At 39.3% G+C, this 144,179-nt stretch overlaps 3 protein-coding genes across 7 annotated transcripts; 2 read left to right on the forward strand and 1 right to left on the reverse strand.

Annotated features, from left to right (window-relative positions):
• Window positions 1-259: 259 nt before the first annotated feature.
• Window positions 260-2,025, forward strand: CCL20 (C-C motif chemokine ligand 20). Its single transcript, XM_066556993.1, has 4 exons — window positions 260-341; window positions 570-684; window positions 1,400-1,477; window positions 1,651-2,025. The coding sequence occupies exons 1-4, from the start codon at window positions 260-262 to the stop codon at window positions 1,676-1,678; spliced, it is 303 nt and encodes a 100-aa protein (XP_066413090.1). The 3' UTR covers window positions 1,679-2,025.
• A 10,566-nt stretch (window positions 2,026-12,591) lies between these two features.
• On the forward strand, window positions 12,592-31,957 carry DAW1 (dynein assembly factor with WD repeats 1). The gene is made up of 13 exons (XM_066556508.1): window positions 12,592-12,673; window positions 14,385-14,457; window positions 15,673-15,817; window positions 19,019-19,077; window positions 19,745-19,867; window positions 21,444-21,543; window positions 23,312-23,419; window positions 24,129-24,235; window positions 27,295-27,397; window positions 27,779-27,893; window positions 29,741-29,817; window positions 30,536-30,698; window positions 31,247-31,957. Exons 1-13 carry the CDS (start codon window positions 12,634-12,636, stop codon window positions 31,279-31,281), a joined length of 1,248 nt encoding a protein of 415 aa, XP_066412605.1. The 5' UTR covers window positions 12,592-12,633; the 3' UTR covers window positions 31,282-31,957.
• Window positions 31,958-35,875: 3,918 nt separating this feature from the next.
• On the reverse strand, window positions 35,876-100,326 carry SPHKAP (SPHK1 interactor, AKAP domain containing). 5 transcript variants are annotated; one of them, XM_066556241.1, is made up of 12 exons: window positions 100,120-100,326; window positions 82,087-82,189; window positions 76,180-76,290; window positions 56,513-56,572; window positions 53,470-53,604; window positions 50,831-51,086; window positions 46,831-50,557; window positions 43,390-43,566; window positions 41,421-41,507; window positions 40,366-40,418; window positions 40,097-40,281; window positions 35,876-38,060 (listed from the first exon to the last, which is right to left on the reverse strand). In XM_066556241.1, exons 1-12 carry the CDS (start codon window positions 100,158-100,160, stop codon window positions 37,917-37,919), a joined length of 5,079 nt encoding a protein of 1,692 aa, XP_066412338.1. In that variant the 5' UTR covers window positions 100,161-100,326; the 3' UTR covers window positions 35,876-37,916. The 5 variants fall into 5 exon arrangements, with proteins under 5 accessions (XP_066412338.1, XP_066412337.1, XP_066412339.1 ...); XM_066556240.1 differs by having other exon boundaries at window positions 43,390-43,569; XM_066556242.1 differs by lacking the exon at window positions 100,120-100,326 and adding an exon at window positions 99,805-99,851 and having other exon boundaries at window positions 43,390-43,569.
• Window positions 100,327-144,179: the final 43,853 nt, after the last annotated feature.

Below are 144,179 nucleotides of genomic sequence, written 5' to 3' on the forward strand. Positions count from 1 at the left end.
TTAAGCAACTTTAAAAAACATTAGAATATTCCCCAGCACACTGTTATCTCTGTTTGTAGTACCCGGAAGGAGAGCCGGGGCCAAATCGGGCGAGATGGAATGTGCCATGGGGAAACCCGCTGATGACAGTGGAACCGCCCGTGTGTGAATTCCCGGGCTCCTGCCACCCCTTTATAAGCAGGTGGAGGTGCGGCAGGGCTGGCAGGAGCAGCAGGCACAGCCAGGCACTCGCTGGAGCACAGCTGTGTGTGCAGAGGGCATGACTGGCTGCAGCAGCAAGAGCATGGTCCTGGTCTCCCTGCTGGGGCTCCTGGCGCTGCTCCTGTGCGGCACCTCGGAAGGTGAGTGACCTCAGGTGCTCTGCTCTGGGAAGGGCTCCTGCTGCTGCTCACAGCTGGCAGCAGTGAGGGGCTGAGCTGGAAGGGAATGGTTTCAGCAAAGTGTGCTGTCTCCTGTCTCATCCCCCTCTTCTGTCATGGGTGAGCTGGATGGCTGGGGTTGAGCAGAGAGTGCCTTAGACAGCAGGGCCAAATGGAGTTTATTTACCTTGTTGTTGTCCTTCATTCCAGCACAAAGTAACCAGGACTGCTGCCTGTCCTACACCAAAGTGCGTCTGCCTAAGTGGGCCCTGAAGGGTTACACGGAACAGCTCCCCAGCGAGGTCTGCGACATCCCTGCCATCATGTAAGTTACTTTCTGAATCTCTGCAGTTTTTTCTGACATGTATTAACTTTAGGATGTCTGTTTGGGCTAAACCAAGGATTTGAATGTTATAAGAGAGATTTTTCCTGCCTTTTCAAAAAGTTAAATTAACTGAAGAAATTGTATATCACACCTGTAAACAAAACACACAACCTCTAGCTGATAGGGACTGCTAACCCAAGGGACAGTCATACAATGTAAATAATAAATCTGACTCTTTAGCAATCAGCTGTGCAAACAAGGTTTTGTCTCCAGCTAAGGGCCATTCTGGCCAACACAGAGTGCTTCCTTGCCAAAACCTGTAAACAGATACATAAGTGACAAGATTTCTTCTAATTCACAGGGATCGGATGTTTTACTTACAAGGTTTTGGCCTAGATATTGATCTGTCATCTTAGCTTGACAGTACCTATTCTCAATTTTACAAATTGTTTCCAATATCCAGCAAAGGTCTTTGACTAAACAGATCAAATAAATTGAACAACATTTTATGGTGCAAAAAATGATCCCTGAGACTGAAGTAGCTATTGCATTTAACTTTCTTTTTCTTCATATAATATTGGAGGGATTTGGAGCATCCATATCTAGCTACTGTTTACAAAAGCAGTTTGTATTGGTCATTATATAGAGTAACTGTACTCCACACAGCAGTTATTGGCAGAGATTTCTGATTTCTTTACCATTATTTCTTTACCAGTTTCCACACTGCCAGTGGGCTGAATGCCTGTGTAAATCCTAAGGAAGGCTGGGTGAAGAAACATCTCCTTTTCCTGAGGTAGGAATCCATCTCTTTCCATCTTCTGTCAGACTCAGCTACTCCTTTCTGGAGTCTTCTCAGAGACAGTCATGTCACATGCCCCTTTTTCCACCTGAGCTATTCTCTCAGGGGAGAAGAGAAAACTATAATTGAGGTCATTATTTATGTGTGTTCTCTCTTCCTTTTAACAGCCACAGGCTCAGGAGGATGTCAGCCTGACGCAGTTTCCAGCAAGGAGCTGAACACAGACGTGGCTGAAGAAGCACTTGAGGCTCCTAGCTGAGGTGGTTTGTACACTGCTGTGTGCTTACTCACCTCCAACTCTGGCTTCTTTGGAACCATGAACTTCTTGAGTTGATTCATATTGCATCGCTGTTTTGCTTGAGTTAAGCATTTTGTTACAGTTTCTATTTTTACTAATATGTTTATATTACTGATAGGACATGAGTACTGTTTAGTAAGGTCTACCTTGAGCTGTTGTACAGAGTGTGAATTTTATTAAGTTTATTGCACGTTGGTTTTGTTTTCTTCAGCATATGTAAAGCAGGTTATTTATTCTGTTTATTTTGTTATTGTCTTGTGCCAAAATGTTTCCTTTAAGCTGTAGTTAGCATTATAATACCTCTTGAATTATTGTTAAACAAAGTCTGTTTGTAGAAAAAAAATGGTAACTGGAGATTTTAAAAAATTAAATGTTAAAATCAGCACTCTCTGTGATATGTTTATTTCTTTTTACTTGGAAACATGACTTGCCCTTGAAATTAATTGCTTTGTTAAGAGCCTCCAGCTGAAACAATTGCACAGGTGTGTTGACACCTGTTACAACCACTTTCCACCTTACTCACTTTGCTTGCCCTAGGGGTAGCCATGACCTCCATAGGATATAATTCCTTCCTTACCCCCAGCCAGCTGCTATATATCAAGTTTTGTTTACCATGAAGATTTAGCTTCATCTTAACCAGACTTGAGAGAATTCCTTTTGCCAGTTTCTCTATTTATTCAGGAGAAGCCTTACACATTGTTACTGGGCAAGCTTCTCTAGCATATCCACCAGGAGGATTCATTGTGGTAGCAGTCTGCTCTCAACCTAAAGGGCTTTCTCTAGTGGAGAAACTTGCAGTGCTTTCCTCTGCTTTTTGTGTCTGCCTATGGTATCCTATGGCTTTTGGCATAATGAGGTTTTCCTGATGCAGGAGCTCTTGATGGAGGTCAGGGATGCCTGATAAAAAAAATAATGAGACCTTATGGAAGAGATGGGTGCAGTCAGGCTGGGGAAGGCTGTTCAGCTTTTTATCTTCTATTACATGGCCCATGTGGACTTCAGGGATGTGACCAGATAGGGTGGGCAAGTGAAGTCCTCCCACTGTCAGCACCAGAGTCTTATGGATAAATTTACATCTTACCTTTTACTATCTATTAGCCATAGAAATACAAGCACTAATTTTAATTTAATTTTTAAACTTAAAGGCAAATTATTTTTGGTGCCCTTGAGAGAGGAGCTGAGAGATACTGGGTTTTTAAAATGGTGTTCATGAGTATAAACCTGTTATTTTCTGGTTTCAACACCTGCTAGAGCTTAAAAATTCTGCTTGTGGCTCTACAAATCTGGGACTTGTCAGTTCCCTGTGGGTGAAGCTCTCAAGGAGCAAGGAATCTAAAGGAGCAAAATTAATTAGCTTTAATTTCCTTCAGGTGGATTCCTGATATTGTGAACATAAGGTATTCTCCAGGGAGAAGTAATCACCCAGCTTGTTCCCTGGGCATTCCCCTAACTTCTGGGCAGAATTGTGGAGCTCTGTCTCATACCTGCTAGTACTGGTACGGGCTGTTTGGGCTCAAAGAGTTCATAGGTTAAATCAGGTACCAAAAAGTGGTGCAGATGTGATGAATGGGTTTGTTTAAAAGTGCTGGAAGCTGAGGTTCCCCAAGCCTACCCTGGGAATGGGTGTTAGGAACCAGAGCTGTAAAGAACTTGGTGCAGAAAAGCCTGGAGTGCAAGGGTTGAATTTAAAGCAGGGGAGCAAAATAAGGAAGTGAAGACCAGTGTGTGAAATTCTGTGGGTGGCTCTTAATTCCCAGTTCAGGCCTCTTTAAAGTTTTGTAGTGCTTCTGTAACTCACTCTTCCTCTGCTCATCCATGCTGCCATTGCTACAAAACCCCACATGCTCCATCCACAGAGCTATGACTTGAGGGATTTCTTTTTAGTTCCTCCTATTCTGGGCAATTTTTTTTTATAACCAACCTCTTGGGAAGAGGAAAGATATTGAAAATATTGGTTTCCATGCTCAATATCAGAAATTGCTAAGGTTGATATGTTACTGGTAGCAAAGTCTGTGTAGAAATAGCCTGTCCCTCCATGCCTTCCTGAGGATACAAACAGGTTTTATAACTGAGTGCTGGGACTCCAAAATCATCAGATCAGAGGCACATTTCTGTATGTAACCTTAAGTGATCAGTTAGAAATTCTGACAGCTCTGGAAATCATGACCCTTTCTAGGAAAACCTGAATCCTGATTACTTTGGTGGGACTGTTCTGCATGTGAGTAGGTGAGTTTCTGTCTCCTCTCCATCTTTGGCCTTCAGCTCCTAATTCAGCCTGTGCAATTTTGTTGAATAATTTGAGATGGAGAATTAAATAATGGTCATTTGGAGACTTTTTCTCTCCCATTTGCATAATGTTTAAAAAAAAATGTTTTTTTTTTTTCTTGCAAAATGCTTTTTATTATTGCTTGGATATTTGGGAAGTGGATGTGAGAGCTTTCCCTTCAAATTCTGAGCACTTTATACTTCAAAGTGTCTTGCTTTCTCTGTATTGAAACCAGTCCTCAGTGATTCTTTTGCTAGCTGCAGTATTGCTATTGAATCCTATTTGTTTCTATTCTTTCTGTGGTTTTTTAAAAATAATTTTTCTGCTTCTTTTTTAATTCCTTTTTTTTACCATAAAACAATTTCACACCTTTCCAAATCAGGAATTGCAGCCTTTTGTTGTGTTAGGACCTTTGACAGAAAAATTTCTGTTCACATATGGAATCATAATTAGATTTACTCATTTCTAAATTTTTTTATCACACTCCAGCACAAAGCAACAAAATAACTAGCATTGCAGGGTCAGGAATTTTTGTAGAGAATAGCAAATGTGATTATTTAGTTTTGCTGTTAAAACGTAAAACCTGCCACATTTCTTCTGCTGGAGAAGTACTGACAAGTTATTTATCATTTCTCTTCAGTTGATGGCAGCTTCCATAAGTTGAAGGCTGTTTTATTCCTTCCTTGTCTCCTGATTTTTCCACCAAAAGGGGAAAAACACAAAGAGGGTTTGTAAAGCCCCTGCAAATCCAAGAGACAAATGGGTGAATGGCCTTGTCCTGCAGTCAGGTATATCTGAAAGCCCAGCTTCACTGGGTGTGCTTAGTGACAGTGACACTTTCAGCCCCCCACAGGGATGGGGACAATTGATCCATTCTTTTCAATTACCAACCAGCCCACGTGCAGCCTAACTTCACTCCTGATGAACTGGAGTGCACTACTCAGCTGCAATTTGTTGAGAATTGAATTGGGGAACTCCAGAACTGCAAAGGGCTTTAAGCTCATGACACTGTCACTTGATTCTAATGGCACCCACCCAGCTGGAAAAACATCAAAACAACAGAAATGGATCAATTGTAACAGACCTTCTGTACACTGAGTTCAGCTGTGCTACACCCTGGCAGTCTTGCTCCAAATATCAGGCTACAGGCAACATCCTTTGCCAAAAAATGAATCATAAAAGAAGCTTTTAGTCTTCAGAACAAGCCCATTGCATTGTGCATGCTAAGTATACTAAGCAATTACAGCTGTATGACTGTACATCAATGAAAACTATGATTTATGTTCCCATGATCTTGTGGTTGCTCTATTCTGGGAGGTGTCAGCCTTAACTGAGCACTGTTACAGTCCTGAGTCTGTAAAGGCTTTTGAATTGCTGTGTTTATTCTTTCTGTGTTGTCAGGTGCAGACAGCTTCCAGCCAAAGCCCTCCTAGAGCTGCTGGTGTTAGAACATTTAAATGTGATGTACAATAGCTGCAGTCCTGTGGCTGCTATTGTACATTAGCCATAGAGTATTGCTCAGAGACCTACCACTGCAAATAAACCCAGGCACTCATTTAATAGTGTTTTAGCTTTCTTGAACTTCTAGTGTTATTCAAAGATTATGCAATACAAAACACATGTTAAATATAAAAGCAGCAGATGAAATTTAGAATACTGCATGGGTAAAAAGCAAATATGCCACAAGAAAAGTAGAAACTAAAATAATATGTTTAATTTTTCTTTTTAAATTCACAACAGCATTTCTATAGTTTTGCTTCCATGACTTCATTTATACCCCCAAAATAAGGTAATAATTTTACTTGTAAGCCCCTGCATTTAAATTTCCATGTTCCTGAAATTTTCCTGCTCCCGAACTTTAAACTGAAAACTCTCTTATTTTTTTACACTCTCTTTGTACCAAGGAGAAATTTTATAATTTGTGTTGAAACTCCATTAAAAAATAGATATTCTCTAAATAGCATCCATATAAGGAATTTGCTGGATATACTTACAAGGCATGTCCTATATGAGAGGGATTTTAGCCACCATTGTGGCCACACAGCTAATGCACAGAAGTGAGGAGAGAGAGATTGCACATGGCACTTTCTCCTAGACTGATACTGCCTGCAAAGGGATGTGAGCATCCAAGGAAAAAGCACCACTACCCCTATTCTCAGAAGTGGTGGCTGATGCAAGTGGGAGTTGACTTTGTATCAGAATCTGTTCTAGAGATAAAAAGTCATATCACAGGTTCTGTTAAATTTGGTTCCTTCCAAATTCTTAATATTCATGAGATGCAATCGACTGAGGTTCATTAAATATATAATTAATTACCATATATATAAATTTAAAACCCCCAACCCCTTGATTAATTTCTTTTGTATCCAACACATTTCAGTGTATCAGGTTCTCCTGAAGTATCTTGATTTACCCAAAAATCTAAGCCTCATAATGATTATTTTTTCTAGCCCTCAAAATTAACCCAGACAAAACTCTGGAAAACAAATTATGAAGAACATCTCAACAGCTTTTTGCACCCAAGCTAGTTGCATGATATTTCAACACCCAACTCATGTTTTGGTGTAGCAGCTGTAGTAGTGAAATTTAACAGGAAGGTCATTGCCATGTTTCAGTGAACACTACTTCCAGTTATCAGAAATTATCATCTTGAGCCCCTTTTTCAGTGAAAACAATGGCTGTTCTAGGTGAGGCTGAAGATGCCCATGTTCTTTCTATCTGTTTGGTTTATAGGGTTTTTTTCTCCTTTATGTCTTTCCTGCTGGAGAGGGAAGGAATGGCCTTTAGAGACAATTCAGCACACCCAGGCTATCATTAGCTGTCTCTGTGTCACAGTGCAGCAGAGGACACTCACAGGTAGCTGTAATATCAGACACTTGGTTAAGAGATGTGCCCATGATAAGAAGGGAGAGAGAAACAAACAAAACATACAAACCAGCTTATGGGAATGGGAGCAGGGAGGCCCATCTGGGCCCACTTGGGCTTCCTGATGAGAAAACCTGAATGATAGGATCCATTTAATAGATAGCAACTCAGGAAGCATGAAACATGGAAATAGAGCAGTTGGGGATCCATGGTTAGTGTAGGCATATACCAAAGTGTTTAAAACAGAGCACAAAATATTTTTAATTTCTTAGCCAAACTTCAGGTACAGTGATTATCCTATGTCTTTTGCATAATAAAATTTAATCAAAACATACATTATTTTTGAATGAACTTGACTTGCAAGGAGATAAACTCTGTACCAAGAATTGATTTACACAATCTGGAGGTGCCAGCAGATAGCATTATTAGATGCCAAGGGCAGAGAAACATTGCAAATCTTTTAGGAGCTACAGCCTCAGACCTGTGGGGGAGCAGACAGCTATGCACTGACTGATCAAGCCATCTGATCAGAGTGTGCCAGTGGAAATGGGTTCAGGTAAGTGGTCCAATTGGCAGTGAAATTGTCAATTACAGTGTCAAGATTAAACCAGTAGTTCAATATCCTTGCAGCATCATTGGTCAGGCACAGAGCCAGTGATAACTCTATAAACATGAAAAGTAGGCAAATGGGAAATTGAGAATGACAAATTTAATGTGGCAGGTAAATCAGAGATGTAGAGTGGTCAGTGTATAGAGTGACTTCAGTTGTTCACTCACGTATGAATTGTATCTCATCTATGAATAAAATTTGTTATACAGCTGTGTTTAGGGAATGCAAATCAAAATGCTCACATAAAAGTTTGTCATGCATATCTGAAAAATAATAATGTTTTGGTTATATATCCTACTACAGTGATTTCTTTATTTTCAAATGTACATTTAATAGAGCTGTTTCAAAGAGATGATTGTGTGTTCCTGTGAGCATCTGAATATTTCATGTTACAAATAGGAATAAATGGTCAAAATGTCTTTCAGAGATGAGGCAAATCTCAGATATCTGAGATAGATATCTGCAAATCTCAAAGACTTGCTCACTCTATAGCATTCCCCAAATTGGTACAAGAATAGGTAAAATATTTCATGACTATGAAAGTGGGTAGTGCTGTATTACTGCTAATTACAATTAATGGTTGATATACATGCACCTTGTTTTGCACATCCATATGAAGAACATCAAAATGATGGTAAAGAGAAAGCAATGTAGTAGGACTACCACACTTAATGAAGGAATATAGAATCATAGAATGGTTTGGGTTAGAAGGGACCTTAAAGATCATCCAGTTTCAACCCCCCTGACATGGGCAGGGACACCTTCCACTAGACCAGGTTGCTTAAGGACCCATACAACCCCAACCAACCTGGCCTTGAAACAGATATGGAAAAAAGAACTGCTTAAGTGAAATGCTTAATAAATTTCAGAATTATAGATAATAAATATGAAATCACAAGTTAGTTATTTTGGCTATTTTTTTTTATTATAAACAATGGTGAGATGAACACACTTCTACGTCAGCAAAGTCATGTTTTCTAAAACCAAATGGCTTTAACTACTTATATTTTCCAGTTCTATTGTAGACTTACTAGAAATCTTGTTATTTGTCAGGAGTTTTTGCTGCCTCCTGACTCATGGTTTGACCCAATTGTGCATTATGTATATGTAGAAGAGCTCCTCTCTTTTCCTCACGGGGTGCATCTGAGAACTCACCAACCGCAGAACACTTGTGTTATTACCCAGCACCGTCAGCTTCGCCGTCTTGATGGGACGATGCAGAGCTCAGCCTAAAGGTCTTCATCTCCCATGGGCCATGGAAAAAAAGATTAAAGCATCTCTGAGTTCTTTTCAGAAATGGTAAGATAAATATATCTCACTGGGGTTTCTCTACTGAGGATTTTTTTGTTGTCAGGTCAACTCATAAACTTGGCAAGGTTAAGAAGAAAGTCATAAAAAGTGGACAGGAAGGAAAAATTTCTTTCTTTCAGCTAAGTGAAAATTTAACTGAAGCAAGTAAGGATGTATGGAATTCCCTGACTGCATGAGATATGCCAGCAGTTTGTCAGAGATGGAAAATGGAACAGTAAGGAAGAGAACTACTGTTCCTTTCTGCTACTTGTTATTATCTCACTGTAGGTGAACATTACAAGCAACTATTCATGAACAGAAATTTGTGGGTGACACACTTTCTTGGCAAATTGCAACCAGTGATTTTTTTTTTTTTTTTTTTTAATTTTAGATGTTTAAATTAATGAAAACAGCTATGCAAAGAGGAAAAACACTCCTTGGGAAAGAGAACACTGTTCTACAATGCACTGTCACTTCTTTCTCCTAGAACAACTCTTACCTAGCAAAGGGCAAACTCCCAGAACATAAAGCCCTTTATATAAGTAATAGTTTTAACTAATTTTTCAAGGCTGTGGTGTCATGATTAGCATTGAAAATAACAGAGTAGAAGTGAGACGGAGCTTTAGCACTGCACTGAGAATTTTTGGGTAAGAGGAAGCAGAATAGGCCAGAACAAAACAACCCTGGGAAAAAACAAAGTAAATCTGTTTAATTCACCAAGCAGAAACAAGGAACTATCAGAGAACTGTTCTTCTGCATTCTGCAGACCTGAAAATTATGAGAAAGGACAGCACACAAAAACTCCCCTTAGTAAAAATTCACTTCACCCACTACTGGCATAACAAAAATAGGAAGTGGCTTTCTACATCTTCCCCTCTACTCAGACTACTCTTGGGCTGGCCTTTCTAACAGAGTTCAGCATACCACAGGCTGACCTACTTCAGAACAAGTGGGTCATGATGTAGCTTTAAACCAGGAAGCCTAAACCCCACTCTTCTCTGCAAACAAGTGTATTTGAGTCAGAAACACTTCTTTTATCTTATTCTTAGGATGGTACATTGGCTCAAGAGAGGATTTTTCAGAACCAGTGTTGGCAGAAAGAACCCAAGGTTCTCCAAAGGAAGTTCTTCATAGTAACTGCACTGATTGTGCTTCACGTTGTCTGACAGAGTTCCCTTCAGCACTGTAGATAAATCTACACTGAAGCCTTTCAAAGCCTCTTGGATACAACCAATGAGTTTTATACTATCTCAACTTTCTGCCTCTCCTGGAAGCTGCTGACATAAGCAAAAATGCACAGGGAGCAACTGCTATATCAATTATCTTTCCAGGCTGATATCATCAATAATTTTGATCTCTGTATATAAAAGATGTATGTCTCAGCATTTAATTTTTATTTCCAGTATAGATATTTTTGAACTCCCTACATGGTGCATTCTTTGAAGTCAGCCTTTCATGACTCAGTAGTTGTGTGCACTCTTTAGACACTGAAAAAATAGCAGGGCAACAATTTTTCCCCAGCAGTCTGAAAATATTCCTTCTAAAAGTATGCACTAGTTGCTTCTTTCCCCAACTTGAAGGAAAGTTGCATTTCTCCTTAACAGTCAATGGTATGGACAGGAGCTCAGTCTGCTGTATCATCAGAATCCCTCTTATCTAGTCTCCAAGTAAAAATGAAATAGCAAGACCTTCCATTCACTCCCTCCCCACAGTTTTCCCCTTTTTGCCGAAAGCCTCCTCAGATAATCCTGCTGGTGCTACAGCTCTGTTCTGTTTTGTCAGAAGGACACACTGTGGTCATTGCACATTTATTTTGCACCCAGTCCTCTCCTGGGTAGCACTGTGGGAAAAGCTGTGTCTCAGCACAGAGTTAGCTCCTTGTCCCCTCTCAGCAGTGTTTTCTACAGTGTTTGACTGTACAGTGGAGCAAACAAGGCCATCACATCAGAGCCTCCCTGGGTCAGCCTGGAGAGCAGGCTCAGAGGGATTAGCTTCTGCCGTGACTCCACTGCTCCCTTATCTTATGCTTACAGAAGCAAGGAAAGAGGTGTCATTATTGCATCCTAATAACAGGTAAGGACAAACTGTGTGGTGTCCATGTTCAGATGAAGATTTGGAGCAAGAAAGTGAGGGGAAAATGTACTGATCAACAGGTACTGATGTCATGGAGCTTTGCAGTCCTTCCACTTCCCTCCCCTGTTTTGACTGTTTTGTTTAAGTATGACTAAAACAATTAAATGTAGTACTTCCAGCTGGTGTTAAGTAATACTGAAGGTACCAGAAAGGCTGCATGAATCTGTTTTTATGATGAACAAATAATGTTTTAAGGTAAGAAGCAGTGTCATTGCCACAGTTGTTTGTTCACATCATTTAAGTTAAAGAAGAGAAAAATATTTTTATTCTGAATTTATAATCTAGGTGAATAAATATTATGCTAAACAAATACAAGAGTTGTTAAGAAATTGGAGACCACAAAGATTTGAGGTTGTTCAAAAAGTTGTTTTTGAAAAGGGTTGGTCCAAGTAAGTCAATTTAGTCGGAAAGCCGTTCAGATTGTTTTCAATAAAAATATTTCTTATCTGCCTCAAGACTTTCCATATACAAACAAGATAAAAGACTTAAAACAACAAATGGAAATGAAAAACTCAGAGACCACTTTGTCCCCCAGCTGTCCCCTGAAGTAAATCTGGAATTGGCCATTGTATTTTATTTCCTGGCTTTCAAAAAACCAAAGGACTGTCTTCAAAGTGAAGCTGTAGGGAGCCATATGGGTGTTTCTGGAAAAGTCACGTATTGTTAAACACTGAGTGGGACTGTCTTGTATTGATCCATTGTCAACAACGCGGGCTACGAGATCGGCCAAATGAGAATGTGTTTACTGCTTCCCCCTATTGATGCTCTACAGCCATTTCAGCATAAAGCTTGACTCAAATTTTTCATGCTATTAATGGATTATCTCTTTTCAGTGATGTTTTTTCTTCTCTTTTTGATGAAATGCACATCCAAAGAAAGGCAGTGGAACTGAAGCAGGGTCTGGAGGCCAGCCTGGGAGGAGCAGCTGAGGGAGCAGGGGATGTTTAGCTGGGGAGAAGGCGACTGCGGGTGACACGATCACTTCCCCAGCTCCCTGAAGGGAGGCTGCAGCGACAGGGGGTGGGTCTCTTCTCCCAGGGAACAAGCGACAGGATGAGAGGAAACGGCCTCAAGTTGTGCCAGGGCGTGGTTTAGGTTGGATATTGAGAACTGCTCAGGGAATTGGTGGAATCACCGTTCCTGGCAGTGTTCTACAGGCGTGTGGCCCTTGGGGACATGGTTCAGTGGTGAACATGGTGGTGCAGGGTTAATGGCTGGTCTCTATTGCAAGGCCTTCTCCAGCCTTAATGATTCTGTGATTCTAAACTGTACTTTCATAGTTGCGCTTCAGTCTTCACTATCTCTTAAAAAAAATAATTTTTTTAAATTAATTGTTGCCCTCTTTCCTAAGTAAGTAACTATTCACTTTCCAAAAAGCTTTCACACATTTGCTACGCCGTTACTAGCGGCTCTTCGGCACTCCAAATTTTATACGTGTATTTTAGCGCACTCCTTCCTAGATCCGCTCCTTCCCTCTCAGTGGCGCAGCCCCGAAGCCCTCGCAGCCTCATACGGATGACCCAGTGCCCAGTGCCCGGTGCCAGCACCGGGGCGGCAGCGCTGACTGGGCTGCACGGCTACAGCGGCGCTCCCGCCATGGCGGGCCCGGCGCCTCAGCCCCGCGCATGCGCCCCGGGCCGTTGCCATGGCTGCGGGTGGACGCGCGGGCCGGGCCGGCGGTGGCGGCGATGGCGCTGAGGCGGCTCCTGCTGCGCTACTTCCCGCCGGGTGCGGAGCGAGCGGGGCTGGGGGCTCCGGGCGCTGCCGGCGGCTGTGCCGGGGCCGGGGGGGGGGGGGCGGGCCTGCGGGTATGGGGCGTGCGGCGGGGTGTGCGGGCCGCCCGTCATGGCGGGGCCCCTCAGCCCGCAGGGGCTGGGCACGGCCGGGCGGGGCCGTGGCGCACCCGCAGCCGGGCGGAGCGGAGCGCGGTTGCCGCTGCTTTGTCCCGGTGCCTGCCTGGGAGGCTGCAGCGGGGAGCGGCTCATCGCCCGTCGGGAGTGTAATTAGTGACTTACTGCGAAGTCAAGGCAGCCTTACTCGCATCACAGTAAGGAGTTTAAAAAGTCAACGGTGACTGTAGATAGCACGGAAAAAAAAAAAAAAAAGTATTTGTATTTTTAGATGGCTGTTTGGCAAAAAAAGTTGTCACTCTCTACAGCTACCTGAACGGAGGTTGGAGCCAGGTGAGGGTCGGTCTCTTCTGCCAGGCAGCCAGTGAGAGGATGAGAGGATAATCTTTAGCTGTGCCAAGGGAGGTTTAAATTGGATATTCAGAAGAAAGTCTACACAGAGAAAGTGATCAGACGTTGGAAAGAGCTGCCCAGGGAGGTGGTGGAGTCACCATCACTGAGGTGTTTAAGGACTGGCACTCAGTGCCAGGGTTTGGTTGACAAGGTGGTTTTTGGTCCTGGGTTACTTTTAATGATCTCAGAGGCCTTTTCCAGCTAAGCTGATACTAATTCCTACTTTTTGTCCTTCATTTATGAGTTTTCTGAGTGGAGCCATGCTTTGAAAAGCAGTGCTGCCATACTGGCATGGTGTATCCTGTACTCAGGTGACTCAGTGAAGTTTCAGAAGTGAAACAAGCTGGAGATGGCCAGCTCAGGAAGCGTATTGGAAAAAAGGATCTTCTTTTCAAATTCCTTTCAAATTCAAAAACTCACCCACTATCTGCCAATAGTTTGTGGCACAGGCTTTGTCTCCAGCTTGACAGAAATATCTACGAGCAATAATCTTACATTACATGGATGATTTACTTATTGCAGTGCCAACACATAAAGAAATGGAAGAAGCTCGTGGCAGTGTAGTCACAGAAGTGTGACTTTTCCTATGAACTTTGTGAAATGCAGAATGACACAGAAGTTCATCTAAATTGTCTTTTCCCACAGAAAGTCAAGGAGCAGCTGAGCCCTTTATTAGCTGTTTCAAAACAAGAAGCCATGTGGTTAAGCATTTTAATACTCCAGTTCAGTGGAAGTTGCAGAGGTGCCAGAGCAAACCTGGGAATGTAAAGTGTTTTAATGATTTTTGATACATTACTGCACCCAAGCCTTTGCAAACGCTAGAATAAATATGAATAATAAGTTTTGTAAAACGTTTTCCCGACTTCTTGGAACACCAAACTACAGCAAGTATCTTGAAGACAGCTTCTTTGAAATTAATGCTGATGAAATGATACAAAAAGGTGTTGGAAAAAAGAGCTTGTTCATTTCTAGAATAGAAAATACCTCAGAAATAATATTATTTAATATCTTTTTTTCAAATAAGCATATCAGAGTTGTTCATCCCCATGCTTACTGTCAGCAATAACAGCTCCAAGAACTGGAATTGAGTCTCCTGCAGTCAGTGGAGCTGTGAAAGTGGAAGTGCTGCTGTCTACAGCGCATGTTATAAAACTCTGGAAATCTAATTATGACCTGTTTATCACTTGTTTTTAAAGGAATTATTTTGGAATACGTAGAAGGTGGTGAGTCAAAGACCAGATCAATAGATCTGCTTGATCTTAGACCTGAGTAAGTATGATATTCCTTCAGATAACAGCACTCTCTATGTTTTTATAGCATGTTCATGTACGCCTGTATTTGACTGTGTTACACATAACTGAGATCAGCTGTTAGGAAGAGCCTATGTGCTCTACTCAGCTAGCTCTGGTAGGAAGGGCTTCAGAAAAATAACAAAGTGCCACCATTAAATAAAGTTACCGAAATCCATGGAGTTTATTAGGCAGAAAGACATGAAGTAATATGATTGTCTTAATACCAGCATTGATATGGAAGAGGCCTTGCATGTAAGCCTGTCAGTAGACAGTGTAAACTGGATATGCAGGATGAAAAATCCCAATTTAAAAATTATTAAGTTTTGCCTACTTAGGACTGTCCAGTATAGTGCTGTGGGTAAAACCTATCAAGTCTCTTTGTAAAAGAAATAAGTTGTCTGGTATTCCTGAACAGGAGTGTAAACACTGAGAGGATACTCTTTTATGATGTAGTGGCTCCCATTTCGAAGTCTGATGCAGAAAATCCCCTTAGACTTGAATAATTCCCATACTAACAGAAATGCTTGCCTTTCTTGCTAAGCTGATTTTAAGAGTGTATTGTGATTTGACTGCTGGGTATTGTCAACCCTTAGTCTCTCACAGAAAGCCAGAAATCAGTGGTTATCTGATGGAATGGAAAGAGGATCCAGTTCCACAGAGCAGCTGTAGCCCCTTCGCTGGGGGCTCCAGGGACATCACTACACTGCACCATGTGTAGTTACTGTCAAAACTAAGAGCTGCAGAAACAGCCATAGATTTCTAAAGCCACAGACAGAGATAAATTTAAGACTTTGCATACATAATTTATCTTGTTACTACTTCACGGCCAATTTGTTTGGAATTTATGAAATTCCAGTGTAGTTCAGATATTTAAACTGACAGTTTGGGACACACATCTTCCATGCCTGACCTCCGTGGAAATCATTTGAAAAGATAAATTTCTTGCCAAGCTACAATTTTTAAAAGTTGAATTTTACTGTACAACTTCAGTAAGAGAGGGAAGAAAATACAAAAACCAAGAAAGATTTATTCTTATTTCTTTAGGCCTTTATTCTTATTTCTTTAGGCCTCTTCAGTTTCTCAGCAAGTAAATAATATTCTTGGGGTTAAATTCATAATTGTTTCCAGAGGATGGCATGTGGTGGGTGTGGGGTATTTATTGAGTTTGTTTTTGTTCTTTTCTCATAATTAGCACAGATGTTACAGCCTTAGTAGAAGATATCCAAAAAAGAGAACCTCTCATCACAGCTTCCTGCTTGGAACACATCATACATCTAGTGCAAAGATTGCAGGAGAAGCTAGGGGAAAAACAGAATCACAAATTCTCTCTTTTTAAGGTCAGAGGCATCTTTAAAATAATTTTGGGCATTTGTGGGGGTCTAAGTTGTGATACTGTGAGTATGTTTTTACTGCTATGTATTGTGCTACATGACTGATTCCTTGGCACTTTTCAATCCTCTCTGCAATTGTAGAGCAACTGTGTCTGGTCTGGTTTTTCTGCCAGGAATTCCCCTAATAAAGCTGAGAGGTATAACTGTTCATAGATATTGTTTATCCAGGCTTAATCACTAGGGTGTGTTTTAGATGGAGAAAAATCAATCTTTTATTTGTTGAGAAAGAGTTTGTGGGCCAGTAACACCCATAGTTACATTTAAACAAAACCTGTAAATCGACCCCACGTAAATTAGCTGTTGGGAAAGGACCAAAATGTACTCATACATGTGTCTACTTGTTCTTCATTTCGTGAAGATTGTGGGATTTATACTATTATTTTATGGGGTTTTATGCTACATGCAGTTGGCATTACAAATCCTGGTTTTCATTGCTTTCTGTCATTACTATTGTCTTTAAATATTGATATATTGATTTTCAGCTTACAGACCACACTTGAAATATTTTTTCAAACAAATAGGAATTTTAAAAACAATGATTACAGAGACCTTTCAGAGCTTCAAATCCAGGATTGTGTCAGAAGAGAATAGGTTTAATTGTATTTAATTGTGGAAATGAAACTTTCTTCATGCTGCAATCTGACATAGTTAAACGTTGTATCTTTATTGTGTCAGCAGATGGCAATGTGTAGCTATTAAACAATGTTGGTCAGTGCTATGGCGTTTATTGTTACCTTAAATTAGAAGAGAAAAAGAAGTTTTGTGTTGGTTTGTTCGGCTATAAAATCCCTTACATGTTCCGAGGTATAACTTTGGTTCTTTTGACCAACAATACTCATCTGGGTGAATTCTGCAAAGAAATATGAATTTAACCTTGGAAAAAGAGCCATGTAGCAAGGCATCTTGAATTTAAAAAGTTTCTCTTCCAAGTTATCCTCTCAACTGAGATGCCTTGCTTTTCAAAAGCTTTAGAAATTGTTTGTTCATCACAGACACTGACAAATCTTCAAATGCTTGTTCCAACTTGAGTGTAAATAATGTATTTGTTCATTGTTGGATGTAGTGCTGTGTCTGAGCTTCTGTATTTGGAAATAATAGAAGCAGACAAATCCAATCAGTGCTGGTTTATTTCCTTCACTCAAGAGTGGTTAGAAGTGTGGGAAAATAACTTTTTTGATGTTCGGTTTCATTTAAGGCTTCTAAATGAAATATGAGTTCCAGGTCCTTCTGAAATACTAATAAGATATAAGAGATGAGTGGGAGTGACATTTGTTTTTCTTTTCCCTGAAAAAATGTTCCATGTGTGCATTGTTTGGAAATGAATAGTTTTTATTCCTGTTGCACTGGAGTCTAATCTGAAACAAGTGTATAAGCTCACCTTTTTGTTATTTCCAGTAATTGTGGTGATGGTGGTGTGTTAGGCACCCTGCAGAGAAATGAGGTTTTATAGCAATTTCTCAGGTTTTAAACTATTCCATGGCATGGGATGCTATAGTAATTTGCAGATTTTTATCTTAGGTACAGCTGTAGCAGATTTTGCAGAACTGAGGTATATTTTTTCTAATATTGCCTTAGGGTTTGATTATTGTATCATTTGCACAGGCAATTCTTGCTGGCTCAGAGTTCTGTGGATGAAGCAACTGCAGCACTGGGCATTGGAAGAACAGAATTAGTCTCATAATCTGAAATTACATAAAAACCCATCTCATTTTCCTCCCTTTTTTCATAATTTCTAAATACCTTTGTTGTTCAGAGCTGCCTGCATGTAGTCCTAAAATGTTATGGGTGAGATTTCCATAAATTTCCATAATTACTGATTCTCATATGCAGACGGATATTGTGGCTCTTTTTAAAAAACACAATATTTTTGTCATTTCCACATCTTGATTGCCCGTTCCCACTTCTGTAGCTGAAAGTACAACTTGTGTTGCTTTCTCTAGAGAGCAGAAATTGCTGTTTCTGTAACATAATATGCATTTTCTGTTTCTCTCTCCCTCTCAGTCCTTCACTTATCAACTGTTATTTCCATTTTGATGAATCCCTACTCTTCTGAGTAGAAGATCTAGGAGCATTTCTCATTTTCCTTTTGGAGACAGGCAGCTTGGAAAACTTGAGATAAGCAAAAAAAGTTGAAGCTCTGGTAATATGTCAGTGATTAAATCTCACTGTTCATAAACAGTTTCTTCATTCTACAGAAAAGACCTAGTGAACCACTGGGGTATTTCAATGTCCCTTTACTTCACTGTCAGCAATTGTGGTGATTTCCCAGTTTATGATTTTATTATAGTTTAGACTTGAGGAGAGGGCAGCTTCTCATAGGTGAAAATTACTCAAGTGCAAGCCATGTTTTACAGCAGCCAGTTTATTCAAACACCAAGCCAGATTTGGCTTTTTTTTTAGTTCTTTTTAAAGTATCATGGCATGGTGACTTCCATTGCAGTATCTGCAACTATTTTCACCTCTGCTTAATAAACCTTAGTATGTGTTACTATGGCTATGGGCTCGTTCACGTGGATGATCCTGTGTGTCTGATTAAAGCACTGTTAGAAAACAACCTCCACAACCTACACAATCTGTGCAGACATTAAAGTTGAAATTCTGTTTTGGAATTTTGTCGTCTTGAGTATTTTTGTTGTGGTTTTGCACACCTTGTCATGACCTCATAAGACAGTGCTGTAACTTATATTTCTTATAAGCTGTAGCTTATATTTCTTTTTTTCTTCCTGTTTTGTACAACAAAGTCAAGTGCCAGCTGGAAGCATCTCACACCCTAAAAGTCTCAAATTTAACTGGATTTCTTGGTTCACTGGCTAAGGCTTAATATTAGTTGGGTTTTCTTTCATCAGTGATCTTATAGTCATTGTGGTCTCCTCTTTTGCCCATTCAACTCTGGTCTAGGGTTGTTTTGCTGGTCTTGGAAAAGGTGAAGAAAATGCAAACTTTGGAAAAAAACAGTTCATTAAAATTAAGTATAAATTGAAATCAGTACTATATAACATCTTCTATGGTAACCTGATGATTAATGTGGGATTTCTTCTCCTCTAACAGGAGGAGGAGAAAAAATTAATCTGTTGAATATTTTGAGCAATTTTGTTTATTTTTTAGCTTCAAATGTTTTTCCTCTCAGTGCCCCTGCTTCTATTTCAGGTGCTTAGAACACACATATTGCCTCTGACTAATGTTGCATTTAACAAATCTGGTTCCCGGTAAGTTGTTTTTCAAAGTCAAAAGTACCTAATCATTAATTGAAGTTTTGTACTTGTAAATTAAATGGTAAGGAAACTTCAGTGCTCTTATCTTGCTGCAGAAAGAATGCAGCTCTGCTGCTTATAAGCAGCTTCAGGCAAAATTGGGGATTATATTTCAGGCCTCTGTGGAAAACCCATGGGAGATGCAAAAAAATAGTAGGTGAGATTCAATTTAGGTAACTTTTTTCTTCCACAGTCCTAGTCTGTTGACAATTGCCATATTACAGAAAAAAGCACCTTTATGGCCATTAACTAAATATTGCTAAAAGTTAAATGAGTCTTTGACATAAACTCATTTGGGAGTTTCACTGTAGTGAAAGTGTAACTTTCATGTTAATTGATTTCACTGTGGACATATGTCCTATCATTTTTTCCTTCATGTCTTAAAAGCAGCAGCATGCTTTCTAGTTAAAATAGATTAAAGATTAGAGAAAATGTGGTTTTGACTAAGATGTGAAAAAGAAAGAAGAAAAGGAACCTCTATGGTCATAAATCTGTATTTTTGAATACAGATTTAGGGTCTGAGACAATTCTAACTAAAATCTGTGGAAATAAATAATTTGGCGGTGCATTGAGACCAGTAAGATATTTGCTGTATTCAGAAATGACTTTCTCTTTGCTTTAGCTTTATCACTGGAAGCTATGATAGAACCTGCAAACTGTGGGATACAGCATCGGGAGAAGAGCTGCATTCACTGGAGGGACACAGAAATGTTGTCTATGCCATAGCTTTCAATAACCCCTATGGGTAAATAAATTTCCTCTGAGATTCTTCATAATTGCTAGTACTGTTATTTTTGCAAATACTCTAACAAAGAATAGACTATTTTAAATTGAAAGAGTTCAGCTTCTGAGTTTGCAGAGTTCAGCTATAGGTAATCACTGTAGGATGACACTGTCATGATTTGTACAAGAGATGCATTCAAACATGCTTTCTGCTATCATGCTTTAAAATTAAATGTAGAAATTCTAACCAAAAATTTAATTAGGTATTCAATCTTGAAAAAAAATATAAATGAGTTAGTTGAATGTATTGAAACACAGTTTATTTCAGTAATATCTACATGACCAGATTGTGTTCTGAATGTCGATCATTCTCTTCTGCCTCCATGTGGTTGTGTGTGATGTGACAATCTGTGTTGCTTCAGTTAAGGAGGAAGAAGTGGATTTCTCCATTTAACATTACAAATTCAATATTATTTAGGACATGATTTAGAAATGTCACAGCTTTTGAGTAATTTTTGTAAAATCCACAAGGTGCTGCTGTGTGAACATCAGATATTAATTTTTGCACCTTTGTATTCTTCAGTAATTTTTTGCCCTAGGTTGGAATTGCCGCCTATTAGGTGAATTACATGTTAGCTACTGAAGTTTCATTGTCATTTGCTTCCTGAGAAAACTGTCATGTGTGAGAAAACCATTTTTGCTGTAAAGTAAGATAAATTAATTCCTATTTTTCCATTGAATCACATTCAAGAGAAATGTTGGATGTCCTATTTATCAGTTGAACAATACACAATTACCGTCAGGAAATAAATGTTAAAAGATTTGTTCTTACACTATTTGAAACTTCATCTCTTTCTTCTATATGAAAAGGAAACCTTAAACCCTGCTGTGTCAATGTCTTATATTCTGATATTATTCTTTACTTTATAAAACCATTTAATGAAGTTCATTTTTATAGCTTGGTGAAACTAATTACGAAAATCTGTGCAAAGATCAATAACTAGACTGTAACATAAAAGTGGAGAAGGAACATACAGTGAGACAAAACCTGATGAGAACTTTGAACTACTTTTGTATTAAAATTTTGATAAAACCCACCCCCTTTTTTCTCTGCTAATCTTTAGGTTTTGGTACAGTGCCCCTTGGTACATTTTCTGGAGAGTTCACTTTAGTCTTGCTCTGACTGCAGATGGTCACAACACTTCCACTGACTTCAGTGGGAGTAGAGTTCAACTTCTGAAATTTGGGTGAACTGCATTTATAATTGTTGGTAAACAGATGTTATCTGATGAAATGATATAACTTCTTAATAAATCTGTAAGCACAACATCATCCCTAAAGTAGGTCAGTCATCAGTTATGAACACTCCTGTGCTAATAGATAGGCACAGTAGCTCTCTTAGAAACTCCCTGTGTCTGCTAATTTTTTGCCTTGCTGGAACTTTGTGAAATCTTGCCGCAGGATTTTGTAGTGTGGCAGCAAGCACCAAAGTGCATGGGAGCTTCCAAGGCTGGGTGTTGTTTCTCTGGATTCTGCTGTCTCTGGAGTCAGAGGGTTTTCCTACATAAAAATAATAGGATTTTTTTTTTCCTATTTAGTGACAAGATTGCCACTGGATCTTTTGATAAAACCTGCAAAGTGTGGAGTACAGAAACAGGAAAATGTTATCATACCTTCAGAGGACATAGTGCAGAAATAGTGAGTAGTGATGGATATTTATTATTCCTTTGTGTTTCCTAACACTATCATTGATGACTGTGAGCTCTGGCTGTTGTGAGCTCCCACTGGAAGGCACAGTTATTGTGGCACATCTGTTCATACACCCAGGTCTTGTTAACATTTCTGCACTGCAAGGGAGGATAGTCTGACAGTTCTTGAGATAGAATAAACCCCCATACAAAGTTTGAAACTATATTGTTATTTTTACTTTGTTCTGATTTCCCTGGTTTGCTAAATGTTAAAACATGGAAAAATACCATAGCAACTGGAATTTTTATACTTTTTGTTTGATTACATATCACATGTTTTTCTAGCTATCTTGCATTGCCTCTCATATTTGCAGGACTAAATATACAAGAACATCATTGCTTGTGTTGTCTTTCACACAGAGATCTGTACTTTGTGTACAGAACCAATTGGAGCTGTAGGGGAAGGAATTTCTGAAATTTAAAGTGTGTTAACTGGGAATATGTGGGATGCTGAAATGTCAAAGATCTATAAAATTAAAACAGTTTAAGCTTAAAAATGCTTGGTTTCCTCTCCCATGCACTAGGACCCCTATCAGCAGCAAATGCCTTGATGCACAAATTTCAGTTTGAAAGATCAGGGCAAAACACTTAAACTCTGAATTTCAATGATGAATGAGTTTTTTTGTTTGTTTTGTTGTTTTTTTTCTTTTTAATAGCCATACAATCACTATTCAATGAAATATTGCTGAAAATTGTTTCTGAAAAAACAATTTGAATTTAATTGTAGATTGAGAGGCTTTAACTAGAAAGAGGTGAGAAAATGGTGTTTTACTATATTGGAATTTGGGGTTTGTTTCAGTGTGTTTTTGATTCTCTGGATGCTCTGAGTTACCCCTTACAATGGAGAGCATGTTTGCTTATTGAGAAAGGTTGCAGTGGTTTTACTATTACAGATCAGTCAGGTAAATGTTTAAAGGTCTCTCCATTTTTTCTGACTTCTTAGGGGTTAGATTAGACCTGAAGTGTTATGAGTTGTGCTGACAAGTAATTAGAAGGTGATAATTGCCAGCAGGAAATGATGTGTTTCTCTGAATCAGATCTGTTTCTGAAAGGCCATTATTGCATCTGATGCTGGCAAGGGCATGCCCATAGTTACTCAGGATGAAAAAACTGAGCTGCTGCTTTCCTTTTTTTCATGGCACCTGCAATTTTTTATTTGCAGAGCAATCACACTGAATAATTACAGAAAATGGGAGGGTGAATACATGGTTTTTTAATGTGAGAAATTAATTAAAGTAGTTGTTCAGCTTTTATTCTTGCTTTTTCTTAAAGATGATGTTGTGGCAATGCCCTTGGCAAATGACATTGATAATGACACCTGGTAGGGTAGGAGTGCACAGAGTGTGTTTGTGGGTACACAGAACTGCTTGGATGATCTTTGCCCAGTCTTGTCAAGTAACAGAGAAAACCTACCAAACAATAGTGCTAGGGACCACTGTCAGACTGGACAGTAATTGGACGATTTCAGAGAGTTTTGAAATAAAGAAAACAAAGCATGTGCTTGCAAGGAGTCCACTTGGTTTGAGTACTTATCCAGAATTATGTGGTAAGGATTTGTTGCTGTAGGAAGAATTTTGCAAGTTTTCTGTATGTCATAAAATGTTATCAGACCTTTGTCTTATTTAAAGATATTAATCCTGACCCTTGTTTAGTTTATTTAGAAAACATTTATAAATTGACTCCTTTAAACGTTTTCTATCCAATGTTTCTCGCTACAGGTATGTTTGTCATTTAATCCTCAGAGCACACTGTTGGCAACTGGAAGCATGGACACCACTGCCAAATTATGGGATCTAGAGAAAGGAGAAGAAGTAGCCACTTTAAATGTATGTTTGCATTCCTTATGTTTTCAGAGGTGTTCCTTGTTCCTTGCTTAGTTTTCCAGCTGAGATAAATAACAGTATAACCATTCCAACTGTTTCAGACCTTGCAGTTTCTTTTACCATGTGATCCCATAGTGACTGACTACAGTTCCAAAACAGAATAAGAAAACTTGAAGGGAATGAGAAAGTTGTGGTGTTTTATGAGTCCTATTTATCAAAAGACAGATTTTCTCCTTGCAATGACATTACTGCTATAGATTAGAATCCCTTCCATTAATTGTTAAAACCTGCTGCTCTACAGTCAGTTGTGAGCTCCTCTGTATGGAGGAGGTAAACATGGGCAGAGGACAGCCATCCAGGTACCTCTAGATTTTCATCTCTCTTTGCTCTGCATGGCCTGCTGGCATTCCCCAGGGTCAGACTGGCCTCTGCTGCTTCAGTGCATTTCTCTCACAGAAATCCTAAGCCATTTATAGGGAATAAGCTTCCTGCTTAAGTGGTGTGCCTGAGTTTTTGCAGTTGCTGGGATATTGAGAATTCTGAAGTCAGGCAGATCTTTCTGTCAAAATTGTGGTATACTGGACAAGACAGTAAATAAAATGGTGATGAGTTATGGAAGGATTATGCTGCTGAAAAAAGACTACATATTAAACTATATTAATGGAAAAGTAATAATTTGTGTTCTCATATTCCTTTTTAAAAATTCTCTCAGGGGCACTCAGCAGAAATTATTGCTCTGTCTTTCAATACCACTGGAGACAGGATCATCACTGGCTCCTTTGACCATACAGTGGCAGTATGGGATGTTGGCACTGGCAGGTACTACAGTACTAATAAATATAATTTTACTTTGCATGATTTCAGGACAAATTAAATAGAAAATGTTGAGCAACACCTTACAGAGCTTGTATTTCATTTAGAATATATGTTCTTTGGTCTTGTAATTTGTTACTACTGTTCTCTTTGTTCTTTTGAAAAGGAACGCTGCTCATAAAATGCTTTTGTATGTATTCTTTGTTTCAAATTTCTATCTTATGAGTACTAAAGAGGTGGAAAGACTGGACTGATCCTGTGCTTCTTCCTAGTGAATTCTCCAAAGAGGAATATATTTTATCAACATGGAAACTCATGACTTGCAAGGTGTCTAGGATTTCTAGACTGTTTAAGTAGAAAGTATATTTTATGTTATAGAAGATTATTCTGGTTATGTTAACTTTAAAAACTATAGAGGGTGTATTTTTTCCTTCTCACCATCCTTTGTCAATATAAATTTAAAATGTGTTCTCCTTTGACTGTAGAGAACAAAATCTCTTCAATAAGATGCCAACAAATAATAATGCAACAGGTAAATATTAACTGGTATAATACTGACAAATTCACTTGTTTTTTCAGTGGGAAACTCAGTGCAAGTAAAATAATAAAATGATCACCCTGATTATTGACAAAGTAATTTATGAAAATAACCATTCTATTTTGTTTACGGGGTTGTGCCTATTTTTTTGAGAGCAAGGGGAATATCTCTGAAATTTATATACAAAAGGAAGGTGTGTGTATAGTGATATCTTGGGATAATAGACAATATATATAAAAGTGGGACTAAGTGTGTGATTTATAAGTAGTGTACACGCAGTGTATCATTTAAGGCTTGATCCTATAATCTTTGAGTTTATTCGACACCAACACTCATTCAGCAAATCAACCTTTGAATTCACCTTCTTTCAGCCTGATGTTCTTGCAAGTATCTTTGTGTGAAAACAACTTTTTCCAGCTTATTGTCTGAGCCTACTGTGAAATCAAAGCCTGGGGATTTTCATGTTGCTTTTTTTCTATGAAATCAATACGGACTTCACATCAGGGCCAATACCAGCAATATCAAGGAGCAGATTCTCACTGGCAGCTCTGGTGATTAGCTAGTGGGCAATAGAATTGTACCATGGCCAGCAGTCAGCCTTTCAGATGGCACCCAGAAAGACTGTTGGCAAATCACAATTTGCTGTTGACAGATTCAGGTAGATTTGCAAAAATCTTGTAGGTGAGGTTTTGTGTGCTTGTTTTTCACCATGTGAGTCACATGAGGTGGACAGCTTTCCAAATTTGAGTTTCTTCTGATTTTGCTGACCTCATTTGTTCCTGAGTTTTATTCTGGGTAGGTACCCTGAACTGCCCTGAGGGAAATTAATGTAGGGACAGGAAATCTGGACAAAGTTTGAGATTCTCTTCATAAAATACTATGATTTAAAAGAAAAAAAGGGTGAAGGGGGAAGCACACTTCTGTAATCCAGGTCTGTATTTCCATGGCAGATACAGCCCATTGTAGTTCAGTTGCAGGTGTCTGCAGAGCTTCATTTGACAAATCAACAGCCTGGTCCTGTATCTTGGGTCAGGGGTGCTGGACCAGTGTGTGAGAAAGAAGCAGTTTCTCATTTGCAATTATAGTCAAATACTAGAGCATCCATGGATCAGATTTCACTTGGAAACTGAAGGCTAAGCAAATACTGTCAGGACTAAAGTTGATTGCTTTTAATAAAGAACTTAAATGGAATTTTTTATTGCACTTCATAAGTCTTTCTTCTGTGTTCTTTCTATCTGATAATGGCTTCTGTGAGAAGTTCTCCACATTGCTATTTATTCTGTTTATTGATCAGATTTTTATGTCAAAGCTTGAAGGCCCCACTGCCTTTTAGAAAATTGGAAGTTTAAGTTTTCGGCTTTTAAATTAAAACTTTTTTCTAGGTATTACTAGGTATTTTGTGCATTAGGTATTACAGTAACAGCAGTCTTGATGACCAAATAATATGTTTATAAAATTAAGTTTTCCTCTGTTATCTGCTTGTTGATTTTTTGTTTTACTGTAAAAAATCTACACAATTACAACAGTGTAGACATCACAGTGTTAGAAAGCAAAAGGAGTAATTCTGTAAAATGCTAAAAACGTAATCAAGTTTTTGTTATTATAAACAAATAGCAAATTCAAATGCTCAGGAAATTTTCTTTACTGTTCATTTAGCACATATATTAATTTAGCTACTCTTATATATCTTGTGCAATGAATAAAAACATTTTAGTCACTTAAACTAATTTAGTTGTTTTTCTAGTCATTAGTTTATCTGTTATTTACAGTCTGCTTCTATTAATGATGCAGTGATACTAGCATTGTGATAATAACCCAATTTGCTAATCCTTTAATAGATGTATATCTCAATTAATCTTTTTTAGGCTTTGTTGCCTTACAGGCCATTAAATAGGAAGCAGTATTGGCTAATTGTAACCTCTCTACTTAGATAAAGCTGAAGAATATAATACTTACATTGCTGGTCTTGTGCAGAAAGAAGATGAGGATTAATGAGGATTAGAAATCATATTTCAGTTGGGCTGTCATTTGCTGTTATTTGGGAACATGCTCGCATTAAGTACCTGATTAACTTCCATTTGATCTTCAGTGGATTTTATAAAAGGTTTAGATTATATGGAGTTTTAAAGATGTACTGTTTTTACAGTTCATTGAAGTAGGATAATGGGAGAGTAATGTGGAAAAACTTGCTGTACTTGCTTAGCATGCAGATGAATACAAGGAATCTGTTGCTGGTACTGAAAATCATCACATTTTACTGGAAATGCATTCACTAAAATATTTTTGAAAGAGAAGGGAGGAAATTTCCATTTTATTTTTTACTGCCTCTTTTTGCCAAAAATAGAAAATGGAATTGATGTAGTATTAGAACTAGAATCCTAAATGAGCTGCACCACTCCATTTAATTGCTTTAATTGTGAAGACTTGACACCTTAACTATACCATTTTCTAAACTTATAATTTATATGTGTATATAAAAATACACACTATAAATGTAAATGATAATTAAAACAATTTTTTTTGGTAGGTTGCTACATACTTTAATAGGTCACCGAGGAGAGATTAGCAGTGCCCAGTTCAACTGGGACTGTTCTCTCATTGTCTCTGGATCAATGGACAAAACGTGCATGGTAAGCTGGTTGAGTAGGTAGTGATTACAGCTACTTGACATATAAAATGTACTTTTTTTAAATTGAGGAGCATCATTTTAAAGTAGTACATATAATGGATTAGAGAATTTGTAACTAAATGTAAAACCTATACTCTTACTAATTTCAGTGAAGTCTAGTTAAGTCTTGTTTAATCAATACACTGAACTAAAAAATGTATAGAGCTTCATTATACTAACTAAAGAATGACTCATTATTGATTTGTATTCAGCTTTCTTGTTATTACATGTCAAACATCAGAAAAAGCCTCTACAAATTGCTTTATCAATCAACTAGATATCTATAAAGTAAATAAGTAAATTCCAAAGCAGCAATGCAGTGTGTCCCTGTTTGTGTGTGCAGCTGTGGGATGCAGTGACAGGGACACACATAGCGACGCTGGCAGGGCACAGCAAGGAGGTGCTGGACGTGTGCTTTGACTACGCTGGGCAGCGCATTGCAACGGCCTCTGCTGATGGTGAGTGAGGGAACTGCTGGGGAACTGCAGCACCAAACACTCTGTCCTGCATCAGGGAGGGACCTGCCTCTGTTGGGAAGCTGCAGCACCAAACACCTCTGTCCTTTCCCTTTGGCTCTGCTTTGAATGTAGTGATTTATTAAAAATATGGATATTGATCCAGTACCAATATCCAGCTGTGACAGACAAAGACTCTCTAACAGTTTAAAGTTAGAAAGTGTATGTTTATTGTGGGATAACTCCCAAATACACACTGCAATTTACAGGGGATTACAGAGTCCTTTTATCTATACAAGTATTGAATACCCAAAATACAAATGCATATTCATAACTTTGGTACATCCCATTCCTTGCTTCGTATGGTAATTGGTTCAAAAGCCATTAAGCATGCATAGTTTGTTCCTTGAAATGGGTCAGTGGTCCCTTTCATGGGGAAGGGTCCCAACATGAGAACTAAATGAAGTCTTCCTCATTCTGACCTTTCTACTTTTCAATGCAAATATGACAAATGAACCCTTGGTAGAACTCCCATTCCCATCTTCAACTGGTTTCAGAACAGAGGAGGCCACAATTGTCTTATGTTCCTAAAAGCTATTTATCAGTTCCTATATTCTTCATTATAAACCCAGCTAACCAAACATTGTGTTGACAAGCAATCAATTATTAGTTAACTACTAACTCTTAACTTCATCAAGGCCTACCCATTTATTTTGATTAACTCCAATAAAGCTTATCTCTAACTAAAACCTCAGCTCCTCTAAAATCCCCAAATTCTTTAAAGTTTATGTCTCATTAACTTGATGAAGAGGAGGGCGTGATTCAAAACTGTTGATTGAGCAATGTTTGTTGCATTACAGAAATTGGGCGTTAAACTTTAAAAGTTTTCCCCAATGACAAAGTTCTTATTTTCATACCTCAATCAACTCAACGTGTCTTTCCCCCTTAACTTCAAACTTGGAAGGAAATATTTCACTTGTGGCTGGAAATACATTTTAAATGTGTACGTAAATAGCTTTTGAGGGGGTTGATTTGGGGGTTCAGATTTAGGCTTAAATAAAAAATGTAGTTGGAATTTTACTGGTGGATTTACTAGCAGGCCTTTCTAATGCACAGCAAAAGAATACACAAAAAAGAGATAGTGAAAGAAACAATTTTGTTTTGTTATTGGCATGCAGAAGTTTTGCATGCTTATTATTTGTCTAGGAATCACAATACATAGTTTTCTGTATTCACCTGCTCAGTTATTTATATCATACTGCATAATATTTATGCAGTATAATATAAATAACTGCAAATAACAATTATTTATATTATACTGCCTAAAACTAATATGATACTATATTAGTTTTAGATACACTATTCCAGAAACGAGGGTACCAGCCTGGATGGGGAGGACTATTTGGATCTATTTTCCTGTACTTGCTATATTAAGGCAAAAGCCAATGTAAAAAGTTTCCTGATATTTAATAAATATCTTATTAAATGGATTATTAAATATAATCAATAGATTATTAAATAATGAAATGTAATGAAAGCTTTATAAAGATATTGTACATGCATTCTGAAATAACAGGCTTCAGTAAGCTGTGTTCTATGCAGACCTTTGTATTTGTATGTTAGGAATTTTCCAGGAGAATCCATTTCTGGTCAGGAAAGGAAGTCAATCTTTTCCACACAGATTACAGATTCTTTTTAACATACTTTACCCTTGGAGGAAACTCTGTGAAGTTTGCCTTTATTTCTTCCAAAATTAAACCTGAGGATGAGTTCCTTCTGACCTTATTCAAATGTTCTTACTGGAATGCGTGCTTAAGCATAACAATCACATATGGCTCCTACTGCAACAGGGTCAGCAAGAGTCTACAATGCAGGAACAAAACAGTGCATTGCAAAGCTAGAAGGGCATGAAGATGAAATTTCAAAGGTAAGTTGTGTGTGGTTTGCACCTTTTTAATTTGACTATGTGTGACATCCAATCCAGCAGTTATTCCATGATGCAGGAATACTGTTAATCCACCACATTCTTTAATATTTAAGATTGATAGGTCTGGCTAAGAAGTTATCTTTACTAAAAGAACATTCCTTTTAGCTGAAAGCTATCAGACAATGATTGTTTACCAATTCCCCACTTCTGAGCTAAGACAAAACTGGGTGTGCTACTTCTTCAGCAATTTTGAATTGTATGATAAACTGGTATTATCCAGTTACTGCTCAAAAAATGTACCTGATTATCTGGAAATCCATGCAGTTATGGCAGTGAATGTTTAACAAATATGGAGACTTACTATAAAATTTTTTCCAGTGCAGATTCTGATACTACAGAGATGTATGTTATTTAATGTAGAACTCTATAAAATATGTATAAATTTTACATTGGAATAATGATAACATCTAAATAAAGTTGCTATTTGGAAGTTCTGATCCTGCAGTAAGGTCATGGTATATAATGCCTTTGTAAATAAAGTTTTCAGCTACAGAAGTTTGCCAGCATGACTCTAGTGGAATACTACCCTTAATTTTAGCTAAAAAACTGAATGCAAGATTGCTGCTTTCTATTTTCATCTTTCAATCACTTTGATATGCTTCTTTCTCTAGGCATACTGACTTGCTGAGTAACATAACTCATTTCTGTATTTTTAAAGGTGTGTTTCAACCCTAAAGGCAATTGCATACTAACAGCCAGCTCTGATAAAACAGCTCGGCTCTGGGATGCTGCTACTGGGCACTGCCTTCAGATATTAGAGGGTCATGCTGATGAGATCTTCTCCTGTGCCTTTAACTACAAAGGTGATACAATCATTACAGGTAACTAATATATTCTATTTTTCTTTCCTTTTTTTTTTAAAGACGTCTGCAATCTTGCTATGGCAAAACAAAAAAAGTCTGAAAACTTACCTGCGGCCAAATGCAGGTACCAGCAGTGACTTACAATATAGTCAAGAAAATCTAGAACTTCACTTTAGAACTGAGATTTGAGAATATGGCCATGAACAAATTTGTGCAAAGGCATGGGCATGCCCTCCCATCTCTCCAGTGAGCACATACCAGCACCAGAGCAGTGACTAAGCCATTTTCTCACAATGCATTGCTATGAGGGAGGTGTGGATGAAGAAAAGGCAAAGGAGCATGCCTTTGGTGTATTTGGTACTGAACTCTGATCAGGTGTCCTTCATTTCTGTCGTGGGATGCAGGATGATCTAAGCTGCAAGTATTGCCCTAGATTTTGTGCTCTGTTGTTAGTTGTTGAGAAAAAAATCTTTATGTGTCTCTTGGGTACATTGTTGATGTAGGTATCAACAAAAATGGATAGAACGTGCACTAAGTGATCCTTCCCAATGTGTGTTCATTACTAGGGAGCAAGGATAACTCCTGTAGAATCTGGCACTGACTGAAGAAAAGGATCCAGTTTGATGTATGCCTGCCTACTTTGTGAGTTTCAGAGTCAATAAACTCAGCCTTTCAGATCTGTTTTCTTTCACTCTCTTTGTTCACCTTCTGTTGAAGTAGAACAGTTATCTAGATTTGATAGGTTTGACTTAGATATGGCATCACAGAACTGCAGAGGTTGGAAGGGACCACTGGAGGTCATCTAGCACAACAGCCTGCCCTGCTCAGAACCCTGTCATCCAAGCAGGCTGCCCAGGACTGACCTGGGTTTGAATATCTCCAAGGATGAAGACTCCACAGTTTCTCTACACAACCTGCTTAGTATTTGATTACTTGCATAGTAAAGAAGAAAAGTAGGGCTTTTTTCCCTCTTATGTTTAAATGGAATAGTTCCTTGTATTTCAATTAGTGCATGTTGCCTCTTCACTGAGTAGCACTGAGAAGAATCTGGTCTGTTATTTCAGTCACCAGAGAGAAATCATGATCAGTGAGAATAAATGGATAGGATAGCTCAGTTTCTTTATGGGTGATTTTTAACTTGTAACCTTTTTAATTAAAAAAAAATAGAGCATTATAGTAATCTCAGTTGTGGAAGGAGTGTTGGTACACACTTGTTTTGAGGAGTTTTGTATTACTTTTTTGTGTGTGTGTGTAATAAAATATTGAATTAAAATGCCCATTTTGCTTTTTGTAATGCAATGCCTCATTCATATTCCTGACAAAAGTCAGCAGCCATTTATGAACTGCCTTGCTATTGCATGTATGCTGCAGTTAAACTCCCCTCTCATACTTGCCCACATCTTTCCAGTCAATCTATTCCTTTCTGCTCAGTCCTTATTCTCCTAGTTTGAACTGAGGTAAAAAAAAATTAATATCAGTGGTGACTTAAACTTGGAATCCTGGCCCTGTGTTTAAGTCTAGCATGAAGAAACTCTGCTTGCCAAAGATTGAAAGCCAAGGAAACTGACATAAACGGAGAAGTGGATGAGAAACACCTGCAAGTCATTTACTAGCCTGCAATGAGCTTTTAGCCAGGCTCTCCTCTCCCACAAATTGCCAATAGGTTTCACCTGTGCAGAGCTTGCTCCACTTCTTGAGAGCACCTGGAAGTGCAGTTGCCCCTTGCAGGCATAGTGAAGGGGTAGAACTGGCTGGTCTCCTCCAGCAGACTTGAAAGAAGGATGAAGAGGCCAAGAGGAAGAAAGGAAGAGTACAGCAGAAAATGAACTTGGAGGTATTTTGTTTATATTCTGTATCTCCAGCTGATTGTGGACTTCTAAATGTTATTAAATGTAGTAGGAAGTTACTAAAGCTGATGTGTTGGGTCTACCTCTGAGTGCTTGCCAGCACCCTTGTGTGTAAATGAAGACACAGAAGTGCCTGTCATCACTTGGCAGATTTCCTGGTTATTTCAAGTAGTGCTGTGCTGTGGGAGATGTGAGCAGAGAGCTGCAGATCATTTAAAATGAAACTTTCACCAGTAGGCAAAGTGGCTGACACAAATGTCTCTGTAATGCCTGTGGTGCTTCCTAGGTTTTTGTGCAAAACCTTTGGAAGTCAAAAATGTATCTCAGTAAGTTGGAATGGAAAGAGCCAGGAAGGGCAGTGCTGTTCTGTGTTGTTTAGAATTATTCAATGTCCCTAGATCGATGGGCACCTGTGTCCTGGGAGATTTCCAGCTGACAAAATTGGAGGAAAATTACTATGGTGAGATGTATGCAATTACTGCTACATAGTTAAAAACTGAAATTTGATTTGCTGTGAACTATCACGAAGTAGAAAATATTATTTGGACTGTGATTAGAAACTAAATTCTCCCCCCACCCCCTCTTAATATTTTAGTTTGGTTTTCTTCCTGTTGTGTCTTCCTTCATGATTTTTTTCCTTGTACTATGCTAGTGAGTCAGATGTCTGTAATAGCTTTGGCTTCTAGCTCTTGTCCTATTTTTGCAAGAAATTATGAGTTGAGGTTTAATACAGTAAGCATTAGACTGGCAGGCTATCTGGGTTCTATTTCTTATTCTGCCTTGATTCTTGAGTGTGTAGAACTGCTTTTCAGGCTGAATTATCTAAGTTTCCTGCTCATTTGTGAAATATTTTCCCATCTGGTGTGATTCACAGCACTGCTGGAAAGGATGCTGGCTTGGTACCTTGTAGGAGCTTCAGTATTACTCTGGATACTCTCTGTGAATGCTTTGGTGTTAGGTTCTCTGCACCTTGGTTTACCCACATGTGGATTTTATAAATTATGGATATAGACATTAGGAATGCATTGCATAAAGGTAACTTGCTGGAACCATTCTGGGGTCTGGCAGCAGCTTTATCCCTTTTTTTGATTCCACTTTAGTCCCTCAGCCAAAATGGTGAATGTGTATGTTCAAGCTCTATTACCTGGCACTTTTTTAATCTGCATACTTTATACTATCCAAGCACTACTTTAATCACTGTGTGGTTGGACAAGTAGCTTTCAACATTACCCTGAAATGCTGACAAACTTGGCTCCCTGTGACCTTATTGAAAAGGATGACCTCAGGAGAGCCCTGAAGTGCTTAGGCTTGTCACTGTAGAAATCATATTTGCTGTATTCTTTCTGTCCTTTAGACCTTTGAAATCTTTTCAGGATGAACCTCTGTGAATATGCAATTCTGTTTTTCTGAGAAAGAAGTTTGTGTCATGTAACTGCTCTAGGACAGAACGTACCCTTCACAAGGATGGGGATTTCCATGTAAGCACATGATGTGTTCTTGGACTTGTGACGTGGGAGAGTCTAATTCTTTCTGAATAGGTGATGACAGTAATACTGACACCCACTCATGTTTTAAAAGTGGCATTTTGTGTAAATTTCTTTTTTTGTCTCCTTCAGTGGGATCACTCACTGGGTAGTTAGTAAAAGGATGTGGAAGTATCTCCTGCTTCTCTTTTCCAGTTTGCTGCACTTTACTGTCTAATTCTCAGCTGAAGCTGGGTGGGGGATGCAGTACCCATCACCCAGCCCTTTCTTCACTGCAAATTGTTTCAATTAGTTTGATAGTCCAGCTGTCTGATAGTGCTGTCTGTCCTGCTAAATGCTGCACAGCTGCAAGTTACCTTCTGAGGGCCTGTTCCTTGTGATGACTGGGTTCAGAGTGGGTTGGGAAAACTGAAATACTGGTGTTATAGGCTTGCTTATACATGGCAAAGGCTTAGGAATGGCTCTGACTCAGGTTCTTAAATTGGCTAGTATGGATGTGCTTTCCTTCTGAGCTGCAATTTGTTTTATTAAAGTAGGTCATGTGGGTTCTTTATTTCAATGGGCTGGTGGGCTTTTTCCCTCTGTCATTTTGCAATGTAGACTTCAGGATTCACAGTGGCATTTCTGTGCTTGTCTGTCATGCAGCTCTGCATGAAACAGAGCAAGAGCAGGTGTCAAACTGGCCTCTTCAGAAAAGTTATCTACTGAATTTAGCAGGTGACTATTTTTATCACAGACTATAAATGGTTAATTTACTTGAAGACAATAAAAATCTCAAGAGGTATGAACAAAGTTGAGGTAGATTATAGTTTTTCAGCTTCTAGTAACCTCAACATTAAAAGAACCCTAAACACAAAAACATAAAAAATGAAGTTTTAAAATATCTAATTCAAATACAGTAGAATTGCTTTTTGAAGAGTAGCAGATCTACAGGCCAAATGTTGCTCTTCATTATGTGGGTGGTAGAATCAAGGCTGGGGTGGCAATGCACCTTCCCCTGAAGCCACCTCCAGGAAGGGGAGCACTGCAGCCACGGCTGCTGCTCCCAAGGGGCCTCTGATGGCCAGGGCATCCCTGAGACATCTCCTGCAAGAACTGCTCCAGCTCCCACCCAAACCTGTGTACAGTTCCTTGCATCCTCTCATTTGATCACTTCTCATCTCTTTTTGTTTGCTTTGAATCTGGCTCATATGATTTTAATTTGTTGTATTCTAGTTTTTAGAAAGATAAAGATATTGAGCAACCACCCCCAATGTTAAAAACATGCATCATGCTCATGCAGAGGGAGATTTTTACCTAAGGCTGTATGTTGTTCTCATTTGGGTGTATTTAATACCCATTTTTTAAAAGCTGAAAAAAAAAAGAAGAATGGACAAGTGCTTTTCTGATTTATTCAGTGAAGTGATGGTTTCCTTTTATGTGTAGCAGTAGAAATACCTGTGGTACCTAGACAATATTGCAGTAAATGCCCCTGTGAACTTACACAAGGAGAGGAAAGTCCTGAACTTCTGTCTCCCCACCCTCCTGCTCACTTTTGCAGGTACTGAAAGCAGCCAGAGTGAGCACTGATAGAGGCTGGCACACTGGGAATTATGCTGGGCACTCAGGGTATCATTTATCTTTATTGTGATACTAAGAATGTTATGTTTAGCCTTTTATCTCTTGAATGACTTGTGGAACCCGAGTAGCTCTGTCACTGAGGTAAGACCTGGACCTTGCTCTGTCTTGTTTTGGTCAGAACCATGGATCAGATTTGTCATTGAGAAGCAGAGTTTGAGATGCTCCAGGGATGGCAGGCAAATATTTAATAGGTCAAAAAAATCCATAGCTCATTTGTGAACATTTTAGGAAGGCAAAGAGGACACACATTATAACATAAATTTATTTCTGAATAAATTGCAACATTAAGAACTACTGTACAGAGAAACTGCATCACACTGTTACAACTCTGTCATGATATTTGTGCTTTGTAAACATTTATTCTATCACAACAAAAAATTGTATACTGACAACTAACTGTATTTGGTTTAAAAATAAATACACTTTCCCATTTATTAACTCAAAGCACTTTATAATTCTTGGTGCTTTTCATTAGCTCTCAGCCTCAGAAATGCTGAGCATTTGGAGTTGCCACTCCTGTTAGTGGGAGTTAGAGATGCTCAGCAGTTCTTAGGGGCTGGCCCAGTGACTCCAGTTATGTTCAGTGTTTGCAATTAATTCACTTTTATTTTGACTGTAAAGCGACCTCTCCTGTTCTGTTTATACTGCAGAGTAGATTGAGCATTACTCATGTTATTTAATGTTCCTCATTAGATTTTGATTCACTAACAATTTGTATTTTGTAACAAATGAGTGATGCAATCATGCAAGTTTTGTAATGGTTTTAAAGATAAAACTGAGAATATGGCTCTTTTTCATAAATTATTTAAAACTACTTCAAAATTTTCAAAAATATTTAGTGCAAAAGGATAGGTTTTTTTTCAAGAAATATTACAGAAGCATATACTGTTATATGGAAAATAAAACTTCTCTTAAATACTTTTTTGGGAAAAGCAGGCAGGTATTCTATTCCACCATTTAAGTAAGAGAGATGAAAAATATTTTCAAAAAAACAAATTGCAAAAGAGCTGTGATGTTGTAAGTCATGTTTACCTTTAAATTCACACCCAGTCTCTTTGGCAGAGTTGAGAGAATGTATTACTAAGTGCATGATATCAACAGATCATCTCAACAGGACAATAGCAGAGTATATCTCATCAAACAATTATAGAAATGTTATAGGAATGTGAACTCTCACACATAGTCCAAACAGTTATCTTCAAAATGAACACATATGTTTGCTGAAATTTTAACAAACATTTTGCTTTTTTCTAAGTTACAAAAATTAACCTTGAGAATTTTAGGACAAGATGGTGCTCTTTTAAGATATGCATTTCTTCACCTCATTAACAATTTATTCAATTACACTAAATTAAAATAGTTATTTTTTCACTGCTTTTAATTGATATGTAAAATGTTACATAGTGCTTTCAACAGAAGCACTTTAGGTAACAGCTGTACTATCATGATTCCCTTTTGCCAGGCAGGGACACTGAGGCACAGAGGTGAAATGACTCGCCCAAGGTCGCAGGGCTGGGGCAGGACAGGGCTTGAGAACTGCTGCCCTGGCTCACAGAGCTGTGTGCAGGAATCTGCCAGGTGTAGCTATACTGAACTGCACTGCTTCCCAGGGAAAAGGAACCAGTCTTTTAAGGATAGTAACTAGGAGACTGGATTTTATTTCTTTGGGAAGGTTGCAGGAGTCAGGAATAGCTATGGAAGAGAAATAAACACATGGGAAGAAATTAAAATGTGTTTTCAGCAGCTTTTTATTGTGTTGTCTAACTGCAAAGGTGCTAAGTGTTCAAAAGCTTTTACCCCTTAGCAGATTATGGGGATTTCAGAAACCCATAAATATTATCTAGTGACAAGGGTGCCTCCAGGCATTCTGAAACACACTCTGCTTCTAACAGTTAAACTGTACAAATATCAGTGTGGTTTTAAAACTGAATGGTAGGCTACTATCCCATTTTACCTGACTGATTTAATTAAATTGATGAAAATTGAATATATTAGATAATTAAGCCTTTACTGTGTAGTTCATTAATTCAGGAGGCTAAAAATCCATCCCCTCATAGTACAGTGCATCCTACAGCACAACACATCAAGAGCCCCTCATGACAGAATGACACAATAAATTCGGATCCACTTTGCTCCTGGGTCGGTTGTGGCACGGACTTGTGCTGTTCCTGTAGAGTTTGTACATTTTGCACATTTTATTCAGTGATGTTCAGAAATCAGAGCATTACACAAACCACTGCTTATTTAAACTGGAATAAAACAGGAGAGCTGAACCAGGAGCTTTGTTAGCCCAGCTCAAGCAGCCAGTCAAACAGGCTGGGTGTGCTCTCTCTGCCCTCCTCGCTGAGCTTGCAGTACTGCACCACGGCTTGGAAGATATCCCCCACCTTCCAGGACTTCCGCTGCACCAACTGCACCACGTCTAGAAACTAAATAAAAACAACACCATGAAATCCACTCGGGATTTGGTGAACATTTTCTACGGTTTTGTGGAATGCATAGACACAAACTCTTGTTAGCTCACCCTTTGTAAATGTACAGCTGTATGAGGGAGTGGACACCATTCAGTGCACAGCAACATCAATGTTCTTGCTATTTATAAAAACTTAATTTTTCTAGTTCCATAGCTCCCCAAAGACTGATGGGCTCTCATGACATTTTCTAAATTAACTGCTTCTGTCAATTATTTATTTGTTGCAATGAAAGTAAAAACAGGCAAAGTCAGTTCGATAAAGGATCGCTATTTGCCGTGTTATCAACAACTCATTGTCAAAATAATGGAAGTGTGATTATCCATCTTGAAATTTTTTTTTCATTACCACTAGCTATATTTTACTTTATGTTGAATTTTCTGTACTTCCATATATACATACATATATGCCGTAGTATTTTAAATATTCAAATAGTACTGGTGAGAGGGAACTCTGTGTAAAATTTTGTCACATGAAGAGATTTATCACAGGTGTGTTTTAAACACAGACAGTATCTGTATTTGACTTTTTTTTTTAAATTTCCCAAGAAACCAGAGGTTAAATATATGTTCTTAAGCAGCTGTAAAAGAAATCCTGAGTTTTGTCCACTTGGTACTTAATAAAGGGCTTCACAGGGTCATCCATCTGGTCCCTTTTTCTTCTGAAGCACATAAATGAAAATCAAAACTTTTCAATTCTTTGAATTTCACAATAATTAGTTTGCTCCTTATGTTTTTACTTTTAGAGCACAAAAGAAAAGATTGTGTCTCTAGTTAGTGTAGCTGTTTGCTATTTACATACTGCAGCCTAAACTTTTAATATGTATTTTAATGATATTTAATAGGCACGTGATTTCCAAGAATGCTGTTGTAGGCAGGATGTGCTTCATTATTCTCTAGTGTATTTTTGCAATTGAATTAACTGTTTGCCAAAGCACATGGGTAAAGCTGACAGCTGTTTCTTTAATTAGATGCAATTTGGACTGTTGCTGTTGAATGCATTTTAAATTATGTTTATGATTCCCAAACGCACGTACTCAAGAAAATCAAACAATATCTCTGCTACTCCAAATGATCTTCCCATAAGAGACCAAAATACTGATTTGTAATACTTTTTTCATTAATTGACTTAAATACTAACATGTTTTTAAGTCTTAAAGCTTAAACTTTCTTGCTGATCTTGGAAATGGGTCTTTTTTTTGGTCTTTCCTGAATTGCTGTGGTTGGTATTTGGTGGGGTCTACAAAGGAGCCCCAGCTGATAATTCAGAAATAGAAAGAGTTTGCATTTCTTGTGGCTATTTTGGACTTCAGTGTTGCTCCTGGCTCTGGCTTGGGCTAACACCTCAGGAGGTTTCTCAGTCATCTGTCTCTCCACTCTCTCTGGAAAGAGACTTCTGCTCTCAAAAGCTGTACCCTCAGCTGGAGCAGTTTTTGAACAGCCAGGCACAAGCCCAGACCGACCTGAGGCTGCTGTAGTTGGTGTTACAGGCCAGGCAGAACCAGCGTAAGGAATGAAATTCTTAAGTCCAAACATTAGTAGAGCCAAGTAGGCAAACATTGTACATGTGTTGTCTACACAAAAATGTTTTTTATTTTTATTTTTTTAAACCTTTGCACTTAAACTCCATGTAAGCCACGTGCAGCCTTTCAAATGCAGCCACATAAAGGACTCTGTTAATTCTGCCTTGGGCATTAGTATCTAATGTATCATTGATATGAAAAGGTGAACAGATTCATCAAAGTATCAATCTGGACATTGGACAAAGTATCATGGTGACATTTTCTTATGCTATAGACAATCTGCTACATATTTCACATCCTTTAAGTTCTGACACACCTGTCCTCTCATTCCTTTCTCTCATAAATGGTAGTGTTGCCATCTTGCAGTAATGAAGATGGTTTTGCATCTGCTTTTAAGCTCAATAACTTCAATAAATCATAGCTCTTATGGTTATGTAGACACTAATAGTATGCCCAATTCTGTAAACATTACCTTTTCAATTCTGTTTTCCTGAGATTTCTTAAAATAGATAGTTGGAATTCCAAGTTCGGAAGCAGCAATCCACTGCAGGGTGGCTCGCAGTTCCACATCAGGGCACTCTGGCTCCAGATCGAAGTTGATCACCAGGAGGTCCTTTTGACAGTTGGCTGTTCCCACTGAAAGCTCAGAAGTACTTTCTGGAAAAATAATCCCACTAGTTACTGTGCAATTGCTTGTGTTATCTTCAAACTGTATGTTTTAATTGATATAGTTCAACTTACCCTCAGTGTTTTCTGTCTGTTCTTTAAGGAAAACCTTTTCTTCTACTAATTCACTTAGAAACAAACAACAACAAAGCTTATTAGTCATACTTAGGAACAGTCTACAACATTGCTTCATGATGAATAAACTTCTCCCTCAATGCAAGACCTAGAAAACTGCAAGAAAATGGTTACATAGGATGAAACAATAAAATGGTGAATATATTTCATTATTTAATCTGTGAATCAGGAAAAACTGAATTGCAGCATTTTTCTGTAGCAGGATGAAGTACTTGTATTAGTTATGTCATGTGTTACATTTCATCAGGATCTGTGCATCTTTACGGTTCACAAAATGACAAGCAAATGACATTATGGTAAGACACAGCAAGTCTCATAACCTGGGTGGAAATGCTGAATTTCCAATGTCTGTATTTTACTGTGACAATTTTCTGACGTCACTGACTTCAGAAGTTCCCATGTTCAGTATGTGATGTCCAGTCTGTAGGTTTGTGCAGTGGGTGTGCCCTGGCTGCATAATGACATTCACCAGCTGGCAGGTTGTACCAGGATCTTTAGGCAGGATGTACTCACACATCTCTTGATAACTGAACTGCGTGTTCAGTAGAAACATTCCCAGAAACAATAGGTAAAATTACTGTGGGCCAAATTATTATTATTATTGGAAAGAATGCCATTGGGTTTTTTTAAAGATTGTTTTTAATTGATCCTTATTTGCTTGACTTTCCTTGGTATTACACTAGAGTTTTGATAATATCTGAAGTTATTCAGAGAAGAAGGTTTGATGACAGAAAAGTGATACCACAGAGAACTGTGTTTTAGACAGGGTGGTTGATGGATCTGTGTTCTCAAGAGATCCACCTGACTGGGTTTTCCTGTAATTTTTCACTGTCTGGTGCCCTCACTCTGCACAGACACCTGCATGTGCTTTTTTCTGAAACCATGGGCAGGCACAGCAGCAGGTGCAAAGCAGGGCTTGGCACGGTTTCGGCGGCGTAAATGATTTGCTGTTAAAACTGGACTAAACATCAAGTCTCACTTCAGTGACTACTTACTTAATCATAGGAGAAGATGGCACGTTCTCCTGATAAATTTCCAGGTCCATAATGCCAAGACTGCTAGTTGTACTGCTGTTGCCATTGCTGACAAAGCAAAAGTTTAAGTATTAGTGCCAAGCTGTGCTGAACATGTCTCCATACATCTTCTAAAAATTTATTTCTGTACAAAGCAAAGTGGGGAGGAGCTCTGTTCCATAAAATCAATTGTGCTCAGCAAGTGGTTCCCTGAATAAAGCACACTAGTCTGCTTAAAGCAATGAGGCTTTTATTAAAATAGTTCTAGCTCAAGCATGTATCAGGTGCATCAAGTGATGCTGTAAATTGCAGGAAAAAAAAGTGGACTGTCTTCTTATGAATGGCTTATGCATTGAACACTTGGCCTCAAACAAAAACTGAGTCTGCCTGAGTCCTTGAAAAGAAGGATTAGCAGGTACAGAGATGTCCTGCAAGAAACCTGCAAAGATTCAGCTCCCTCTGAACATGGGGAGTTCAGGAGAAAGGCACTGGCTGCCCATCACATACTTACCTGTAGGGTGAGTCCACACTGGTAACCAGCAGCAGTTTCAGTGTATTACATCATACCCCAAATACTATTTGGGGTCTGATGGAACCCACAGGTACAGAGATGGCCCCTCATGTTTCTGACTACTCTGAAAGACTGAGATTTTAATCAAAGCCAATTGCTCATTGGGACCACAAATACACAGAAGTATTCTCTTTGGCCTCTTCACAAGGATGAAGTAGCACACTTGAGGATATTCGGAAAAAATATTACCAGTTCACTATAAATGTGACAGTGAATGTTTATGCAGATACTGTGATAGTCTCATGGACAGGTTGTGAATTTGCTGGCTGCAAGTCAATTACCATGAACAAATTCTGTGTGGCAAGTCATGGTGCACCACTTAATTTTTACTGAAAAAGCAACTAATAGTATTTTCCCCTACATTAGAGGGATTGATTAGACAGTCCCTTTCCCCATCAGTGTGTTGAGACAATCTGAGACATTGTCAGCATGCCATGCATTCAGACTTGCTGTAGCAATTTCTGTTCCAGTGCAGAGCTGAAAGGCACAGTACTTCAGCTCTCTCAGACCAAGGACTTTGTTAAAGGTTGATACTGTAATAACAGGATGAATGTTCAGCTGCACTGACAGCCATGCTTTGTTCAGTAATTTCAGCCAGCCAACCATGCTCTCTGACAGAGACTCTTTCTTTTCCCTGCTTCATTACCATAATGTCTTCCCTCCTTGTCATCTTAATACTCAAGAGAAAGATGTAATTACTTGATAATATTTTAAAACATAGTCTAAGAGCATGTGAAGGAAAAACCTTACTCAATTTGATGCTATGAAAGGGCTGAAGTCAAACTACCACCACTCTATATAAACTCCAAAGACTAAATAACATTTTCAAACATTTGTCCTGGCTTGAACTGGAACAAAATTAGGTCATAGTAGTAGGAGGTCTTGAATTTACATCTACTCAGGGAAAAGTTGGTCATCCTCTATTAGTTTGCACCTCTGTGCCAGTCTAATCAGATCAGGGCTCAATCTTTGTTCTCAGTGCAGGGATTTCTGCTGGGAATGGCAGTCTTGTCAATCTTGGCTAAGGGGGTGCCAAAATAAACATTAAGCAAACAACAGCAAATAAATTAAAAGAAAAACTATAGCAATTAACTTGTCCAATGGCCTTTTTGCTGTAGGACTGAGACACTTTAGTGATGCCAGGAGGTTTTTTCTTTGTCAGAATCGAGCTACTCACCAACAGCAAAAAGAATTCTGATTCTCCTGGCTGAGAATCAGAACATGGATAATTTTTTTCCCCTTATTAAAAAATAAAGAAATAAAGTCTGCCATTAGACATTCTTTACAGTATTCTGAGTAAACCTCGAGCTGTTGCCTCTCACTGCTGATGCAGGGTAGGCCTGGTGGGCAGAGCACAGAGGGAAGAGACAATGTGGGTACCTCAGGGAGCGCTCGCTGAGCTGCAGGTAGCTGCTGGTGTCATCAGGATTGTCCTCATCATTGGCCAGCTGGGACCAGCTGCCAGTGCTCTCTTCACTGCTGCTGAGATGGGCTGGAAATTCTTCAGCTGTTTTGGTCTCTCCTATGATTTCAGCATCCGATCTGCTATGAGGGCTGCTGCTGGCAGGGTGATAGGGAAGGCACATTGATATTGTAATACAGGCAAACAAACTGGTGCCACCAATCTTCAGGCAATGCTGCTCATTAAAGTCAACCAAGCTGCAGAATTATAGAAATGCAAAAGATTGGACAAGCTTATAATTTATACAGAAAGTCCAGCAGAACACCTGGCCTGAGATGCTCCTAAAAAAGGACTTTCTTATGACTGCTATAAATAAACACAAACCCTAGATTTTAAATATGCATAGCTTGTACAGAAAGATTTAGCATGTATAAAAAACCTGATCACTGTAAAGGTTTATTGCTCAATGTGCTTCAGTCAATCAGTGATTGAAATATGTGGTATATGTTACTGCAAAATGACAGAATTTCTTGGAAATATATATTGCTGCTAAATCCCTGTTGTGCAATGGGTGAATAAAGTTCTTGACAGGGTTTTCTACTTTATTAAAATTGTAGATCTGAAAGTGAAAGTAGGAAAGTGTTGTGAATCCGTAATGACTCTGAGTCTGCCATGTCCTTAGGATCTTCACTGCTTAGGCTGGGGAAGGACAAAATATTGCAATAGTCAGAAACCAGACTGAAGATGGAGCCCAGACTGAGTTTAGAAAGTACAGGGTTAAGGGAAAAAGGCTTTAATTCTGCACACTTGACATATGTCACACATATGTGTATGCATTATATATGTACACATGCTCCCAACAAACACAGAAACAAAAAAAGAAACTATATTTTTGCTCAGTTTTTACAGCTAAGCTGGGCTTTTGATTAAAAGAAAAATAATCAATCCCTCCAATAATTATATCACTGTAGTGCCAGAATAACAAGTAAAGCAAAACTGTAGTTTTGTTATGGATAGTCTGCATTTGTAATTTAGGGATTAAAGCAATGTTATGTTCTGTACTGATAACCCTCTGCAGGATCCCTCTAGAGAAGTTCTTGCCTTCAGACCTTTATCTGTAGTTGTGGTTAAGGCATCTGCCTTCAGGTAAAGCAGAAGATCACACCAGAAATCTACTGCTCCTGAGTAATCACCTTGATTAGGCATATACTGAGACAGTAACATTGTGGATATCTCTTTCTGCCAGCTCTCACTCTCAGAGGTTGCTGCATTAATGCTGGATGACAGAGATGCAGCCTGAGCAGGGCGAATGGGACTTGCCTGCCTAGGGCTCTCTCCCCCTGGCACTCAGCTCTGCCAAACCCTGTGCCTGCCACGCCTTGGGCCCAGGACTGTGCCCCTGCCCTCTCTGACACGCGGGCACTGAGCAGCCACAGGGCAGGGCTGTTACTCAGCTTCTCAGCACAGGACAGGCAGCTCCTGATACCTGGTCCAAAACACAAGAGATTTGTGTGGGTGATGTTTCTTGGCATTTTGGGTTTTGTTTGATTCGTTATGCAATTACATCTCACACCAGTGATGCTTTGAACTGACAGTTCCCCACTTGTGAACAGTCACTTGGAACAGTTTCTGTGCAACTGTGGCTCTATTGCACTGCCTACATACAAGAAACTGATTTTTTTCATTGCTGAAGGTCTTAAAGGCTTTTTTTCCCCCTAACTGACTCTATGTCTGCTTGATATTTTGCCTGGAGTCCTATGTGCCTGTATCTGAACTAGCAAGTAATTTCATGCAGTAGGAGTGGATCAGAGCAATTTCTACTGATGCTTTTATAGCTACATTTATATTTATTTTTAGGTTTTCACTTCAGCCTAGACTTAGTCCAGACAGCCATGCCAGAAATAGTTCAGATCTGTGTGAAGAACCACTGGAGGCTTTGCCTTCCCAGCAAGGATAGGAGCACATCTGGAGAGCACTTGGGCAGCTTCTATTTGAGATTGTTTTGGAAGAACTCTGCATTTCATGCTGCAAATGAGGCCAATGGACAGAAATGGAGGCAAGCTGAACCAGAACTGCACAGCATTGCTGAGCCAAGCTGCTCAGGCAGATGTAGCCTCTGCTTAGCAATTCTGCCCTACCAATCCTATTGCTTTAACCATGCCATAGCCATGTTGGGAACTCTGCTGCAAAGGCAGAGGAAAAGATGAGAGGGCTTGTAAACTGCAAAAATAACTTGATTTTCAAGCAGTCAAGGTTCCAAATAGGTGGATTTCTAAATTTATCTTACTAAAAAAGCAGGTTGCATTTTAAGGAGGAGGAAGGTTAGTGCAGGAGAGTCAGTATGAAAGACTAGTGACACCATGGTAATTATCCACCCAATTGCTGCCATACACAGGCAAGTGCTTACAATCTATCTACTTTCTCACTTCAAGCAGAGCTTTGCCAAATGCTGCAACACAGCACTGCCTAGAATAAAATGAGCTACAAAATGGTTTCTAACACCAGGACCTGCACTTTTTCTGCCACTCTGAGATATTGAGGGGCGGTAGTGCTCCAAGACTGGCAGTTTAGAGACCGCTAAAGTAACAGATACAATGAAGTACTGTGATAAAGAGACAACGCCCTGAGAGAGAGAGCATTCCCTTCACCTCAGAGCACCCACAGCAATACTCTGCATTTGCACTGCACTCTCATGATGGCTCACATTTTACCTTAACAAAAGCAAGCTGCAGATTTCCTTACAAAAGGAGTACAGCTGTAAGGAGAGGGTGGTAAGCTGTGATGTAAACTCCATGAAATGACATTAAAATAAAATGCTCTCTTCCCTATCTAAATTCTACCAGAGAAGTCTTGAACTAAGAGGTGAGAGCTACTTTTATTCTTAGTAAAAATTCTTTAGTGAAGGAAAACTACTTGTAGCTCCAGGCTGTAAACACAAAGTTAAACCTCAAGCTCTCAGAAGTCTGGTCTTGCTTCCAGGTACGCAAAACGTTACTTGCAGCAAGCATAGCAGAGAACTACAGGTCACATCCTGCTATCTTCTATTATATACTAGCACTGTTTTTTATTTATCTATTTTTTAGTTCAGATATCAGCCTGTGCTAAATAAAGGTTTAAACTTGGTCCATCTTTCCTGCCTTATGGGAAACATAAATGTCTGTAGAGAGAGAACTTGTCTGTGCAGTATAAGATTTAAATTTTAATACCATAATGTCATAGTCAATATAAGTTTTCTCCAGAAAGTATCACTGTGACACATGAATAGGTGATTTTATCCTAAAAGAAGCCTGTAGTCAAAACTTTTCCGCTTATTTCTTTAAAAGTACCACTCTTATCTTCTTCTTTTATCAAAATAACTTTTACTGGGAAAATAAACCAAAGACCAAAGCAATGTGCTGATTTGCTGTTTTGTCACTTACCTACTTACTGGGGAACTGGAAACCATGTGTTTCCCATCCAAAGCTTCTGGAGGCTTTTCTTTGCTTTGATGCCCCTTTCCAGATGGGCCACATGAAGTTAAGGACTCTGAGTCTTTATCTGGCTCATCTCGTTGATCAGTTTCTATCTGAATTAAAGGCACTTCCCTGAGCTGTCCTGCAGGGAGGCTTCCAGGGCTCTTCATGTGCTCTTTTTTCTCATCCAAATTTACTTCCTCCGTTTTGGACTGTATCTGGGTTGTGCTCTGGGGATGTTTGCTTTCCAGCACATCTTCTCGGCTTGTATAATCAAAGGAATCCTGCTGGATGACAATTAGACTTTTACCACTTTCAACAATATTTGCAGCCAGTCTTTTTGCATACTGTTCCACATGTGGAGGAGAATCACTGTAAAACTGGTCTGCCTCTGTAGCCTCTGCCTCATCTGCAATGATTTTGTTCTTGCGCATCAGGGACTCGATGGAGCTGGCCCAGGTCTCGTGGATCAGCATGTCTGTGATCTGGTCAGTCTTGCCTCTCTGGTACAGGCACGAGTCAGACTTGCAGAGCCCTGCAGAAGCCACGGTACTGACAGGCTGGACACTTAAGGAATCTTGGCGGTGGTGGGCAAACCCATCCAAGGAATTTGCTTTAATTGGGACGTTCACTGTAAGCCTGGAGCCTGAGGATCGACTGTCGGGCATTGACGACTGCCTGAAGCAGAAAGGTGACCGCAGAGAGGGTGCCAGCAAACTGCCACACCAGTCCTTTGAGTTCCGAGAGCATGATGCATTGTCTTTATTTTCCTTTTCGATTTCTCTTAGCATATACCTATAAAACTCTTCTGTTATGCTTTCTGTGCTGGACTGTTTGGATGGGCAACTTGGTCTTACATTAAGATGGCCATTTTTCTTGGCTACCTGTTGCAAGGCAGAAGTTAAGATACTGTTTGCATTTTTTCCTGCGTAATAATCCAGTAATAAGTCAAAACCTCTTCCTTCATTTTCCATCTGGTTCACCATAAATCTTGAAAATTCATCTGTAATGCTTTCACAACTAGACTGCTTTGAGACAGAACTTGTCTGGCTCAGAGAGTGACCAAAGCTGTTCATGAGGCCGAGGGTATTGAAAGAGGCTTTGGAATCTGAGTCCTCCTCTGGTATGCTCTCACAGCTTGAGGCCTTGGCTCGGCTCCACCTTTCACAGTGCAGTCTGTTCCTGGGGTGGTTTGGACCTTGCCAGATGCTATCAACCATGGAGAGTTCAGTGAGGTTCATGATCTTGGCAGCCACTTCATTTGCAAAGAGATTGACTGAATCTGGTGTGTCCTCAAGGTTTATAGATTCATCTACTACTCGATTCATCAATTTTTCCTTTAGCTCAGGATGCTCATCTGTTTTTCTTTTGATCTCACTAAGCCGAGGTGCCCTGTGCTTACGAACTACAGAACCATTGGTATGGGTTTCCTTCTTCCTTTTCATGGTTCTGCATGATAAACTCTGGGTCACCAGATATTCATTGCCTCTCTTCCATGCACAGAACCAGGGTTGCTTGCCATTTGAATTTTCTAGACAAATGGCAGCTATTTCTGTTGCCATAGAGACAACTGTTTCTGCCAATTCTTCTGCAAAGTCTGTTATACAATATTTGTCCCTTGAATTTTTCACCTGTAGCACAGGCTGAGAAGGAAGCAACACATGGTTTCCTAACAAAGACAAGCTAAGTTGAACATCATTATTTAGCACAGAATCACACTTAATCTTGGCTTGGTTTTCTGTATTTATGGTGGCACTGGAAGACAGCTGCTCTTGAACACCGTGCCTGCATTCACTGTTTGCAAGGGTATTTTCTCTGTCTGAAAATGATCTGCAGTCTTTCTTCTGATGATGATTGTTACTCTGATTTGGGAATTTGTAACAGTCTCGCGTGGTTCTTTTCAGGTATCTCTTCTTGGGAGATGTTTTTGCACCGAGTATGTTATGCCCTGTATCTCCATTTGGTTCTGAATTCAGTGTGGAACCTTCATTGCTATTTACATCTTTGATATCACTCTTGCAAGTGCTTGTGACCTTTTCAAGATCTTTACTAGTACTGGTGCTGTAGGATGTACCAAATGGCTTAGCAGCAGAGTGATCAAGGGGGCTGTGTGAAGTTTCACATGCTGTTACCAGTGTTGGCCACCCTTCTGCTCTTGTTACTTTCTCTGCTTTTGTGCCTTCAGAAAAGAGAGGAGAACACTCTTCAAGTTGCCTTATGTCATTCATCTTCTTGCAAGTGAAATATATTATATTAAAAAGCAACTCATTTGCAGTCTCTGTGAAAATGTCTTGTGTACTTGAGCCATCCTCTGAATGGACTTGTAGCTGTCTCTTCTTCCTAACCTCTTCCATAGAATGTCGCAGAATAATATTGGATAAGTTTTGTGCAAGTTCGTCCCTGATTACTCCATCAGCATGTGGAACACGTGGTCTTGCTGCTGTTTCAACAATTTTCCTGTTCATGGATTCCATAAAATGCCCTACATTTTTGTATGTGTTGGGTTTTGTCAGAATTACGGATGCCTCTTTGAGAAGAGCCTCTGCAATGCTCTCATTCAGCTTCTCCATGCTGCTTCCTACAGCTAAGCTGCAACGCAGAGTGATGGCTGCAGAGGCCTGAGCAGCAGACAGAAGTCCACTGGAAGTTGCAGGGTACTTGTCCTCCTTTGTTTCCCCCAGGCCACAGATGGCTACAGCACTTGCCACTTGAGTCATGCCACAGAGTGCAGATGGGAAGGAGTATTCCGTGCCAGCACAGTCAAGGAGCTGTGAGGGTGCTGCGTGCACCTCTTCATCAGCAGCCACTCCACTTCTCGAGTCTGTGGCTTCCTGCTCCCGGCGGAACTTTTCCGCAGCCTGGGGACTGGAAATGGTTCCAATGACAGTGGCTGCACAAGCCAGAGCCACTTCCAGTGCACTTTGGGCATGTCCATTTGAGTGCTCTTCCTCAAAGTAATCTGAAACTTCAGCAGAGCTTTCTGCCTCAGCCCAGTGGCTCAGGCTGGGGAAGGCAGACCCTGGCCAGTCAGGTACATTCTCAGAGCTGTCTGGACTTTGCACTATGACAATCTTTGGGAGTTCATTCCATGATCGGGAAGCAGATGCATCTTCTGACTTACAGGAGCTTCCCACAGAGATGCTGACTGCAGCCTCCTCACTGAAACTGGGTCGAGACTGTGACAGTCTAATGAATGCATCCTGCAGAACAGATTCTGCTAAATTTGTGGCATACTGGCCTGTGGTCGCCTGCTTATTCTGGGAGGGAGGATCAGTTTTCCTGATCCCTGCACGATCTTCCCCGTCTGCCTTGCTGCTGTGTTTCGCTGTGGGGTCACCCTGAGGCTCCAACTCCTCTTTAGCCATTTTGGTTACAGATACATCTTCTAACATAAGTGCTGAGTTTTCAACCCCACTAGTCAAATTAGTAGTACTAAATGATGAAGTACCTTTTTCAGCTAATTCCTTCTGCCACAGTATTTCCTGGTCTGACTTATCTTCAGGTTGCGAGATGCCATCTTCAGCCACAACATTCACGGTTTCAGAGATCTGAGCAGCTGCATTATCTTTGTTAATGCAGTTCGCTTCAAGAATGAATGGCAACCTGGCTTTTCTATAGTGAATGTTTTCAAACCCCTTTCCTTTATTTTTTTTGACATCTGAAGATGCTTCTGAAACATTTAATTTTTCATGACCTGTTGAGAAAAATTAAAAATTAGTTTTTGGAGAGTAACTTGTGACTTCTAAAAGAAAAGAGCTGTACAACTTTGTAGTCCATTACTGCTCTGTAAAAGTACTGCACAGCCATGTACCTTGTCTTTGAACAAAACTTAAAAAATATGAATGGCTGTCCATTTTCTAAATTACATATGCATGAATTAACATCAAGTGCAATTTCTGTGAGCATTGCTGTAGCTGTTTTGCAGTATGAGCAACAGCATAATTATGTTCAGTCCCCCTGCTTTTACCAGCTTTATATTCATCAGCCTCGTTGTCATCCTCGAGGTGCTCGGAGGCCGTGAGGAAATCTTCTTCTATTGAGGAAACAGAGCAGTTTGTGTCATCCTCAGGCTTTAGGACACGAGTTTCTGTCTGCAGCTGCCTCTCCTGAACGAGCTCAAGTCCAATCAGAAACTTGTTTATTTCAAAAATGATGCAGCTTGCGCTGTTCCTCCTGTCCCCCCTTGCACACTGAACCAAGCAGACATCTGCCAGCCAAGGACACTAGAGGGGAAAAGAATCTCAGTTATTCAATTAAAAAATAACACTTATTTTAAGCTTCCCTCTCTATAAATATCTCAGGAATGTTCTGTTGCAAGGATGCCATACGATTTGTCATTTCAATGTTAGTAACAGCGTGCAGTTACACTATGCCAAGATTTCCTTGGACTGACAGCTTTCACTATACAAGTGTTTTAGTAGAGAACCCAGCTGTATCACAGGGGATTGTTTGTTTTCAATCAACTTGTTGTTTTAATGACAGATAATTATTTGATGTTAGTCATCTGACATGCTGTTATTAATGGCCTCACACTACCTGTATTACCTCTCTGGAGGGAGAGGGAATTGTTTGTGGGCATGAATTCCTTTTCAGGGTCACTTCTGTTGCTATGCTTGTTTGAAGACAACCCTGTAAATACTGGCTGATAAGACTGTGAAGAGCAGGTCACCTTTAGATGTTCCAACAGACCATTTTTAAATAGTGTTTTATTTTGCTTCTTTGCTGCTCTCCCTCTTTATCCAAAGCCCCATTATTTCAGGCCAATACAACCTACCCCTGGAAATGGGGATTCAGTGCACAATGTGCTCAGCCTTTATATAAAACTGCCTTCTCTAGAGAAGCTGTACAATTAAGTTGAATGCTGGACAGAAACTGAGAGGAAGGAACTCTTGTTATCCTCATTTTACTGATATGAAAACAGTTGGACATTTATACAACAGAGCTGAGTCAATGTCTCTGCATGGGACCATGCTTGTTGTATGGATGTATCCTGAACCAGAGCCAAGCTTTTGCAGCTTGTGATGCTTTGAACTCAGGCTCCCAGGAAAGAGCCACCTTGGGTGGCACCAACTTTGGACAGGATTGAGGCAGAAGTTTTAGGCTGTGCAAAAGATGCCCTGGACACCCTGGGCATTTGCACAGTAGCTAACATAGGAAGGTGACCCCATCCGGGACCTTTTGTCTTCGACTGTGAATGCAAACCAATCATCTACTAATAAAGAGAGTGGGATGAGTGTTATGCTAAATTAACATGTTTATTAGCTTGCTCTTCCTTTCCACCTAAAAAACGTGTCTGAAAAGAAAACTAGATAACTTAGTGTGTTAAAACAGAAAAGATAAATTAGATAGCTGCTATGAAATTGAATCAGGCTTGAGCACGCACTGTATTGTGAAAAATGCTATGAAAAAGAGATGCAGCTTTAGATCAGACATTCCCCTGCTTTTTCCCCAGCCCAAATTTTGTGGGGTTATACTTATGAAAACGGCTTGAGGGGGAGTAGCATAAAAATCCTTTTAAAAAACTCTGCCAGTCACCTTACAAATGAATTTCTCTGAAAGCCAAGCAATAGGATGACTGTGGCCTATTTGGCCAATAAATCTCATCCAATCTCAATGCAAAGCTTTATTTGACAGAAATTTATTTAGTTCCTGTTTGTCTCTTGACTCCACTCTCTGTGAGAGGCCTACACTCAGTGTCTGTCTGTAGGCTTGTGGAGACAGGGGTGACTTGGTATTTCAGTTACCTTGTTTGGGTCTCAGACCACCCCTGTGTGGATTGCAACATCTTGGGATGTGGGTTTGGAGCTCCATTGCTCCCACCACAGCCTGTGCCTCTATTTGTTAAGCATTTCTAAACTCAGCCATTAGTCATGAGTGGCAAGAAAGCTCAATAACCAGGTAATTGCTCTCTTTAATGATCAGCTTATTGGTAAACTATAAAATTCAGTGATCTTTGCAATACAGCTGTCACAGGGTCTGCTTCAGGAAGGCTTTTGTACACAAGGTAATTTCAGTGAAAGAAAGTTCCCTTATTTTCTTATCTGCAGCAGACAAACCTGGCAATACCTGTTCACGTTTTAAATTGGTGAGAGAGTTTCGTACTCCAGGGTAACACTGCAGTTATAATGAAGCTGAGAGGTGAAGATGGATTGGGAATGAAAGTGGTAAGTGGCAAGGCCACTGGAAAGGCCAGTGTCCTGGCCCAGCTCTATGCACAGAAGTGTTACCTCTTTCCCTCTCTGCTGCCCTTCTGCTACTCTTGAAATCTGGCCTGATAAATCAGTCATCTCTGCCACCAGTGCCTGTCTCCCCTGAAGGATCAAGTGCTAATGTGGCTTAAAGCATTAGCAGCTGCAACCCAGATCTGCAGGATCCAGGGGGAATAGCAGGATCTCTCAGCTATCTTTGTGTACATGGTGTGTGTCCCCCTGCTGTGCACCACACTTAAATCTGTCTGACAGAGGCTGTTTGTTTGTTTGTATGTTTGCAAACTTCCACTCATCTCAAACTGATCTCAGGTCTTTGCTTTCAGGTTTCTTTTTCCCATTTTCCAAATTCCACCCTTCACAGATGTGATGTGATCTTAAAGCTGAGTTTGGCTCCTACCTGGGGAACCTCATAATCAGCCTGGAGGTTTCCTGCTGTCAATCCACTGAGCAGGACAATTTCATTTTCCTTCGGTGGCTGTACGTTCATTGAACTGATCAGTTTGGGGAGACTGGGTGAGACACTGATCAGCTTCTGTAGAATGAAACAGAGAGTTTGCTTTCAGGTAATGAGGTCTGAGTTGCACAGTTATAAATATTGTAATGAAATATCACTTAGAGGAATCCTTTTAGAAAGCTCACTTGGAAGTATTGCTTCAAGTAGATGAAGAATAGAACTGGCAGCATTAAAATGCACATTCTTTCTTTTGAGACACCAGACAAGACAAGGATGATAGTATAAATTTTTGCTCAGGTGTCCAGCAGGACAATCTGCCATCCCTCACACTGTCACATGCTAAACAGCTTGATTGGATTGGTGCATCTAAATACTTCCTGTTACATGTGAGTTCCTTAGACTGTGAAAACAGCATCTCTCTCATGGTCTGAAACACAAAAGCTTCAGTATGGTAACGAGAACAGGGCAAACCTTCCTGTTTTCCTCCAGGCATATGACTAGCAAGAAACCAGAGGAAGTTACTTGGAAATTGCCAACCAAATTGATGCAATGCTAAATGTGGAACAGCAAAAATATTGGAGATACATGAAATGAGCCTTTCTTTGCTATTACACTGCATACCTTCATGTCCTTCCATTTGTAATGATACAGTCACTCCCTATGTGTTATGTATTAGAGGCAAAAGCAGGAACAGTCACAACATCAGTAATGCTATACAGGAGCTCTGTATTGCCCCCAGCACGAGCAGGAGACATTTGTGCTCCTTTGTGTATGAAGGGCAGGGTAAAAAGGCAATACCTGCTCTGAGAGTGCAGTTCTCTCTGCCAAGGACCTTGGTGTCCTTGTTCTGTGAGCAGAGAACCAAGGCTGACCCCTTAGAGCAGGAGCAGAGTAAACACCACCTCCATTTTCTGCACCACCATGGCCCATGTGTTAGTGCAGAGTATGTGGCAAAGCCCTTCAGGGAGTGCAGATTTGGGCACCCAGCCATCTGCTTTAGTTACTAACCAAGGCAACAATACTTCATTTTTTTTCCTTTTCATCCTTAAAATATTAAGCTTGCAGTACTGTTATTTCTCCTTGGATTGAATTAGATATAAGAAAACATTCTGGCTTAGAAAAGTGAAATCAATATTGGGAAACATTTCACTTTTCAGGGGAATGATCTTCAGATGAGACTAAGTATTTTTATGTGACATAACTGAATTCAGTGCTTCAATTCAGACTGATGTTTCACTGTAGCATAAAAAACTTCTCATTGTTTATTTTTTTCTTTAAAATTATAACCTTTCTGTTATCACAAACCCTTCCTGAAGTATCTCTGTTTTTCTGCCTAAATTGCCACATTTTATCAGATTTCTTAGGTAGGAAATTAGCGCATTTTATATATCTTTTATTTCACTTCTTTGCCTTCAGAAAAAAAAGAAAAGAAGTCTGGAAGCATAATTATTTTACACAAAACCCCCCAATTTAACCCATTCCAAAGTTCCATCAGTGATACAAAATCCTAACAGTACCTATTAGTAAATCAAGTACCTGCTAGTAAATAGTTACTTATTTCATATGCACAACAGCTGTGCTAACATCTTCAGAAGTCTTCTCAGAAATGCTTTCACCACACCACTGTATTGCATAAAATTCCATGCCACTCAATGCTAATTTACAAAACCTGCTTATTACACACAGAAATGGGGACGAGGGAGTTTCCTCTTGGAAAAGAATGCATAGTACCTGTGCTAACAGGGGATTTTTATTACCTACACTGAAAACTGAGAACAGATGTCTAATTCTGAGATTGAGGAAGAAACTTTTTTGTTCCTCAACAAACACTGTAAACAGCTATAAAACCACCACATTTTAGAAAACAATCAGTGCTTCTGTGGCTTCAGTAAAGTAAAACCTCTCAAGCTGTTCTGCACAGTTAACCTGCTGATTCAATAGAAAAATCATTCTGCTGCAAGATGCCATATTTATTTTTGACAATGAATTTTCACAGATCTAGGATGCAGAACACAGCATAGAAAAACTGTTCCTGCTAACAAATGACTTGCAGGAGGCATCAAGGTGCCAGTACTGGTTGTTCTATGAGCTAGAAGTGTTTCCAGCAAATGAACTGTAAAGGTTTAACCAAGGAACTCCTTGGGTACTATGAGGAGATCCTACCTGAGTTCACTCACTATTGATATTGCTTTTCTATTGGTGTGCCAAACATGGGCACCAAGCCAGGATGATAAAAGGAACTGATAAAGGAAGATGTAAGCACGAAAGTGACACCAAGTCCTTTCTTTAAAATGTGACTTCTGTAGATTTAATGCTTTTTTTTTTCCTGGAATGGTAAGTTTTAAATATCATATCATGATGTAGTTTGTCTCAGTGCTTGTAAAAGAACCAGGGTTTTTTACTGCTTTTTAAAAATGTCTTTTTTCCTACCCTTGTAAATTTCGGTTAAACAGATCAAACACACCTTTAGTTCTGTTTTATCTAGACCCCCTCCTCAAGAGCACATAATCTACCTATGTGGAGTTTGACTGAGTAAGACAGCTCAGCTGAACAAGACCTAGATGAGTGGAAGATTTTCAGGGGCTTTTTGGCCCCTGTAGGACAAAAAAGAAATCACAGACTCGTGACAGAGCTGGACACCAGAAACTCTTTTCATGTAGTATTATGCCAAATTAAAAGAAAATGGATGCATTTGAACATGTCCATGTTCACTTCTCTCATAAAAGTAAGAAATCTACTCATATAACTGCTGTGAATTTAGACTGCAATGATTATGACAAACTTCTGGGATGGGAATAAGAAATACTATGTAATATAGTCCAGTGTTGAGACAATTTCTGATTCCTTATGCATTGCTCTCTGTAGCACTTAGAAATCTAGGGTTGGCTTTGATTTGCTCATAGAATTTTAATCTGTATTTTTACTGGAGAGTCCTGGTAGGTCTGCATAGATCCATTGTGCATGTTTTTGAGACCTAAGCAGTTACCTGTTTCACTTGCTCATCACTGCAATCATCTCTGTTGGCATCTAAATTCACAAAACAAACCTGTAATGAGAGAGAAAGAAAAAGCACTTTATAAAGTTGTATCAGAGTGGCAGCAACCCTTTTAAAGTCACTGTATTTTCATTTTCTAGCCTTGTAGCTGAAGCCTTTCACTGTGAAGCCTTTTCCTAGAACAAAAAAGGTAGAAAGGTTAGAAAAGAGAACAGCAGAATAGATGTTAATAAAAGAGGAACAAAAGGAGTAAGAGTCTATCTGTGACTTTGACATGACTTTATCTGTGCTGACAATTGGCTTGTCTGATGAATGAGCAAATGTTGCAAATAAACTGTAATACAGAGGATGTCAGTAAAGGTAGAGGAAATGTTAAAAATACATTTGATCATGTATCTGATAAATTCTTCATGTCTTGCTTTTCCAATGACTTCTTCTGTTCAGGCACTTCTTGCTAAATGTGTTGTAAGTAAGAGCAAGTGTGAGTTGCTTTGAGGGTTTTCTGCACACCACATACTTATTGGAGTATTTTCCTAACCTTCCAGAATGTCTATGAGAAGTTTAACACTCTATGAAAGCAATTTTTTAAACTTGGTTCATGAGGCAATATTCCACAGGAAGTTTTCAGCACTGCTAACTGGGTGCACCACCACAGGTGCAGAAAAGCTGAACTGCCTGGGAGCACCTGCTTCACCAGAAAGTTCTACTTCTGATGACAAGGGCTTTTGCCACTTTGATTCTTATGAGTTTCAGTGACTATTTAATGGTAGTGAGATTGACTTAAACACAAACTTCAGGCCTAAAGACCATTTCATTTGTGAAGACTTCTATTTTATTATATGCTTACTGGAAGGTCATTTTCTAGTAAGAAAATCCCTCCTCCAGCTCTGAGTTAGAAGCAGGGACTCCAAAACCAGACTGACTGTGAGGTTTATGAGAATTTGGTGTTGTCCTCATTTAACCCAAAAGCTAACACAAATTCAAGGCACAGCTGAAGCCAACACCTGACTCCAAATAAACTGCAGGCCCAAAATTTAACATAAAAGAGCTGAGTGATTTTTTTTTCATACTTCTTTTTCAGTGAAGAGGAAATACTTTCCCTAATTCCATGTAAATATCCCATAGAAAATGAAATTGCTCTAAATTATCCCCTTCACCAACACTGTTGTGTTAGGCACCCAAGCTCCTGTTGTGTGCCTGCTTTTACACCAAGACAACCCTGATTTCAGTTTATATATGCACATGCCATATGTACAGATTATGACCATCTGCAGGAACAGCCAGCACAGCAGATGGAAAGATCCAGCCAGTGCTCCCACTATAAACCACAAAAAAAACCCAGTGAAGAAGAAAGCTTTTTGCCCTTTTAATTAGTTTGTCATCTTTACATGAACTTTCGAACATATTTTCGAGCCCTTTTACAATTTTTAGCAAAAATATTTCTGTGTCTGATAATGACAACAATCAGGATATGCCACTATCATCTGCTGAACTTTTAAGAAATAGTAATAAAAATGTCTAAGCTACAAAATAGTAAAAATATCCTCTAGCAACATAGTATGGTGGTTATGTAATGTCCCAAACATGCTGCAGTTGATTAGACAAACACTTCTCTTACTTTCTACTGAGTTTTCACACGTAGGCATTGCACATACCAACAATAGGTAGTTACCAAAAAGCATTAGAAAATGACACTCTTGTTTTGCCCTGAACTTGCCCATGACAGTGTGAGATATGAATTTATCATGAGTGAGTCTGCAGGTGCATGGAGGTGTTTTTGCTTAGGGTACCGCCAGTTTGGCCAGGGAAGGAGTGGGGCTGGTTCCAAGTCCTCCCCAGCAGGGTCACCCCATGTTGAAGGTTGGGCTGTTACTGAGGAGAGCTGTGAAAAAGCTGCACAGGAGCAGCTGTGTCTTCAGCCAAACACCAGATTCTCTGATAAACCTTGGTTTGCCCTTTGCTGCCTCCATGGGATGATGGCTCTTGACTTTGCTGTGATGAACAGTGGCACTGCCACCAGTGGCACTGACTGCCACCCCAAAGCCAGGCCCTCTCCAAGCAGCCACAACAATCATCATCTCTGGTTCAGGTGTGCATGGCACATAACTCACTAATGCCTCAGCACAAGAAACCTCAGTACAAGCAGGAATATCTAGTGCATTAAGTCACATTATCTTTCTTTCTTTTTTTTATTTTTAATTGATTTTCAGAACCTAATGAACTTGCACTATAAAACCTGTGGTAGAACTGAATCCAGTTTCCAGATACACCTGTCAAGTTCAATTGACATTGATTTGTTACACTGCCAAAGCAGTCTTTTAGCATTTCCTGTTCTGTGGATTTTGCAGTTTTAATTACAGGCAACTTTGAAAAAAAGCCAGTTTCACAGTGGTGAAAGACACTGATGAGCTCATTTACTTTTTCCATTTGCTGGGAGCAGGAGGCAGGACTAGATGGGGAGGTAATGTAACCATAAATCACCTCTAGAATCCCATCCTGGCCTGCTCTGCACTACTGCTTCCTTCTAGGAAGTTCACTGTGAGGATATTTTTGTTGGAGATATTTCACCAGTGGTGCTGAAAGAGAAAATTATCTATTATGAAAAATCTCTCCCTGTTTTCTGCTTACATAATACAAGTTTTAAGCTCTCATTAGCTTGCCTTGCTTGATTAACTTCTAGTAATTATCAGGGACACCTCCATTGAAACAAGGCAAAACAACACTAGAGAACAATTAATAATCTTTAGAATGGAAACACTGCATAAATTATGAAGGAAGAGCCAAGGTCAGGTCAGGATTTGCTAACCTCAATTTAATTCTGATTTTTTTTCTTTGTATCAGATGCAGCTTAGTTTAGCTGCAACCCAACCTTCTCCTCATCATGGTATCTTTAAATGTCAGTCCTTTCCCAGCCACTCCTTTACTTTTTCATATCCTTGACTTCCCACAAACACCTTTTCAGTTCCAAAGTGTGTCTGCTTTCCACTAACACCGACTTTCTGTCTGGAAACCACACAGAAATGTCAAGATATTGCCTTTTTTTCTGTCTTAGGAAATACTTATTTTGGAGGGAGAAAACAACAAAATTTAAATTATGTTACATAACACAAAAAGGAAACAACCACCACCCAAATTCAGGCTTTACACAGTGAGAGAGTCACCCACAACTTCCCGGGCAGGTGCCAGTGTCTGCTTTTGGTTCAGTAGTTTTTCCAAGTGTAGAAATCCCATTTGCTCAAGAGAGAAAAGAGCTGTTCTTTTGGTGAACATGTACCACTGCACTGAAATGTAGCACAAAGCAGGATGCTACATGTCCCTAAACCATTTAATGCACTGGCACACTGTGAATAGCAGCTCTTGCACTATGCAGAGTTTTGTACATCAATAGCACAGATTTGGGTCTGAACCCCAGCCTTCCTCTCATCAAACATTTCTACTAGGATAGCTCCAGCCAGGTTATGATCACTAACTTGCTGAGCTCTTGAAGAAGTCTGTACTTTCCACAATCATATAAAGAGCAAATAGAGAAACTATTTTTTTTCTTCTGTATTTTGCATGTTAATTTCTATGACTGGTAAGAGATGCATAGGGTATCCTGAAATCTGCTCTTGAGTTGGTGCAGAAATTATGTAGACACCTCACTTCTTAAAAGAACTATATATTAAGGAATTATTTTTATAAAGGTTTTAAGGATGTAATGTAAACACAGTGTATTTTCCTCACTGGCAAATGGCTTCAGGATATAGTTAGCCTGGTAAGCAAAGTGAGCCACAGTCCTGTGTTCTGTGCTGTGAAGGACTGTGGTCAACACTTGCTTGAAGGGCTGCAGGAGGTGGGCTTTTTTCCCCCCCATAAAATCAAATAAATTTGCATTATACCACCCTCCCAAAAATTTCAATATCTATTTTAAAAGAAAGGAAGAGACAAGACTTGAAAATGAGAACTCTATACAGATGGCTTGTGCAACCTGAATTTTACCTCATATGCCCACATTTATGCAATGCAGTATTGCTGCCTGACTCAGTGAACAAGAAGCCTGCAAAAAGGGGGAAAATGATGTAGAATCAGAGCACTGTGTATCTGCCATGTTCTAACATTTGAGCCTAGGACTCTGTAACCTAAAGGACACCCCTAAGCAGAGTTTCTTAGTTTCTAATCCATCAGTAGCTGGACTAGGACAACACAGTTAAATAGACTATCAGAGTGGCAGCAGGAGTGTATGCAGGTGACACAAAGTGTTTCATCCCTGTCACTCCACCACTGCCCCATCCACCTGATCCCCAGCTTCGGCCTAGGTGTCCCCAGCAGGTTGGGTTTGGTGCCAAACACCTCAGCACAGGCTAAATGTCTGTGCAGATGTTTGGATTTGCACCAGAACTGTGTAGAACTCTCCATGTTCTGTGCTGTCCTGGTTGGTATTTCAGGGTGCAAATGCTGTCTTGAAAATGAGTTTATAGAGTTTTAATCTCCCAGGTCTGTGCTGTTCTGCCTTTCCCATCCTCTTCCTGACACATCACTGAGCCAACTCATGCCAGGTGCCAATTCAGAGACCCCACGAGACACTCAGAGAGAACAACTGGTTTGGGACTGCTCTTTTATCTGCCCATAAAACTCATGTCTAATTTCCTACAAACAGAAGTGAAAAAGGTAATTAGCCCCAGGAGAGATCTCAAGAGAAAGTGGTTCTGAGCAGGCAGTTCCTGGGTGCCAAGTTAAAGCAGTATAAATGCCTAAATCTGAGGATGTGCAGGACACAACTGTGGGATATGAGAAGGTGAGCAACTGCTGAGGCCAGGACTGAAGGTAGTTTTCTGTAAAAAACCAGGTGAAGTGCTGGTAGGAATGCAGTCCTCATGGCAGAGAGCTGCAGTGCAGCTCCAGAGCAGGGAAGGCAGGATCAGACTGTGCTGCCCCTCACAGTTAGAGCTTCCCCCATGACTTTGTTCCCTTTAAATGTCACCATCTGCTGCTGAGCAGAGTGCAGTGGCAGGAGCAGAAGGCAGCTGTGTGTCAGGACAGCCAGCTGGGTCCTCTCTGTCCTGGTTTGGGTGACCAGATATGCAGCTCCCCAATGTCACTTTTAAATTACCCTGCTGTGCTTCTTTGCATCTTGCCAGGCTGCTTGGTGCACTGCACCCTACACCAGTGCAGTGATTTCTGATTATTATTTAGCATTACCCTTTGAAATACTAAAGGCTTGGCATTTTACTTCCATGTGGTTTCCCCTCCATATTTTGGGCAGGTATTGTTTATTCTCGGGGTGTGTGCTGTTCCTTATACATTATTATCCTAAACACTTTATCCCTTTTTAAATGTAGAACTGTGAAGGTGCAGTTTGTGAAGAAGGTGATTGAATTTTACATCAACTGTGATTGCTGTGACAGTTGTTTTAAGGATTTAATGGAATCTTTGACCACAATAATTTTTGTTCTTAGCAATAACTCTGTGATAGGATGGCAGATTTGAAATTCTGAACCTACTCTCATCCTAATTTCATCTCTGAAAAGTAGAAAAAAATACAGTTGCTCTAAACTATTAGACTTAAGTCTGAGTCTCCTGGCTTTAGAAAGATTAGATCACTGTGATTTCCCCTCAGCACAATAACAGAATAGAGCTGCTCCAAGGCATTGCTCATTGGAATGGTGACTATTTCTGAGGACCCACAGCTGCATGATGGGCTCCCTCAGGAGCTGAAGTCAGTGAAAGCCCGAGGAAAAAATATTGTTTTACTCTGTACTTGTGAGCCAAAGTAAACTGTAATCCACAGAAAGTATCAAAGGAGTGGCAACAGGCCAGATTTTGACCAGAAACTCCCTGTGAGCTTTGTCTCTTTGAAAATGACCAGAATCACTCATGTATTTCTGACTTATATTAGGATGGCATAAAATGCCTTTTCCAGCAGATTGTATCCATACAGCCAGTTTGGAGCATTTGTTTTGATGTTCATCTGCAAAGCTCCCAAATAGAACTTTGCATTTTTTTTCACTTGTCTTATTTATGCTAATGTGATGGCTAAATAAAACCTCCTGGACTTCTTGTGATCTATAGATAGAAATGTGTGTGTAGATATATATGTGTACTGTCTGTAAGGTCCCCTAATCACTGACCTCTCTGTTCTTTAAAATTGCAATTTCCTAAATCTTGTGATCCCAATAGAGTTTCAAGTACAGTTTTTTTTTGAAAGATAAAAAAACCAAATAGCTGTGAAATGATGGTTTCTAAACAAATATTCTAAAATGTCACATAAGATCATCCATTAGCTATCAAGGAAACAGAAAAATAGTGTTGAAGACACTATTAATTTTTTAACCATCTACGTGTGGTAGGACTTGTGTGAAAGGAGGCTGATTGCAAACTCTTTTTGGAAGCTTGTGGCTTTGGTCACTTCACCACAATTATTTACTAAAAGAAAACTTTCATAATTGATACTTGAGGTCTCTATGGCTCCAACTCTCAATATAAATGCTACAATATAGTTCTGATTCACGTGCTGAAAAGCTGCTGTCAGGTTTTCCCTGTGACTCAGGCTTTGGAGAGTAGAAGTCTCCCTACATTGCATCTTCAGACATCCCAAATATCTGAAGATTCATTGCCCAAATGAATCTGGGTAAATTCACTGCATTTGATGGGAATCTTGTTATCAACCACTCTGTGACTGCTCAAATGAATATGCACATGTTGGGTGTAAAACCTCCTTCACAGAAATGACTTTGCACCCATCAAGGCCAGGAGCAATAGCCAGCCTGATATTTCTACCCTTTGCTTCTCTCTCATTACCTTTAAAAAGTTTTTTTTTTTTTCTGTCACCACTTTTATTTATAGAGTGGCATCAAAAGGAGTTTTTACTGCAGAATGAATAGAAAGTATTACTGCTTGTGCAAGATTAAAGAGTTAATGTACATTTCTGTAAAACCTTATATGCCTGCATTCATCTTCTTCATTTTTTTGATAGGTCTTATTATGCTTATTTCTTTTCTTTCTTTCTGTATCCATTTAAATGTTAAATAGAATCTCAGAGGACTAGATAGTATAATTGTGACAGTTAACAGATCTGATTTGAAGGCCAGTCCAAATAGAAAAATGATAAATATAAACCAATAAACCATAATTGATACCATCATTTAGCTTTGCTCACGTTATCTTGACTTTTTCCATTTCCTGTATTTGAAAATTGTTGGTATGGAAAAATTATGGTTCCATCAGACTGTTGCAGGAGGTGGTATTTTAAAGGAAAATTTGTTCATGAGCAGAATAATAACCTGAAATCAGTTTGGGGTTGCTCAGGAGCCAGTCCTGCACCTTTATTCTTTTCCTGCCTCCTCTGAGCTCCTGCTCAGCAGGGTGGGCCTGATACTGAAATACAGCAATGAATCAGTGACCAGGCTGCTCCAGAAAGAAAAAGACAAAAGTTCATAAACCAGTACTTTTGAATTTTAGACACTTCCAGGGAAAAGATTTCATAGAAACAGTTGAAACTTTAAATTGCCAAAATTCAAAGATGCAATAAAGTTTTAACTGTTGTAGTTAATTATAGGCAAGACTCTGCTAAATAACTCAGCAGAAACAGAGGTCAGTCCCAAAAGGTTTTGTTTAAAATTACTGAAACCATCATTGACTAAGAACACCACAGTCCCAAATGCACTGACGAATATAAAATATTTAATGGTTTCTAAAACCAAGCTATTTAACAATGAAACCAAGGTGAGGGACTGACTCCCTCTAGCCCCAAACTCTGATTGTCTTGGCAGTCTCTGCCCAGGCTGGTTTGGGTAAGCCAAGAAATACAACTGCCTGCAGTCTCCAAAGCCAAACAGTTGCTTAATCCTATAAGCAACTGACGTAAAGGAAATTATGATGATGTTTGATTTACAGAAAAGAGAACATTGATGGTACATTACTAAATGAATGCTCAGATTTCTGGGACAGTTGAGTATTTTCTTAATGTTTTCTTTAACACACCTAGATACCTTTATTTGGTACAGCATTGCTCTAAACTACTATAAAAATCAATTATTTTTCTCAAAGACATTTGTATGACACATAGAAGCACAAAACGAGATTAAAGCATTATAAGTACTTAAATCCATTCTGCTTATCTGTGCACAGCAATCCATTCTGTGGTGCTCTACAGGATTTTTCAGTGCTTGAGAAAGATGAGGAAGTCAATGTGGCTAAGCCTAATTAAAAAATGCAAATGGTTTTGCTAAACAAAGATGTCAAGTGAAAATACTCCATAGCAGTGACTGTGATTGGACTCAAATTCCACTGCCCTGGGTCTCTGGGGTGTCAGGATGAGCAGGTATTATTACCAAGGTGTGAGTGGAGCTATCAGCAGACAGAAAGAGTCAATTGTGCATTACACACCTAGACACAGGCTGTCAGATCAGCAGCTAAACCACCAGTGTCTGCAGCAGTCTATTTGGGTTTGAGTTTTTAAACTAAGCTAGTTCGTCCTTACTTGCCCCCACTGCTCTAGTTATAATTAGAGTACATGATTAGAGTAACATTATAATACATAATATGGTCCCTCCCATCTTTTAAAGTAAAATGTTAGTAGGCATCATAGTTCAGACCATGTGTGTCACTTTTGCTCTGTTTTTCACACAGTGGGGCAGGACTGCTGTATTTATTTTGCAGTCTTCCAGGCTTAGGTGCTTTTTGTTCTGGACTACGCTGGGGGAAGAAGGAATGGGGAGATGGCATTTTGCAGGGCAGCTGGGAAAACCAGCAGCTCCATAGTTCTCACACCTTATGAAACTCATCCTGATAAATCTCCACTCAAAGCTTTCTGTGAAGGGATTTCAGGACTGTATCCAGTAGATGAGAAACTGTTGTCTCTAGATGAAAAACAGGCCCTGTGTCTTCTCTGATTAAAAAATTATTTACTAAAAGCAGATCATTCTGTAAGTTCTCAGCTTTTCAGAGGATGGGATGAGATGGAAGGAAGCATACAGGTCTGATGATAGCTTTTGATTGAGCTCAGTTGTTTGATAAATATGCACCATAAGAAATTAGGACTGTAAAATCTAACTTCTCTGGATCATTTCCTCAGCTCTTCCTTTCCTTCACCAGGCCCATCCTGGCCCCAGTCCTTCTTCTTGGTTCCTGCCTCATAAAATTACATTTTTAAACCAAGACCTCGTGTTCTCTCCCCTTAAAAAGGATTGTTTCACCCTTCCATTAAGAGAATTTACATTCAGCATACAAAATATCCAGCTACTGCTGACCACTGTTACAAGCAACAGAAATTACAGCTTTGTGATGGATCCAGTTTGGTGAGAGTGATGGTTTCTGTCATTTTATAACCCAACCTTTTGGGACTGACCCCTGTTTCTGCTGCAGTAGACGTGCACATCATCTGTCTGCTCATGCATGCTCTACAAACTGCAGGGCAGCTCTGCCCCAGCTGTTGGACAGGTTATAAATAGGTAGAACTCTGAGGCAGCAAGATTACTTGAAAAAGAAGGAATAGCACAGGTTCTTGTGCTTATGAATCAGTCTGGAAAACAGCTGGCAGTCTGACTGCTGAGATTAGAAAATCTGCTTATCTCTGTATTAGCATCTTAAGGTTAACTTTTCAGCATGTTGACATGTAAGCTCTGCCACTTTCCTCTCAGTAGACTTTATTAAAGTGCAGCTCTGTCTGGTTTCTCTGTGGTATAAGGAAGGTTTGAGTTCACACCCTTACAATTTCTCAGTTTCATCTGTATTCATGAAACCTGTAGGAACTCTGGCTCTGGAACCTCTGCCTATTGTCAAATTAGACAGATATCATCCAGTGAGCTCAAAAGTGACTATTTCACTTGAGCCTGAAATTATTTCTCTTGGTGAACAGGCAACCAGAAACTCTAATCATGCATTTTTACTGAGGTTGTAATCCTAGGTGTTCTCTTGATTCTTTAAAAGTATTTAATCAAACTAATTTAAATATAATTCAACTAGTTTGTCAAATTATTTTTATTTACACAACCCACAGCTGCTTTGGGAGAATGTTTTGCCTAAACACATGTATTTTTGGACAGATTTAGGTGATTCCCCAGTTGAGATCTGTTTTACTGAGTTCCCAAATCCAGTATGAAATAGCAAAGCTAAATAATTTCCTCTCACAGAATTCTTCAAGCACTTTGAGGGAACTAAAAAACAAAAAGGGTGCAGGGTAGATGTGTAGCTTTGGAAGGACTTTGCTTACTCAAATACACTTTTCAAGAAGCAAATGGGGAAATTCTTTACACTCTCACAGTAAATAAAGTGATTTTAACTGGGAAAATTAATTTTGGTGGATTTGATACTAATTCTTCCCGTATACCTAGAAAAATTACTTTAAATATATGAGTACCCACATTTGCATAATATCAGTTAAAAAGAACATGGAATATCTCAATTAAACATCTGCTGCAATCTGGCGGAGGTGGCCATAACATCAGATTTATTGAATCCATCCCCAATCCCTGTGTGTCAGACAGAAGTACCTGTACTTCTGCACACTCATCCATTCTCACAAGCTCTGTATTCCCAGAGCCAGACCATGGAGCTGCTGTAATCACAGATGTTTTTCTACTAAATTACATAGAGGCTGGCAGAAATAAAGATCTGTCCATGAGTCACATTATTAACTTTATCTTTACCATTTTAAGCTCTGCAATTAAAAAAAAAAGTTATTTGTTCTATATACTTAGTTGCATACACAGTTGGAGAAAAAAATATCTGAATAACACTTCTGAGGGGTTTAGAGCAAACTTCTAGATTTCAATTTCTTGTATCTGAAATAGCAAAGCTGGGAATCAGAAAGGTGTTCTGGTCTGAACTTCTTTCCCTAAACAAGCTTCTACCAGGAAAACATCTGCCTTCTTCATGGTCACCTTAAATCTGCAGGTCTAGACTCATTCTACAGAAAGGAAACTCCTACAGTGATGATTAAAGGCTGGGCTTCTGTAGTTCCCAGTCTCTTTGCAGAAGACCAAAGAGATGAGAAGTCTGTGCATCTACTTGAGGATTGAATTGGATCTTTTTGGAAAAGGAGCTGGAAATCTCAGCCTGTGCTAGATTCCTGCAGTACTGTAAGGAGTGGTGTTTGTGGTCATTTCAGTGACACTGCAATGTGTGGTGATTTCTTTTTGTTCTTGAACTTAGAGCTGTTGTATGGACAGCTGCAGAGCATCTTTCAGGGCACATGGACACACCCTTTGTCTATACAAGGTCCTGACAGAAGTTCTTTGGAGAACACCTTTGGCAAAACACTCAGCTGCAGTTAGGTGCAACCCACAGTGCAAGCTGAGGTTCATGCTAAGAGCACAAAGCTGTGCAGAAGAACATCCACCCTGGTATGTTCTTCAAGTTCTCACACTGCCATGGGGCCTCTGTGTTTATCTGTGTGACAAACAAGTGTCCTTTCACTCAGGAGGAGCTCTGCTGCCACAGCCAGCACAGCTGCAGCAGAGCACCCAGACACCCTGCCTGGGGGCACACAGCTCCTGCACCCACTCAGCACACTCACAGATTCCTCAGCTATTTAAATACATAACTGTGCAGTCACACACAGACACTAATGAAGAGCAAATGAGGATTATCTGAAGCAGGAATGTGCACGTGACTTTCTTTTGCATATGGTTTCATAATGCCCAACTGTCATCTTCATTCATCTTCCTTCTGGTTTTATAGGAGGCTTTAAAATGCCTTCATGCAGAGCAGTGAGGCTTGTGACACTGCCATTATAAAGCATGTCATGGAAAAGACACTTTCCTATAATTTCTGGGAAAGAGAGATCTCAACCATTAACAAACTACTAGCTGAAATGTGTGGGTTTCAGGTAATATTCTTCAGAATGTTCCTTCAGAGTGTTCTCCCACTTTTTTTAATCATTACTATTATTTTGCCTCCTATTACTCCACCTCAGAGTAGTTTTGGGAAGCAGGAAGGATTTTGTTTCATTTCCTGCTATTAAATTGGTGTGCCGTCCTGTGTGCTCTATTCACTTCTAAAGTGTCTCCTTCTCCTGAGCATACAGACAAGTATCTACTGAAGAAGTGTATATGAAATGTATATAGTATATAGTGCTTTAAGGACTTATATAATTTTGTGAAGATCTACGATATTGTAAGAAAAAAGGACACTAAAAATTGCCACTTGTTGCTTTTCTGTTGCAGGTATTTGTTTTTAGATTACAATTTCCTTTCCTCCACTGAACAAATTCTGGTGACTTGTTTTCACTGCCATTGGCTCTCATCATTTCTTTTTGGGGTCATTAGCAGTTATCACTAATATGAAGAATGCACAGTTTTAGTAAATAGGAGACTGGGAATGGTATAAGAGATGTAGCTCTCTCCTCTGTGCACAGTAAAATTTGACCTTTTATATTTAAATGGTTAAAGAGGATCTTGAGCTGGAATATGTCTTGTATGAGGTGTTTGAAATAGCCTGATAGTGACTCAGAATTAAAAAAAAAAGTTTCTGGAAGACAGAGCTAATCATCCATTAGCATTTGGATGCAATGCTTGTCTCACATTAATTTCCATGCTTGCCAAAATGATTCTGGCAGAGGAACCAGCTGTGAAATGTAGAAATTAAAATATTAGTTTGGAAGTACTAGATATGCCCTGTAGCTACTTGCAAAAGGATTTGCATGAATGAAAATATGAGGTAGCAGTATTACACAGGTGTGAGAATTTCTGTCTCCCCTTTTCTCCTTGTGCCCCCTGCTTTCTGTGCTGAGCACGATGTCACATCTATGGAACATCCCTTGGGCCAGCTGGGGTCTGCTGTCCCAGCCTGCTGTGCACCCCAGTGAACTCACTGTGGGGACAGTACACAAGCCCTGCTCAGGAACAGCAAAAGCATTTCTGTATTCATTCCCTGTGTTCAGCAGAAATACAGAACATAGCCCCACACCAGCCACTGGGAAGAAAATTACCTCCAGCCCAGCACACAGTGGTAACCTCAGAGTATGAAGCAGCTCAGGCCCATCTTCTGTACTACAAATAACTCCAAAGGCTTCATGGCAGGTATCCCTCAGTGGGATACAGCAGTACCTTCCTTATCTCACCAAAGTCAGATCAGGCTACCATCAAAAAATCCATTTGTATCAAAGTAGGACCATGGTGCTCTCCTGACAGTTTCTCTGCCCAAAATTACAACAGGCAGGTTGGGAAAACATCAACTTGAAATGAGGTCTGAGCCTTCCTTCCGTTGTGTGGTCCTTTGCATGATTAGAGAGAGGCAATTTCTCTAGCTGTGAATGGAGGAAGTCTTTCTCCCATTGTTGCCCTATATTTTCATTGGGATGGTCACAAAAGCCACATTACTCCCTTCAGTTTCCATGCAAAAACCTCTCCTGTGAGCTGCACAACTGCTATCTAACATGACATGAGGTTTCCAACCACTCTCCTTGCAGGCCCTAATAGAATGTTTCCAAAAGCAGACAGCTCAGTGCATCTCCTGTGAGTCACTCAAATTCACCTAAATAAGGCCCTGACAAGACTCTCCCTTGTCTCCCCAGCCCAGCCACAATTCTCTTTCTGGTACACCTTGTATGTTGTCAAAAGGATGTGTTATACTGCTCTCCTTCCAGCATTTTTAGCAGTAATGAATTTGAAATTTAGTCCAAATTATTCTTCAGAAGGTGCTTATCTCAAATGACTTGGTGGATTTATGGTTCCTGATATTTTAGAGCCTATCCCTACTTTAATGGCTGGACTGCATTAATGAATCTTCCTGTGTTATCTCTTCATAAGCCACTGCTTCAAAAACAGCTGTGAATATTTTCTTCCCATTAAAGCTTATTCCTTTGGGTTTGATGTAATTAATTGCCACTTAAGACTTAGAGAAAATATTCCAATAAATATTTATGCCACATGCACCATCTCCTCTCTCCAGTGCTCTTAATGTGTATACTTAATGTTTAACAAATTTCTGCAAACCTCAGCCTGCAATTCATGTTAGAGAGAGAGACTGTGGTTGTAACAGCAGCACAGTCACAGATGTCCACTCTGGAGGTAGCACAAGAATTTCATTTCTTGATAAAGCAGGTCGTGGAGGCACTGAGAATATGCCAGAGTGGAATGCTGGAGAGGATACAGCTGCAATACCATGCCTGATCCTCCCAGTGCCTATTTATAGCTTTGTCAGAGTAAGGTTAAGCATCTGCTTCTCTTAAGGACAGATAGAAAACCACTGCAGTGTGAGACTGTCACAGAGGGACAGGAAAGAAGATGGCAGATCTAGACAGATGATTAAAGAGTGTCCCAAGTCTGAAGTTACAGGAAAGAGAAGAAAATCTATTGTCAATCTTTCACACTCTGAAATTCATGAGGCTGTGAATTTGACTGCTGTATGATACGTGTGTGGTACTGAAAATGTGGAAAGGCAACCCTTTAAGAGCATATTTGAATTCTGTCTTAACATTAGCTCATATGTGAAGATATATTTTTCAGAGCCAAGTATGTACAAGAGCAGAAAGTGAAGCATATTTTACAGATTATACAAGTAATCTTTTCAGTGGTCTTTGAAGCGAGTGCTCAGTCTGCCTGCACTGTGCTCCATAAGGCAGAGAGCAATTGGTGAAGAGGAGGGGTTTTGTTTCCCTGTGCAAGCCAGAGAGGGGCTCTCTGGAAGGTTCAGTTCCTTACCACAGCAGCATGAACACCCACACATGCCTGAGAAAGGACTACAAGTCAATGCCAGAATTTAGCCTGCTGCTGTTGGTTCCTGCACCTTGTCAGGATGTAATTAAGGTATCGTCAAGCTGAATAGGAAGATGAGACTTAAACCTAAAAATATCTCCAGTAATTATGGTTTAGATCTGGAAAGCAATGGATGGATTTTGATTTCTGAAAGAGACAATGCTGTTCCTGAAGATGGTTGAGTAATCATGGAGTGAAAGGTAAAATAAACAGCCTTGTAATTCCCTGTCTATGACATAGTGCTGAGGTGTGCAAGCAATCTCATGAGGGAGGAAAAAGGTCTTAGTACGTAGGTCTGGTGGTTTTAGGCAGAAAAATAGGGCTTTGCTATGTTTGCTAGCAAATGTAAAACTTCATTCAAACACAATAGAACAAAGCACCAGTTTCAGCTGTGCATGGTCACTATTCAGGAACACACATGGCTTTGTTTTAAAACAAGCCAACAAACAAAAATCTCCTTTGGGATTCAAGATTGTACTTCTGTATCTGCCTGTGTAAAAAGCCTTGCTGACTACTACTAGCCTGGGGAATAACCCTTCTTTCTGAGCTCCTGTAGGACTACACCATCACTCTTCAGTGAGGGCATGCTCTCATTCTCTGGACACTCTGAATACTGTATTGGATAAATGGGCCCTGACTAAGGGATAGAAAACGTCCCTGACACAGTGTCTGCACTATTGTTAGCAAGTTACCTAGAAGTAATCTAGTATCAAAGACTGATAAAAAAAAAATCTCTGTATTTCTACCTAAACATGCAAAGATACGTAGTGCCATATCTTTAAAAAGACTTGGGTGAAGAAAAGAATGAAACCACTCATAATATACTTTATTTCAAGTGAAAACTGCTGTAATTTATTTAATCAAAATACACCTTGCCAAAGATTTTTCCTTCCTGCATATGTTATCATTCAGTTTGAATTAATTTGTGGTAGCTGTTTCCTGGATGTTTTTGTTCCATCCCTTGAGTAAGCAATGGCATTTATCTAACAATATGGTGAGATGATTCAAGGAAGACTTGGCTAGAAAAACTAATTTCTTAATTTCATAGTTACTTTTCTCTCTGAATTGATTTACTGCACATTTGTACAAATGCCAGGGCAGTAAACGAGATGAAGCAGGAGCTGGAGGAGGAGGTGAGACCTAAGAAGCCCTGATTTCACCAGCTCAAATTAGTGCATAAGGGCATCCTTAACCTCCTCCTGAAGTTATTTGAAAGCTTGATGGCTAAACTGCAATGAAAGTGAAAATGCTGAAATACCTGGTTAGGACAGCAAAGCCATGTGGTTGCAAGGCAAGCAGCCAGCTCTGAAAATCCAGCCATTGTGATAGTAAAAGGACATTCCTCACTATGTCAGTTAACAGAGACACCACAGGCCATGTGCTCCATCATCACATCACCTGTTTGCTTTGGTAACAATCTGGTTTCTCTCTCACTTGTCACTCACTAAGGTAAGCATTGCTTCCTCTCTTTGCAAAGTTTGTCTCCTAGGCTGGGTATGTTCTCCTGCACTAAACTAAGCAATTTAACTAACCCTAAACTGTAATTCTTTCTCCTTCTGTGCTGCAGATGGATGAGGGTTTTTCCATGTGGCATTAACCCACTCAGTGGCTGCTGCTGCCTCCACTGTCCCACTCCCCCAATCATGCTGTCCTCCACTTTGTGCTTCCACCATCATCATCAGACCACTCTGCAAAAGGTGCCAATGGCACAGGGGCACAGAAGAGCAGCCAACAATTAGACAAGAGGGTGTTTAACCATGGCTGAATTTGACTGAAGTTTGGGCTGCTGTCCTTGTCCTTTCCCTCTGCTCTGACCATGTGGGCTGGATCTAACCCACATCCAACTGCCTGTGTCTATGCAAACAGCCTGCTTTACTTACATCCCTCTGAGGAGCATTCTGGAGTAAGCATTTTTGTAGTTACAGAGTAGGAGCACTTGCAAATGGAAAAGCTGCTGGACTATTTCAAGAATGTTTCAAAACCTTTAACACCTTATTGAAACTGCTGTCTCATCCATCTGCCTGCAAATCCAGTTTTTTCCTGAGCTTTAAGGAGATATAAAACAATTTAAAATGAGCCCTTGTCACATCCCGACTCTTTAAAAAAAATATTATCTAGCTAAAGTAAGAAATGAGCACTGCTTCTAGGTGATTTGTTTTAATTGAAAGGCAGGTATTTTCCACCTTCCACACTGCCATTTAGGGGTGTAGTTTCTGCTTTTCCAAGATATTTGCCAGGAAGTTTACAGGATTTCTGCCAGTCTGGAAATCCACTGCCCCTCTCACAAAGGCACACTGCTTGGGAAGGAGAGGTTCCACCTGCCTGCACCAGTGCTTCTCAAGGACAGTTCTCTGCTAGGCTGTGTGGAGTGGGAGTGTCTTTCTCCCAGCCTGTCTGTGTTGGGACAGGATGGGTGTGCAAAGAGCAGTGGGGTGTGATGATTTTATGGTGAGGTCATTTGAGCCTTGCTATGTTTTGAGAGAATTTTTTTTTCAGTGTAAATATAATTTCTAATGGCTTTTTGCTGGCCTGGAGCATGAAAGTCAGAGAATATCTTGAAAATTCACTTATAAGCATCTTGAACCAAATGAATGCCAAATATCTTGTAGGACTATACCACAATTTTTTTTCTTCATTTAGTTTTGTTTCCTGCTCTTTTCCTAAATAATAGTTTAATGACTATGTTCATGAAGAATTCCTAAAAGAAAATTAAGATACATCTTTAGCAGGGTGGCAATACCCCCTTAAACATGGAGACACTGTAGAAGCATTGCAAAGAAAAGTGTTAAATCTTAGCAACTGCTAAGATAAAGTCATCATTGACATTTCTGTGTGCAAGATAAAGAGACTGTGCTTTAGGAGAGTCCAATGCTAGAAGAGAACTATAAGTCATCTAATTAAGCAAGAATTTAGATTTCTTAACTTGTACTAACATAAGCCAACCACAAATATTCAGCACTGGTAATTAATCTAGATCTAGATATTTGGAGGGAAATTAGGGACAAAGTATCTATTAGTTTTCTCTTTTCCAATAAGGTCTTCATCAAAGCATGTCAAAAGCACGAAACATTTGTTATAGGTCCAGAGAAAGAAAGCTGGCAATACTGGAGTAAGAAAAAGTATCCATTTTTATGTGAAACTACTTTTATGAGGTCACTCCACAGCGTAAGAAGAATGTCACATTACAGAAATTTTAATTGCATTTATACATCACTATGTGGATCTTATGCCTTTTATGTCTCACAAATTCATGTATTTTATTCTATTAGGTGGATTTTGATTATGTTCTCATTCAGTAGAAACAAACAAAACAAGACATCCACAATTAAACTACTTGCAAAATACTACCTGATTATATTAACAGGAAACTATGCACCCTAATCTCAGTGGTAAACTGCTGCTAAACAGTACCACTGTTAACTGAAGTAAGTTTAATGAAATGTTAACCAATTAGACAAATATCCTCCAGAGAGAAAAAAAAACCACTTATAATATTAGTGTAGAGGAAAAAGCTCTTTAAGGTACTTTAATCTTTTAAAGCAGACAGCATGGCAAAATCAGAAAATGCTGCCTGAAATAAGGAGGGTAGCATGGCATAATCTTCCTACAACAACTTATCTTTGCTTGGTATGCCCAGCCTATCAGAGATAAATATAAGATTCTATGAAAAATTAAGCAAAAAGTCAAAGCTCAACAGGTAAAAAAGCAAGCCAGAATTAATTCTTATATTATTATTTGAGGTAGTAATTTCCTCTGAGAAAATAAGCCTAATTTTTAGGATATTAAATACTAAATAGTAAAATTAAGTGCCTGTAGTCAATATGTTTTACATTAAAAGTAATCCCTTCCTATATGAAAAAACGAGGATACCACTGGTTATCTGCCTGAGGAACCTGCTCTGGTTAAGGATGTGTTCAGGTTCTCACCTTGAAGGGTTGCTCACTTGGGACTAGGTGCTGTATTTTGCTCACTCTGTCTTGTGGAAACTGATAGAGCAGTGCTGAGTGTGACTGAATTAAGCCCAATAACCTCTGGCCATATTCCTAAATCTCAGGGCTGCAGTGACACTGCTGTGTCCCTCCTGTTGCTCTCAGGCACTCTGTGTCACCCCGGGCAGGACATGAAGGCTCCATGGATGGAGATTGAATTTCCTGGCAGCTCCAGCCTGGGCTCATCAGCTGGAGCTGAATTCCCTGTCCCTGAGGGAATCCCAGCAGGCTCCATGAGAGCCCTCAGCTGGTCTTTAGGCTGTGTGCAGCACAAGCAGTGCTGGAAACCTGTTACCTGAGATAAAGCTGATCCTTCCTAAAGCCCTTCTTTGCTCACTGAGACCAGGGAATAGCATTCCAATAGGATTCTGGGGAAAGATCTGCTCTTCTCAGTCCTCCACCAAGTAAAAAACTATTAAAAACATAGCCATGTATTTCCATCTAGTTTCATGTAGATAGTTTATAAAGCAACATAACTCGTATTTCTTCATGCACATTGTTAAACAAAAGCTGATCTTAATCGCATTATAACCCACAATAATGAGACTGAAATTTAATTTCAAGTGCAAAATAATTCTGTATGAGCTCTTCAGCAGCTTCCTTTCATCTAACATGGAAAGAGCTTTTTCTCTTTAATTGTGTCTCTCTGCCTTCAGGAACATTGAGCAGCCTTTTAAACATCTGCTCTTTCCAACCTGCCACTTAACAAGTTATGGTTCAGAATAATTTTCTCTATGGCTTATTTTTCTCTCTTGTGAGTTGCAGATTATGAACATAAAAAAATACAGAGAGCCACCAAAGTCTGAAAGCCAAATATGGGGAAACCTCTGCAGCAGTCCTTATTAATGTGCTCTGCATAGAAATCTGTATTTTTAGTTTGTAAGTTTGCTTTTAAAAGAAAGCCGGAAATTACAGACTATTTTTGGTTTCACTGTTGTCAGCTCCACAGCCTATCCAAATAACTCTCAAGGAGGAGATGGCAGTGAGTACTTACTGAGGCACAGTTGCTTTCTGACTTGTCTTCTAGAAAGCCAATTTGGCATGGTGTCCTCTGATTCTGCAGCCAGTAGTCTGTTGATTCTAGCAGACTGTTACTGCAGAGAATCTGTTAAAACAGTTAAAAATAGTTAAAATAATTACAGATTTTTCTGAACCCTATTGTACTTTGTTAGCTGGAACCCTATTGTTGTAACTCAATGGAAATTTTGTTGACAAAATTGGGAGAAATGGGTTGGGGGGGAAAGATGGACAAGACAGACCTATTGGTTTGGACCTGTCCAGTTACTGCACCTTTAGTCAAATCACTTATATATCCCCTGAAGTGTGAACCTATTTTCTTCCAGAACTGAGAGTCCTTGGGGGCAGACACTTGAAGGAAATGCCCAAACCCAGTATTTTTATTGAAAAATATTGCTATTAGTTTTGTTCTGCATTAAAGTGATAAACAGACATACTAGGAAAACGAATTATTCGATTACACCAGAGTACACCAACTTGCAGCCTTTATGACTGACTGTATCTCTCCCCACAGTAGATCAGTACTACTCATTCTGCCAGCAGCCTCATTTCTGGGACTTCCAAGGCTCCAAACTCCTTCTTCTTAAACAAGTTTTTCTGTTTTCTGAGAAGCTGAATATTTTGCACCTTCTGTGATGAGTCCTGAGGTCAGTCAGCACCCTGAGACCAAAACCTTGTGTTTAATTTCTGCGTTGACTCAGCCCTACAGCTTAGATTAAACTGAATTCTTTACTTTCTGCCTCTCTACTAATATTCTACCATGAAAAAGAGGGACCATAAGTATCTTTAAAACAGCTAGGGAACAGCAGGAAGAATATTGCTGCACCATTGGTGCTACTTCCAGAACATTTCCTATGGCTTATCATCTTCACTAGGCAGCAATGTTAAGAGGTGTGTTTGTGAAATAGATGTATATTTTATTTGTACTTCTTGCAATTCTTGACTACCTGGAAATAGCCTCTATGCTAATTTTTGGACTTTAAGTAATTATATTTAAAAATAGAAATTTGTTGCTATACCTAGGGAAAGAAAATCTATCTACAGTACTTTCCTTTACCTGACTGCATGTTTTGTATTGACAGACATTTGTCCTACTTCAAGAACACTTGATCTCTAAGCCTAGATGCCTTCTTTAGGAAGGGAAATGAGAGTAACTTGTGAGTCCTTCTCATTTCTCAGGGAAGATGAATGACTGTGGAAAGCTCATCTGGCCAGTTGACACAGTTTTCTAATCCTTAGGGCCATCCAGAAGTAAGCTTATTACCACCCACAGAATAACTCCCACTCTAATTTTTATCTTTCTGGTAGAAAGTGAGTTGCACAGTTAGTATTTCACTCCCTGTATTATACTGTTATTGATTTCTGAATAAAAGTCAGCAGGAGAGCGACGAGGAGGTAATGGGGAACACCACAGGCCCTGAGCTTGGCCTGCTTCATTCCCCTTTTTTGGTGCCCTCCATGGAGACTTCCCACCTTTGTGGTTGTTTCTCAGTACACCAGCCCTGCTATGGGTTTTCTTCCAATGAGCTTTAAAATAAAAATTCAAGGTTCACTAAATACTCATGGGAAGTGACTTTCTTCTGAGAATGCCAAAGGCTCATGAATACTTCACAAGCTTCTTCTTGGGGGCTGCTAGCTAATCTTGTTTACCAGTGCAACAACTCTGCACTCAATAAATTTTATAACCTCCCATCTCAGTGCAAAAAGATTCCTGCCATCATAACTAACTCCAAGACTAGACAGGGAAAATAATACTCTCCATATCCCACAGAAACAATTTCCTGTTAGTGTAATCAACTGTTGTGTGGGTTTGGGTTTTTGGTTGTTTGTTTTTTTTTTTTTGAGGAAATCTTGAAGCATTATGAACTGGTTGGTAAAATGTAGAATTAAGCATTGTTTTCCTCTTTCTGAAAAATTACCATTCTCTGAGGCTTTGTGAAGACAACATAGAATAGAACATACAAAACCACACATAAACATATATATATATGATTTCAGATTTAATTAGACTCTAGACATTCTCATCCTCAAGGGCTGAAGTTCTAATAACCTGTTAAAACATTATTTTGCATACATAGGAAACTTAAAGCTCAAAAAGCTTTTGCTGCAACAAGCAATCTTGTTTAATTCCCTTAAAGGTCACAGTGAATTTTTCTTCAACCTTAATCACTTTAGATCTTTCTTTCCCAAAACTCAGTTTCTGAGAAACTGTGATAGGCAGAAATTTATCATGCCAAAACAAGCTGCAGATATCTTTGGTGCTGCTCATCTTTGTCTCAGAAGGACTTTGTCTCATTTCAGACCAGCTCAATCATAGCAAATGTATATTGTACATGACAAACCCATGAAATGAGCTGGGCAGACCACACTTCACCTACTTTGTCTCCTGTGGGATGTTAAATGACCCTTGATACCTTTAATTTTCTTTCAGAGACTTTTTATCAGGAAGCAAATACTGGTAAAGACAAATGTTTTGGTCTGGTCAGGTCAGGTCATGGTTGCCAAGCTTGAGTCACTCCAGGGTGGTTTATGAGTTCCAAGGCTTTACATTGCATTTAATTTTTTGTATGCAGCTTTTCATAACAGACTGCAAAGTCAAGGGTACAAATTACTACATGGAAGTTTTGGACAGCACGTGATTTCTAAGTAACCTCAAGTAGAGAAGTTGGCAGAGGTCAGCTGGTCAGATCTAAGGAACAGAGGCTGGCTCAAAGTAATTTGGAAAGGCTCCAGAAACGCTCCAAAAAGACAGTGCTGTGTGGATGGGGGAATGCAGGAACGCGTGCCAGAGGTGTCCTTGCCCATGGTCTGGTTTTACACAGGTCTGAGTGGTGTCAGGAGAGGGAGATGACATTTGAGCCAGTGGTGGCCGGAGTGAAGGGTAAACCTTGGATCAGTTTAAACTCCATCTTATGAAACACAAATTCTTGCATTAGGACCAGATAGACATGATATGGCTCAGAGCTTTCCCCTTGGTACTTCTGTGGAGGAAGGATAATTTGGGCTACCCTGCAATGCTGAAAACAGGTAGGGTTACACACACCTGCTGTGCAAAAACGTATCTCTAGAAGTCATGTGAACTTTTGGGCATATTTCTTTGGTAATAGACAGTATTGTTGTCATCAAAGGCACACATATGGTAAGAATAAATGAAATATATCCTACAGCCTCTTGCTATTGTAAGGCACTTCTCCCTGTGAAATAGGTTCATGTGTTTAGACAAAGTGGGAGTTTGCACATGCATGAAAACTTGATTGGATATTCATGCTTTTAAAAGAACATACGAAATCCTTATAGTAAAATAATATATGACTGCAATGATCAAAAGTGTATAAGCTTGAAGGAGTTGATGTAAACTAACAGAGCTAGTTAATTAATCAAAAGCAATGTGAGAACGGGTACTCTTTGTATCTCTACCAGCATATTACCACTGCCATTCTTGCATTTAAGCATTTTTTTCAAAATATACTGAGGTGACCTGTACCAAAGGACAAGAAAACGAACCCTCTTCTCCTTCAGCTGGCAGTCTGCAGTCATGCTCTTTAAGGCAAACAGTATCAAAATTTCATCCTCCTTGCCAAAATTTCATCCTCCTGTCTTGTACTTATCTTCATTCTTATCTAATTAAGACAAGTGCAGGGCCAATCCCACTGACACATTGTTAGAATTTTTCCTATCAGCTGAAAACTGAAAGCAGAATTTGATTCATTGACCACACTCATGTGACAGCTGCACACACTATACTGCTGTATATCTGGTTTGGAGCAGGATCATCACACTCAGAAAATAATTCAGGATGAATCTGCATCATGCACTAAATGTGAAATCAGCAGTAATTCATGGTTCTAAAAAAAAGTTTTCCACTCTCATCTAGAGACTCAGCCGTCAGCATTACTCAGTGTGTTGTGAATCAATGAACTAAATCAGCCTCTAGCAGAGTGTGGATTAGAAAAGTCACTCTTTCCCAGAGGAAAATACTGCATATGAGTTTAGTGTAACAGCTTCCTGCTCCCTGATTTAGATCAGAAGACATTAAAATACAGTAAATATCGAAAACCGAGACAGCATTAAAAAGGCTCTGCTCCACAAATGAAACATCCGCGTCTTCGTGACTGAACATCTTAATTGCTTTGGTTAATTACTACTCATCAAAAAAGATAGGAAAGTGGGATATACAGAATAAAATGAGATATCAAGGGGCACATCTCCTGCATTCATTTAGGTTGGTCTGTGTAGTAACAGGCTACATCTCATATGGTTCCTGACAGGAGCCATTCATGCCAAATATAACTACTCAAACCTGCAAGTCAACTGTTTAAACTGTTCCCTTGCAGCAGTAGCCCACAGTGTTTCACTCCACCACCAATTACTGCAAATCTAACTGCAAAATCACCTAACACAGGCTGAAAGAGAACTCTTCATCCTTTTCCACACACACACAAAAGGTAAACTTTCTGTGACAATAGTGTAAAGAAGCCAAAAACTGCTGTTTGTCAGAAGTGTTGTCAGAAGTTAATAACTTTTCTTTTAGTGTGCTGACAGTCATAAAATTGACTTGTTTTACAATGAACAGCTCATGTGATACAGGCTACCCTTTATAAGAGACTGATATTTGTGAATGTGACCAAGCAGGAGCCCTTTTTGTAAACGTAGTGGTGGCACTTAGTGTTGTGCCACTCTCCTTCACTCTTATATAAAGTAAACAACTCTGAGATTAAATGAAAATTTAAAATGTTTTCCCACACTGTAGATTTTCTGTCTATATGAGGATTCCAATTACAGTCAGCAGTATTTTTAATAACTAAGTGTTATTTTGCAAATGAACCCTTCGATCAAATGAAATATTGACATTTTATCTTTTAGCCATGTTGGGGTGAGGAAGAAAAGCCCAGTCCCAGCATACACATCTGTCTTATCAAGTTGTCTTTTTATATCAATGATATTATATCTAACAAATTTTCTGTGCAAGGTTTTCAGTATAAGGAAAAATCTTTAGCATCTACATGTTTTATCCTTCACTCTTCTTACAGAAAACAAACAACAAACTCCAAGCCCAAAATGAAAGCATTATTAAAAGACAGAATTATGAGAAGCCTGAATGAACTGTGAAAGTTTAAAATGAATGCTATCTTTTCAGCTCTTGAATTATGCCTGTGGGAGACAGTAGAGCTCTGAGGTTTATTGCAGAGTGAGAGGTGAAAGGCAGCCTGTCCTCCTCAATAGTCTCTGGTAGTGCCCCCTTCCCTCAGACTGTGCTGCCAAAACAAGCTCCTAGGAAGGAGGAATAAAAGGTCTTCACCTTTTGTTAACAGTTGTTCTGAAATTAGCTACATGCATAAATGACATTCAACCCCTCCTAATGACATACATGTGCACTTCCCCCCCCCCACATGCTCTAAATTAAATTAATAATAGCATATAAATCTGGTTTTAGGAAACAATAATAGCAGCCTATACCACCTCTTGTTGTAGAAACGATTCCAATCAAAGTTTTTTCATGAAGGACCCTCCATTGCATTGATCTGAAGAAGCAAAGCTCTATCTGGGTCCCAGAAACTTGTCATTTATTGAAGAGTAGTCCTGAAGGTATTCATGCTATGCATGGCTTTTATTTCATATCATGAAATGTCAGATAATGAGGTAAATCAGAAATTTTCAATGGGAGTTTACCTCCCATATATGTATAAGGTATTTTGGGACCAGACAAGTATAGACCAGGCAGACAAAACTTGCAAGATACCATAAGAGAACCACTACGTTACTTTTCTGTATCAAACCTTTTCTAAGTATCACTTAAATTTTGTATTTCTCACTAAAGCTGAAAGCTAAAAAGCAAAGCTATATATATACTGGACTTTGAATATAGCATAAACTTAAAAGTTACCTTCTTACATGCTGTGACAGAGCTTCCCAAACTGCTTGCAGAACTGTCTGTGCTGCTGCCTTGGCGCTCTGGGACTTCATGCATCAGTGGAGATTCAAAGTTGCTGAAGAACAAAAAAGAAACAAGCCCCCAAAAACCTTTCCGGTGACTCAGTCACATAAATAACTCAAGTTATACCAAAACACAGGTCAGTAAAGAGATGTAACTTAGAATACTAGATGCTGTCTGTACTCTCCTAGCTGATGTTACTTACTAGTCTGTTTATTGCTAATTTTCCCTTTTTGGAAGACTATCCTGAGCTACACACTTTGGATATAAAATAGCAGACTGATGTCTCTTGAAGACTAGAGGAAAGCATAAACTGCCTACAACCAGACCTGTCTGTCTTGAATGCCACTGTAAAAAGTGCTACTAGCTTGTTTTCAGAAGCAGGCAGCTTGGAGCAGCAAATTAAATACTTGCTGCAATAATTCCGCTTGGTAAACAACAGAAATATTTGCTGCATTTTTACCTGCCAGGATGGAAGAAAAGGGGTAGTGATTACAAAGTAAAAAACACAACAGGAGAGGCAGAATTCTGTAATCCAGATAGAACAGCTCAGTACACTGTAGGTTTGGGGCTAAGCTAAGTCATGCACATATTCTGTTTTGTGATTCAGTGGTACACAATAAACATGTTTACTTTGGAACTGTGCAGATGTGAAGTACAAAACCATAAAACCAAGTTCCCCCAGCCAAATTATTTGCATACACAGCAAGCACCAATCCTCATACTTTTCTTTTGGAATAGTTTAGGCCAGTCTTCAAAGATTTTCCATTGTTTAATAATCACATTGGTCCAAGATTAATGAAGCTTCTCCTTCTCCTTCTGGTCATGACATGATCACAATTAAAGGCCACATGTCCTACAGGACTATTTATACAGGAACATACTAGGGCAAAAGTATCCTACATGATCATGTTCTGCTTCCCAGACTGGGTCTTTGGAGTGCTTTTAACTATTGCAAGTCCTCTGTGAGAATATGTAGAACATGTTGTGATGGACCATGAAGAGTGACCAGGTTACCATGGCTTGAGTAATAATCCCTCATTGGTTCCCATGGGATAACAGACTGTCCTGCGATGCTCAAACCTAAAGTGCATTTTCCTCAGTCACCTTTACTGGAGTGTAAACCAGTAGGTTAAGAGGAGGCCACTCACTTTTCCTGAAATCCAGAGCCAAGCATGACTAAGGCTACCTTTCCCTCAAAGATTCATGTACCTTTTACCTGATACTGCTTAGGACTAGCCATGAATATATGCATTCCCACTGGTAAGAAACTTTGTCAATGAGAATTCTGCTGACGTGTGTGGTGCTATTCCATAATAATTTTAAAAAGTATCTAGATGTGCTGGAATTAGAAGAGTGAATAAAAAAATATAATACTAATTTAGGACTTGTTAATTGCTAGCTGGGGGGAAGTTTCATGAATCACATGGGAGGACTGAATATAGATGCACAAGAGAGACAAGAGGGTTAATTGACTTCACTTGGAAAGTGTGTTACCACTTAATACTCTGGAAGCATCATTTGTATTTAGAAAGAAGACTTTTGCCTGTTTACAAAACTCTGCTTCATTGTTCAGATGATACAGATACACTAATATTTCTGAGCAGTAATTTCTCTGGCATTTGACACAGCAAAATAGCATTTTATAGCTCTTATACTGAGTTCTTTAACAGAATGAGGGAAATTAAACACATGAATTCTGGCTTTCTATCTCCATCTAAAGTGTGAACCTCATATTCAGAGGGTCAAATCTTATATAAGTTAAGTATCCTCCATGATAAGTCCACATTGAGATGCAGCCTTTGGATGAGGTAAAACTCACCGCTCCTAGCAGAAGCTGTGCACTGCCTCTTTTTATAAAATGCACCACCTCTGCAATCTAACAGAAAATTGCAGATCAAGGCTGACCTCCAGGCTGAACTACAAGGCCTGTTGTACTCTTTTCTCCTGCTCTTCACTGAGAGGAAGGCTGAGGGCCCTGCCACAGGGAGCTGAGGGCTCCTAATGACTATTGGCTCTCAGCTCCACTGTGTGCAGGGAATTGAACTTCAGTGCCTGAAGCGTTGCTGAGTCTAACATCAACAAAGATAACAATTTGACAACTACCTGAAAGCCTTCTTTGGAACTTAATTAAACAGTACAAATAGAATATCGCATTAAAGCATAGCTGAAAAATGTGGTTGAAGAGTTGTATTCTGGAGTATAAACAAATCTGTGCTATCTCTAGACAGTATTTCAGCAAGGGGTAGCACATGACATGGCCCATACAAAGTAAAGCTCTCCTCCAAGTCATGCGGAAAGTGAAATGATCTGTAAAAGCCTCTTAATCCTGTAAAATCTGTGTTCTTTTCAAAATAAGCCCACTTTTCATTTGAAAATGTAGAAAACCCTGTCAAAAGCACATGATGATTGAAATAAATGTAAAATGCCATTAAATATTTTAAATGAGACTAGGCTCCCACTCATACTAAAGTTCAGACAGGAAACCCAATTGCCTTTGGTGTTCCCAAGATTTGGTCAACCTAAATCCTCTTGTCACCTATCCCAGTCCTCAGAGTAGTGTTTCACATCCAGCTGATAACTTGGAGCACAGGAAGAATCAGCAACTGTGTTTCACAGGACAAGGGACGATGCATTTACAAGTATCTCTAACACTTTCAGAGCTTCTTTTTTAGGTTCACATCTCTTGTTCTGTAACTGCTGAGCAGAACCCCTGTTCTCAGGCTGCACTGCAGTCCAACTCCTGAATTGTGCCAGGGACAGGAGCTCTGGGCTCCCACTGCTTGCAAACAGCTTCAACCAGTCAGGGTTCAGTCACTGAAATGCAGAAAATTTTTAACAAAGAAGTGTCGAAATAGGAGAGCTACATTCAGTTTTAGACTCCACAGCCTTTTCCTTATTGAGTTTATGGCTACACAATTTCTAGAAGAAGCACAGGGAAACCCCCCTGGCCACTCTTGCTGGTCAGTCAGGTACATGACTAGGTGTGACACAAAGGAGATTTGCAGCAATGCATGCCAGCTGATGGGAAAATGAGCACTCAGCTGTGCTGCTGCAGGCTGGGAATTCAGCACCACAAAAGTGACTCTTCTGTAACTCAGGAAGTGCAGTGTATGAGGTCCTGCATAGATACTTGCAGGGGCACAGGTCTTTCTTCCAACACGGAACATGGATTTGGCTTTTCAACGTCTCTTTTTCAATTATCTCAACTCTCAGCACCTTTTCTAAGCTTTCATTTTCAACAGGTGTTTTCTCAAGAGACCCTCCTCAGGCCATACAGCTCTGCCACCCTCGCTCTGTAGCAAAGGCAGTAATATAAACCTATTTTTCACTAACTCTCCAGGGAAAAAATATTCTGGCTTTGAAAAGCTTCTGCTCTCATTAGTTCCTCAATAGCAGGAAGCAGAATGAAACTCTTGCAGAGCTGCAGCCAGCTCATCATCAAGTGATAGCTCTGCATTCACATACTATGCTGGTTACTTCATATTAAGAGCTTACACCAAGTGCTGGACTTTCAAGACATCTGGCACAGATTGGAGCCTTTTCACTACAAGATAAAGAAAGCTGTTAGAGTTTTTAGGTCTCAGTTCTCAAGTTTTCTTGGCTCCCTTGTTTATTATGTGATGGAGAATGCTGATCTGTGTTAGATGTGCTCATCTGACTTGCAGGTACCCCAAAAAGCCACAGGCAAAGCAAAAAATCTCTGCTAAGGAATGGCTCATTTTGAGAGTTTTCTTTTGATGTGAAAGATCCTAACCTATAATTCAGCTTTTGAAACTGAAGTTGGGAACCTGGACCTAAGACTTGGTGTTAAGTGCATAATTTTCACTTTGGTATTTACATTAACAGAGAAGTCTCCACACTCATTTGCCACCAGGTGCTGTCTTACTGATTCATGAATTGTAACTGATAACTTTTTTTTTCCTACAAGCTATATGCACTCACAAAGAATATAAACAAATTTCCTGGAAATTAGAGGTCTGTAGTAAATGGCTATGAGGTTTGTATCATTGACTGCAATAATAACACATGGTGTATTACTGTCCAAAATGCAAACGAATTGCTTCATCTTTCCTATGTTAAATAATTCAAAAACACTGACCTCGATGACTCAAGACTTAATCAAAGAACCCACAGCTGCTCCTAAAAATAATTATCTCCTTTGCAGATGTGGCAGATGGTGCTACATCAACTAAGATGAGGTAATTTAAAGAATTCCCCAGGTTATCACTAAAGAAAATTAATCTTGTGAAACTATCAGAAACTTCAATTTCCTACCATCTTGAACAAGCATAAACAGCTTCCCAAAACTTGCTGTTCAATAATCATTCCTAAGAAGCAATCTCAATAAATAGTGACCATTACTTATATATTTTTTGAATCAATCATATTACAGCCTGCTGCTTTTTCACTTTTCATTATGACTCCTAATCTTGGAATTTTGAACATAGAAAACATAATGAACCATGAAAAAAACAATCTTGAAGGAAGCAAAATGAATGAACACAGGGAGGTTTCTCAGTGCAATTAATGCCAAGCTATAGTGAGCCACATTTCTGTTGTTCTGCTAATATCTGTAGTGTACATCATGAACAACAAAAAAGGGATTAATCTCATTTTGAACTAAAAATATTAGAGAAGTGAAAGCAGAGCAAAATACCTTAGCATCTTCTTGCTTCTACCCTTCCAAATAAACCTGAAAGCTACTAAGAAACTGAGGAAGGCAGCCAGCTTAATCCAGACCCTAAGCAAGCAGTTTTGAAAGGCATGCAGTGTTCAATCAGCATCTCTTAACTTCAAAGCCTTTTGAAGTGGACAGACTAGTCATACTTTTTCCTCATTCTACCTTTCAAATATTACAGTTTTAAGATTTACCTTTGCAAGTAAACAGGTCAGCAAAGTCACTGGGAGCAAAATCTTTAGATGTAACAGCGTCAAAGTTACTATTCTAATCCATAAAAATGGTTTTTATTCAGTCTGGACAATGTGTATACTTCAATCAGAGCACAGATGGTTAGTCAAACAGATGCTCTATAAATATCTCAAACAAATGTCTTTCTGATTTTGTTATGGATTTGGAACTCAAGAACAGAATATAATCACTGGCAATATCAGGACTGCATCTTTTAAGGTATTAATACACTTTTTTCACTCTCCCATGGCTGGTATTGGCTTCATGGGAAACAAAAATACTGAATATTTCCCTTCACTGACTGTGCACTCTGACAGGTACAGGACTCAGTTTTACAGATGAGAACACTAAAAAGACTAGAAGTTTAAATGCTTTATACTCTGATTTCTCATTTCATAGTGTCTACTGGGTACTCTTGATTTACATTTCATTTTTATCAGTGATACAGCTGACAAAAGACCAAGTCTTTAGCTACATGCTGATGAAAAACAGATGCAGAGAAAGGATAATCCATGCTGGGGTACACTTCACAATGCCCAAAGAGCCCTGAATGACCTCCAAATTAAACCAGTAAATAAATCTGTAAGTCTCTGTAAGCAGTAGCAATCATCAGCCTTCTTTCAAATCATGTTTTTAAAATATTATCAAAGTACTGACAACAGTTTTACTGAAGAACAAATGTAAACAAAACTAACTACATTTTTTATGATCTACTTAGAAATATTCCTCCCTTCCTGAGTTTACTGATTGAATTACTAAGGCTAAAATAACTTTATGTACAAGTCTGACAAACTCCTCCACAGTCAATAGCTATGGCAGGATATATTCAGTTCAGAGAGCTGACAATCAAATCAAAGAGTTGGCACTCAGGAGCTGAACAACAGATGATTGGGCTGGTGGCTTTTGGTGGTCAGTAATTTACTGACAGAGTGTCAGCCCAATATAAAACTGATGGGCATCCTGCCTTTTCCCCACCTACCTCTGGATTTGACATGCCTTTGAGTCAATTCTAGACAGACCTTTGTTGGTAGAATGGCTACTTAATAAGGAAAACTTCCAGAAAGAAGTTCTGGAATTTTTCCTTATTATTTCCTTACTTCCAGCCTTGGACCCTAGTCAGAGGAAGCTACAGGAAAGAACAGGAGGAACTGTGAGATCTCTTCTAGTGGGAAATGCCCACAACAATTCACAGGTAACTGGAACTGCTGCTGAGTTCCTGAGGAGGAAGGTGTTTTAGAAGGTACAAAAAGATGACCTGGATCAACAGCTGGGGACCAGCAAGGTCTGCTGAAGAAGAAGGACTGACTTGGAGAAGATTAAGGACAGACCCTTAAATGCAGGGAAGGCTAAAGGACTTTACCTTATGGAGATGGACTGAAAGACAACTCAGACTGCTTTTCTGCCCCAAAAGCAAGGAGTTTGTACTCAGGTCTGGAGTGCCAGCCAGTGGGAAACTAAGGCTCTGCTGAGGGTTTGACTGCAGGAAAGATAAGAAATCTTGTTAAAGGAAGGATTCTTTGAGCAATTAGTCTGTACACACATAACTTAAATAAGCAGTGCTGATTGGGAAGATGATTTTAGAGAGATACAGGCATAGGTATCACAGAAACATCAGAACAAGACAGTTTCATTTCCTCTACAGCAAAGCAATAGAATTGCTACTATATAAGCCTACTAAGTCAGCAAAAACCAATATAAAATCTGAAAAATTCTTAAAAAGATGTCCCACAAAAAAATCCCTTATTCACCTAGCATATGTAGGTGTACTGTACAACATTACTGGTCCTTGTGCTGTGGAAAGGAGAACAAAAGAGGAAATAACTGTTTTTCCATTCAAGCAAAAAATGTTCATGACTGTGTATTTATTAAGAAATTTATACTATTTCTGCATTTTTGATGGCAATGCCTATTCTTAATATAGGATGTGTTGTTAGTGCAACACAATGTAATAGTTCAAATGTATGATGTTATCTGATCCTCCTTTAAAAAGAATGGAAAAAACATTGTGACACAGCTGGAAAGTGGTGAATTTGGTCCAATTTAAATACATAACAAATGTGCAAGCAGCTCCCACAGATTTCAAGTAGAAATAGAAATTCACAGCACTTTTCAGGATGAAATCAAAGACATTGAAAATTAGGCTGTCATGCCATAAACCACTGGGTAATTTTTCACAGCCTGTTTTATATGTTTCTTGTATCTAACAAACAACTTGTGTTCCCTGGCTGCTCCTCTCATCCTTTTGCTGTGCACAAACTGTCAGCTGGGAGTCTCAGGACAAGCAGTGCAACACCACACAGGAAGACACCAGTGTTTTTATGTGGAGGATGTAAATCTCACCTTAACTCATTCTTTAAGTATTTTTGGCATCCTATTTATATTACATAGCCAAACATCACAGACAAGCTTCTCAACCAGCTTTTGTCATGAACAAGTGTGTGATTCTCATTTGGGGAATCAGAGCAACAACAGTAAAATACTGACAAAACAAGCCTCAAAGCACAGCATATGCAAACAAGTATTTCACTATCCGACAATTTTTTTAAAGGCCATCCTCTAAAGACCTCATATTTAATTTATGAAAGCTTTTCAGTGATTACATTCAAGACAGATATTAAATATTTCTGAAGGGAAGAGTAATGTGACGAAGATGTTCATAACTTAGAAGTAAATGCACATGTCACGATTTTATTTGAATAGAAAATGTGTGTAGCTAATCAAACCTTGCTAGCTGTTCGTGTGTTTTCCTTTTTAGATTGATTACAAATCAAATAGACTGTACAAGCATAATTGAAATGTGGTAGGTAGTCAGGATTATGTGCATGATCAGAAGGTGAACATCACTTTCATCTTCTGAATGGCATTTTCCTAATAATCAGCAGACTTTCTGAAATTCTTTGTACCACCTCTCCACAGAAATAATAAATGTGGCTTTGGAATTATGAGATTAAGGAAGGAGTCCTGTCTGTACCTAAATACAGATATTTAAGATAGGAGCTTGGGAATTTCACCCTGTTGCGGCATCACTTTCAGCTACTTTTAAAAACATAAAGGGCAAAACTGGTAGTGAAAATGGACTACTGACACTGGAAAGCCAGATTTTTCATAACAGAATTTGAATTTTGGAACAACCTGGGGCCTTGGAAACAAAAAAGTAGGCATATGACAAGCCAAGTGGTTATAGTATCATGATGTACAGTGTTCTTTACTACAAAGCATGAGAATTGACTTCAGTGTAGTGAAGATGCACCTGTCCGTACCACAGAAGTTAATATCTCTGAATACTATAGGAAATGATAACAAAACATTTATTCCAAATGCCTGAAGACTCCTCAGCCACCAGTAAGCCACAGAACTTATCAGTAAAGCATGACAATTTCTTTTTTCTTTACCTTTTCTTCCCCCTGTTTTTTGGGTGGGAGGTGGAGGAGAGAAGAATTTCTGTGATCTAAGTCAATCAGAGCAGAGGGAGAAAAATATGATGAGGTGATCAGGAATTCCTATTATCAGGAATCTGTCAGGCATGCACTAGGTGAGCCAGTGTCACACACAGGGACAGTGACACTGCAGAGTGATCCTTCCCACCAGCAAATAAATAACCAGGTCAGCCTGTGTGGATGCTCTCAGTTGTGCAGGAGGGAGTGCTTCAAGTGAAACAGGCAGATTGGCCTCACCCTCAACACAATGGTGGCTTGCAGGTATTTTGGGAGCCACCAAAGACATTTTGAACTCCTCTTTGGCAGAACAGATTTTAGCAGGTGCTTTGAATTCATCCCTTCTACTCAACAAGAGAACCAAGATTTTGCTGTTGTGAGCAAGGCTAGGAGATCTGGTTGATACTCTTCTAAGGAGAGTCTGCTCTTCTTCCTCTGTTCTCAGTAACCACACTGCCCAATTGTAACATCATTTCTGCAGCTGTAAAATGAAGGCAATTTGTAGCCTATTGTAATTAGTTCCTTTGGTCAGGCACCTATACCAAAATATCTATGAATTAAAAATAAACCTGGTCAAAATGACACCTTATAGTTGGGATATTGGTCCCTACTAAACTCAATTTGCTTATGGGAAATATTTTACCTTAACAGTATCTAAAGTACTTTCAAAAGTACCTATCCAGCAAATGTATTATTTCTAGTGAATGCATATATTTCTTCAACTTCATTATTTTTCCCAGCCCTTTCAATTTGCAAGAAAGCCAAGTTGGTTTAGATTCCTGCTAAACCTTCCAAAATATTGTCTAGGATTATAATAGAGTTCAGAAAGCAATATCTTTTTACCTTGACTAATGATACTAGAAAAGTAAAACAATAGTCTAAAAATAAGTGTTTTCATCTGAAATATTCACAGAAATTTCCTATTCTCTTTAATCCAGTATTGTTTCTATGACCACCTGCAGTTACATTCGTATACTAGTTAAAATGTCAGGGTACATTCTGCTTATTTTAATGCCAAAGAATACATTTTGTCATGGTTTATTCACAACAGATCTTATTTTAACATATTTTACATGCCTGAAATATTCGTGAACAATTCTGATTTGCTACTAATATCCCAAAGAAACAAAAATCTTACCAATTTTGATGCTGTGTGAATATGTCAATGAGTACAGTCTGTGATTAGAGAGAAAAAAACCCTCAAAACTCATTAGCTCAAAAGTATGTTTTTTAAAAAAAGCATGATAACATTGTAAGGGATGTGAAGAAAATGAAGCTGCCTCTAATCACCTTGGCTTTTAATATGATAAAACATGTTTTTGTGCCATTCTGTCAAGATACTGCAAACATTATATTTGGTTTAACTTGCTTCAATTTGTGATTTTTTTTTTTCCATGGACTGTAATGTGATGAATAGGATTGAGTGGTAAGTGAAGGCAACATTCACAACTTTTTCCTCACTTATACCAGCTTAAAAAAAGCATGAGATTTCAGTCCAAGAAACTTGAGCTTTTTTGGCAATATGAGTGCTTATTTCTACTCTAAAATCTACAGCCTTTCATACTCTGTAATGATCACGGGACATTATCTCTGGGAGTCTAACAGTGAATCAGGTCAATGTCTTATTAATTTAATTAATTCCTTGGTAGCATGATGTAGATAAACTGCCACTGCTTTGCAATGAACTTCAGACTAATTATGAAATGTTGTGATCCCTGGGTTTGACGTGGTTAACTTGCTCCCACTGGGATGCACGAGGTGCAGCAGGACCATCTGCCCCACAGCCTGAGCTCAGGTTAAGCTCTCAGACAACTTTATCACTGCCTGCAGGGTGATTCTGTGAGTACCTGCCAAATGAGTATTCCTACACTCACAACTAATGAAAAAAATATAAACCAGCTCTTCCTATTAACTTCATTAAGATCAGAGGTTGCCACTTGTTTCATGCCTTTGGGTGTGTTTGAATTTTACTCTGATCAACATTAAGCTCTTTTAATTCAGACGAACAAAATAAGAAGTATGTACTTAAATCCAGGTTTCACCGAATTCCTTCCTGTTGTTTCATTAGTGGGAGTCACTGTAACAATTGCAGCTACAGAAAGACACAGGTAACATGGAGGTCTGGTTCTGTGTATGCAAAAGCAATTCATGCAAAGTAAATCCAGTCCTACAGCCTCTTTGTTTGTTTCATTATTGGACTTGGACTAGTATTTGTATTTATATTACTTGTTTATGATCTGTTGCTATTTTTTCAGTAGTCAATTATTTTGCTTATACATGATGCCTTAAAAGCCTTGCCTTTTGAATCAGAAAATCACCTGTTGCACTCAACAAATACGTACTTAACTATGAAATAATTTTTCTTGTATGAAATAAAATCTGCTACTATTGCTAGTACCAAGAGCCACCTCTCTCTTATAGTCATATACACTGTTCCATAATGCACAGATTTCCAAAATCTCAGAAGTATGGGTATATTTGTAAAAGTACCAAAACTCTGTGTTTGGTAGCTATACTAACCTTAAATAACATCATGCAAACACTGATACAGGTCACATATGCTACCTTTGGGAATGTGGATAAAGTGACCATTGGATTTCACTGAATTTATGACATGTATTATGTTTAGGATTGAAGGTCTTAGCAGATCCAATGTGATCTATAACTAAGCTCCCTAAGAGCTGTGCTATTACTTCTGTATTTTTAAATGTTCAAGAAGCATTTTGTTTTATTCCAGTTGAGGGGAAGGCCTTATTCCAGAGTTTATGTGAGGATAACGGGTTTTCATTTCAACACCACAGCACGCAAATCTTTTCCTTTTAAAAATAAATGACCTGTTCATTTTTATTAGATGTCTACAATGGTAATACACATTTTTCACTGAGAAGGAGGACATTGCCCTGACAACATAGAAGAGGAACAATCTATAAGTATGTTGTTGAAGCATTACCCTGCTGATTTGATTTCTTCTCTTTTCAAATTGAAATAGCACAGATGGTTATAAATGCATCTTGGGGGAAAAGGATTGGGACCTGATTTAAACACAGTTCTGAAAACTAAGAGTCGTTTCTTTCTCCCTTTAATATTCTGAGGAGCCACTGCATGTAATGAGCAGCTCCACGGCTGATGGAACGCCTGTACATGAAATTCTGATAACTATGCAATCTCACAGAGACTACATGAGGACCACAGATATTTTTCACTGCTAAAAGAAAATACAAGTAAGTCCTATGAAATTCTGTGCATCTTTCTGTATAGAAAGTTTTAACTACACCACAACAATGTACTTGTTCAATGTATTTCAATTTCCCAGCAATTCATGTAATAGATCAAAACTTTTCCAGAAAATAAAAAAGCTCCCATAATACTTGGAAGATAGTTACTGCAAGTGCATGGAGCCAGCTCAGCACAGTGCATAAAGGGTAAATTTCAGTCTTAAAAGTCACTCCCTAGGGTTATACAGGGCTTGCTGACCAGTTCTGAATTTCACTAGCAGTGAAATATGTACTCCAGCATCAAGTTCTGTGTTAGCAGTTTTAGAAAATAACTTTTTCTTTCAGTGATAAATAAATTTAATTAAGACTTACAAATGATACTTTCTTACATAGCAGTCAAGAATAATTAGATGTAAAAGAATTCCACAAGCAAGAGGAAACCTAACTTTGATAACTACTCATTGTGTGTCGTGGGCACTTTCAGTAGCCAGATATTTAATAATAACCAGGCAAGTCTTGAAGTGAAGAAAATTACTGAGGGAAACCCCAGAGATTAATGACAACAATCCAAAGGTTGACAAGACTGAAAAAAGAAGTTTTAAAATTCATTCTGGGCAGCAAATTAATCCCAGATACTGTAGTATTAATCTGCACATGCTAACTTTGTAGTTCTGGTTAAAAGACAACCAGAAATATGCAGTATGGGTTTTTTTCTCTCTTTCAGTGAAGCAGGAGGAAGGGAAGCTGTACTGCACATGCTGTCTGAAGCACTATCGAATCCACTGATAAGCAAAGAGGTGGTTAAAAAATTGGGAAACAACAGCTACCAATTTCTGGCACTGAGATAGTGAGAGATATGAAGTTTTTCAAAGTCCTCATGCCCTGAGTGCCAGGCAGGCTTCCCCTTTCTGCTTCTCCCCAGAGAGCACAGGCAAGAGCCTGTTCAACACACCAGGAGAAGAGGAGCTGCTGCTGCATTTTATCCAGTGAGTTGGTAATTAAAACCATTGTTTTGATGTAGAAGTTTAATTAGTTTTCCTTCTTCTGAGTTAGTGCTCAAAACTAAATGGCTATTAGTACTTGCAGGAAGGAGGAGAAGGGTTGGTGTGCATAGGCAGAGTGTGAACAGAGTGAGTGACACTGCTGCAACTACTGCAGCCACAAAGGGGAGAAGGGATGCACAGGATTAGAGCTGGAGCTGAAAGAGTAGATTAATGGATATTTTCAGGAAAACAGTGAGAAATTCATGTGGGAGGCTAGGGTAGGCAGGATTAGAGAATTCAAACCAGATGGGATTGATTAAATAAGGAAGAAATGGAGATGCCAAGCCTGGACATAAGCAGCATGGTTTGGTCACTGTAGTGTACAAGTGGGTTAGTGAAACAAAGCATGGAAATTCTACAGTTAACTTCTTTACTACTTCCATGAGTCTCCCTCCTCCCTTCACCCACAGTCCCATTCCTCAATGGATCAGATCCCTCGTGCACAGACTTATGACCTTTGACAATTTAGGTTCCTTCTGGCTTTAGCTGATTTTTTATTCTCCACTGACCTCACTGAAGGAAAGCATCTCTGAGAATTTTGTCTATGTTTAACAACACAGGTTAGCCAGGTTAGTGAACTGCTTAAAGTAATTGCCCATGAAAACAGGGCACAGCATGTAATTTCAGGAATTCCCACCAGTGGGACTGAAACTAACATTGGAAGAAGTTAGTGAGTATTGAAGCTTATCAGATAATGTTTCTGGCTGCTACACTCATAATATCTGGTACATTCATCTGCTAATTTGCAAATAAAAAGCATACCCAGCAAATATTAAACTGATTCCTCTGGTTGGGCTGCAGTACTGGTTCTGCATGAGTGCAGAAAAATAAATTTCATCCTCATATGTGACGCCAGCTGCTGCTCTAATGCATGTAGTTTCCTGATAATGGGAGTTCTGACATTACTCACTTGTTCAGGGGATTTATTTGTTCTCTCTAATTTAAATAAGATTTGTAATACATTCGGTTTTCCTTTACTCACAGAGGTGGAAAAATATGGAGAACAGACCTGTAAGTTGTGGTCTATGTGGTCAGTCCCACCAAACACTACCCATTGCTCTTCTTCACTTGTACCATTTCACTCATCACTGGTAATTTTTCAGAATAAATGTTTAGTATTTAGTTCTGTTTATTTGTTGCTTTTGTTTATGTGTTTATTTTTGTTGGCATTTTCTTTTTCTTTAATGATTTATTCCAATGAATTGTTATCTGTAGCTTATTCCCATGGCTGTTGTGGAGTCTTTGCCTGCAATCTTGTCTCCTTAAAGGATCTAAGTTTTATTTCACTCATTCCTAAAAGCACCTTAGTTCAAAGCCACCAAATGTGTTTTCTCTGCTATACAAGATGCAGGCTGCTTTGCTGGAGCACAGGAGCAGCTGTCAGCTCTGCCTGTGACAGTGTTAGACTGTAAATTCCAGAGGCACTCTGTGTGTGCCACATGCCTGCTGCCTGTAAGGAAGCCCTGACACAGCCACAGCTTTTGGATCTCTTCTCAGCTTTAAATATCTTAACTTACCTCCTTTCATCTGTGGTCAGCCCTAGCACGTTCATCAAATGTAAACAGTGCTTGGTTTCCAGCAGGATCCTGTAAAATCAGAAAGGCTTTTCCTAGCCATTCTTTGGGCACTATGTGCCACACCAGGCATATCTGAGATGTAGCAAAGATCATTTTGTGCTGGTGATTCAACACTTTTTTTATTACATGCAAGGCAAGTTCTCAGAAATAGAGAGAACTTGTCTATTCTTGGGCTCGTCTTTTCACTTTTTAAAACTTAAAACCTGCTACTTCTCATCTCTGTTCAATGTACAGGCATTTTAATTTTTCCAAATTACTATTCAGTCTAATGTTGCTTCTAAGCTCCACTGCTGTTTCCAATTCTGAATTGAAGAACACTTTTAATTCCTCCATTTCTTTCTAGTATTTACACAAAAGGTGTGTTGAAAGCAGGTTCCAGTCCAAAAGATGTGTTGAAAGACTTTTATTTGCAGCCAATATTTCTTTCAGATACATAAAACTGCATATGTTTATAGGTTTGGTTTCATAAGCTTGAGCAGAAAAACTGCAGTTTTACTGAAGGGGGTGGCTGTATGTCCTTAAGCAGCAGCATCCCAGATAGTCACTAACACAGGGGCCAGAAACAAGGAAGTTCCTGCCTCATATGTAAAAAGCTCATGCATTTTCCTTCCTGTCTCTCACCTGATGAGGCAAAGTGCAAGCTGGCATATTTTTTTAATGGGGGGATGTTTTTCCTCCACCATAAAAAACCCCAACAAACCAAAACCAGCCACAACAAACAAACAAAAACCCCCCAAAATAAATCCTTATAGATTACATTTCCAGCTCCCCAAGTGCAACATGCATCAAAAATGCTGTTTGAAGGGAGAATGGCAGCTACTGGTTCTGTGCAGTTCTCTGCAGCTGCTCATCTGACCCACAGGCTAAGTGTTCACTGCAAGAAGCTGCTGCTTGAAATGCTTAATTATCAGAAGCCTTAAGGCCACTTGCCTGCACTGCTCTGCAGTGACTCTGCCATCCCAGCCCAGGGCTTATGGTTTTGCCTCCAGCTATGGAAGCCAAAGGAAGGGAAGGTACTGAGCAGGAATTGATGTGCAGCTGAGTTTTTGCTGAACTCTGGGAGTGATGGTGATGTGTGACAGTCAGCAAGTGGGCAGAGCTGTGGCCTCGACTGAGGAAGGGATGTGTAGGTGACTGAGATAAGGTCTAAACAGGCACAGAAAGAGGTTAATGCCTGAAGGGATTCTGTAAGGAAAATGAAAAATACCCTTGATTTCTAACAGTTTGACAGTGAAAACTTTCTTTGGTGAGGTCAGCAAAGCTAACTCCTAAATGCTGACATTCAAAGTTTGTATTTCTCAACAGCTGTTGTAACTACATCTCAGTTAAAAGTTGCCCAAGTATTGTATGGTGGGCATAATGAGCTGCAGGTGTATGAAGACAAGTTATCTGTCCCGTGGCTTCCCAGATGTGCCTTTTTTTTTTTCCCTCAGGGTTTCCTGATGAAGGCAGGAATGACCTGAATAATCTACTTGCTGTTCTGGTCACCCTTCCTGGAGTCCTGGGATCCTTACTCCTAGACAGAAAGCTTACAATTAAAGCTTCAGCAAGGAAAGGGTTACCTTGATTAACAATTAACAAGCAGCTGTCAAAGTGAGCCTCAGGAGATAAAAGAGAACGGTAGGTCTTGCTGTAGGGATGTCTGACCTGCTTAAGCTCTGGGAAGAGAATCACTCTTCAGGAAGATGAAAGAGGTACCTTGCTCACATGAATAAGATTAGCCTTGGCCTTGCTACAGAAATAGGCCATTCTATCTGGGTTAATAGGCCTACAGCAGAGGTGAAGAGATGACCAGATGGCAGAGCTGGTTTCCTCAGTTTCTAAACTGGTCTTGGCTGGTCTAGGACTGGTTTCCTCAGTTTCTAAACACAGTGATGAAAAGCTTAGCAACAACTGTGGAGTTGGAAAATGACTGCAGGCCTGTGAGGAGGTAAATTTGTAACAATGAGAACAAGACCATAGGCAAGGAAAGCAGCAGCTTGTCCAATTCTTGATACCTTCAAAACTGTCTTGCTGGAATATCTGTTTATCTTGGGGTCAAGATTGCATTCTACCCAAGTTTTGTAGAGTGTGAAATACAACATGTCATGTCAGATAACCTAAAAGCCTCTCTTGCCTTAAAGTCTGCATCCCTCTCTCTTTCAGATACTGACTTCCCATAAAATACTAAAGTTACTATAATATCTTTGCTATTCATAGTGTAAAAATGTATTAACATTGCTTGCCATGATCAATAACAAAAATTAAAAAGCTAAATAATTTTCTCTTCACCATGATATGTCAAGGGAAAAATTGGCAAGGACTATTTCTAGATCAGGCAATTCAGATGGAAGTGCAAAAGCATTATTAAGGATTGGTCAGTAAATGTTATTGATATGAAACACTATTCCATCAGTCTCTCTAAGGGATTGCTTTAAAGCTTTTTGTTTCTTTCAAGTAAATAGAAGCAATTTCTCCTCAAAGTAATTATCACCCACTGAGGTGTCGTTGTCCCTCCCTCCCCCAAGTAGTTCCTCTTGTGTCTTTAGGTAGTTACACATCGTTTCACCATCTTCCTTTTTGTTGTGCAGTCTCCAAACTTTATTTCTATCGGTTTTTTACGACTCATTTAGACATTGCACTGGGAGCAACTAAACCAAAACAAATTGTAATAATTGGCAACATATGCTTTTTATCTATGATAGTTTTAAATGGTACAATTTCTATACTACTTCTGTCTGCCTGCTACTATCAAAATGCAATTTACTTGTGATTGTTGAAAATTATACTTAACCACATCTTGCATCTCCGGCAGGCTCCTGCTATCCGTACATCAATTTCCGTCTTGCAGGAAGTTTTGCGCTAATCGGTTCTTCATGACCGCTATAAATGCGCGTTTGGTGGAGCCAGGGTAACAGAACTACAGTGATTTTTAGCTTTTTTTTTCATCGTGAAGCAATCTGATTAACTAGGTAGCGGACACGCGTCGAAGTGATTTAAGCACAACATCCTAAAGGTATCATTAAGCACTAATTAACTTACCGACTCTCTCGAGACGCTACGGCATGAGAACCAGCTGTTAGGGCGAATTTAGACGACAATGGCTATATTTTCTTTCTATTGTAAGAAAAGCCCTCTAGTTCCTGCTTTAGGCGTAGGGGCAAAGCCGCGGCGGGTGACCGAGCACCTCCCGGCAGGTGCGGCGCGGAGCCCGCCCTTCCGCGGCCGCACGCGAATTCCCGGAGCCCCTCCGCGCCCGGCAGCGGCTCCGCTCCGCCGCGGGCACCGCGGAACCCAAGCGCGGCTCCTCAGGCCGGGGACCCCCGTCCGTCCCGCGGGCTGCCGCGGCGCGGAGAGCGCGGTCGGGGTGCCCGGCAGCGTGAGGCGCCCAGCGCCGATACTCACCCGGCGGCACCGGCGGCTCCGCGGCCGCCCTCGCGCGGCGCGGCCCCGAGCGGCAAGGCCGGGAGCGCGCAGGCGGCGGCGCGCGGGGAGGGGCGCGGGCCCTACCTGGGGGCGGCGGGCGGGGGGCGCCCGGCCATGGCGGCGGCGAAGGCAGCGGGACCCTCCGCTCCGGCCGTGTCGGGGCAGCGACGGCGCGTCCCCGGCGCTGCGGCGCCTCCCGGCCCTGCCCTCCGCCTCACTCCTCCCCCGCCCGCCCCGCCGCCTCCGCCGGCCCTCCCTCGCGGCCGGGCCCCGCGGGGCCCTGCGCTCCCGGGGGGTGCGGGCTGCGGCGGGGCCGAGCGCGGCACCACGGACGCCGCAGGGAGCCCCGGCGAGCGCCGTGCCCCCGCAGGACAGCGCCGTGCCCCGCACTCCTCGCACCTGCGGACCGCTGCCTGGCAGCCGGTGCCCGGCCGGGACATGCGGGAGGCGGCAGCCGGTCGGAGCTGTTCGCTGGAGCGGTGAAGGTGGCGGCTGCGGGAGTTCAGGACGGCTGCAGAAGTTGCTGGCGTTGTGCTCCGGCTGCAGTGTGCGAACGAGGATGTGACAGCGAGGTGCTCGTTGGCTCCAGAGAGAAACGGGCGATCCTTGCCGAGTCCTCGTTACGAATGTCATGATGTTCCTGGAGCCCCAGCCCCGTAAACCATGTGATTTAAATGACGGGGATTGCTTTCTGTCTGTCTCAGATGTGACACACAAGCATCTAGAGTTAACTACAACTTACGTCTTGTTTTGAGCTTATTCAGACTATTTTATTTGTTTACTTTCCGCAAACTTTTCCTGGTTTGTTTGCTTTTTCTTTTCAGGAAAATACCAAGTGTTTAGGTTTAGCTCTATCATGTTTGCATAACCATGTCAGAGAATCTGTGCAATGCAAATGGTTAGAACTGGTCTCTAGTCATGAAAGGAGAGATTAAAAGCACTTGACTCGCAAGAGTTGGATGTGCGGTGCAAACATTGTTTTGAACCTGGAGCCTCCTGGGTTCAGCAGGAGTCCTGTTGCCTCAGGTGTGAAATTTGGAGGGCTGGAGACAACTGGTATTGCCTTGTAGTTCCTGGCAAGATTCCACTTCTGCTGAGATTTGTTTTCTATAAGTTTAGTCTTAAGGTCAAAGCCCAAGATGTGCCCTGTCCAGTTAGTTGATGAGTGTTATGCTTCTGTTAGTTGCATAGCAAACACTCAACGGGAATCCAGCTGTGAAACCATGGCAAGGACTTACACAAATCTACAAATGCTGCTGAAAGCTTGACTCCTGTATGGTGAGCCCTGCTCTTTAGTCAGTGCTCTGTTCAGAGATTTGTTGAGTGAATTCAAAGACAAAGAGGAAGGGCAGGGGGGCAAGGGCAGTAAACCCATGTTTGGACAACCTTTTTTTTTCTGCAATAAAGATTCAGTGTTTCTCTTCTTTCAATACATCATTCCTTTGTCTTTTCTACACCTTGCTATTCCCTTTAGTTGGAACATCATTATTAAATCGTGAAGTTTAGTGAGTTTTGGAAGGGCCTGGGGCATTTGGAGAGAATTATTTTGTATATTAAATCAGGTTTTGTTCTCTGTTCCAATTTACAGTGTGGAAATTTCTTAACCAACTTTGGCCAGAGGCACAGTATAATTTAACTACTGAATCAACACTTTTTGTTGTTAAGAAAGGCTACCTGAAACCTGAAGGGTTTGTTATTGGTGATTTCCACATAACCAAGAGGAAGTTTCATCTTAATTTTTAAATATCTCAAGATTTTGTGCTAAGGATATGGATTACACCTTCTCTCAGTATGTGAAGTGAAATTAGAGACAGAAATGATAACAGCTACGTCATGATCACTGAAGTTAAAGGTCAATCAAAGCAAAGAGATTGGGTTTTAAATGTAAAGTGGAGAAGCTGAGGAAATAGAGACACAGCAGCCTAGCAGGGGTGTTGGACTAGATGGTCTCCAGAGGTCTCTTCCCTGATTTCTGTGATGCTACCTAGGAGTCTCTTAGGTTGCATTTAAGCTACTGATTAAAGCCAGTCAAGCATTTTTTGTTTTATAGATGTGGTTTTCACATTCAGATGCCTGGGTTCACTGAACAGCTTCTTCAGAATTGTTAAAATCTTTTGCTTCTCTTGTGGAGGGGAAGGCCAAGCAGACCTTCAGTTAGGGACTGAAAAAGGAAATTACCATTTTCTCTCAGTGATGTTGTCACTCCAGAAGTTCATAACAGGTTTTCTACTCTCTAATTTCAGATTTTTTGCTCTTCTGATTTGACAAAAGGGAAGAGCTCTGAGACAGAAAAAGATAGGAGAGGTTTTTCCCTCTTTAGGGGTGGGACTATATGTTGCTCAGTCTCACTTTTATGTTTGATTTTTGTTCCCTGATGTGATAAGGCTCTGAACCCTGTTTTTTTCTATCATAAACACTGCCATTCATCAGTCCCTCACTGCAGTAGATAGCACTGACACTACCAATGTACTGGTTTTGTTTGATTTTTATCATATCCTTGTACATGAAGTGAAGCCCCATGATTCTGCCTATGTAATTTGATTTCTTCTCTTTTTTTCCCTTTGCATTAGTAAATCTTTATTTTCTGTTTCTGTCATCCTGCAAAAATTTCACAAACCTGTTGCACAGACATGTCCTCTTCTATTGCTTCTTCTCACTATTTCAGAGTCCTTCTTTGAGCCAGCGATTACCGTTTGAGTTCTCTGCAATCTACCAGAATTATCCTTTTCTCAGGTAGCCAGCACCCCTTTTCACTGAAAGCCCACAGTCTTTATTTCTGAGGGGTTTAGCCAAGAACTACTTTGTGGCTTTGTTCTTATTCCTTGACAATGTTGGCACAGAGCCTAAAAAGAACTATTCTTTTTCTGGAATCCAACTTGACAGAAGAGAACTGATTACTGTCACACATTCACTTGTTTCAAAGCTGTCACCAGGAGGGTATTTTTCTCTCAGCTTTTAGATATGAATTGGCACCAGGAAGAGAATACTGTGGCATTTTAGTTAGCTGTCTTTTATGTGTCAGCCTAGGACTCTGTTCCCATACTGGATGACAGAAGGTTATGGCCAGAGAATACAATATTCTTATGTTTTAAGGGTACAGACTATTCCAGTTGTTAAGATTTTGCTGATTTCAGCTTTTATAAAAAATGACTGCTTAAAAATAATTAGTCAGTCCTTCTGTTGGGAAAAGAAGCAGAAGAAACTGCTGCAGAGCTGTTAATTTGAACTGACAGAAACTGAAACAATAGCACCAAACCAAGCCGACTGTCTCCTAAGAAAATATGTCAGTCATTCCTGAAAATCAGAGGGAGCCAACCTTACACTAGGACTTTGATTAGACTTCAGCCATTCTTTGAGCTATTCCATACTCCATCTGGTCATGGTCCTGCACAACGTGCTGTAGCTGACCCTGCTAGGCTGTGGGGTTGGACTAAGTGCTCTCAGGAGATCTCTTTCAACCCAGAAGATTCTATGCTTTGATTATGATGTATGATTCTGTGTTTCATTATATTTCAAGTTTTGTTTACTTGCAATGAAAAACTCTCCCTAAAAACTGTGCTTAAGCATGACTTGGTTTGTCTCAGGAACTCTACAACTCAGTACTGACCCTGTAGCTGGATGGTATTTTCAGGTATAGATCAATGTTGTAGGGGACTGGAGGAAACAGAATTTTTCTTTCCACTTCTCTTTGCTTGTTCTTTAGCTGCCTTGTACAAAACTCTCCTAATTAAAAGTACAGAGGTGGAAAGCTTAGCATATTGCAAAAGCAGGATCAAAAAACTGTCAGCATTTTGGCGTTTTTTTGGACATAGGCATAATATTTCCAGAGTAAATACAATTTTGTCAAATCCCAAGTACAGGGACCGTCTCACATAATAAAAAAAATTGGACGCAGTTAGGACAAGCAGCACCTAATCCTAATAGGGGCCTTTGGACACTGGTGCTAATCAAGAAGTATTTTAGGATGAACCTCTCTTATCCTCCTCACCCATATTTGCTGTGCCATTGGTATGCACACAACTGTTTTGATGGATATTTAGTTAGTCCTTTGCAACTAAACTTTATCCCTTTCCCAATGAATATTAAAGGGGTTCTACATGGTTGCCCTGTAGTTACTAAAAAGTTTTCTAAGTATAAGCCATCTAGCAGGGTTTATATTTGTCTACTAGATGTTTGCTTACCAAGATGGATATTACAGCTGGCTGTATCACCATGTGTTTGATTATTGTGCATAAGCAATGACTTTGTGCAGTCAGGTTATCGATGAGGTTGCATAATTCTCTTTGTGTTGTCCAGTAGATTGATTGAGTACTGACACAGTAGAGGGACGCCTCTTTTACCCAAAATACCAGGTGCATTTTGCATGTAGAGTTGCATTGGTTAAATTGTTTGCATTGAAGATTAGGTTGTTACCTTTTGTATGTTAATATGTTTCAGACAAAGTTTATTGTCCAGTAGCCTGTTTGTTTTGTTTGTTGCTTTGATTTGATTTAGGTTTGGAGTTTTTTACAGTGACAAAGTTTTGTTCTGCCTGTCAAAGTTCTTTCCCTTTGAGGTGAGTACTTGGGCTGTCACTGGATCACCCTCAGTCAACAAACCAGAACTGAAGAGGCATCATAATATTGCAACAGGTAAGTAGCATGACTTAGTTTAATCTATATCAGAACAGGTCTGGCTGACAAGATTCTTGCTGACAATGGCCAGGAGCTTTAGAGAAAGTTGGTCTGGCCAAGATAGTTGTTGAATGTAGTCTAAAGAGAATGATCAGTTGTTTGTTGCTGCACTCCAGACTGGTGACACAGCTCCCTGTTTAATAAATGCAGCTCGTTGCCATAGGGCATGGGTGCTGGATGATTTATTTTTCATCTATGTATGTATCTGCAACTACAAAGAGAATTTTTTCTAACATAACCTCATTTTTTCTGAGTTAATAGGCAAGTTTAAATATTAAACCTACTCTGTCTGTCTGCTTGTCTCTCTCTAGCTCCCAAGCCTTCACTCTATTTTCAGCCTACCTGTATCCCTGGATAAGATGAGGGAAGAGAAAGGGCAAAGAGATTGCGTTTAAATTCTGAAAGATAAATCAAGAATAATAGGCTGGTCCCAGATTTTTGAAATTCTGAATAGTTTGTTGTCATGCTCATTCCATTAAACTAGAGAGATCCTATGACTGAGGGTTCCAGCTGATCTCAGCTGTATTATTCCACAGGGAAAGGAGCTGGTATTTGCAATAAGCTCAAACTGAGCCATACAGTTCCTCTTAGGTCAAAAGTAATGCACTCATTTTATTCAGAACTGGGCTAGAAGCTGATAATAACCAGCTGGTAGGCAATGAGCCTTCATGTGTAGCATTAGCTGAAATCTTTTAGGCATCTGAAGGTGATGATGCATGTAGAGTAGACAGAAGGTGACACATTCCCAAACACACTCTTTGAGTTCATCTATGCTGCCCTGGGTTTTTTGATAAAGATGAAAAATGCTTTTGGCTTCCCCTGTTCTCTGAGCATCCAAACCTAATGTCCCATAAGCTGTGAGAATATAGTATACAACTGCTGTGTGCTTCCTCTTGCCCTTTCCTGCAACTCCAGAGGTTGTCCAGAATGCTGCTGCTTACTTAAAAGGCTGTAGTGATGAGGGTCAGCTCTGTTTTCAGAATGCATGTAGAATTTTTAGATTATTCTGAAGAATTAATGAAAATAAGACCTGGAATTCTGAGTCTTCCTGACCATCACAAGCATTTTTCATTGCTAAACTATTTTTGGAAATTTTATCTAAATTCTAGCTGCCATCCTCCAGTGCAGTGTTTCCCTCAGGCTTCATATTTTTGGCTGTTCTCCTGGGTGAAATTTTCAAGTGCTGGGAGCAGTTAGACTTTAAATAGGTAGTATATTTTGTATGTCCCTAGAAAAAGAGGTTAAGTCAAGAGACTTACTAAACATGTTTCATAGTAGCTATCAATAACAACTCTCCATTTTTCCTTCATGTCAGTAGGCAGGTAGAAAACAAGGAAATATGAAAGAGGTCAAAAAAGGCTGAAAAGAAAATTCAAATACCAATGTAACTGATAATGCAGAATGTTTGATTTGATAAGGTTGTCTGTAGCTATAGTGTTCTGTGCCTTGTAAGATTGCTATTGAAGCATAAAAATTGCATAGGTGGTATGAATATACAATTAAAATGTGAAGGAAAAAAAAAAGCTTTACTTTTTTGGTAGATTTGTCATCTAAGAGTATACCAACTGCTGTGTGCTAATTTTCTGTGTGGATTATATATTCATGAGATGCAATGTGAGAAATTGCTCATGCAGTATATTTGAATAAATGACAGGATATGCTGACAATAAAATGCAGGTGTATGAAAAGAGCAGGACAGTTATTACTAGTTAAAAAAAAAAAAAGAAAATATCTTCAGCCCTTCAGTCTCATTTTAAACATCTCTGGCTGAACTTGCAAGAGAATAACAAAAAGTTAGCAAGCTTTTTACAAACAAGAAGGACTTAAATAAGTGTGAAAACCTGACCTTTCATGTTTTTCATACTTTAGGCTGCTAAATTACCATGTACAGTTGTTTAAATAGCTGCAGGAGGGGAGACTGTAAACAGATGCCTACAGTCACATACAAAATCCTATGGAGTTAAAAGTTTCAAAATTACCATGAAATCAATTTTCATCACCATAGTAGCTAATGGTGTTTCTAGAATCATAAATACCAGTTGTTAAACTGAAATGTGTATTTCCACTGTAACAGGTACACAGGCATGAAAGCCCCTCTGCACAGCCCTTTTATCATAGTTCAGACCTACTCTGTGTCCTGAGGAAATTTAAATAACACAGCCCTTGCACCTGTAATCCTCCATATTTTCTTAGTAAGCTTGTTACAGGATACATTTTTGAGATATCCATGAGACCCAGGATTGCATCAGAGCCTAAATTTGTAAGGGCTGAAACACTTTTGAATGAAATTTTGTTTGTAGGGAAACAGGGATAAGGCAGATAGATAACTAGCAATAAGGCACATTTTGGTAGGGTTTCAAGCAGGCAAAGGCAGTTTCATTTATAGTTCTGAACAGAAGAGCTTATCTAGATTTAGGGAGAAGATGGGAGTGTTTAGAGCTTGATGACATCCTGAAATAATTTTCTGATTTATGAGAAAAAAATTAAAATTAAGATCCTATAACTGCATATGAAGGCAGGCATTTCATTCCACAAATCTCTGTTTATCACTATATGCTTTTTGACTTCTGTCAGTGAATTTGCACTTCAGTGTTTAAGTTATTTAAAGTTTGATAGAGAAACAGTAATAAAAACAAAGCAAGCTACATGTACTTCTGCTATGTGTCTAAGCTCTAATTCCTAAAAGCACAATTAGCTGGAGTCAGAGGGATGCCTCATTTAAAAAGGTAATTGCAGATTCATCTAGGGAATGGTATATTTGAGAAATAAGTGAGTATTCCATGTGGATGTGCAATGCAACTTCACTTGAATTGGATGAATTGCTCATCATTAGAAGAGGAATGGGTAAAATAAAAACATTTTCCTTTCAGTGAAAAATTTTGAAACGTATGATTCCCACCCCCCCCCTACTTTTTGGAGGGCTTTTAGAAGAAAAGTTGTAATAGTTTGAGAGACATTTTGGTCATGGTGTATGCTGGGAATTTGTGGAGGACAAAATTCCAAATATTTCTGGCATGGTGAAGCATACACAGAATGGGCAAACGTGCAGTAAATATTTCATGAGTCCTAGTTTGGTGATGGCTAGGGGTTTTCTAGGTCTAATTTAATGTTTTCATATTTTTATTTGTGGTTACATTTAAAGCATTATGAAGGTCTGCTTTCCTGGCAGACCACGGTACTTAGAGGTTCTCAGAGTCTTAAGAAATATGGTTTAGATAGCAACTGGAGAGTTACAGACAGTCAGTCACTGAAAATGACTGTGGGATCACAGGATGCTCTTGGGAGTGGCTGGGAAGCCATCAGTAAGGATTGAGCTTAGCTACACTGAATGAGTGTGTTAGTTTCACTGACACTACAATATGGACTTGCTGACTTCTTTAGGTTCTTGCTAGTATCAGTTTCTGTATGAAACATGACAAAAATGGGAATTAATTTTGTTTGTTTGAAGAAAAATATGAACAAATCCACAGCAAAAAAACCCCAGCTATATTAGCAGAATAACAGATCACACTTCAGTGAGCTCTCCCATGGGATTATCTTCTCATGCTGCTATAAAAGAAGAGTTTGGTTCTGACAATGTACAGTAAACTAATGTGAAGGAATGATTGGGCCATTACTGTGTAGGTGTTATGTTAAAAATTGGTCCAGGTGAGTAATGCTATTAAATTTTAATTCTGGCAAACGGATCTCTTCTACTAAACTATTAAATTATGCAAATATATTTCTTACACTATTTTGATTATGATATTCTGATGTGAAAATCAGGAGATGGAAATAAATGTGGCTTTTTCTATTGTAAACCAAAGTTCATATTTTGTGGTGTAGTAAAATTTTATCTGCAAGTTATATGGTTTCATACAGAAAACTGCTCTGCAAAACTCTAATATTTACAGGTTGTTTTACATTTGGAGTATGTTTGTGTGCATATTTTGTGTAGTGCTCAATTTAAATCTTGATGAACAAAATTTAATTGAAAATTCATTACTTAGCCTAACAGATTTATAACTGTAGGCTCAAAGATACAATATATATATAGAAACATTCTTTGAATAAAATGCGTAATTAGCTTGGGAGGATGGAGTGCAGTAATGCTAATACCATTGCTAATGCTAATACCCTCCCTGATGCAAATGTTAGAACTTGGTGAGTCTGCATTGGTAGATCCTGGTTAGTGTTTTCTCTTGCTGTAGAAGGGGCTCTGTCGTGGTTTTGGAGAAACTAGTTTGCTCTAGTATGAACAGATAGGATAAGGCACACACTGGAGAAAACTCTTCTAAATGTTGTGGTGTTTTACTGCACTTTGAGATTTCTGTAGTGCAATAGGAAAAGCTTGTGCGAGAAAGGCTGAAGAAATGGAACTCTGAAACATGAAGCTGTTGAAAGCCCTCTTCAGAAATTCTGGCTAGAGATCTATACTTCTTAAGTTATTGTTTGTTTGGGCATTCTTTTTTAAGCTCTTTGGGGCAGCCTCCTGAGCAATATGTGAGTAACATCACAGGCTCAGGCTGTACTTGCTGCACTGTGTGTCATTAGAGAAGGCAGTGCTGATCTGAAACTGGACAGCTACTGCTTTTATGTACTTTTAGCACTTCTGCTGTCTTTGAAACAAATAGATCTGTCAGCTCGTGGTAGTCTCTAGAGACTCATCAGCAGAGCAGCCATGTCATTAAACTTTAATCAGGCCACAGTAATTCAGTGACAATGAAGATGTGTATAAGGATAACCTTTCAGTCTAAACGAATGGAGACTGCCTCTTTTTAAGGACCTAGAGATAATGTGAAAATCATTATTCAGAATCTTCTTATTGCATGTTGGTATTCTGACAATGAAAGTAAATAATATGACAAAGGGTGTGACAAAATGGAATTTTTTTTATGCTGATAGGGATTTCTTGTAAAGCTTAGATTTCATGGTGCTACTAACCTTTCAATTTTCCAAAGTTGAGCCATATTTACTTACAAATAGATAAGTAATGGCTAGTTATTTATTTTATTTTGGAACAGGAAGGATTAGAGTTTAGATTGTTTAAAAAAAACCCCTTAGCATTAATTACTAGGTATTTGTTCTTGAAATGAAAGAATGTTGCAGAATTAACAGAAGTCAAGACCAGAAATGATAGGATGAATTTGTAAAAAATATCTGTCATGGACATCTCATTTTAAGTCTCATAATACAGTGCAGAGGTTTTGCTAATCTTTGGTTGGAATGTAGAACGTTGCAGTGTTGCTACTTACTGAATGTTGTAGCAAGTTACTGCCCAATTGATTTGCAAGTTATGACAAAATTTAAAAACCACTGCAAAGTCCAGTTTGTTCAGTTTAATGTCTTGGAAGAGTTGTATGAAGATCCTATGCAGACCCATGGAATTCTCCCACACTCACACTTTGCACTGAGCATTTATTACTTGCACCTTTGGCTTTTACTGGCATGCCTAATGACACTTCCTACATTTCCTGCATTACATTTTCAACTGGCAGTATTTTTCGAAACCAGTCAGCGTTATCCACACTATCCATACTGAATGTCATGCTGCACCAGTGGGATTTTTAGGAGCCCCACTGTCAGTCAGTAATTGAAATTCAGTAAACTTAAGGACTGCTTCATCTTTCTTCATAGATTTTTCTTTGCCATTCTGTCATATTTCCTCTCTTGATCACCTAAAAGCAAGAAAAATGTTGTTCCAGCTCCACTACTTTTTGCAGAATGAAGCTAGTCTTTAATTATAACCTTCAGTATTGGAATTGCCAACTAGTTTGGAATCTGGAAAATGTTATATTCTGTGCAAGCCTTTTCATAGGCACAGCAGACCTAATTTTGGTTCTCCACAGGATTAACATTTTTCTTCTTCATAAATTGTACCTGTTCTCTCTTCTGACTGAATCTCCAGCACCATGAGTTCTCTGTGTACGTGTACGTGCTCTGAATCTCTACAAGAGCACAGGGCATGCATGAGAAATGTAACTTTTTCCAAATTTTGAATTTATTCCTTATGTGTTCTGCTACACTCATGCCAGCAAATCCTTTTGCAGTCTGCATTTCCCCAAGAAAGAGGAGTTTGGGAATTTTGTTGTTTTTTTTTAAGGAGACATATATATTACCAATGTAACAAATGCAGTCTACACCTTCCATGAGTGCTCTTGAGATGTGCTTAGGAAAGAACTGATAAAAAACAGTCTCCTTTCTCATTGACTTCTCATTGCACTTTATACCCATCTTCATAACAGCCTCAGTCTGGGTTTGTGTGCATAGTACAGACTACAATTAGTGCATAGATGTGCTAATACTGATTTAGGGCTTTTTGTGCTTAATGACCATGTCATCTGCTGGGGATATTTTGGCCTAAGTACAAATTCCTTGAATAGCTCTTGACATTAATTATCGTGTATGATTTTTGAGATTTCAGTTGTGATGGTATTGCAGAAAATTTTGCTCTAATACCTCAGGTCTCTGAGGCATCTGTAGTCATTCTAAAGGCATCTGTTGCTGGGGGTGGCTGAGCAGGGACAGTGCACTGATACAGGGCCTGTTCCTTTCTTCTGATCTTCAGTGCCATTCACAACTCCTGGAAAGAGCTGCCATATACAGTAGGACTGACCTTCTAGTTGACTTTTACACTTTTTTGGCTTGCCAAAATGTTTGTACTTCATAAATGAATGGCCTATTTCACTGTGCCTTTACAGGAGCCCAAATTTCAATTCACTGGTTGGAGAGGGAAATGTAGAAAGCCTGTACAGGATTGTAAGAAATGCAGTGTGAGTAGTGGTCTGAATTTAGGCTGGGCACCTCTACTGATCCCTGATCTCTCAGGTTGCATGTCCTCTCTTCTCATTGAAGTCAGTGGCAGTTTCTTCTGTTCCTGTTCAAGTTGCAGTGTACCACCTGCTTTCAGATTCCTAAAAGTCATACCCAATTTTAAGCTTTAAATTTACTGCCAAACACACCAGAGATTCCACTCATGCAACTCTGACATCTGCCGTGTCAACAGCTCAGCATATTCCTGGATGCAATTCAGACAATCTGAGCACTCACCAAGCAGCTCAGACCTCTAGTAAGCAGCAGTGGAGCCCAAGTGAGAGTAGGCTCAAATTGGGCTTCAAGTTTCTGATTTAGGGCTCTTTTGTTTCCTTTTTAATGTTTAAGCAGCTATTTAATCAGCCTTCATCAAGATGTTATACTGCATGTACAGACCTCTTTAAGGGCAGTCCATTCTAACAACAGAAGTCTATTTAAATAATATCCTGAATGTAAGCCTTGCATTTCAATTTTGGTTTTGGTAATAAAAGTTAAAATGGAATAACGGTAGAGCCATACTAAAGCAGCTTTGTCAAACTGAGTTTGTAGTTCAGTAATTTAAGTAAAGCCTGACAAAATTAGACCTACTTTGATGGGGAATTCTCACAGCTCTCAATTACCGGTTCTTAAATCTTAGGGAGAGGCAAAGCTGATAGTAATGGTATTGTGACTTGCTTCTCTGAATGCCTTACTTTATTTTATGCTATACTGAATTGGTATAACTTTGGTTGAGCTTTATGTATGCATAAAATAAAATATTTGGAGTGGACTCTGGAGTATGCAATCACTCACTGCTCCATGGTACATGCTCAAATTTCTTCACTGAGAGTCTTCCAAGCTGAAATCCCTGCAACCATTCCCCTACTCTTATATAAATGTGAACATTGCATAATGTTACCAAGCCCTGCACTTTTTAGGATTATTTTTCTGTTGTTAAATCCACTTTAATATCCAGTCTTGCTCTCTACAGCGGAGAGAGTGATGGCAGAACTCCCTTGCATTTCCCTAGCACAATTTGAATCTTATCAGTAAATACTACCTGCTTGGATATATGGGACTGCTTTATGAGGTATTTGGGACAGCTGTGCTATTCATACTCCATAGGCTGAATTTAAACACGTGCTGGGTGAGGAGGGAGTGGACAAGTAGGGTAATGGGTGTCATTCCCCTTCCTTCAAATACCATTAAGATTGCACATTAATATGAAGTACTTAAAATGAACGTCACACATTTGTATGTGTGTAAGATTCTGGATAAAATGTAAATATTTGAAAGTAAACTAATATATACACTATCTGATATCTTGTGTAGTTATCATGTAATTCAGTATTTATGCTAGGACCTTATCATCCTTCTTGGAGCTAATATTTCAGCTTGGTTGCAGTTTATTGATCTTGTTTCTCAGTGGAACATCAAAATGTCTTGTGTGTTGCCTAAACCCTTTTAAGTTTCAAAACCCTTGTGTTGAGGGGCTCTCACTAAATATTTATGCAGACAAGGGCTTGATCTTCACCTTTGATATGATGTTAAAGGGTGAGATATTGCTCACAGCATATTTGCTTGGGTTTTGGTTTTTTTTTTCCCCATCCAAAGGACAACAGGGAGAAAATAAAGGTCCTCCTCATATTCTAGGTGTAAGCCAATGGCTTTACTCAATGTTGCATCAGAAATTGCCTGATTGATATATATATATATATATATATATGTTTTTAATTATCTTATTTAGGGGACGGTGAGAATTTTTTGTTTGTTTTTAATTTATTTTGGTTTGGTTTATTTCTATTTTTATTTAAGAAATCTAAAGTCAAGCTCATTCTTAATTTCTGGTTGATTTACAGGAAAACATCAGGAAATAAACATAAGACTAAGGTTAAGTTTTATACTGTGTGGACTTAGTTGATTTGGTATTGGAATACAAAGGCTACTGGTGCCATGGGATTTAGAGGGAACTCCTCTCCTCCTTGGCTTGTATGAACAAAGTCAGGTCATGTGAACCTCTTAAACTTGACAGAGTTCTGTTTCGTATGAAGCATGGGCTTTTGCATGGTTTTCGTATCTCAACTCAATTCTCAGGATCTACAAATTCTTCTTAAACTAAGGAGTAAGAAACCAGAAATAATAATAATAATTAGGAAAAAATATGGCTTTGGAATATTAGCTATGTAGTCCTTAAGTTTATGGGGGAAAAAAATAGACTAACTTTACAGTTTAATGGTGTTTTGGACATAGCTTGTTTTTAGCTGTCACCAAATTCTTCAAATATTCTTGTTCTTATGGAGCCATGAAGATGTTTTCTTGTAAGAAAACATTTGCTAAGAAGCAAATTCTAGAGAAATAAAATTATTGTGTGGGTTTATAGCACACTATAAATACATGTAAATTGCACCATGGATCAAAAGCTCATTTATACTAGCTGGTAATGATGATAGTTATACTGAAGATTGAACTCAAGAACTTTGAATTTTTTTTCTAAGATGATAATGTGTTGGGACTTGTTTCTTTATTTCTATGTTGAGATCTTAGGGCTGACTCAATGTATTACATACTTCTAATCCATTGTATATAGGGAAAAGTGTTCACTGCCTCACAAAGTTAGTTACATAAAAGTTTATTGTTGTAGCAGCCAAGTTGTTACTTCTATTGCAAATTAAAATCTGAACAAGTTCTTATTTAATTGTTGTGTATATTCATCTGTAATTACAGTTCAGTCAGATGTGAATATCTTTATGAATGGTAAAACACTTTGGACAAATTCTAAACATGTAGAAGTGTTCTTCAAAATGCGGTGCTTTCCAGAGGAAAAGAGAACAGCTGAGAGAAATAGAAAGGGAGTACCAACAGATCAGAATATATGTGCACACACCAAGATTAAGGACAAGAAATGTGCAGTACAAGAACCGTGCTTATATGTAGGCATGTATGTCAGCAACCTCATGTATAAATTTCCACATTTGATGCTTTGACCTCTAAAATCACAGTGGGGCACAGAAGAGAACAGTGGATCCATGGCAATCTAAACAGCTACCCAGGGAATTGGGATAAATTGGGCTGGAAGGAACTTCAGAAGGCCACCCAGTCATGCCACATTCCAAGAAATGTGAACTGTTGCATTTTTACAAATTTGTAATGTGATTTTAATGCTGGTATGCCATGGAACTCTGCAAAACAGGTCTGGGAAAGCCCGTGAAGTATAATCCCCTTTTCTGAAAGTAATGTCAACTATGCTTAAGCAACTGTCAGAAGCAGTTAGTCCAACATGTCCTTAAAAATTCCCTCTGCTAGACATTTCCATAAGCACTGTAGGTAATCTGTTCCTGTGCCTCAGCATTATTGCAGTCTCAGGTGCTCCTGTACTACAGGTCACAAGCACAGAGCACTCACTGAGTTAAAACAGCAGGAGACAAATGGGCTCAACTTCATTTATCTAACTATCAGATTCAAGATACTGTCTCACTTTTGGGCTCCCAAACAGATAAATTCTGCTACATTTATGCTGGGCTTTGAACTGTCGATTGGCATGGTAGTCACAAGAATATTTATCTTGGGATGTTTCAGCTGGAAGCACTTCAACTGAGCCTAATTGAGAGAGACTGAAAAAAAACTGTAATAAGAGGACTGATCTGAAAACAATTAAGAATATACTTGGATAATTATGAGCCTACATCAATTCAAGGATTTTAGAAGAGGAATTGAGTGGAATTGTCTGGAGCATTTGCTGGGTTGTGATACAAATGTTGTTATGCTTGTGAAAGTTAGGTAACCATTAGTTGAAGTAGTTTGTACAGCTGTGAAAAAAAGCTAAGCTATGCAATTTATATTTCATCAGAAGAACACAAGGCAAAGGCTGCTGAATGATACAAAAACTTGGAGAATGTCTGCATGGAGGCTTGGATTTTGGGAACAGAGTTGCAGAATTTAGACCATTAACCCCTGTGTAAATGAGCCCCTCCAGGCTTTCTAGAGTAGTTAAGCTAACACCAGCATTTTTCTGAAGGAAGGTTGCTCTATTATGCTGAAAAATGCCAACTGATTTCTCCAGAGCAGCAGTGTAATGATGTCAGTAATGCTGCAAAAGCCTCCATGTGAAGGTCTCATCTTTAGTCCTTGTTGCTGCTAGAGGTTATCACGACTTGCTACTTTCATGATGTTTTAGGAAAAAATAAGTACTACTAGATTATCTGTTATCACTGTCACAGCCCAGCCCTCTCTGCTGCTAACATAAAATGGAATTATAAGCATCAAAGGGAAATGAAAAATCAAATCCAATTGCCTACTGAGTGACTCAATTGCATTTTCTGTTTATTAGATATGATGACAAGATAAAATACCATCATTCCTGGGCAGTTCAAAAGCAATCACTGGCAATTTATTTGATAGTTATCTCTTTAGGCTCTGCCTTTATTTCCAATCTGCACAAGAAGAAGTATTTATCTGCCTAAATTTAGCCATTTTCCTTGGATGTCTGTGTTTGCTGCCTTGTCTTCTAGTCTGCCTAGGAGAGATGGAAACACCTTCAGAGGATTTTTGAGTAGGTGTAGAACTCTGAATCACTGTCTGGGAGAGCCCACTGAAGCCTCTTTTTCCGTATTTTCTTGGGCAAGTTGCCTCCTTTATATAACAGTTGCAAGCTGGCAGTGACTAATGTGACCCCTCTGGGTGTCAGCTGAGATAAACTCCCTGCTGTGCTTCCCCTTCTTCCTTGTGCTTGGGACTAGGGTGGGTACTCAAGGAGAAAAGTCAGTACAGGCTGGCCTTTGGGAAGAATAAAACATGATACAAAAAGGAACCCCATTAGATGTGCTCTAGGATCTGTCTACTTGAGGTCTTTTTAAAATCTGTGGGACTTCACAAACAGACATATTACTTGTTCTTTGTGCCTTATAGTTACTTGAGAGATAACAGCATGGAAATAGCTGGCTTTAAGTTTTAAATTTTTTTTAATAAAAACCCTATATCCCAAGGCCTTGCCTGCCACAAAAATCAAAAGCAAATATCTAGGATTGAGAATGAGAACAGGACAAACATATATATATGTCCACCATCCTCTAATCCTTTCCATAGCCCCAAGTATTTTTAATATAGAAACATGTTCAAATAATATTATGTAAAGAGTAACTGCCAGCATATATCTCTTCCACAAATTTGTCTGGTTTCTCTTTAATTGAAAAGAAAAGAAAAAGTATAAAATTTCACTGTTATATCCACAGCTTTACTAGTTTTTTTAATGAAAAAACTACCCTTTTTGTTTGTTTTGAGTTTGGTTTTTAGTGGCCTCATTTGAGGCTACTTGCTTCTTCACTTGCATGGAAAGAGATGTTGAATGGGCATCTAATCTTACAATCTCTAGGACATTCACAGTTTTGAAGATCTGTTTGCTTTTCCAGATTTCAAATCTTAGACATCAATGACAAGCATTCTCCTAGCTTTTAGACAACTTTGGTTCCTCTCTGAGTTCTGTCTGACCCTACTTTTTGAGGGGAGACCAGAACTTTCCACAAGATTTCCCACTGCTCCCTCACACTTTTACCTTGTCTGATATGTCCGAGGGTTCATTTTTTCAAAGTTGCAGTATTTGTTCAGATTTGGAACAGCACAGAACATATGTACAAACATGCTATTCTAAATTTGAAGTTCCTGTTCTAGATAGTTTTATTTTAATAACTATTAGACATGTTTCATCTTAGGAAAAACCTTGAGAATGGTTGAAACAGAAAATGGAAAATTTCAGCCATGTGCAGAGTTTAACAAATTTCTGTGTAGCTGAATGGAGGTTGTGCACTGAAGTGTGCTACCAGAGGCTTTGCTCAGTGCTCAGCTGTGTGTAGAGATGAGTTCCCAAATGCAGGTCTCCTGCTTACTTTGTCCAACTTCTTGACTGCTGTCTTTTTTGTTCAGTGGGTTAGGAAGCTGGTGAGGCGGTTTCCATGCTCTCTCTCTTTCATGTTCCTGCAATGCAATTTGAATTTGCTACAACATGTGTGCTTTTTAGAGGAACAATAATCATGTTGACCTCATGCAAATCAATGCTGAACCTGGCTAGTCTTCATGCCTTTGCACATGTATTTGAAGTGTACTGCAGTGAAATGATACACCACCTCATTTTCCTTCAGTAAAAGCCCTCTGGGCTGAATTTACAGGGCTCCTATGCAAGCTGCAGCAGAGAGAAAATCCTATTATGGGATTTCTGAAGACAAACGGAAGAGCTGACCAAAAGATGGGTCAGTTCAACTAATCAGCTTTGTAAATGCATTAACATTTCATTCAGCAGAGATGACCTAGAATGGTCAGCTGCCTGCAGTGTCCACCGGACTGAGAGGACCAAGGTGCAGAGCCTGTCTTTGAGGGGTGTGGTGTTGCTCTGTGCAGACAAGCTGCCTGTTCACATCTTTGGGTGAGGGACATGAGAAATGAGCACAGTGACTTCACCATTCAGTTGCACTTACATATCTTGCTTTATGCCATGATTAATCTGAACAAGCATCCCCCAAAGGATTTTACCCAGTGATCATCCTGCAGAGGGTCTATGCGAAAAATATCTAATACTTGACAGATGTGTAGCTGATGTTGCTAATTGTAACATAGCTGCAGCACAAAGCAGGCAGCAGCTATTGTATTCACAAGAAAAAAATTGGCATAAGATGGCTACAAGTATTCTAATGGCTCTGTTGATCAGTCCTTTGCCGGTGAGGTAGCAGAGGCTCTGATCAGGTAAATTTTGGTGGTAATTACCTGTGCCAAAACCAGCTTCATTGAAGTCAGAACAACCACTGTTTGGAATGAATGTGTTTATGCAGTGCTGGGAATCAAGTGATTAAATAACTACAGGTTTCTCTTTATTGTACTTCACTGTCTTTCCAGGCTACTGTCTATGCATTTGAGCAGTCATTTATTAGGTTATAGTGGCTATACAAGCTGCAGAAATGCTTGCAAAAGAGCCTTGATCCTGTGATTTAGAAAATGGGAGTGCCAAGGGTTGATGAAACAGGGTTGCTTTCTAGAAGCAGTAGGTGATATGCAAGAGGCAAGTCCTGAGCAGCAATTCCCAGGTGAGTAAAATTGTTCTGGTGCCTGCAGTGATGATGTGGCTCAGAGGAAGCAGGAGCTACTGCTGCTAGTGTAAATAGAGATGTCAGTGTTTGAGTGTCCAGAGTATTTGTTGGACTATTATCTGTGTAAGAGTGAGGTGCTGGATTTCCACAGCCATGTCATTGTCCTTTTATTTAGACTAATACAAAGCCAAAGGGAAGTATGAATTATATGAACAATGACTAATCCTGATCAAGAACAATGTCTCTGAGTTTGGTCTTTTTGGTTTCTTTTTTTCTTTTTCTTTTTTTTGGGGGGGTGGGGGGGAGGGGATTAGGTATCAAGTGTTATGTAGCCAGACATTTATATAAGTGCATTGAATCACTGTTTTTGATGCACTGAGTGTTCTTTCCAAATGCATGGAGAGGATCAAGGTATATTATGTGGCAAATAGAAGTTACAGTGAATGAGGTGAAGAGTGTCTCTGTAGAGTTCACTGGTCTTGGGAGAAATAAGGAGCTGTGGCAAAATACAGATAGCTTCAAAGCTGTTCCTGTGAGCAGAAGGAGGAACTGGTTTATAATTTAGGCTGAGTCTAGTTATAGCTCATATTAAAAATCTGCTGCTTCAATCATAAATGTTCACATCAGTCTTGTTAGTTAGATACCTGGGGTGAATGTGCATTTCCAATGGGTTGTTGATGCCAAGATCTAAAAGGGATTTCAGTGCAGAAGTACTATATCATTCTTGATTCATCATATGCCCGTGTATTACATATGCCCATGTACTATCCCAAATAATAGGAAGCCATTTCACATCTGCTAACATCACAGCTATACCACAGAAGATGGTTACAACTAGAAAGAAGTTCTATTAGGGATACTTGAACTAGCATTGTTTTTATGTTTTTACTTTATAGTGAAAAATTCTCTTGAGCAAGAATGCGAAACATGATTTTTTAAAACTGAGAATGCTGCAGATTCCTACATATGTGGAGTTTTGTATATGTTCACAGTAGCAGATGAAGACATGATTATGCAAATACTTGTCTGTTAAGTCAACAATACACAGATAAATACAGACTGAGAAAAGAAGTCTAATAAAACATTTGACTTCATAAAACAAAAGCTATGTAGGGGCACAGCAAGGTTATAAACTTAGCAGTCAAAGACAACAGAAACAAAACCCAAATATTTACTTTGTGCTTTTGGTCTTTCACCAGCAGCTTTCTTGTTTCTGGCTGTGCTTTTTTCCAATCTCATCCTGGCTCTTGTCCTACCTGCCCGTTGTTTTCCTTGCTATATCACCTGGTGAGAGGAGCTGAAGCATTGAAACCCAGGAGTGAGTGTTTTTGCTTGTGTTTCTCTGCCTATTGCCTCAACAGCCTGGGCTCTCCTGCTGGTGCCAGGAGATTGAGCATTTGTGAGCTGCATGGGAACAGCTAAGTAGTATCTTTCATAGAAATGGTGAAGAGCACATTCCTAGTGACAAGGAACACACATACACAGCAAGATGTTTAAAAAAAAAAGTTGTGGATATTGTTAATGGGAGAAAAAGAGAAGTTTCTACTAATGCAAAGTTTTACAAATAACTGAAGTACTTCAGAGACAATGTCCAAAAAAAAAAAAGACCTAGTAAACCCAGCATGGAACAGATAATGTGTGAAATCTTCAGTTCCATTTCTTGGAATATGTGAAAATTCTAAAACTGACTAATATTTCCATTATAACAGTTATACATTATAATGGTAGACACTGTAATGATACCTGTAGGCAACATTGCTTCCTCTGATTATTTTCATTTACATGTCTCTTATGATTTACCTCATCAGCTTTCCCAAAGTTTTTCAATTGCATGAATAGCCTCTATCTCACCTCGCTATTCCCAGGCTGCCCTGTAATTTCCTGTTGAATTGTCTCTACCAGGGAAAATTTCAGTGGCACTGCAGTTTGTTGCATCGGTCTGACCATTGCTTGAGAAAATCATGTGTTACAGTATTACAAGTAAGGCCTTAGGATAAATTAAATAGGTTCTTATTAGGAATTATTTGTTCACTGCTTTTTACTGACTTGTTTATAATCAAGAATTTTGGTATTGGAAAATTAATATGATCATGGTTATGTCTCTTTTGGAGTGTTTAAGAACATAGAATACTCTGTATGTGTTACTGTATTAATATATTTGTTGAAACAAAGCAAAGTTTATTTGCTAATATTCTCATGACCAACAAGACAAAAATAGCCAATATGTTATTGGTGTAGAGTCTTGTTTTGTTTGTTTTTAGTGTCAAGCTGTTGCTTTTGGCAGTTTAAACTACTCTATAAACCTTCATTTGGGTAACTGTTAGAGAATTCTGTATTTGTAACATAAAGAGCAGTGCAAAATAACAAAACTCTTAAATTTCTGTGATAGGGTTGTCTGCACTGACCAGTGGATTGATCTGTATTCATATTAGTTCTTCTGTAATAAAATTGCCAAGTAAAAATTTCAGTATTAGTTACTCCAAGGATTAAAACCCCCACATAAGTAAACCATGTGTAAACAATGGCGGGTTAAGAAAAAATGAGTTTTTTTCTCATTATATTTACTTCAAGATTGTCTTTGACATTTACTTTTTTGTCTCAGTCATGAATATTACAATGGTTTTTGTTTTTAATGGGAACTAAACTTCTCAATTAATGCCTCATGTCAGAAGTTGACCCTTTCAGAAAAAAAACTAAATAGCAGAAAACTTGAAGCAGAATAGAGAATAAACAATGCTGTCTTGGCATTGCACAGAAATGTTTATTAAACAACTCCATCAATATCAAGCTTCCAGGCTTGCTCTATACTCCTGAGTTACTGGTATTGTTTGAGACGTGGAGTTTTGAGCAGTTCAGCTGTATTTATGTTTACTTTGCATAGAAATAGAACAATCTTGCTTGTATTAAGTGATTGCAGTATGAGTTGAGGTTTGCAACAACAGATGTAAAGGAAAAAAGATATTTAAGCAAAGGTTGTTTTCCCTGTGTTACCTTCAACTGAGGCTTGTCTCTCTAAGTACAGAATTCCATTCTAACAAATGACAATTAAAATTCAAAGTTTTATGTTTAGATAACTGGCTACCTCCACGGAATACCCTCATACACAGGATTTAGTTTACTATTTAGGTTGGTTTTACAGACATCCAAATCCTATCAGGCTGAGCTCCAGTGTCCTCCAGCTTTATGGAAGATTTCCAGAGGAAGCATTGAAATGGATAGATTTCATGTCTGTGTTGCTTCCACCATTACCTGGTCTCAGTGCTCAGTCATAAATTGACTTGGCACTTTTACATATTTAGATATTTCTTCTCTGATCCTATTCTGAATTCTTGATCTAGTATTTTCATGGTCTTTTTGGGTATGTAAACTTACAGATTCAGAACTAACATCTGCTACAGCCAACAGTAAGTTCCTTGCAAACAGCCAGAAAAATAGCTGCAGATCTCTTTGAAGCAAAGTAATACAGTGAATAATGTGACTTTAAAACTAAGATGATGAGTCTGGGAGCTGAGTGAGTCTCATCTGTAGTAAGATGGGCCACCCAACCAACAGGGCAGTAGAGGCAGTAGGATTGAAATTGTAGGTAGGTTTTGTTTGCTGAGGACTCCTGAAGCTACTTTGACAGTGCTAGCACATAGGTTTTAATTTTTTTAATGTTACCATGACGTCTGAGTTAACAAACATTTAAAAACTACTCTAGAAGTGTTCAGCTCTTAACTGTCATTGTTGTGTGGTGCTTTTCAGAGTGATCAAGATCCCAGTATCCATCTGGGATTTTGTAACCTAGAGAGTCAGGATTTTTGCTGCTGTGCTAAACTCCCCTGATTACATCCCTGGCTGGCTTAGAGCTGGGATGTGGCAAATGAAAGTACTCCACAGAAACCTCTCCCAGCCCCTTAACCCCCAACACTAATGTATGTGAAACATACATATGCTCCTTACTCCCACAGCAGTCTGATGGCTGCCCTACTATGAAGCAGTTCCTGACATGGATGAACTAAAAGATTTGGGTTGAAAAGGGCTTCATTAAACTATTTGTTTCAGAACCTCCTGCTGACTGGAGCCCTGCAGTGCTAAAGATGGACTATACTAAAAAAGCTTTTGGTTGTAGTGGAAAAAACCCTATGGTTTGCTGTGGAGGAATAGAATGTAAGAAAATAATGCAGAAGGCAGTCTCACACCTGAGGAGTTGCAGCTGTACCAATCACCAAAGATTAGGAACAGGCCTGCCCTTAATAGGCCACAGCTGTGTCCAATAAGACGAGTGCCACAAAAGAGTGGGTGAGCTGGGTGAAGAGAGAGATGGAGTTTGTTGGTTGTGCCGTGAGGAGATGTCCATGAGAAATTACCCAGAAGGTATGGAAGATTTACAATAAGGTGACAACAGTTTGCATCTATGATAGATCTGGTGTGTGTTAATGTTAAATATGGTATAAAATAAATGAATTTAAGGTACAGTGTTCTTACTAACAGGAAAAGTCTAACTGACCTAATTAGAATGTTTGAAAGTGCCTATGTCAGTTTATTTTCTCAGCAATTTCTAGCAGGAGTGACTATTTAAAATGCATCTCAATCCTGTTTTCATTTAAGCTTTGGTGGTAAGGTTCTTTTATTGTTTATTTTTTTAATCTCTTATTTTCACTTGAGCTGGGCCATAAAACAAAGCTTTATTATTTGCACGGCCTTCCCCTCCTTGCCCACTACCCTCGTGCCAGAGGCCGTGCCCTCAGCAGGGCCTCACGGTGCCGCCATGGTGTGAGTGCAGGCCGGCACGGTGCTGGAGTCACACTGTGTGCCCTCAGCCCTTCCTGCCTCGGGCTGGGAGCAGCACTTTCCATACCCCCACCTCCCTGGGATAGAGGGCAAAGACTGACTGTGGCTGACCATGCTGGAAAGGGCACCTTCCTCAGAAACCATCACAGAGGTTGTTTGTAATTCATGACCAAAGTTAAGGTACTAAACTGGGGCCCCTCAGTTCCTCCCCAGGGCTGTGTGGGGCCTGAGCTCCGTCCCTTGCTGTGGGCCTGTAGATTGTGCCTCATACATCCCAGTTTATACATTTATTTCTGGAATATGAGCCTTTCTTTTCCCCAGAAATGAGTCCCTGATTGCTTTCTTTGAAACAAAATGATGTTTCTTTTAAAAATCCAACTTAGAATTGCCTACCTAGTTTCATGGAAACCTGCGAGGAAGCCTGCTTTCCCTGAGCCACCAAATTCAGTGTGTGGGTGAAAGGCATTATTTAGGCTCTTGTAAAACAACAGGAGAAAAACCATGTAACAACATTATCAGAAAAGGCTTAAAATCTGTGGGGTTTTATTGCAACTGAAGGAAACACGGCTGAATGTAATGACAGAAAAAGCATTAAAATGCCTTTCATTAAGGAACTATTTCTTCTTTGCCTTTCCTCTTTGTTGTATAAAGCTTGCAAATATCAAGCAGTTGTGTCCTGGCAAGGGAGCAGCTGCCTCTGGGTAGAGGCTGTAGCTGCAGAGCCAGCAGGAAAACATCATGGCACACAGCTAAGGGATGGGATCCAGGCTGCAGAACACCTGCTAAGGACTGCAGCTTGTACAAAACTTCTCTCAGGTGATTTCAAGGGGTGGAAAGGCAGATGACTAATACTGAAACGAGGTAAAAATTCTGCCTTTCCACTTCAGAAGACCCCAGAGATTCGGCTATCTCCTGGCAGGTGTCAAGACTAAGCTGATGACTTAAAGCTAACTTTAACCCAAAAATATTGCAGACTCCATTCCCTTAAAGCTTAAGGGAGATTTTTCTCTCTCATATTGGTCCCCTAATCCGTAAGTCTTTTTACTGGAAGTCTTTCATTTGGAGGCAGAAGTTACCTGATACAGGTCATATGCTGAGGCATCCCTCAGGCCCAGAAGTCACCAACCTTTGTGCCTGTGGCAAGTGTTGTCTGTAGAATATTGACTTTTATTTTAAGTTCTATAAAATACTTTTTTTTTTCTTAAATGTGTTAGAGTCTTATCAGAGGAAATAGTCTTAAAGACAAAATAGTTGTTGTTTTCTTTGTTTTTTTTAATGGTAGGTTTTGGCGCAAAGTTACGTGATTTTACAGCCTCAAAAAGAGCTCAGTAGGCAGACTTTAATTTTTTTTTATGCAATTTTGTTGCTGTTGCTGCAATAGGCGAATCTGTTGTGTTCCACACCTAGAGCAATACTACACTTACCCAAAGTATGGCCTCAAGCTAGCAACTGAAACAATGTCAGTTTGGGATTTCAAACATGACTTCTTGTTCAGTGTCTGGAATTACTTTATGAAAAAATAACTTACCCATACATTCAGCATTCATCTGTGAGACCACTCAGTCCTTTATTCCTCATTATGCAGAAAACCACTCTTTAATAGAGACATTTATGACTTTTTATTACTGTAAATGATAGACCTGTCTCTGTGTTCAGAATATATCTCAGCTGAAATTATTCTAGCCAGCTGCTCTAAGAATACTTACCCTTTAAACTGTCTAGATAAAACCACAATTTCTTTATTTTGTTGCAGCCCACACTTTTCATGAAGGAAACTTATGGTTTTTTGGGACTACCAGAAAGAGCAGCCAGAAAAAGTTAAGGGAATAAAAAAGCAGTTCTTTTTACTGAAGGGCCTTCAGGTACATTTAGGGCAGACAAAGCCCCCCCAGGGGCTGCACCCAAAAAATGGATGATGGGTTTTCACACTTTTATGAGTTTGCTCCATTTGCATATTGGGGGTTAAATTTCCAATTACAGCTTCAGGGAATGAAGTCATTTATCCCAAGTTTTCTCCTCCCCAACTCACTTTTGCTTACATCTCTCAGGGCCTGAGAGACAAAGGACAGTAAGGTGTCCTTCATTCCCAGGCCTAGAGAGGAATTGTTTTGCCTGACCAAAATGGGAAAGCAGCAGCTAACACTGTATATGGAGTTTAGAGTTATACACTACAATACTGCAGGATTACAAAGATAAGAAAAATATAAAAGCTAACATCCTATGGCATTAACTAACTATATTGCATAATTACAGAAATGTTTTTATACCAGTTTGTTGCTTATTTTGGGGCAGCATCTCAGGCAATGTTTGTCATACTTGCATATTCAGTTCACATCAGGCACTTACTGGGTATGGAGGATGATCTTCAACAGGCAAGTGAAAGAGTTCAGACACAATAAAGATTATTCATGCTCTTTAACAAGAAACTGCTTTAGTAGAACCCCTAACAATGAAACAAAATGTGAGAATATATAATGAATACAGGGTTTGTCCAGAAAAACTCAATATTTTTCTTCAGAGGTTGGACACTGATGGATTGAGGAAATAGTGACAGTGATGAGGATGCGTGATTTCTGACATAAAAGAAAGAATAGCCTCAATATGAAGCTCTCTAGATTTATGCAATGCATGCCAGTGAGATCAAAAGACATCTTACTGCTTTATCATAGAAGAATTGGATTTTGGCATGCACTATAGAAATTAGTTTAGCTGCATCAAAAAACCTTGTAGTTTTATGGGTCTAAAAAGAGTTTTGTGTATTCAAAGAGAAGTACTATTAGAAAAGCAGAAAAAGAGAACTGGGGAAAAAATCTCTTACCAACTGGCTGAAGCCCTGGTCTTGGGCCATCTAGGCAGGATTGGAAGGAATCTTGGTAAAATTCTTCATGGCAGTCAGGCATCCTGTATTTTTACTTCTTTGCTCAGATGTGGTCAATTTGGTCCTTTGTCAGCAAGGCCCCTAAGTGCCTTAAGAGCACTCTGACACTGAATGGAGGAAGTGCTTGAAAGGATCTCACAAGCAGGCTTGGAGATTAATTCCATAATGCACCTCTCTTTTTTTTGGAGTGGTTGGGTGGTGAGATGAGGAGAGTATCGTTAGTGCTTCTCCTGCAGAAGCAGGTTTAAATTCCTGAAATGGTTTGTGTGACTCCGGGAGGAGGACCTGTGTTTTAGGATACTTCTCTGTTTTTCCATTCCAGCCTTTAAGAATGCGGTGCAGAGGGAAGTGACCTGCTAAGCATGCCCCAGCTTCCTATGCTATCCTGCTGGGAGTTGTTGAAGAACTGCATCAAAAGGAAAGTGATACGTTTAGTCCATAACTGCTGTGGAGCCATCATTAAGTGTCAATTGCTTTTCCATATTGAAAGTTCTACTTTTTTCCTAATTTAGTTAATTTACACATTTTATACTTGGTTTAACTGCACTTACAGGTGCATTTCAGTGTCTTTCTGTGCCTAATGACTGCAGGAGAATTTATATGGTTCTTCTTATCGCTTCAAAGAAGGAGGATAATGCAAGTTGATTTCAATGAAAATATTAATGCACTAGAGATTTGCCTGTGCAGAATTTGCTGTGACTTCTGTAATCCCTGTATTTATTTTTTCATACATCCACTTGCACATCATTTATCAGCATGTTCAATATAATCCTCAAGGGCTATAGTACTTGGATTTTTGGTTGTGAGCATGACTTGTGTTTCTGCTATTACTTGGAAATCAGACTGTACATAATTTCTTCAAATTTCTTTCTTTCAGAATTGAATGTATCATTTTAAAGGAACAAGCCCACAGGGCTTCCATATTTTGTCAATGTGCAGCAAGAAATTTCATGAGAAATGTTTTTAATATCAAATCTCTGCACTGGTATTTTAATAGCCTCAAATTTTACTGTATGACACAATAATGTTTCTGACAAGAGTGATTACATATTTGGCATTAGGACAGAAAGGGACAGGTTATATTTTCTGCATTATTTATCTGTTATTTCCAGCTCAAGAAGGACTTTAACATGCTCTGTAAGACCACTCAGGAATTTATTAATTTACTTATGATTTTTAATATGTAAGAATGTTAAACAAGTACATCTCTTCCATGAAGACATCTGACTTCTGGGAATTTCTGCAGCAAATACTGCAGATACTCCTTCTGAATCTTTTTCTACAGCAGATCCAAATGGATCCCATCTGTCACAGCTTGCATGATGAAGATTTGATTTTTACTTTGACTATTCCAAAAAAGAGGTTGCAAAAAAAAAAAAAAAAAATTAAGACTAAGTAGTTGAAACATGCATGTTTGCACCTAAAGGCACTCAAATTTAGACTGTGGGTCTTTGGTTTTATTTTTAGCAAGTATACAGTGCCTTGTGGATGTCTTTGGAAGATAGGACTCAACAGCTTTTAGGTCCTGAACTCCCTTCTTTCTTTTTGAGATGTTAACCATATGCTAATGGTTATAATATTGATTCTAGACATTTACCTACCATTTTTCCAGCATCCAGTTTGCAAAATATAGTTCAATTCATGCAGAAAACTACTTGTTAAGCCAACTAGAAACTTAGGGCTTCCTTGTGTGGTGTCTTACCACCATTGAGACAAAGAGAACTGCTGCTCTGCTCCACTTGCAAAATGTTATATTGAGGATTAAGACCTTATATGAGCAGAGGAAGGTAGAAAATTTGCAAGAGTCACCAGCATGCAGCAATCTAAGCCAAGCTGTGGGAGAGTCTTGTCAACAAAATGCTGTTTGTATTAATCACTATCACAGGAGAACTCAGGTAGAAATGCTGACAAGACCATGTATATCTGAAGTACTTAAATGCTTCAAACTCTCCTATAATGACTTTGCACATACAAGATAAACTTAATAAATATGTTTAATAATTATGAGACCAAGCTCACCCTTTGGCACTTGTAATATTAGTAGAAAAGACTGTCTTTTACATATTGACAATGTTATAGAAGATTCCTATAAAAGATTCTTTCCTTTTCCTGCAATATTTGAGGAACTCAGTGTAGGGCAGATGGCATGAAGGAAGTTGCAGTTATTTTTCTACGAAAAAGGTAGAAATATGTTCAGTATGTAGCACAACAAGCTGCTTCCCTACTAGATCATGTGCCTCCAGCCACATGAGCCTGGTGTTTCCTGTACTAATATTCCAATCAAGTGCCCACTCTAGCCCTTAAGGACAGAGTAGGTCATGTATAATTGTAATGCTTCCTTGAATTGCAAAACACTGAGCACAAACATTTTTTTTTTTAAATTTGCATTTGTCTTTGTCTATCTGTTGGCTCCCTCATGAATTTTGTTGGCATTTTTCCTCTCTTCCATGTTGCAGGTAGGAATGTTATAAAAGTTGCACAAAGCTGGGTGCCATGTTAACTTTTATGGCTAGCTCTGTTACAACCTTCTTTTCTTCTTAACAAAAGGAAAGCAATTGCCTTGAGTAATGCATGAAAATCGGCAGAAGTTACAGATGGCACTGTCAAATAGTGAAAGAAAAAATAATGTCCCATCTACTGTGATTTGTCTGGCAGAATTGAGGATGCTTCTGTCATTTCCCTGACACGATGCTATACTTATCCATGGCACACGGACAAGACTTGTCATTTAGATAAGAGCTGAAGTGAACAGAGAAAGCAGAGCCACAGTAGATTTATTAGTTTGGGTTGAATTCAGAAGAAAAAGTGCTGTTGAGAATTTTGATACTCATTTCATGTGATTCTGCACTTGCTGTAAACTATAGCAGCTTGACCCAGTAAAGATGTTCCTGTTTTTTAAACATACCGTTGTCTTAAGTTGAAGTGCAATATCTCTCTGCATATCTTGTAAATGGCTCATCTATGCTGGTGATAAAACTTATGCAAAACTGTGGTATCAACCTTGTGTCATTTTTGTTTTTAAAAGCCACCCAAATAAATAGAGCAATCCTAGCAATCTGTATTGTTACGTGCACAGAGTCAGTCCCCCAGCTTCAAGCCTTTTAATGTTCTACACTGTTCTGTACAGAAGCCATATGTCATTTGAAACAGTGTGTTGCCTTTTCAGGTGTAATTTGGTTTACAACATGTTTATTCTCAGCAGGCTTTTCTCTGGTCTGTGTGTGACTGAAACCACTTCAAGATGACTTGCACAGTGTGATAAACTTCAATAGCAATAATAAAAACAACTTAAAAAAACCCCTAAAAACACAAAAAAAACAACAAACCAAACTAAACCAAACAGAAAAATCCCCCACCCACCTAACAGAGTAAAGTAAAAGTTTGCCTTATTTACGTTGGAACAGATCCAGGATGTGTCAGTGGAGGGAAGTATTGAAAGAACTTGTGAAAAAGGTATAGTTTTGGTGAAGGAAATGGGAACAGGAACTCCAAGAGACAGGCTCTTACCACAGGTCTGAGGATCCACCCCTCTGCATTCTGTGTAGTCCAAGCTACCTTAAGGGAACTCAGTTGTTCTCTGTGCCTTTTGCTGCCTGCCCTCTGTGCTTGCTGTGCATCCAGCCTGGCTGTTCAGATGTCCCCACGGTGAGAGGCCCTGGTGGCGCTGCTGCTCTGCTTGCAGCAGGCTGGGAGGAGCTGTGCATGTCCTGCAGGGCTCTGCTGCTGCAAAACTCTTCCCCAGTACCTGTATGACAGGAGAGAAAAGGATGTGGCAGTGCCCAGAAAATGGGTTGGTTTGGTGTAAAACCTGGCAGCAAGTCTTTAACATTGGTCACATGTTTGTGACCAAAGTCTGTTATGTAGTACCTTCATGTTCTGCACCCAGGATATTGACAGGTGTGTTGATTTAGAGGCTAAGTTCATGAGAACTGTATCTTCACAGGCATACTTCAGAAAATTGATTAAGTCATAAAGCCTTGATTCCTCAGCCTTAAATGGCTGGGAAAAATGTATTGGGGAGGAAATAGTTTGGTTAGTAGTGGAATATACTGAATTATACAATATTTCTTCCTTTCCTGTTGTAAAAGTTTTCTTGGTACTGACCCAATGGCAGTGTCTCTCCTAGGAGGTACTGCTTAGAGACAATAACCTTGGATGCCATCTTTTAAGAACCATGTATTTAAAAGGAATAAATCACTTTGAAAGAGTTCTGAAGGCTCTACTGGCTGTAGGCTGTTTATGCTGTCCTGGAATAGTGAAGGGGGGAATTCCCAGGGCATGAGAGGGGCCTGGATTGGTGCAGAGTAGTGTGGCATCTCTTCCATGTCTGTATCCCTCCATAAGGAGGAGGCAGTCACTGATGGCTTCCAACATCATCTTAGGAACTTTCTAATGTGTGTTAGAGGATGTGGGAGGATAAGGGCACTGGTGTTCTTCACCAGTGTAAAGAAGCAATTGAAACCTTTTGTGCCTCCCCATTGTACATGAGTGCAACTGTAACTGGTATTTTCCTATTTTCTAAAGAACTTGCAGACTGTCTTAATGTCTTCCTTACTTTTAAATTTGTTAAGTTTGTAAAATACTAACTTTCCTACAGCTAAAAACTAGTATGTATTGGTAGATTTGGTCATAACAAAGATAGGACCTTGGGGAAATTGTGTATTGGGGGAGGAATTCAGTCACTATAGTTCAATATTGCAAACAATAAAGGGAGTAAATATGTAATGGGAAATAGCTTGGGAGCACACCATTAGTAGGAACAGATGTAAAATGATGAGGATGCAAATGCAAAAAATCTGAGAAAGCAGAAAGGAGGTATAAATCAAGCAACTTAGTTGCTGGATGTGATACTATTCTTTTTTTTTTCTACTGCACTCTAAAGGACGATGAACGTAGTAAGGAGCTGATGTGGGGCTGTATCTTTCTTTAGAGTGCTCTCTCTGGAGCCAGTTAGAAGTAAAATGTAAAGGCAGAATTTGAGATAGAATTCATAAACCTTTATTTAGATTCATTAAAACATACCCATGCAACTAGAATAAGTGATTCAAATCAATGACCAGACCTTTGGAACAACCTCAGCTTATCTATATTTGTCCCACATAAAATCCAGTATTTCCATACAAATATCAGGATTCTAATTAGACCTGATGGGGAAGGACACACCACCAAATGGAAGCATGTGAACATTATGTTTCAGCCACATGCTTGGTAGTAAGAATGACATAACTGCAATTCTCTATTGCTCTTCAGAGCTGAAGAATTAGCTAAACAAAGGGGTGGCATCAGCTCTAACTGATACAGTCTGTTTTGAGTCCTATCTCATGGGCAGATTTGCCAGCTCCCCTTTGTGTGTTGGGGCATCCAACAGACTGATCCTAAAAGTGGATAGTGTGTGACCTAAACTGTTGTGCTGCCTAATAAAAAGCCACTGCCTGTAAGGCTGGACTGCCAGCAAGAAACACTTCCCCCGCTGGAAAGCATCAATACTTTTATCTTCCTTCTCTTCCTTGGAAGACATTATTTTGTTTACCAGAATGTTATAGTACCTTGAGAAAACAAAAAAACCCAAAACAAACCAAAAACCAGGAACAATTTTACCATGTCAGACCAAAATTCTGTTTAGCCATTTTTAGTTTTCAGCTATGGCAGTAATGAACAGATGTCAAAGTAGGATGAGTGTGGAGTGATCCACTTCCATAGGCTGTGGAAATCTGCAGTCAGAGCACTACCCAAGTGCAAGACTGCATGAATTGTGTTAGTGTCCTTCAATGGATCTATTGTCCGCAAATTGTTTAGTTCTTTTTTGAACTTGCTTGTTTTCCTGATCACCCCAGTCTTCTGTGGCAAAATAATCAATGGCGTATGTTAAAATATTTATTCTTCTATGCTTTTAAGAGTAGCACTAAATAGCATGACATGGGTAATTGTGGTGTTCCGAGAAACAGTCGATAATCACTTCCTATTCATTTTCTCCACATTGATAGAGATGCATGAAATAAGCATACTTCATCTTTATTGTCAGGTTTCCACTCTGAAGAGTCCTTTTCCATTCAGTCTCTATTTTTAGAACATCATTTTGTCTCTAATCATCCTTTGTTGCCCCTTTCTGCTATGTGTGTTATGAGGTTACTAAAATTGCGCTCATGATTCAAACTGTGGGCACCCATAGGATTTATATAAAAACATAATGATGTTTCATGTTTTGTCCTCTGTTGTTTCCCTAACAATTTCTTATTTACATTTAGACTATTGGAACTGAAATGATATTTTTATCAAAGTAGCTGGTTTTTCTTATCAATTTCAGAGATACTACATTACTTTTTGAATAGGAAAAGATAATTTCAATAATGTAATTTTGTACTTTTGTTTTCCTGATGGACATTTCTTCATTTATTGATGATGAATTTCATCTGCCTTTTAATGACTCATTCAGCATTGTTAGGTCTTTCTGGAATTAATCTGTATTTGTATGGTCTTTATTACCATGACTAAATTATCATCAACAAGAGAATTGTTTATTCTTATAATTTGCCTTCTGTCTTTTAGCAAATTATCAGTCTGCCAGGGGATGTTCCTTCTCACCCAATGACATTTTATTTTTCTTAAAGGTCATTGAGAGACTTTTCTAAATTAATTTTTTAAAGAAGATCTGGGATCCTCTATGGCTGGACTATGCTAGCTTGTTTTTGCAAGGTCAGAAATGTAATAAATTTGAAATATTATTTTTATTGAAAAAGGAGAAAAGTTGATTTGCTTTCCATTCTGCCATGTTGTTGAAAGTACCCAGCAAATTTATTATTTATTTTACTTTCAACTTCTCTACCCAAGTTAAAAGCTTTTGTCAAGGTTTTTAGTTGCTTGGATCAACCTTGCCAACATTCATTTATCTCATATGGAAGTCAGTTTCAGTGATAGGGCTTTATAGTGTAGCAGGTAGTAAACAGACATTTAATTAAGAAATTCTTTTAAACTCTCGGCTGAATATTATCAGGCATGTTGTTCAGGTGGTGATTTGGCTTGATTAATTTGATTTCAATAATTAAGCCTTCTACAGGCACTGCAGATTTTAATGGATTCTTAGATGTGACCTGGTGAATCTTAGGAATGCTCTGGGGTGAGAAGGTCCCCACAGCTCTTCCTGTCCTGTGAACATCAGCGCAGAGAGATCATTGAGCTTTTTCCTATGGTTTCAGCTTCACTGAATGCTTTGCCTGCCCTTCAAGCACTATCCAGAATGCATCCTGGCTTTTATGTCTTTAGCAATTATTTTCTTTAAAATCTCTGCCTGGCCTTGATACTTTCACATTAAACTCTAGGGTGTTATATTTTGTTCTGTTTTAGTTTTTTTTCCAATTTGTTGTGTCTTCTATTTTCTTAAGAATTTCAACTCTCTGCTCAGTGAAGAATCATCGCTTTAAACTGACAGGGTAGGTTTAGATTAGATATTAGGAAGAAATTCCTTACTCTGAGGGGGATGAGGCCCTCAGGTTGCTGAGAATCAAGGATGCCCCATCCCTGGGAGCATTCAGGCAAGGCCAGGTGTGTCAGTCTGGTCCAGTGGAAGGTGTCCCTGCCCATGGCAGGTGGGTTGGAACTGGATGATCTTTAAAGTCCCTTCCTACCCAGACCCTTCTGTGATTCTGGGCTAGACTGCTGCCCCGTGAGGACTGAGAGCTTACATCAGCTGAGCGTGGAAGAAGTTCCAATGGAAAAGGGGGCATTGGCAGAGCTCTTTTATTGCCACACCTTATTAGATCACCTTTCAGGGAAGAGATAATCTGTCTTCTCCAGCAAGAGCCTTTTTTCATGTAGCCTGTGATGAAGATTCACAGTTCACTCAGTCACTAAAATACAATTAGGGTGAAAAAAAAAATTACATATCACTTCAATAAACTGTTCATTCCTAACAGATTCAGTGTGGTTAGATTTCTCACAAGAGAAGCCCCTGAAGACAAAAATTAGGCAAATTACCTGGGCCAGTGCTGAGTGACTGAGAACTGGGAACTTTTAATTAAGTTGATATAAAACATTTATATGTTAAATGTTCTTTACTTAATATTGGCTGCATAAATAATTCAGCTGAGAAAAAAGATGAAAATTCTTAGACTAGTAGATTTGACAAGCTTGATTGTGCTCACGAAAGTGTAGACAGAGCTTAAAAATTATATGCTCAGAACAGGGATCCTAATGTCACCATTATCACAAGTTACTGAAATGGAAGAAGAGCAGCCTATTAGCTTTTATTTGCTGATAAAATTTGGCTAGTAATAGCAGCAGCAACAAAACCAGCAGGTGCTCTGTGCCCATTAGTCAAATTTATTATATAACAACAGTATTTGATTACCAGACTGATGACTTGTGAAGTGCTTCTGTATGTCTGTGTGCACAATCCAGAGCCTGACTGCAAATACCTGATTGCCAGACAAATCATGTTGGGTTCTTTGGGTTTCATTCCTAATTGGATGAAGCACTTGTGCAAATAGCTGATTGCAGTAAAAGTCCATTGGAGAGTCTTCCTGGTGGAACCAGAAAATACATTTGGTAGCCTTTGCCTGTCTTATCACAGGGGCTGGACATAAACTCTCTGAAATCACAGAAAACTTGTATTTATCAACAGTTCTTAAAAAAAATCCTTTCTTTTTTTTTTTTCCCATTTATTGTATTTTTTAAATGTTTTCAACTGTAAATTGGGCTACTGGAGTTTATGAGAAAGGTTAATCCACATCAGAAGTCTGGGGCCACAGAGTTTTGCCTTCTGCAAAATGGTCCCAAGTGTGTGCTAAAAATGTATCTGTGTAGTTTGTGTCCTAAAACAAGGACAAAAATAATGATTTCTGCATTTTTCTATCTGGCATTTGCATGTTTTTGCTTCATACACATCTGCTTAATTTCCATTGTAGTGAGTGTGCGGATGGGCTTCACCTGCTAAGCACAGCTTCAAGAGGGAGCAGCCAGGTGTTGGTACTGCTGCACAGAGTTGAAGGGTGGGCAAGAGGGAGGTGGGAAATGCATCCTGCAAGTCACAGCTCCTATTCCTCGCTCCTGCCCGTGGAGGTAGGAGGGCTGCTGTGGCGAACATGAAGCTAAGCACTGCACATTAATTTCAGACAGTTGTTCTAAAAAAGCAGAACATTTTGATTTACTTGGGTTGGGTTTGATATAGGCATCAAGGGAACTATTTGGGTTTCCCCAGTATGAGGAGAGGAAAATACAATTTTTATCATTTTTCATTGATGTTTGGCTGCAGTCTGGCTCCCTTTATTGTACTGGAATAGCAGTGGCTATTAGTATTTTATTCCTTCCCTCTCCCCATCAGAACTCTACAGCCCATCTGGAATAGCAGGAACAAAGAGCAGACTTTTAGCCCCAGGTCTGTCAGAGAGGACTCAGAGAGTTGAGCAGAAGCTGTTAAAGTAACACCAACATGCTGAACCTGTATTTGTGTCCTCACCTGACCTCTCTGTATGCACTTTGTTTTTCAACCACCTGTGTCATCTCTTTCCTGGGGTCTTCATTACAGGTTTGTGGCCAGGGCAGGGCTGGCACATGGGCTGCCTTGGGGCTCACATCCTCTCACAACCTGTGTGGGGACATGTGTGTGCAGCAGGAGGAGGACAGGAGGCCTGACCTCCTGCCTGTGAATGACTAACTGGATCTTCCCCTCAATTACTTCAAAATGTTAGAGAAAATTTGTTGTTCAGCTTTTCAGAGCAATTACCTGAGATGAAGGCAGCACAGAAATCATGTAAACTTTCTCTATTAGTGAAAAATACAGTTCAGTATGTTTATTGCTATCATACACAAAAACATACTGGAAATCGTTTCACTGCAAAGTGAAATAAGAGGTAAAACATTAGAAACACTCATTACAGCCTAAAGTGTTAAGAAATGAAGTGTTTAATAACACAAACAACTGAAAAGAGATTTAAGTATTTGTATTTAAGTCTCTAAGATCTCCTCAAAGAGGGTAACGCATGATGGGGAACCTTCCTACATTATCTTAAAGCATCAGAGTTTTTCAGAGGTCTTGAGTATATGTGTATGAAGTTACACTGCAAGCGAAGGAGGAAAGAATATATAAGATAAATTTAATTATCTATTCATTTATCTAAATATTAATATAATAATGTATTTATTAATAATTTGATTTCCCTCTAACAACCTATTTCCACAGCACATTCTTTGCTCACAGACTGGACTGGAAGGGACAATCTGGTACTGCTGAGTGGTACTTCACTCTGGTGAAGACCAGCTTCTGTGCAGCACAGTGTGCTGTTTGCAGACAGTTCAGCTTTTAAACAAAAAATAAATATGGTGGTTGAGAAATTGTGCTTTGAATGTGAAATGCACTGAAATAGCATTAAAAGTTTTATTATCCTGAAAAGGGAACTCCTTTTGTGCCCTGCCTGCTATTGGACTCTTTAGTGCCCTGGGTGCTGCAGGTTGAGTCTGTGTGGGCAGAGTTATTTGTGGTGCAGAAAACACTGAATTCCTTGTTGGGAATCCTACTGAGCCCACACTGCTCATATGCAGCAGGTGTCCTAGCAGGGCAAGTGTGCCTGTGTGTTGCTTTGATACGCATGACTGTCTGCAGGTTTTAAAAAAATTCTTTTTATTTTTTTCTTTGGTTTTGTTCACATGTTTTTCATTTGGATGATTATGTTTTGAAGAGAGGACTCATTCTTCAAGCCTTGTCTTTTACTTCTCCTGTAGCTGTCTGTGAATACTGAAGAATACTTCAGTTGTAAATGGACAGAATGTGTTATGAAATTCATCAAGAGGCAATAAACATAAACTTGATAATATAATTAAATGTGCTTCTGCAATAGACATTTTCTGGCTGTGAGTGCAGTTCAGCTCTGAACCTTTATGCAGTGACCTCATTAGTGGTGCTGGTAGAGAATGCAGTAGGACTAGCAACAAGTCCTCAAACAGAGCAAATTAAAACAAATTCCACACCCAAGTAATTGAAGCCTCTGCAAGCTGAGAATTCTAGAAAATTACTTCTAAGTGTCATCCTTTCAAAAGTTGATTTTTTTTTCCTCTTCTGGTGATTTTTTTTTTCCATTTGGATTTTTTGTCCATTTGGAAAATTTTGAATCTTTTCTTCCTTAGGTTTTTAATGGAAGTTGAAGTTGCAGGATATTTTCTGTCATCTTGTGAGGGGGTAGAATGTAAAGAATAGAGATAGTGCAGAAGGCAATCTCACCCCTGAGGAGTTGCAGCTGTACTAATTACCAAAGATTAGGAACAGGCCTGCCCTTAATAGGCCACAGCTGTGTCCAATAAGGATGAGTGCTATAAAAGAGTGGGTGAGCTGGATGAGGAGGGAGTTGGAGTTTGTTGTCTGTGCTGTGAAGAGCTGCCCATGAGAAATCACTGAGAAGGTATGGAAGTTTTACAATAAGATGAAAATATCATCTGACTTTTTTCTTTGGTAATTCTTCTGCAGAGAGAGTTCTCCAATACTAAAGACAAGTCCACCATGGGAGGAAAGGCTTTGAAGGGAGTCTCTGCTAAATTTTGGTGTCTTCCTGCTCAGTACCTCTCTCAATTCATTCAATTTGTGAATGAACAGTCATTTTAGGCTATTGATCAAAATAGCCCAGTGTGGCAACACTGACCAAAATGAGAGGTATGGCTTGGCTACCATTAATTTAGGAATTTAAGTTTAGTTTTTACTCCAGTATCTCTGAAATACATACTGTCTATAAAATCCCACGTAAACTAATCTTTGAAACTTAGAGGGCCCTGTTCCTTCTTGTGGGTAGTGCCCCAGCCCCTTGTGGTCAGGTGCCTGGAGGACTCAAGGATGCCACTGAAGAAATTCTGACTTTGTTCTCTGCTAGCATTGCATTATTTGCTTTAAAGTATTTGAGTCCTCTTGTTCAACAGTGATACACAGGCTTTGTGATGTGGCTGAGGGGAAAAAAAAGTCAGTATCACAAACTGCTCTAAAATAATTCAGCAAAAGAGGAAATGAAGCAATTCCAGCTCTGGGATGAGTATACTGACACTTAAAAGCTTCTGGTTTTGCATTAAAAATGATAAATAGCAAAATGCAGGTTTTCAGCACCTTGATGTTATAGAGGATTTGGAATATGCTTATCTGTTTGTTGATTAAAGCTTGTAAAGCAGTGGGGACCTGTGTTTTAGCTGAAGAAAACATTTAGATCTCCTTTCACTTCCAACAGGTGAATAGTTTAGCTGAGGTGTGGCTTAAAACTGAACATGCAGAAATATCATGCTGACATCTTTAGTCTTCCTCTGTTTCTCCCAAGTTCATTGGGCCTTATGCCAGGAGATGGGATTAGTTCAATGGCAGAGGCTGTGGTTAAGTCCCTTGGGACAAGCCAAGATGAAGAGCCAGTGGTTTTTCTGCAAGTTGTTCTGCACACCACAGCAGTGCTGCAAGCAGGCCCAGATCACAAAAGTGTTTTGGGTAAAATACAGCACAAAAGAATGAGAGCCTGGGGGCTTCTCCATGTGAGATCGTGATTGCCTTACCTTGACTGAGGTGAGCCAGGTTTGAGGTCACTTGGAAATGGCCAAGTGCCCTTAAACCTGACTCAGCTTTGTCAAGGTACTGTAGTCATGATCTCACATGCAGTGATCATGACTGTGGCTGTGGCTCATAGGAGAACAAACAGTAAGAGGTGGAGGGAAGGAGTTTGGAAGTAGCTGATTTCTCTGCATTCTTACCTGCAGCAAGGTTGTAGGATTTTTCTTACCAATCCTTTTTCAGTTTTTCCTGGGCATCTTGTGAAATGTGAAGGGAAATGTCCGCAGCAAATTAACCCTGGGAATGAATCTGTGGTGTTGGCATAATTAATTTTCTTATGCTGCATTGCCTGGGCTATAAACAATAGCACAAGCAGCTGGTAGATGATCCAGTTTCTCTTGCACATAAGAAAGGTGGAGACAGCAATTTTCCTGGTTTTTTTGTTCCTCCTTCTTCCCTGTACTTAAGTGGTGTTAAAGGGTTTCTGCAGGTCAAGTATGGCTCTGTGGATTTTTCACACTTTCCCCCAAGTAAGTAGAAGTTCATTGAAACAAATCTTTCAGTGTTGATGGGTCTGTTTTGGCAAAGCTTCTATCAAAAGGATGTTTTAAATTCTAGCATGTAACTCCTACCCATTCATCCCTCTTCCCTATCCCTGAATAGTCTCTGTATTCTTCTATATTTATAGTTTTTACCTGGTATTCAAGAGTGTTTTCTGTACTGCATCTGAGTGCTGTGGAGGAGCCTTTTGTTTTGGTGCAAATGGAAAACAAATGCCAAAAGTTTGCTAAATAGAGGTCCAGTCTTGCAGGAAGCTTTAGTAAGGACAACTGCAGGAGAAACCTTCCTACTAATTTGAGAGTCTCACTCATCCTTTCATCTTATTACATTGTCAGAATCTGTAGGTGGAAGGGCTGATACTCTGTAAGATGTGGCACACCTGAGCTATTAGGAGAAATCTGCTGTAATTGGGTGTATCAATGGTAAGTTGATACAGTGCTGGTTGTAAGATAATATTTCTGTTCTGTGTTTTCTTCTGCCTTTCCCCGTCACTGAAATGAAGCCTAAGTACCTTTGACTTCTAGGCATTGACTTCTGTATACATGTATTTGTGGATAGAGCTTATTTGTGGAAAAACATGCCTACAGTTGTAAAGCATCAGCATTACCCTCTTCTCTTCCCTTACATTTCTGTGAAGCAGAACTGTCCTCCTGCAGAGTTCTGTCACATTCAGTTACAATGCCTCACTACAGACCACAAAATGGAATGGCAAATTCACATCTACATTTGTAAAAGAGCATCCCTGCATCATTTCTAATTCCAGCTCTTTGATCCTGCTCTCCTGGTGCCCTGAATTGGGAGGGATGGTTGGAAGCTCTGTACTGCACAGTCCTTGATGTAAGTGCCTGTGCCAGCAGGCTGATAAGGAAAAAGCTAGGGCATCTGAGATTTCATGGTTTAACTCTGAATTCAAAGCCTATTAATGATTTGTTACAGATAATTGCAATCCCCATCTTTTAGTTGTATTTATATAGTGTCACAGTATCATTTTATTCGTCCTCTGTAATATATTTTTATCTATGAAAAATTGTTAACTAACAGATATGAAGATTTTGTGTTCTTTGGAATTTTTTTTAATATGGTATGAAAAGGTATGCGTGTTTGTTTATGTCATGTTTCTTACACTGTTTGTGTGGTTTGAGCTTAGAAAATGTTTTGGGATATTATTAGTCTTGCAGCAGCATACAGGATGGTCATGGAGGAGTGTTTAACCTCTTATGGGGCTCTGTGTTGTTTGAAAAGTCATGGAGAGAAGATTTTGAGAAGAAGGCATAGAGAGGAATTTTATAGGCAGTATTGCAATTTCACTGTGATTTTTAGATTAGATTTTAATATACATACAAGTAAACTCTGTTCAAGGCCATATCCTGTGAATTGTAAAAGATTTGGAAAATGAAGTCAAATCTTGCATCTTCACCTATGACTTTTTTTGAAGATCACCTCAGTTTATCACTTCTAAAACTGTTTTCCTTACTCTTACAAGTTGCAGTGGAAGATGAATGGGCATGTTTGCATTTTGGTATTCTCAGTCTTACATTAGTACTGTGCTAAATGCTCTCTTTTTGCAGGTTCAGTTTCACAATTTTTTTTTCTTTTTGGTTCCTTTCCTGATCTGTGTCGCAGAATATTATTCTTGGCAATGAAGATAGTATTGAAAAATCATAAAATACCCAGCCAGTTACAGTAGGAAAGTAAAAAAAAAAGCCCAATTCTAACAAAAATAATGCTTTACTAGTGCTCATTCAAAAGATGTTAATTTATTGGTATATTTGGATATTCTGTGTGAAAGTAAATACATAAGTACATAAAGGAATTAAATGTATAGGTTGTATTTATAAAGCTGTTAAATTTAATGACATAAACTTAAAATGGAGATGCTACAGGAGACGGAACCCTATAGGGAAAAGCTACTGTAGAAATACTTGTATCAACCCCACCAGCTGTCAATATGCTTTTGGATCAATTTATGGAGTAACTTATCCCTTTTGGTGAAGAATAAATAAATCATTAAGCAGACTAAAATCTTACTAAAAAAACCCCAAAACCAAACGAACCCACAGTAAAATAAACCAACCCCCCCCAAAACCCTCCACAAACTAAACTAAAAAAAAAATCAACAAAATTTAACTTAATCAAGTTGAAGCAAGTTCTATGGCCATCTTATATAGGCATTATGCTTTATTCTTTTTATGCTTTGTCTTTTGTTATATCCTTCCAATACTATAATCAAGTTCATGCCACTTTGCTTTATGAGAGTAGAGCTAATATTTTCAGTCTGGGGCTCCTCTGGAATTTTCAAGTAAAATTGAATAGCTGCCCAATCAGGGGTGTCTTTAACTTCCTTGGTGGCAAATCCGAATACAGTGGGATTGAAAGCAAATTCCTGAGAAGTTCTTGATGCTGGTGTTTTCCATCAGTCTCTTTCCATGCTGGTGTCCAGTCCTAGAGCTAAAGGAAATGAACCCTATCAGGAATTATTTCCTGGCCCCTTTGGCAAGGTACAGCGAATTACCTGAAGCAGGAAAATCCCTGTTGTCCCAGGCTGCCTCTCCTTTCAGCCTGTTCGAAAGAAAGATGTATTGATTTTTTCCCCCTTCTTCCTTATCTGGGGCTAAAAAGAGGTAATATGTCATCAGTATAGATACTGAAACTACCAGAATTCACATCATACAATGAGCTAGAGTTCATTAACAAACTCACATCACAAAGTTTTAAGAGGGCTGCCTGAGGAGCTGTGCAGGCTATTGACTATTGATCTGTTTAGCTCATTTCAGAACACTGGAAGAATTGCCTGAAAGTGAAGGAAGCTAAATCTGTTTTTGTGATGGCTGAAGGTAGAGAGGAACAATCAGTCATTGATTCCTTGTATAGTTTTTGAGTAGTTGTTATAGGATTCAATAACAAAGTATTAAAAGGTTGCAGTAAAAGAAGGAATAAGTGTATTGCCAAACAACCAGAAGATCATTGCTTGAAAGGATCTGTCTCTTCTCTCTGGGTTACAAGTTTAACTGATGCCAGGCAATACTGTTGATATAACTATTTTTGCAGAAAATATGAGCTGCTGATGGTCAGAATTTTGCCTATGAAATGAGAATGATAAAAACTCACCATAACATAGAGAAGGGATTAAAACTCAGATAATTGTCAAGTAGCAATCACTGTCAGGAAGCTGCTTTTTTTGGTTTGTGCAGGCTGTGACATTTGACATTGTTATTTTCATAGTTATTAGAACTGCTAAAATAATGATTAAAACTTGCATATGATACACAGGTGAGCAATCAAACCATGTGAGAGGACAATGGGATGTTCTGTGTCTAGATCTGAAGCCCTAAGTGGGCTTCAGTGAAGGAGTAGTTTGTTTTGGTGCAAATGGAAAACAAATGCCAAATCCTTGGCTGTAGGAACAAAGGGCCTGTCCAGTAGGAAGAGAGGGAATCCTTCACAATTAGCAATTGTCTCTGTTTCTGGAGCACAGTATCAAACCCTGGGGTGGTGGTTCCAGGAGGATATCAGTAGGGAATGTTCATCTCATTGGGGCAGAGGACTAAAGTGATTTCACAAAATCAACTGTTGTAGTTTAGCATATCGCTCCTAAACATTTTCCATAACAATTTCCAGTCCCCTCCCCACCCACCCTGTTGGGGGGTGTATTTATTTTCCTTTTTTTTTCCTTTTTAACAGAGAAAATATATTGTATCACTGTGACAGTGTCTGGGTTGAGGTTGATTTCCATTGCTAGCAATTTGTAAACAGGTATCATTCTCCCTTTTCTGATTTTTTTTTTTTCTGAAGATGAATATTAAATTCCATTTGAAAATTAGTCTTAATGTCTTAAAACCATGTTTCTATGTTCAGGCTTTCATCTGTGTTATTTGGGAGAGCAATAATATTTGTTAACAGTGGTACCCTATACTTTTATACCAATGTGAGCCTTCCCGACCTCAAAAACAACAACTCATTTCTTCTGAACAAAACAAGGATCAGAAATATGCCTAAAGGTGAAATCCCATAAATAATAAACTACTGGCTTCTGTCCTTTTGTCAACAAAATATATAAAGATGCCCTTTATTTTGATTTTATAAAGTCAAGTTATTACAATTCTGTTTGTGCTCTCTTGTCTCCATGGAAACAGTCAGTCTAATTTTAGGGGATGCTCTTCACTCCTGCCATTCAGTTAAGTGTGACAGAAATGTATGTAGTACCTCTGGTGTCTCTTGCACTGTCATCAAGAAAACTCAAAATGCAGCTGGAGACAGTGTACACATAAGATAAGCAGAATACAAGTGAAAGTTTCCTAAATGAAGAAAAAAACCCCAAAACCAAACAAATGCAAGCTAACAAAAACTGAAAAAAACCCCCAAAACCCCCAGAAATCTACACTGTTTCAGCTTTGGATGGTACCTATGTGTTAGATTAAACATATTGTCACTGGATTTGTCTGAACTAATATTAAAGGAAAAAAGAGTCTAGCAAGAAGTGGGTTATATATATGTAACAGACCTCTTCAGATATATGTAGCAGACCTCTTCCTTCTGAGTACTTAAATTTTGAAATAATTAAATAATGCACTGTGATATCCACAGGTAAAAATGAAGTAGAAAAGCAAATTAGAAGAGAGGTGGAGAGACAATGCTCTTTGATTTCTAATGACTGGATAACTTCATCTGTGTTTATAATAAAGATGAAGCTACCTAATAATATAACTGATGAAATGTCACCTATAAGGGCCAGGGTACCTGTATTAAATCAATAGTGCCAGTGTGTTGCATACACACTAAGGAGTAAAAATGAGGTGAAATCTCATATTTCAGCTGTCATAGTATCAGCAATGGAACAGAGCCATCTAAGCCATGGTCACACCCAGGAGCAAGAGCTTTGCTTCTGCTCACACTCAAATGGGGACTGTCAGAGCATCAGGAGCTCTCAGGAAAATTGTGCTTCCAAAGATTAGGGGGACATGAGCAAGGTTTAAGAATTCCAGCTTTAAGAATGGCTGTATCTCACGATTTAAGCCAAATAAGGGTTCTAGAAATATATCTGTGATTTAGCCCAACCAATGATATCCAGGACATTGCACTAGGAAGTGCATAGAATATGTCTAAAGTTCTTAGCATTGAAATGTATTGAGAGCAAAATAATCCATATTGATGAATGTAAAAGGAACAGATGTCATCTGCACAAAATTTTATTCAAGGAGGTTTAGTGCCATAAAGAGGCAATTATTGACTCT

Source organism: Molothrus aeneus, chromosome 10 (genome assembly GCF_037042795.1).
Source record: "Molothrus aeneus isolate 106 chromosome 10, BPBGC_Maene_1.0, whole genome shotgun sequence".
In the NCBI taxonomy this organism is placed as follows: domain Eukaryota; kingdom Metazoa; phylum Chordata; class Aves; order Passeriformes; family Icteridae; genus Molothrus; species Molothrus aeneus.

Excerpts from the sequence above, each read along its gene's own strand:
- SPHKAP (XM_066556240.1), bottom strand. The coding sequence starts at position 100,160 with ATGTCCCGGCCGGGCACCGGCTGCCAGGCAGCGGTCCGCAG. Across the intron at positions 82,190-100,119 it reads TGCCAGGCAGCGGTCCGCAG|CAACTTTGAATCTCCACTGA; the intron begins GTGCGAGGAGTG and ends TTTGTTCTTCAG. Across the intron at positions 56,573-76,179 it reads CAGAAAGCAACTGTGCCTCA|GTTTGTTTTGTGAATTTAGA; the intron begins GTAAGTACTCAC and ends CTCTCATTACAG.
- DAW1 (XM_066556508.1), top strand. The coding sequence starts at position 12,634 with ATGGCGCTGAGGCGGCTCCTGCTGCGCTACTTCCCGCCGG. Across the intron at positions 14,458-15,672 it reads CTGCTTGATCTTAGACCTGA|CACAGATGTTACAGCCTTAG; the intron begins GTAAGTATGATA and ends TCTCATAATTAG. Across the intron at positions 27,398-27,778 it reads CAATGGACAAAACGTGCATG|CTGTGGGATGCAGTGACAGG; the intron begins GTAAGCTGGTTG and ends TTGTGTGTGCAG.
- CCL20 (XM_066556993.1), top strand. The coding sequence starts at position 260 with ATGACTGGCTGCAGCAGCAAGAGCATGGTCCTGGTCTCCCTGCTGGGG. Across the intron at positions 342-569 it reads CCTGTGCGGCACCTCGGAAG|CACAAAGTAACCAGGACTGC; the intron begins GTGAGTGACCTC and ends CCTTCATTCCAG. Across the intron at positions 685-1,399 it reads TGCGACATCCCTGCCATCAT|TTTCCACACTGCCAGTGGGC; the intron begins GTAAGTTACTTT and ends TTTCTTTACCAG.